The sequence below is a fragment of the Heteronotia binoei genome, chromosome 16 (assembly GCF_032191835.1).
Source record: "Heteronotia binoei isolate CCM8104 ecotype False Entrance Well chromosome 16, APGP_CSIRO_Hbin_v1, whole genome shotgun sequence".
Lineage (NCBI taxonomy): Eukaryota > Metazoa > Chordata > Lepidosauria > Squamata > Gekkonidae > Heteronotia > Heteronotia binoei.
Genome location: NC_083238.1, coordinates 20,900,672 through 21,016,538, shown reverse-complemented (window position 1 = coordinate 21,016,538; position 115,867 = coordinate 20,900,672). Strand labels below are relative to the sequence as shown.

General features: G+C 43.7%; 1 protein-coding gene across 1 annotated transcript; it reads left to right on the top strand.

The window, feature by feature from the left end:
• Positions 1 to 22,438: 22,438 nt before the first annotated feature.
• ACVR1C (activin A receptor type 1C) lies at positions 22,439 to 87,764 on the top strand. Its single transcript, XM_060257361.1, has 9 exons — positions 22,439 to 22,558; positions 42,392 to 42,622; positions 59,942 to 60,187; positions 67,346 to 67,576; positions 73,263 to 73,430; positions 76,437 to 76,593; positions 80,952 to 81,076; positions 86,379 to 86,509; positions 87,504 to 87,764. The coding sequence occupies exons 1-9, from the start codon at positions 22,486 to 22,488 to the stop codon at positions 87,627 to 87,629; spliced, it is 1,488 nt and encodes a 495-aa protein (XP_060113344.1). The 5' UTR covers positions 22,439 to 22,485; the 3' UTR covers positions 87,630 to 87,764.
• Positions 87,765 to 115,867: the final 28,103 nt, after the last annotated feature.

The following is a 115,867-nucleotide window of genomic DNA, read 5'->3' as shown; positions in this document are numbered from 1 at the left end:
ATACGTATTTGCAGGGCTTTTTTTTTTTTTTAGCAGGAAAACAGTTCCAGTTGGTTCAGTTGGAAAGCCAGTTTGGTGTAGTGGTTAAGTGTGTGGACTCTTATCTGGGAGAACCGGGTTTGATTCCCCACTCCTCCACTTGCACCTGCTGGCATGGCCTTGGGTCAGCCATAGCTCTGGCAGAGGTTGTCCTTGAAAGGGCAGCTGCTGTAAGGGCCCTCTCCAGCCCCACCCACCTCACAGGGTGTCTGTTGTGGGTGAGGAAGGTAAAGGAGATTGTGAGCCGCTCTGAGACTCTTCGGAGTCGAGGGCGGGATATAAATCCAATATCTTCATTTACCTCACAGGGTGTCTGTTGTGGGGGAGGAAGGTAAAGGAGATTGTGAGCCGCTCTGAGACTCTTCAGAGTGGAGGGCGGGATATAAATCCAATATCTTCATTTACCTCACAGGGTGTCTGTTGTGGGGGAGGAAGGTAAAGGAGATTGTGAGCCGCTCTGAGACTCTTCGGAGTGGAGGGCGGGATATAAATCCAATATCATCATCATCATCATCATCATCATCATCTTCTTCTTTTTCTTCTTCTTCTTCTTCTTCTCAATATCAGGGGGCATGGCCTATTATGCAAATGAGTTTGTGCCGGACTTTTTCTACAAAAAGCCCTGTGCAAAACAATGGTGATGTCAGAGGGTGCGGCCTAATATGCAAATGAGTTCATGTTTTCTACAACAAAAGTCCTGTGTATTTGTATTAAATAGAAACATCCAACATTAATCAGCACTTGCACATATATGCAAATAATGGTGGATAAAGGAGAGTTCAGCTGATAGAAGCAAAGAGAGCAGTGTAAAAGTGATGTTGGGGTTACAAAAATTATAGCAAAATTTCAAGCCAGAGCAAATTGGTGGTTGGCTAGTATCAGTTATAAAGGTGCCTTTGGTGACCAACTGACCAGGTTTTTTGCATTTCTATTGAATGCTAATTATCCAACAGTACAGTAAATAAAGCCCTGATCTCATTAGACTTCAGAAGTTAAGCAAGGTCTGCCCTGGTTAGTACTTGGATTGGGGGGGGGGGTGAACCTGAGAGTCTAAGGTTGCTACACAGAGGCAGGCAAATATGTCTTGCCTTGAAATCCTTATGGGGGTCACCATAAGTCAGCTGTGACTTGATGGCACTCTCCACCCCCAGCGTAAAATATTGATACTATCAGATTGAGATTACTATACTGTACATAAATGCTTGAGAGCATAAAACATCTGCTCTGCAAACTGCAGCTAAGCAGAGTTTCCTAGGTTTAGTGAAGAGTGATCAGGTTCAGACAGTTTTGGGCAGTCAGGATTCCCCACCCACCCTGGCATTCAATTCATCCCTTGAGTTCTCAGTTCCTGGCTCCAAGGTATGTCGAGCATCTTTTTGTTTACACTGCAAATCAAATAATCAGCTTGTGCATTTGCTCTTGTTCCCATTTATATCAACTGTAGCATAAATCTCCACCCAAATGTTCTACCTCAGAATTTCAGGCGGAATCATGTTGCTTGTAGAGCTGTTGATGATTTGCTGGGCATTCTCTGAGTTGGATCCAGACAAAACTTTCGGCTAATGTTTGGCTCTTGTGCAAGCAGACAGATCTTTCCTACCTTCCTGCTTTCCACTGCAGCCCAGTGCTGCTCCCGCATCTTATAATGACATGGCAAATTGGGAGTCTGCAGCAGAGAGGATAAACTAGTGGAAATTACGTTCCCCCTTCCTTTCCATTAGCAGGAAATTTATTTTATTTTTTTTAAAAGCAGATGCAATGGTGTCACTTGTAGATTCTTCTAATCATGTCATGACTGATCTGATTGATGTTTACATATGGTAATTCAATCTCATTTTCTGTAAGAGGGGTTCTGCGGGGCTTGGGCTTCCATCTTCACAGCTGTGGCTGATATTCATGGTATTCTTCCTGAGATACTGGGTCAAACCTGCCTTTGACACTGTCTTTCCTTCTACATTCTGCCCTGTTAACTACTGCATGTTGCAAGCTCCCTCTCTCAGATGGCCATGCATGCTTGCGGGAAATAAATTGCCTACTAGAAACTTTCCAAAACAAATAACATTGGTAAGTAATGTGTCTCATAGGAGAAATCAATATGCCATTGCTTTCAAGATGCTAGGCAAACACATCGGTTTAAGGTTCCAGAGTCCAACCTGAAAAACAGATACGTGGAGCTGTAAATCTTGAAGTAAGAAACACGAAAGTTTGTAAACCAATAAGGAGACAGCATTTCAGTTCCATAGCAGTGCTGCAGTGGAAGATGACTTCCAAAAAAGGAAAATTGATTGTGGACCTGGATTCTTTCTGGGCAGTGAGTAGTATGAAGTATAGTATGAAGTATATTTTAATTCAGAGCCTAAGTAAGCTGGGTTTCTCAATGCCATGCTAACTAGAGCATTATCAGAAGGATATTTTTCACATGAAAAGCTAAGGTGTTTTAAATGTACAGTCAAAGTGTGAATGCTGCTATGCAGATACACTCACAGATGTGATAAATTACTGAGAATAATGTATATTGGAGAAATTTTGATCTGAGGTGGAAAAGTGAAATGGCAGTTCTGGTTTTGGCATTTTGACAGGACGACATACTCTTCAAGGCCAATGTCATTTTTGTTGTCTGCCATCTTGAATTTCTAGGACATTTATAACACCCTAAATGTACAACTCTCTAAAACCCTCCCTGTTCTACAAGTCCCAAATTGTATACTGCGATTCAAAATGTGAAACGACTAGTTAAAGACACCAGATGTTGTGACAGTCATGCCATCTGCACACAGGGTAAATGTGAATATAAAGGTGGGCCGTCCTTCCATGGGAAGACACAGATCCCCTTGCCCTGCCCCCATGCTCCCTCTTGCCAGGAGATGTATGTGGATGGAAGGCAACAAGCTGCTCACAGAGGGGGTAGGTTGCATCTTGGGGGAAAGGACACTGGCCACATGGATGACATGGCTGAATGCAGCTGCCCACCACATTGGTAAATGCTGTCTCTTTTCTGCAGGGCCAGGCCAGCTGCATGTGGGATGGTGCCACCTTCTGCCTTTATCTCTCATGTTCAGGATGCACCACATTCATTTGCTCTACATAAAGGTGGCACAGTGATGGCGGAGAAGGTGATGTAGAGTGCTGGTACCGGCTCAGTATCTACCTTGATCAGTTCTGCCAAGACAAAATTGCCATCTAGGCCGTGTGAGGACCTTTAACAGGTGATGTGTGGGAGAGGCCCACCGCCTGTGAAAGACTCTGTTAGCCTTCCAGTGATGATGTGTTGCTTGGTTGCTCCACAGATTGAGGAAGCTGACTAGGCAGCACTTGGGCAGTCTTCGCAGTGGAGGACGGTAAGCAGTGGAGTGCCGCAGGGCTCAGTACTGGGTCCCATGCTCTTTAACATGTTCATAAATGATTTGGAGTTGAGAGTAAGCAGTGAAGTGGCCAAGTTTGTGGATGACACTAAATTGTTCAGGGTGGTGAGAACCAGAGAGGATTGTGAGGCACTCCAAAGGGATCTGTTGAGGCTAGGTGAGTGGGCGTCAAAGTGGCAGATGAGGTTCAATGTGGCCAAGTGCAAAGTAATGCACATTGGGGCCAAGAATCCCAGCTACAAATACAAGTTGATGGGGTGTGAACTGGCAGAGACTGACCAAGAGAGAGATCTTGGGGCCGTGGTAGATAACTCACTGAAAATGTCAAAACAGTGTGCGATTGCAATAAAAAAGGTTAACGCCATGCTGGGTATTATTAGGAAAGGAACTGAAAACAAATCAGCCAGTATCATAATGCCCCTGTATAAATCGATGGTGTGGTCTCATTTGGAATACTGTGTGCAATTCTGGTCACCACACCTCAAAAAGAATATTATAGCATTGGAAAAAGTGCAGAAAAGGGCAACTAGAATGATTACAGGCTTGGAACACTTTCCCTATGAAGAAAGGTTAAAACGCTTGGGGCTCTTTAGCTTGGAGAAACATCGACTGCGGAGTGACATGAGAGAGGTTTACAAGATTATGCATGGGATGGAGAAGGCAGAGAAAGAAGTACTTTTCTCCCTTTCTCACAATACAAGAACTCGTGGGCATTCAATGAAATTGCTGAGCAGTCGGGTTAGAACGGATAAAAGGAGGTACTTCTTCACCCAAAGGGTGATTAACTTGTGGAATTCGCTGCCACAGGAGGTGGTGGCAGCTACAGGCATAGCCAGCTTCAAGAGGGGGTTAGATAAAAATATGGAGCAGAGGTCCATCAGTGGCTATTAGCCACAGTGAGTGTGTGTGTGTGTGTATAAATTATTGGCCGCTGTGTGACACAGAGTGTTGGACTGGATGGGCCGTTGGCCTGATCCAACATGGCTTCTCTTATGTTCTTATGTTTTGGTGACAATCACATTAACTTCATCCTCTGCACATTTGTGTCGAAATTAATAACTTATGCTCTTGGGACTAGATCACAAACATTTTCCCTTAAGTCCCTCAACTCCTGAAATCAGAGAGAACTTGTAAATTAAAAAAAAACCAAAAGACTTGAAAACCTGTCTCCCCTTCACCCTCTTCCCCCAAACACTATTTTTAACCACAGAAAGATCAGATCAGTCCCCAATCTCTGGTTGTGTGGAGATAAACAATTTTTCTCTCCTGATTGTAAGTTATCCAAAGCAAATACCTTAAAGTAATACAGGCCCTGTTCACAAAGCGTGTTGAGTCCATGTTAAACTGACCCGGTTCTGTTCTGAATATCTTTGTTCCGGATATAATCGATCAGACTGCCATACTGCAATTCGAATCACTCCGCGGTGAAACCGTCTTCTGCCGTCCACACGACGGCACCATGCAGTTCTTTTTTTATGTGCAAATTTTATTAACTTCCAATATAACAATTTTAAAACAGCACCATAAAACACTCGACACAGGTCAGACTTTGTCCATCTGTGTGTTCATGTTGGAACTGAGTTTAATTTTATACTCTCCCAATGCGCACACTGCACTCTTCAGGCAACCTTATTGGGTTCACTTTCTCTCAGATGTCCCTTTGGCAACAGCAAATTGCAGACCTTGTCCTCTGATGCGACGGATTCTTTGGAATGGCTTACCAGACAGCACTTTCTTCTTCTGTGTTGAGGAAGGTCTGTAAAACCGACTCACGAGCATTTTGAGAAGTTTTGTATTTTCAACTTGTTATTTTTTTTTTTGTTTCCTTCAGTCTAAGGAGAGAAAACAGGACATGAGAATTTTACATAAATGAGCTTTATTTATTTATTTTGATTTATATCCCGCCCTACCCCACCGAAGCGGGCTCAGGGCGGCTTACAACATAAAACTCTAACAATAAATCAGCTTAAAATACATTAATAATTAATACAGTAAAATACATAAAAACACATTTATCAATATACCATGCTACATCTTCCCTGAAAGTCGGTTCTTCAAGTATTCCAATGTTCAGATATGCTGATGTTCATGAATTTGGATATTCAGATACCGGTCAGTTGTATGCCAGCCGGAAGAGGGTTGTCTTACAGGCCCTGCGAAACTGTCCGAGATTCCGCAGGGCGCTCACCTCCGGGAGCTGGTTCCACCAACAGGGGGCTGAAATCGAAAAGGCCCTGTCCCTAGTTGTTTTCAGACGGGCCTCCTTTGGCCCAGGGATTGTAAGGAGGTTCTGAGACCCCGATCTCAGCACTCTCTGGGGAATATGTGGGGAGAGACGGTCCCTAAGGTAGGCAGGTCCTAGACCATAAAGGGCTCAAGAGGTCTCCAAAACCCATTCCTCACTTAAAAAAGAGAACTGGTTGCAGCCATTGTGCCCAGCTGCTGGTTTCTGGAGTGACTCCAATCAGTTGCCTTCCCTGTATTGCCGTCAACATCTACTGCCCTCAATCTGTATTGTCTGCTATTCACCCAATACCAGCCACCCAGAACACCAGGAAGTTATGTGGGAACAGAAGATAGAGGAGTCAAACGGTTGCCGTCGATAGCATTGTTTGATATAGTAATTGATCTTATTATAAATTGGGTTTTCTAATGATGTGACTTTAATACTGTATTGTGTATTACTGCTTGTTGAAACCTGCTCTGAGCCTGCTTGTGAGGGAGGGTGGGCTAGAAATAAAATAAAATAAAATGTAATTGGTGTTTTTTCCCTCATATTACTGAGAACTGACAAATGGCATTAAGTACAATGGCAACGCTATCTGTATATCACTCTCAGTTAAAACCAACGACAGATAATGTCTTGGGGGGGGGGCATCATTTGGGGCCTTTGTACTAAATTGTGATGTTTTTAATTATGATTGGTAAACTTCATCAGGAAAGCCAGAATGTAGATTTTAAAGGTAAGGTAAGGTAAATTTATTTTTGTATCCCGCCCTCCCCCGCCAAAGGCAGGCTCAGGGCGGCTCACAGACATGGGACAACCATGATTTCAATAAAATACAATCGAGACAAAGGCAGATTAAAATATAATTAAGTTACCGTTATAAATTAAATTAAAATAGATAAAACAGCTGTTATAAGTTAATAGTTAAGGTGCTACAGTTCACGGTCATGTATAAGATGGCTAGGTGGCTACAAGTCAATTTAGCCGGGTTCTATCTTAAAAGCAAGCTGAAAGAGGATGGTTTTGCAAGCCCTGCGGAACTGATTCAAGTCCCGCAGGGCTCGCAGCACCTCTGGGAGTTGATTCCACCATCAGGGGGCCATTGCTGAAAAGGCTTGCTCCCTCGTTGTTTTCAATCTAGCCTCTCTTGGCCCAGGGATTTTTAAAAGGTTTTGAGAACTAGGTCTCAGTGCTCTCTGGGGAACATATGGGGAGAGGCGGTTCCTAAGGTAGGCAGGTCCTCAGCCATATAGGGCTTTAAAGGTAATAACCAGCACCTTATAGCGAACACGGTACACAACTGGCAGCCAGTGCAGGTCCCGCAGCCCAGGCTGCACGTGTTCCCACCGAGGTAGTCCCACCAACAGCCTGGCCCGCCGCGTTCTGCACTACCTGAAGTTTCCGTGTTCGGTATAAGGGCAGCCTTATACCGAATTTAAAAGATTTAAAAACAATGAAAATGCATTCTAATGGCTGTCATGGACATATGAGCATTGCTTTGAATAGTGCCTGGGAAGGGGAGGAGCACAGCCTACACCAAACGAGGCTGCGGCTTCCCTTCTTGACATGTCATTGGAATTCCACCAACTGTGCCTTTGCCATTTAACTGCCCTCGTTCCGTTGGCATCTCCTGCTAGCTTCTGTTTTCTCAGATTTTTAGCCTGCCCTTTCTTCTGTTCAAAGTGACATACATGGTTCTAATTTTATCCTCGCAACAACTGTGTGAGGTAGGGTAGACTGAGAGAGACTGACCCAAGGTCAGCCAGTGGGTTTGTGGCTGACTGGGGATTTGAACTTGAGTCTTCTGAGGCCTAGTCTGCTGCATGGTGCTGACTTTCTACTAGGTAAACCCAGGTTTGTTTGTTTTTTAGCAGGAACACACAGGAATGCAGTTCCAGCTGGCTTGGTATCAGGGGTGTGGCATAATATGCAAATGAGTTCTTGCTGGGTATGCCAACTCTCTTGCTACAGTGGGAGATCTGCCACCTGTTTTGTTCACTGCTTCTCAGCGGGGTGTCAGGGGCAAAGTGAGATGGAAAACCTGATTCATGCCAACAATGTAGCATTAGGTCTGGAAAATAACCAGCATTGACATTGCCACATTGGCATTATACTCTAGCATTCCACCCCCCCCCCCCCCGGTATAGTTCTGGTGGAGCCCTAGAGCATCACGCCAACTTGGTGGGATCATTTTCAGTTTTTCACTACTACTGGCATGACATCTTTACACCTGTCCCTTCAGGTGGGGCCTGAAGATCTTCCACTTTTACAACTGATCTCCAGCTGGCAGAGAACAGCTTCCCTGGAGAAAATGGCTGCTTTGAAGGGTGAACTCTATGGCATTGTACCATGCTGGCAATCCCACTTCTACTAATTCAAATACATCCTGTTTTTCTCCCCCAAAAGAACTCACTATAACCAAAAGAAGATAGCATATGAATAACCAACCAAACCAATAATATGTCTTGAGCTGGTTGGGATTCAATCGACGGTCCCTTTAAGGGTATGAGTCTTTCACTCTTGCTATTCACCTCATGCCTCTGAACACACCCAAGCTAAAAGCACTTCACAAGTAAAAGACAAGCCTAGCCCCAATGGAACTCAGCTGCTCATAGCTTACTGAAATTAAGACCTTGCTCACTTTTGCTCTGGCCACAACTTTCAGGTCCTTCACCACAAATTGGAGAGCCATGATACTTCACAGGAAATTTAAGGGTAACTCCTGATCTCATGTCTGAACAGAAGAAGCATGTGTGCATCCGCACTCCTGAGGTGAAAAGCTAACCTCATACTACAGAACTGGGATACAGAGCTCCTTCTGCATGTCAGCCTCTAGCATCCAACAAGTTTAATCGTCCAGTTGACTGACTTACATCCTTCACTATTGCACGTAAGCAACCACAGAGAACATTCTTGGGAGGGTGAAAATGCATAAGAGGGTGGGTGGATAAGAGAGTTGAACAGTGACACACATTTTAATTTCGCTGTTCTGGCAATTTCTTGTTGTTTTTGGTGTGCATAGACAAAATAAACACATGGGAAATGTTTGAAACTAATGGTAAGGGTCAAACACAACTTCTCTGATATCATGAAATAAATCTCAAAATGTGTTTGTGTGTATGTGTGTAGAATAGTCAGATTTACCTTCCCAGTTAATGAACATGTAAACAGTAAATCTTTCAATTTTTGTTACAAGTGAGGGACCTTTGAGGACTTCTGAGGGTCATTTCATTGTCTTCTTCCCCACTATTTCCCTAAAGCCCCCCCCCATAGCCTCTCCCCTTTTTCTTCTTCCTCCTTACCTTCCCACCCACCAGCCAACCTACCTTAATCTGCAACCTGTCGAGATAAATTGAAGCTGTTGTTAGGAGTGCTTCTTTTATAAACAGTTGATTTGTCTTCCCTTCTTGGTTCTACTGACCATGCTTCTAAAAGTTTGTCATGATTACATAGCTGAAGGGCCACTTTTCTCTGTTTAACCCGTGTGCGAATTTATAATCCTTAAAGCAGTTTTTGCTCCCCCTTCCCATTCTGGCCCATTGTGCCCAACTCCTTTTTCGATTCTACCCATGTTGTTCAACTCCAGGAGTCAGTCCATAAGGCACTAAGTGGGGTCTTCTGCAGGGCTTGTAAGACTGTTCTTCTTCTTCTGTTTTTTGTTTTTTTGGACCTCTTCCTGGAAGGTATTTTCTTCTAAATTAGGATGTTAGTTTACTTTTCTTTGGCAATAAATTTGAGGAAGGGTTTTGTGTGTGTGTGTAACCTATGGCTCTAGATTAAATTTTGTGTTTATAATCACACAGTTCTGAACACTTAAGGGTACTTCTGTTGATTTACTCTCCAACTGTCGATTGTTCTGTTACAACTCCAGAAAGGTATTTATTGATTTGACCATGATAAAGAAATCAGCATGTGGATTTCTGTATGTATGTCACTTGTCAGATCGGATTGCTGATCTACACCGCATTCCTTTCTTTGGGATGTCTATCTCATTCTGCATCTTCATCTACAATCTGGGCAGGCTGTCCTGCATAAATACAATTCTTATACTCAAGAAGCTGTACCAGGGCAAATAAATTCTGCAACTTGATAATGAGAATACGTTTTATTGAATTATTTATCAAAACACTTATTTCTACCTCTCTTTATGATTCAAGGTGGCTTACAATAACAACTAAAACATTTTCAGTTAAAACAAAAATAAAATAGCAAACCCCAAATCTCCCCCCCCCCCCTTTTAAATGATGCCTGCCGTTCAAACCTCCTCAAACGCTCTGAATAGGCAGGCCTTGCAGCACCTCCTGAGCATCTCCAAGGAGAGCCCCCCACTTTTTGGGAGACCAACTACTACAGAGCTGAAGCCATGGATGGAAAAGGTCTGAGCTTTGGTCAATACCAGCCTGGTCACCCTAAGCGGTGGGTAGCTTCTTGATGGCCACAGTTGGCCCACAGGGACATACGGAAGGAGGAAGCTGACTGAACAGTGTGAATGGTGCAGAGGAATTTGACAGGCTTTAATCAGAAATGACTGGTGCTTGCACCTTTATCTTTAATGATAATAATGAGCACTCTGAATTGGGTTGGGAAGTAAGTAGGGAGTGCAGTTGCCACAGCACTGAAATAATGTGTTCTGGGCAGCTGACCCCATAGAGCATTCTTTCTGCCACCTTCTTCATCCACTGGAGCTGCTAAGATGTTTTCAAAGGCAATCCTACATAAGGGTTGCAGGTCACTTTGCCCGTCTGGATAGGGGTCAGGACGTTGCAGGTTCTTGGGCAAACTCTATAGTTGCGTTGGGCTTAAACCATAAGAGTTTGCCCCAAAATCAGAGCATCCTCTGGTGACATCCTCAACATGATGATGTCACTTCCAGGTGATATCATCACATACCTCTTTAGGGAAGGATTCCCCTGCCGGCTGGCCTGTGGAGGGGAGAAGCCCCCGAAACTGGGTGATCCCCTGCTGGGACCTGGCAGCCTATCCATATGGAACAAATTACAGTAGTCCAATCTGGAGGTCACAGCAGTATGGATCAGTATAGCCAGTTCAGCAAGAACTAGATAAGGGACCAACTTATAAAGGGGCTGCTAGCAACAGGAATGACCAGCTTATTCATTAGTGAGGCTAGGTATGGAAGCACCCCCAAGCTCAACTTGACAGTTAATCAATGCCAGAGAAACAAAATTTATTCCAGCCACAAACTGTTGTGAGTCACAGCTCACTTCATCAGATATACTCTGACATGTGAAAACTTCTGCTGGAATTAATTTTGCCATTAAGGTGCCACTGAACTCGTTTCTTTTTACTGTTACAGCATGAAACAGCTACCCATCTGGAATTATCACCAAAGACGATAGGTCAATCAAAGTCTATTGGGCAGAATGATTAAGGGCAAAACCACATTATGGTTTTTCTCCAGGTCAGCCAGAAGGATTTTCACTCTGATGGTGTTTTAGAAGTTCTATACTAGGAAGGTCCGTGAGACCTGATTTGGAATGGAACCATGGAAAGAAGGTACTTCCCTTCCACACTATTTATCTGATCTGAAACGGCCCCAAGGAGTTGCTGTTTGCCCTATGCCTGCTGCAGTGCTCGATGATGCAAACAGCAGCTCCCCAGGGATATTTCAGGTTGGGAAAATGGCCTGGAGCCATAAGCTTCCTCTGCACATGTGCTATGGACCCATCCTTTTGCATTTGAAATGGGGAACCTGCAAAGTAATGTTTAACCTACAGTTGACACAGGCAGGACTGTGTAATATATAGTTAGGGCCTCAATGAAACCATGTTCAAAGATAGAAACCACTTTGAATACTAGTGGTATTGGATGACACAAGGCCTTGACCTCTATGTCTTGCTTGTCAGCATTTGGGGTGTAACTGGTTGGCCACTGTGTGAGAAAGGGTTCCCAAACTGGATGGAACACCATCTGTCATGGCTGCATTTGGCCAGAATGTTATAGCTTGGTTCTTGCCAGCTATAGTACAGTAGAGTGAGCTTAAATAACACATCTTGCTCACTGTGAGAGAATGTAACTCCTCTTTTTCCTCTGAGGTTCAATTAATACCATTGTTTACAAAGGCTGCTGTAAGGTTCCATACTGACTGAAAAGCATACATCAGTTGCCACACTCTAAATTCCTAGCTTTATTATTGATAATCGGCTTATCAATGGTAGCTAGTTCATCATTTGGCAGCCTGCTAATACAAATAATGTAGCACATAACTGCTGTTATAGTATTGTATTTGGGACAAGAATATGGATTCTGTTGCATTACTACATATTAAAAGAGCTAAAAATAATGCAAGAGTGGTGAATAGTTGTTAAATCAGTCATCTCGGTGTCACTTGAAGTGGCATCCTCATGATTTTACCTAAATCACAATATAATAACTGCTTTCCATGAGGTAAAAGCTACCTTATGGAAAAGCTGTGAGAGCCAGTGTGGAATGATGGTTAGAGTGTCCAGCTAAGATAATCCCACGCTGCCATGGAAGCTCACTCTGTGAATTTGAACCTATCATAAACTCTCAGCCTATCCTTCTTATCAGTTTTGTGAGGATAAAATGGAGAGGAAGAGAACAATGGAAGCCGCTTTGGATCCCCACTGAGAAAAGGGCAGGGTTTAAATGAAGTAAATAATAAATAAAGATACAGAGGAAGTTTATGAAGGGAATACTATTTTGGTGACATCTTTGTGGTAAACATTGCTTCTATGCAACAAAAATGTGAACTTAAAAAAAAAAAAGATTTTAAAGGTTTTTTTTAAAAAAGCCACCTCCTAGCCTTTTTCTATTGTGTTTCATTGTGAAAGCAATGTCACCCCAGAGTCAGAAACGACTGGTGCTTGCACAGGGGACCTTTCCTTTCCTTCATTGGATTCAGCACCAACATTTGGTTTTTACATTGGTTCTAATGTTTTTATCAGTGATTGTTGATTATTGTGTTTTTTTAGACATCAGTTGACTTGTTAGCTGCCCTGAGCCTGTTCACAGAGAGGGCAGGATATAAGTGTAATAAATAAATACCGGTATATAAAAAAGATGGGGAGTGACACACTCTTGATAAATATATTTGTTATGTGTAGAGTGGAAAGAAAGGCCCTATGGATTTTTGTTTACTTTATACCATGACTTTTTTTTTTTTTTGCTGAGACTTGTTTTAGTTACATCTGTACTGCAGAAGGAAATGTAAGGGACTACATTTCCATTGCATTTTGTAGTGCAATGTCTGTGAAGAGTCCAAAGAAACCCTATCAATGACCCTATCAGTGTGGAAAGTCTAAAATATTGTGCTTGTATAGAAGCCTTTTCAGTGACTGTAAAACTGCAGTGGTGAAACCCCCTTTTCCTGAAAGGTTGCTTGAACATGGTTTAGAAGTATTATAAAACCATTCACTTGGGCTGACCTTTAGTAACTGAGGGCAGAAGTTCTGATTTTAATTGACATTTTGCAGGCATTTAATATACGAGCTTCTGGGAAGGGATGGACTGTTAAAATGATGCTGAAGTGCTTTATATCACAGGAAAGGTAAATGTAAAATACAGGGGGGAAACTTTTAAAAGGTTCATTCAACAATAACAAACTTGAAGAGAAAAAAGAACCAGAAAATTTACAATTTATTTTCTTCTCTATCCGGAAACCTGTTTTTTCTTCGAGACATTTCCCTTTTTTAGTTGATATGTTTTTAGTCAAGATTTTTGTCTTCTGTCTGTTAATTTTTAAGCCAGCCATTGCTCCAAACTCTTCTAGTTCCTTCAATAATATTTCAATTGAGTATTCTGGGCTTTCCAAAATAGACCATATCATCTGCAAAGGACTGTAGTTTGAATTCTTCTCCTTTAGTTCTTAAACCTTTAATTTCCATATTATTCTGGATAGCTATTCTATGGACCTCTAGTGACAGTATATATAACAAGGGGGATAAAGGACATCCTTGTCTAGCTCCTTTCCAGAGCTCCGTTTTCCCTGTTGGATCTCCATTCACCAAAATTTTTGCTTTTTGTTTGTTATATATCGTTTGAATCATAGTAATGAACTGTTCACCGAATTTCATGATCTTGAGTTGCTCCATTAAAAAGTTCCAGTTCATGTTATCGAATGCCTTCTACGTGTCATTAAAAATTAATGCAAGTTCTTTATCCGGGTTGGCTTCGTACTACTCAAGGGTATCAAATATTACTCTTACATGGTTTCGGAGTTGTCTTCTGGGGAGGAAACCCGACTGATCTTGATGTATAATGATGTTAAGCAGTTTTTTCAATCTATTTGCCAATACAGTCACGAAGATTTTATAGTCGGCATTTAATAAGGATATTGGCCTATAGTTCATAATTTCTTTAGGATCTTTTTCTTCTTTGTGTATTAATGAAATGTTGACTTGTTTCCATGAATCCAGAATTTCTCCTTCACACCAAATAAAATCTATTAACTTCTTATAAGGCAGCAAAAGACAATCCTCAAATGTGGGGTAATACTCAATCGGTAAGCCGTCAGGACCCGGTGATTTACCTTTCTTTTGTTTTTCCCAGGCTTGTGTAATTTCCTGCATTGTAATAGGATTATTCAGGTTTTTCGAGAGTTCATCATTGATTTGTGGGAGATTTTGCTTTTCTAGATCCTGACATTGTTAAGAAGCATTAACTTCAATTCTTTGATACAACGCTGCATAGAACTTTCTTGTGATTTCTTTGATATCTTGCAGACTGAATTTCTCTAGACCCTTATGATCTCTTAATGATGTTATCAATTTTTTTCCTTCTCCATTCTAATCCTGTATGACATCCATCTTCCAGGTTTGTTTGCATTTTCAAAAAACTTTTGCTTTGTATATTTCAGCTCTTATACGACATATGGACATATGAAGCTGCCTTATACTGAATCAGACCCTTGGTCCATCAAAGTCAGTATTGTCTACTCAGACTGGCAGCGGCTCCATTGAACATATGAAGCTGCCTTATACTGAATCAGGCCCTTGGTCCATCGAAGTCAGTATTGTCTACTCAAACCGGCAGCGGCTCTCCAGGGTCTCAAGCTAAGGTTTTTCACGCCTATTTGCATGGACCCTTTTTAGTTGGAAATGCTGGGGATTGAACCTGGGACCTTCTGCTTACCAAGCAGATGCTCTACCACTGAGCCACCGTCCCTCCTGTATGATATTCAGTTTATGTCATAAAGTTTTTATTTCCTGCTTCAGTTGTGTTAATCCGGGCTGTTTTTTAAATTCCGCTTCCTTATGACTCAACAAACTCATTAGGTCCTGGATATTCTTCCTTTTTTCTTTATTTTGTCTCAGAAAATTTTATCGCTAAGCCTCTAAAAAAGGCTTTACTACCATCCCAGATAACCTTGTATGACGTTTTGCCATTTATATTAATATCAAAATAAGATTGGACTTTTTCAGTCTGTTGGACAAAATCTTTATTTCTCAAGATATGTGTATTGAATTTCCAATTATATTTCCTTTGTGGACCTCTTATAGTTATCAGCAATGGATAACTGCGAAAGTCTTTGGTAGTATTTCTATCTCTTGTAAATGTTGTATCGTTCCAAGAGTCATCCAACACATATCTAGTCATGACCAGGAGTTATGTCTATGGGAGTAAAATGTAAAATCCTTTATATTTGGATTTCGTGTTCTCCACGCATCCACTAGTGTGTATTCTTCTGCCATTTGAAAAAAACTTCTTGGCAAAACTTGGCCTGCTTTGCTTTTCATGTTTGATGTCCTTCTGTCATCTCCTTTGTCAAAGACTACACTGTAATCTCCCACAGTACATATATTTTCAAAATCATCTTCAGCTAGTATTTGATGTAGTTTTTTTGAAAAACAGTTCCTGGTTCTCATTTGGGGCATAAATGTTGACTAGTAAAAATTTCTGATCTGGTCTTGCTATCTCCATGATTAGTATTCTTGCATCTTTAGATTCAAAAATAAATTTGGAGTTTAATTTCCCTTTAATAAAAATTGACAAGCCTCTCTTCTTTTTGTCTATAAGTGAGGCCGTATATGAATGACCCAGTTTTTAATTTTCCAAAAGTGCACAATCTTTTTCTCTTATGTGCGTCTCTTGAAGACATATTATTTCGTCTTATTAAGTTGATGGAATATTTTCTTTTTTTATGGGGAATTAAGGCTATTTATATTTATTGAGATTATTTTCATTGCCATCTAATTTTATTTGTTTAGATTCTACTTTGTGATTATAAATTTCTTTTCTTTTTTTCTGTAGTCTTGTCTCTATTCCTGTTCTCCCTTCCTGGTCTGTCTGTTTCTTGTTCAAGGTTGCTTAATCTTTCAGAGGAGCTTCTCAAATTATTACTTTCCTTCTTATGCTTTCCCCCCTAATTTTTGGCTTGAGTATCTAATAAGTCTTCAAGTTTTAACACTGTATCTATTTTGTATCTCACTGTCTCAAATGTAAAAAGAAGTCCCTCTGGAAATAACCATCTGAATAGAATTGCTTTTTCCTGCAAAAAAGTCACTAAGTCCTTATAGTCATTCCTCCTTTGTCTAACTTGCCAGGGGATTTCTTTCATAACTTTAATATCTTGCTGTTTAATTGTAATCAGTTGTTCCCTTATTTTCCTCCATACCTCTTCCTTCATCTGTCTTCTAATAAATTTCAGATGAACTTCTCTAGGTAATGCATGTTTCTTTGCATATTGAGTGTTTACTCTGTGAACATAGTCAATCTCTCTTTCCACTTCAACTTTACCTAGAACATGTGCCAATGCTTCTGTAATTAGTGCTAGTAAGTCTTCATGTTTATCTTCTGGAATGTTTAATAGTCTTAAAACATATTCTGCTTTATCCATTTCCAATTTTATCATTTGATTGTCTGCTACCTTTTGATTAGTTTCCACCGCAGTAATTCTTTTACTGTTAGTGCCAATTTGGCATCTATTGCATTTGTAGCCTGTGCAAGATTTGTTAGTTCTTTCGTTGTATCTGATAGCTGTTTTTGGATTCCATCCATTTTGCTGTCAAGCATGCCTATTTGTGCTGTCAAGTTAGTTTGTACTTTATTCAAGGCACTTAAGAAAAATGCTTCCAATGTTGATTGGAGTTCTTTTAAGGCATCTTGAGCTAGGGCCACCCCTACCGATTTCAGAGCACCAGGGGATGGAACTTGCTTAATTTGTCTAGACATTTTGTTATATTCAGTGTTTAAGAACTCTCCTTATTCATTTTGTTATTTTAAACAGCTTTCGAGAAAATTTAGTTTAATCTGGAGTCTAGCTAGGGTTTATATTTCCACTTCAAGATTATTTCCTACTGTCTGTGAAATTTCCTTTTATCTAACTATATCTTTAATTTATACCTGTATGCATGTACATATTAATTCCCTGTTATCTTGATTTGCAAAAATATTAACTCAAACAATATACTTAATCGATTAATTTGTAGAACCCAATCTTCCCAGTTTTCAAACCTCTAAGAATCCCTACTAAATTAAATTACCATTCAATTTTAATCTAATTAACTTATTAGCATACCCTCACTTTATATAGTAACTAAGTGTCTTAACTGGTACACTAATTAAATTTCAGTTCATTTCATTTCAAATTCATGTCACTGTCTTAATTATTCTTAACAAAATATTTTTAACAGAACTATTCTTAACCAAGCAGAAAGGACATTTTCACCATTCACCTATCACTCAAAAAATCACACTCTCACTCAAACCTTATTTCTTATAAGACCTGACTTGTTTTCCTTACCAACTTTACACACTCACCTTCACACCTTACACCACCTCTTACCACAAAACATCATACCACATCACACAATCTTACACTCCCTTTCCCTCTTTCACTCACTTCAGACTTAATCAATTAATTTGTATATATTATAATGTATCTGGTATATAAGTCCAAATATAAGTCCATTCATTTTTTTCACAAAAAAAGAAAAAAAAAAGAAAACATACGGAAAAGAAAAAAAAACAAGAACACAGTCTTGATAAAAAGAAAAGTTTCCCCTTCAGCATGTTGTCTTCTGTTCTTTTTCTCCACTTCTTCTCTCACATAAGGTTGTCTGCAGGCCCAGTCTCTCCTTAAGTCTAATCTTTACTGTATTTTGATAGTCCAGTAAGTTAAACAAGAGGAGAAAAAAAAAATGGCAACCAAAGGTCCAATGTTTCTAGGGATTATAACAGTTCCAGTCTGGAAGTTCAAAGTTTAACAGGATTCTTTAGGTCTTTATCCAGGTTTTCAGAGACTCTTGCCCAGTAATTAATTAATTAATCCAGGAGAAAAGAAAACAAAACCAAAAAAAAAAAGAGTTCCAGTAGTATGACTGTAATAGCTACATAGAGTTCCTCCAAAACACCACAGTCAAAAGACCAGGTTGCGTGCAGGCAGATTAGTAGGGTCCAACATATATCACTCTTGTGATTACCGGCTCAAAAGTTTTATTTTATTTCCCCCCTTCTTCCTTTTAAAGCAGCCAACACCCACCAAACAAAAGGATATCAAGCAGTTAAGTTGCACTAACCCTCAGGCTAGTCCGCTTCTCGAAGAATATTGCAAAATAGGGAGATAACAAAGTCAGTAGCCTCTTATCAATGGAGCCAAGACAAAGCTCTTATTAAGCACAGTTCTCTCACCAAAAATACAGGGGGGGGGGGGGGAAGTGCACTGTATATTTTAATGCTACAGCAGAGTAATTATAAATGTACAATGTAATTAAGGTCATGTACTGTTACACCCTGAGAGATGACATTATGGATATGGAATACAACACTATTTAGGGACATGTATATCATGGATCCTGAGCGAGAGTATTGCTGGTGATGCCACGTAGCGGATAGAATTCCAGGCACTTTTTAGTACAAAGATATAAAAAACCCAAATGACAATAAAAATGTCCATGCTGAAGATTTTAAATTAGATTTGTGAAAGCAAGTCGCCTAAAAAAAAGTTTCTGATCGCTCTGCAAGTGGTGACCGCAACATGATATTTGATGATCGCTCATCACAGGAAAGCGGTATGTAAACAAACTTTCCCAGGATCATTTGAGGTTGACGTTACAGTGGCAAGTTAATGTTGTGAAACAGAATAAACTTCTGATAACTTCATCACATGCCGCTAATGTACTGATGGACTTGCAGCGATGAAGTTTGGGTCTGGAGCAAAACTACGCAGCCCAGTACTTCAGACGTGGAACTTCTCGCGAACACCCGCAGTGACTGTAGAATGCCATGCATTACCTCCAGGAAAGATGTGAACAGCATGCAAAACATTTCACTATATGACCTGTGATTACCCCTCATGTCTGGCAGCCGACATGGATCTTTCTACAAGCTTGAGTATACATGCTAAATACTGTAACCTGCCAAGGGCCTACTATTTTGCAATCAAGAGATATGTAAACCAAAGCCAGAGTGTTGATATTACGCTAATAAAGAACCTGAGTCCAGAGGAGAGTGTGTATTAGAACAGGAGTTCTTATCTTGGATTGTTGGTTTTCCTGGACTGGCCCTGACCTCAGTGTTCCGCCTCACGCTAGAGCCATACCCAAGTATCTGCTGCCATTTATATTTTCAAAGGGAGAGTTGCTCTGCTTGTCATGGCATATCTTCTTGCATCGAAGATGGCCTAAAGCCTCATCTGCAGAACCCCCTTCTCCTCCTCCTTTCTATTTCAATCTGCAGTTGGGGCTCTGAGTTCCACTGCAGCCTTACCTTCCTAGCGTAGTTGCAATATGGGTCATAATTATATGTACATCACAGTGCAATAATGCTGCATATCAGGGGGGCTGTAAGGAATGCAAAAAGATGTGTTTTAAACACATAGAAGTGCGTATTTGTAGACATTATCCCCCGCACTTCCTGCCAATAGGAACTCAAAGCTGCATCATCATGTTCTTCTCCCTTTTATCTTAAAAAATAACAAACTGTAGGGCTTTTTTTGAGCAGGAACGCACACGAATGCAGTTCTGACTGGCTCGGCATCAGTGGGAGTGGCCTAGTATGCAAATGATTCCCTGCTGGGCCTTTTCTATATAAAAAGCCCTGTGTGAAACAATGGTGCCATCAGGGGTGTGGCCTAATATGCAAATAAGTTACTGCTGGGGCTTTTTCTACCCCCCCCCCCAAAAGCCCTATCCACTTTAAATCCAGTTTGGTGTATGGTTAAGTGTGCGGACTCTTATCTGGGAGAACCGGGTTTGATTCCCCACTCCTCCACTTGCAGCTGGTGGCATGGCCTTGGGTCAGCCATAGCTCTGGCAGAGGTTGTCCTTGAAAGGGCAGCTGCTGGGAGAGCCCTCTCAGCCCCACCCACCTCACAGGGTGTCTGTTGTGGGGGAGGAAGGTAAAGGAGATTGTGAGCCGCTCTGAGCCTCTTCGGAGTCGAGGGCGGGATATAAATCCAATATCTTCATCTACCTCACAGGGTGTCTGTTGTGGGGGAGGAAGGGAAAGGAGATTGTGAGCCGCTCTGAGACTCTTTGGAGTGGAGGGCGGGATATAAATCCAATATCTTCATCTACCTCACAGGGTGTCTGTTGTGGTGGTGGGGGGAAGTAAAGGAGGTTGTGAGCCGCTCTGAGCCTCTTCGGAGTGGAGGGCGGGCTATAAATCCAATATCTTCATCTACTTCACAGGGTGCCTGTTGTGGGGGAAGAAGGGAAAGGAGATTGTGAGCCGCTCTGAGCCTCTTTGGAGTGGAGGACGGGATATAAATCCAATATCTTCATCTACTTCACGGGGTGTCTGTTGTGGGGGAGGAAGGGAAAGGACATTGTGAGCCGCTCTGAGCCTCTTCGGAGTGGAGGGCGGGATATAAATCCAATATCTTCATCTACCTCACAGGGTGTCTGTTGTGGGGGAGGAAGGTAAAGGAGATTGTGAGCCGCTCTGAGCCTCTTCGGAGTGGAGGGCGGGGTATAAATCCAATATCTTCATCTACCTCACAGGGTGCCTGTTGTGGGGAAGGAAGCTAAAGGAGATTGTGAGCCGCTCTGAGCCTCTTCGGAGTGGAGGGCGGGGTATAAATCCAATATCTTCATCTACCTCATAGGGTGTCTGTTGTGGGGGAGGAAGGGAAAGGAGATTGTGAGCCGCTCTGAGACTCTTTGGAGTGGAGGGCGGGATATAAATCCAATATCTTCATCTACCTCACAGGGTGTCTGTTGTGGTGGTGGGGGGAAGTAAAGGAGGTTGTGAGCCGCTCTGAACCTCTTCAGAGTGGAGGGCAGGCTATAAATCCAATATCTTCATCTACTTCACAGGGTGTCTGTTGTGGGGGAGGAAGGGAAAGGAGATTGTGAGCCGCTCTGAGCCTCTTCGGAGTGGAGGGCGGGCTATAAATCCAATATCTTCATCTACCTCACAGGGTGCCTGTTGTGGGGAAGGAAGGTAAAGGAGATTGTGAGCCGCTCTGAGCCTCTTCGGAGTGGAGGGCGGGATATAAATCCAATATCTTCATCTACCTCACAGGGTGTCTGTTGTGGGGGAGGAAGGTAAAGGAGATTGTGAGCCGCTCTGAGCCTCTTCGGAGTGGAGGGCGGGGTATAAATCCAATATCTTCATCTACCTCACAGGGTGCCTGTTGTGGGGAAGGAAGCTAAAGGAGATTGTGAGCCGCTCTGAGCCTCTTCGGAGTGGAGGGCGGGGTATAAATCCAATATCTTCATCTACCTCATAGGGTGTCTGTTGTGGGGGAGGAAGGGAAAGGAGATTGTGAGCCGCTCTGAGACTCTTTGGAGTGGAGGGCGGGATATAAATCCAATATCTTCATCTACCTCACAGGGTGTCTGTTGTGGTGGTGGGGGGAAGTAAAGGAGGTTGTGAGCCGCTCTGAACCTCTTCAGAGTGGAGGGCAGGCTATAAATCCAATATCTTCATCTACTTCACAGGGTGTCTGTTGTGGGGGAGGAAGGGAAAGGAGATTGTGAGCCGCTCTGAGCCTCTTCGGAGTGGAGGGCGGGGTATAAATCCAATATCTTCATCTACCTCACAGGGTGTCTGTTGTGGTGGTGGGGGGAAGTAAAGGAGGTTGTGAGCCGCTCTGAACCTCTTCAGAGTGGAGGGCAGGCTATAAATCCAATATCTTCATCTACTTCACAGGGTGTCTGTTGTGGGGGAGGAAGGGAAAGGAGATTGTGAGCCGCTCTGAGCCTCTTCGGAGTGGAGGGCGGGGTATAAATCCAATATCTTCATCTACCTCACAGGGTGCCTGTTGTGGGGAAGGAAGGGAAAGGAGATTGTGAGCCGCTCTGAGCCTCTTCAGAGTGGAGGGCAGGCTATAAATCCAATATCTTCATCTACTTCACAGGGTGTCTGTTTTTTGGGGTGGGGGGAGGTAAAGGAGATTGTGAGCCGCTCTGAGCCTCTTCGGAGTGGAGGGCGGGATATAAATCCAGTATCATCTTAAATCCCTTTTATCTTCAAAAAAAAACACCCCGCACTGAGAGCGTGCCTGAGCCGTGCTAACGGCCTGCTGGAAGCGTTGCGCGACGAACGGGAAAGCTCTCCCTTTTGGGTGACTTTCTAAACCGTCCCTTCCCCGTAAAGGTCTGTCGTCACCCCAGAGCTACTGTCTTCCCATTCCCTCGCGGCGCAAGCGAAGGCAAGCCCCACGCCCGCACGGCTCTCCCGCGCCCCGAGGCAACCTGCTCTTCGCCCTTTCAACAGCCGCTAGGCCCGCGTGGGGCGGGCGTCCGGGCAAGGCGGAGCCGCAGGGGAGGCGCTCGCCACCTCCTCCGCCTCCTCCCGGCTCGGCGAGGCCGCCAGTAGGAGCGCTGGCCGCTCAACCGCAGGGGGGGGGGATCGCCCCTTTGGAAGCCGGGTCGCGCGTTCCTCCTCAGCCGGGCCGGTTCCGTCCTCCGCGAGCCTCTCCCATGTCCGGCCATGCGGCGGGCGCTGCGCTCGGGGCTGTGCGCGGCGGCGCTGATCCTGGCCGCTTGCGCGGCGCTCTGCACAGGTAAAGGAGCGCCAGGAGGAGGAGGAAGCTCGGCCGAAGGGAGAGGGGGGGCGCCCGGCTCGGCTCGGCACGGCAGAGGCGGCTGCGGGGACTTCGGGCTCTTCCCGAGCTGCCGGTGAAACTTTGCCCTCTCCCTGCAAGAGCTTCTGCGCAGCGCGCGCCGCGGGCTCTTCGGTTACGCAGGAGCGGCGTGCGGGGGGAAAGGCGCTCTGTGCATGCTCGGAGGCGGGTCGCCCTTCGGTTGGCTTGCAGGTACCCAAGCCTTGGGGGAGACGTAGCTGCGAGTCTGCTCTTTTTTGTTGTTAAACCTGAGACGGCTTCAATAAAGGAGCCTTTACAAGGCTCGGCTCCGTAGCTCGGCGTGAGAGGCAGCTGCGGTGGGGTATTGGAAGTCCTTCAGGGGCGAATCCCTTGCTGAACTTGGCTCAAGGTAAACCTCGCCGCGGGGTGGCCGGCCACGCTTGCGAGGGCAAAGGACGAGCAGCGTTGACACCAGAAACTTTTTTTTTTTTTTTTTTTTTAAAGGGGCATGTTCTTTTATTATTTCTAAATCCTTTAAGTTCGCTGATTTGAGTGCCTGCGGTTTGTATTATTATTATTATTATTATTATTATTATTATTATTATTATTATTATTATTATTATTATTATTACTATTAATAAAACCATTGCTGCGACTGGTGGTCTACCAGAAGTTGCAACATTCTGGGCTGAGACTGTATCTACTTTAGTTGCAGGTGTACAGGAAGCTGTTGGTGGTTTCTGGGAGGAATAACACTTTGCACATGTTCAGAGGGGTGCAGATTACTGCGTCATGTTTCAGCCAGGCCTTTGACTCCTGTGCAAAACTGTGGAATTTAGACTTTAAGGGGAAAAAAAAAATCTCCCAACTCCGTGTCTTTATTTTATAAAATGTTAATTTTGTGTGCATGAAAGAGAGCCTTCTGATAAACTTCCGTGAAGTTGGCTGAGAAAAATAGATGGTCATACTATAGCGGTAAATAGCGCTTCTAAGAGCCCCGTGGCACAGAGTGGTAAAGCTGCAGTACTGCAGTCGGAGCCCTCTGCTCACGACCTGAGTTTGATCCCAGCGGAAGTTGGTTCAGGTAGCCGGCTCCAGGTGGACTCAGCCTTCCATCCTTCCGAGGTCGGTAAGGACCCAGCTTGCTGGGGGTGGGGGGGAAGTGTAGATGACTGGGGAAGGCAGGGGCAAACCACCCTGTAAAAAGTCTGCTGTGAAAACATTGTGAAAGCAACGTCACCCCCGAGTCGAAAACGACTGATGCTTGCACAGGAGACTGCCTTTACCTTTTTAAATAGCTCTAAGGTTTAGCTATCAACCTTCTATTAGCTAACCAGTGTCTTTATCTTGCAGTCTACATTCTTTTTAGTCTGAAGTTCTAATCCTAACCTTCAAGCAGGGGTGTAGCCAGAAAATTCTGGGTGGTGGTTGTGAGGTGTTGGGAAATCCTGTGGGGAGCCGGGGGAAAGAGAGCAGTGAGCCTGAACGCAGCAGAGGAAGAAGACTCAACTTTGCAATTTTATTTGATTTTTTTTTGCATTTTTAAAAAAATTTCTGCCTTGAAAAAAAGAAAATGAAACTGAAGCTTCTCTGACTATGCCCGGGGTCCTTTTTGGAAACCACACATCTTACATTTTAAAAATATTTTGGGGATTTTAAAAAATTGTTTTCTGTGAGGGGCTGCATGCATCAGTGGGGGGGGGGGATTGCCCCACATGCCCCTGTGACTATTGGCCTGCCTTCAAGGAGTATAGTTTGGAAGTTTGTTTCTGGACTTGCCTTGGTCCACCTTAGGTGTGCTCTTTTTGGTCCTGGTATGGAAATGATTCAAATTGAGGTATTTCCCTCCAAACCAAGGTTAGTTGTCATAAATGTGAACACTTGGATTGTTTCTTAGCATCTGGTACCCAGAAATCCTTTAAAGAACATTCAGTTTAAAAGTGTGCTGCTTTCTAGATAATGAAAGCTGGGTTACAGTTGGCCAGCAGAAATAAATTCAGAACACCCTCATCCCTGCTTGTGTACACACTCGATGGGTGTGGGCCTTAAGTACAGGAGACCTGGAGAAAATGATGAGAAGGATGGGTTGTTAGTTCCCATTAAGAAGGATGGTAAGCTGTGTGAAGCAATTTGTTGCGCGCTACTTTTATGGATCTAGGAGAAAAGCTTGGTGAATAGCAGGTTAGGTTATAGAAAATTTTGATTTTTTGAAAAAAAAAAGAACAATACAAACAAGGATTGAGAATGGCTGTTTTGATGGGTATGTGGAGATGGAGTATGTATGAGCAATGACTGCATATGCTGGAACTAGAGAGCAAGCCATTTAGAGGGTAGAGGTTTTGACATACATGTGCATGTAAGAAGCAGTGTTATGTTACTGCCCAAGCAGGTTATTTTGATGGAGTGAAAAGGCAGGAAGTAACTATATGTGTGTATATACGTGTTTGTGCCTGTGTATATATGTTATGTGTATATGTGTGTGTATGCCTCCATCTGTGTCATTGTATAGAGATTCCGTGACAATATGGGGGTGAGTTTCATCTGAATGAGTTTCCCTTGTTGAAACCACTTTTTCTTCATTTATTTTTTAAGAACATAAGAGAAGCCATGTTGGATCAGGCCAATGGCCCATCCATTCCAACACTCTGTGTCACACAGTGGCCAATATATGTGTGTGTGTGTACACACACACACACACACACATACACACACACACACACACACACACACACACATATATATATATATATATATATATATATATATATATATATATATATATATATATACTGTGAATAATAGCCACTGATGGACCTCTGCTCCGTCATTGAAGAAGTATGCATGTGCACAAAAGTTTATTCCTTGAATAAAGGTGCCACTGAACTTGAATTTTGTTAAAATATTTATATCCTTCTTTTCCTTATGACTCAAGGAAACCCTTACAAATCCCAATTTAAAACATACAGAAAAAACAAACCCTTAAATAACCCCTTCCCTTGTTTGCATAAATATTTATTCATTAAATATTATAGACAAAATATATAGACTTCTTAAAAATTCCATGCGGGCAACAAAGCAAAGAAAGGGACATGTCCAATATATGAAAACAGAGCACAGTTCTCCCACATTTCAGACCATGTTGCTCAAGAAATCTGTGTGTGGAAGACTGTGTTTTTATCCTAGAAGATATGCCTTCTTAGCTTGAACTTCCCGGAATTTGTCTGCATCAGGCAGTTGAATATATTTCCTATTGGGTTTGGTCGGCCCTGTGTGCATGGCTGTTTTTAGTGTTACTTTAGGACTATATACCAGCATATATTCTTAAACAACAACTTCCATTGTGCCAAGGTATTCCATGTTCTCTGCCAACAGGGTTGAATTCTATTATCAAAACTATGTAAAATCAGAAATATTTTAATTCCTTACTTATTTTGCATCATTCTACTGTTAGCCACAGGGAATGGCACACAATAATCCAGTTTGCTGAAACTTTACTTCCTGGTCTCTAAAGACTTTGCTATGCTATGCCTAGGTACCCTGAGGGTAGATATTTCCTTTCGATTTGCTATTTGTTTAGAGGATTTATATGGCATCTCTCCAGAGACCTGCTCCAGCAGAAATGTGCTGGAAAAGTGTATGCTGTAAATATATGGATGCTGATTTCTACCATCATTGTGAGAATCTGTATTTGCATGCAATTGTAAGCAGTAAATATAATTAGCACAGTGAGTGGCAGGCATTTTCCTTTGACCAAAGGTGTTTTCAAAATATCATTGGTAGCAAAGGTACAGAACAAAATCCACAGCTTATTACTCCTGGTATCATAATGTATACTATTTCTAGTGAAAGAAATAATGGACACAGCATGATTCATTCTTGGAAGGCTGCATGTTGATACACTCCGTGTGTTTGTAAGTATTCTGAGGACTAGTCTAGACTGAGGTGTGTACATTGGAGGGGGAGCACGTTTGAAAAAGCAGTATTCTTAGCAATGGTAACAAACTATCTGTTCCTGGTCTTAATTTCATTCTGCAAATTCAGGTTCTAATCTTCTTAAACTAGACTAAAGAACATAAGAAAATGTAAGAGAAGCCATTTTGGATCAGGCCAATGGCCCATGCAATCTGACACTCTGTCACATAGCGGCTAAGAAACCAGGTGCCATCAGGAGGTCCACCAGTGCGGCCAGGACACTAGAAGCTCTCCCACTGTTCCCTGCAGAGCATCACTTGCTCCAGATAGAGTTCCATTTATACCTTGTGGCTAATAGCCACTGATGGAGCAGAGGTTTTTTTGCCTATATAAATCACTGTGCATCAAGAAAAGTTTATCCAATCCCCTTTTGAAGCCGTCTATGCTTGTAGCTGCCACCACCTGTCACGGTGATTTCCATGTGTTAATCACCCTTTGGGTGAAGAAGTACTTCCTTTTTTCCTCTCTAACCTTTCTGCTTAGCAATTTCATTGAGTGCCCACAGGTTCTTGTATTGTGAGAAAGGAAAAAAAGTACTTCTTTCTCTGTCTTCTCTATCCCATGCATAACACTGTAAACCTCTATCATGTCACCCCTCAGTTGTTGTTTCTCCAGGCTACAGAGCCCTAAGGACTTTGACCTTTCTTCATCAGGATTGAATTCCAACCCTTTAATAATTCTAGTTGCCCTTTTCTTCACTTTTCCTAGTGCTATATCTTTTTTGAGGAGTGGTGACCAGAATTTACACAGTATTCCAAATGAGACCGCACCATCAATTTAAACAAGGGCATTATGATGCTGGCTGATTTGTTTTCAGTTCCCTTCCTAATAATCCCCAACATGGTGTTGGCCGTTTTTATTGCAATCACACACTGAGTCAACATTTTCAGTTAGTTATCTATAAAGTCCACAAAACATGGTTGGTTGTAAATATATGTGACAAGCTTGTGTTCCACAAATAGTTGATACATAATTCAGCTTGGGTACGAAATGTATGTCTCCTCTCTTGATCTAGGAGTTAACATCTGCTCATGGATGAGATTTTCCATTCTGCTGCATCTGTAGGTTCTCCCCTCCCCATATCCCCCCCCCCCCAAAATATGTCTCATTTCCTTATAGCATTATTTCCTTAGTCAGTTGTCCATCTGGCGTTGACAACGGATTGTAGCTGCTGGGTCTTCAGTATTGTTTTCACAAGGATATTAAGGAGTTTAATGCATTTAATTATAATCAATGTGTATATATGCAAGCACTCAGTCAATTAGGCACTACAAGGAAGAAATCAAGCGGAGTGGTGCAGTTCCAAGTTGTTACGATACTGTTGTGTTGTACAGAAAGCACTGCTCCACTTGACTATATTGTGTTGAATTCAGACAGTTTGTGCTTCTGATTCTTAAGTTCCAAAGTTTTATAAATTCAGAGAGAAAAGGTAAATAATTGGGAAAGGATAACCAGTGTTGGTGTTCTTATTGTGGTTGCTTATTATATATGTAATTATAATATATATGGCATTTAATGGCTTAAAAATAAAGCTAAAATCATGCAAATGTTAATTTTAAAGTGTAATTTTATATTTTTATGTTAGTTTTATATATGTTGTAAGCCGCCCTGAGCCACTCGGTGGGAAGGGCGGGATATAAATCCCAGATAAATAAATAAATAAACTCCATCCATCCAAAAACGCTGTAGTCTGAGGAATTTCTAGGAATATATTTTACATCAGCTGCTCTTTTGTTAATGCACATTGAGCTATATAGGCAACAAAAACCTCTGCTCCATCAGTGGCTATTAGCCACAGGGTATTGAACTCTCTGTTTGTGGCAGTGATGCTCTGTATTCTCAGTGCTTTTTTGGGGGGGTGGGAACAGTGGGAGGGCTTCTAGTGTCCTGGCCTCACTTATGGACCTCCTGATGTTTTTTTTGGCCACTGTGTGACACAGAGTGTTGGACTGGATGGGCCATTGGCCCTATCCAACATGGCTTCTCATGTTCTTAAAATATTTCTTGGGGGTGATGTCACATGTTTTTTGAGTCACCAGTAATACCTTTTGTGCTTCTAATCCCCACCTCCACTTGCACAAGAGGACATACCCTTGGAAGTAGAGCTGGGATGTTACTTTCTGTAAAAGTTATAATATGCCTTTAAAGGTACCTTTATTGCATTTTTAGGTATATGCTTGAGCAGGGCTTTTTTTTTGTTAGGCAGAGTGAATGTGACTGGCCCAAGGTCACCCAGGGAGCTTCCGTGGTAAGAGTGGGTATTCACACTTGGAGTCTCCAGGATGCTAATCTGATGCTCTTCACCACTACACCACGCTAGCTGTCTAACTGGCAGGTTGTACTGCCAGAAGTATAGAAGTGGGGGGTAAAGACCCTCTGGTACAGTGGTACTCACTCTGCAGCTTGCAAAGAGCCACATTCGCAGTTGCCATCAACCGAAAGAGTCCCCTTTACTTCCATTCCTGACATAGGGTTGTTAGTCTCCGGGTGGGGCTTGGAGATCTCCCAGAATTAGAACTGATCTCCAGGTGACAGAGATCAGTTCCCCTGGTGAAAGTGGCTGCTCTGGGGTGTGTGTGTGTGTGGACTGAATGGCATTATACCCCACAGAGGCCATGCCCCTCCTCAAACCCCTCCCACCATGTAGTTCCCAACTCAAGAGATAGCAGCTCTACCTGAGCATGCTGAGCATGAGGTCTGAGCTTCAGGGAGCCACACAGCTTGCTGTCCTTCTGTCAGGGGCTGTTTCAGAACAGTAACCAGCAATCATTTGCCCACTTTCCTGAAACAGGATAGGTGCCATATTGGGAAGCAGTGCACTCGCAGCATGTCTAAGAGTGATTGGTGGCTCTCAAACCACTGAGTACCATATTTACCTAAAAGGAAGACAACCCTGATTGTAGAAGAAGATATTGGATTTATATCCCGCCCTCCACTCCGAAGAGTCTCAGAGCGGCTCACAATCTCCTTTCCCTTCCTCCCCCACAACAGACACCCTGTGAGGTAGATGAAGATATTGGATTTATATCCCGCCCTCCACTCCGAAGAGTCTCAGAGCGGCTCACAATCTCCTTTACCTTCCCCCCCCCACAACAAACACCCTATGAGGTAGATGAAGATATTGGATTTATATCCCGCCCTCCACTCCGAAGAGTCTCAGAGCGGCTCACAATCTCCTCTACCTTCCTCCCCCACAACAGACACCCTGTGAGGTGGGTGGGGCTGAGAGGGCTCTCACAGCAGCTGCCCTTTCAAGGACAACCTCTGCTAGAGCTATGGCTGAACCAAGGCCATGCTAGCAGGTGCAAGTGGAGGAGTGGGGAATCAAACCCGGTACTCCCAGATAAGAGTCCGCACACTTAACCACTACACCAAACCGGCTCTCCACACCAAACTGGCTCTTAACCACTACACCATTGTAAAATAGCCCTTTAAAAATACTACACAGACAATATAATTGGGCGTAACTGTAACTTGTATACAAATGTGAAACAATCCCCTCTTTTTTTAATGGCATACTCGTGAAAAACCCTGGTGTTGCACTTGAGTAAATATCAGTGCTCTCGTAGCACATAAATTGGTCTGTATGCTCTCAGTGTTTTCTTTGTATGGAATGGTGTTATCCCCCATGTGCTAATTGTTACTCCTTTTCTTAGTCTTACAGTTAAAGCTCCAGAACAAGATTTGCTACTCATTTTGTTGGCAATAAAAATAAACCTGCCGTATTTCACAAGTAATTACATTTTCCACACCAAGAGTTCATGCTTCAAAAATTTGAGTTGTACCACTACCATGACTCCAAAGTCTGGCGCAACTCTTGAGCTAAAAATGTCTTTGCTCCCCATATATGCAGCATCTTTTATTAGGTGTTTTTTTTTAAAAAATGTACATGATTGGGTCTCTTCCATAAAAGGTCATTTTGTTTAACCATCTGCTGAATTCAGGGTTTATTTCTTAGCGTGCCCAAAGGTATCTGAATAGTACAGCATATTGCAGTGACCAAGGTAGAGATCCAGAAATGTTCCACCTATCTCAATTAATTGCCAATGTCGTCCAGAAACTGGATGCACGTTGCCCAATTAAAACATCCTCCTTAATAACCAGAATCAACAATACCTTGTACACACATAGATCTCGGAGATCCCCAATGTCTTTACTTGTTTGCTTATTGGGGAAGAAAAATACTCTGGTTTTTGGAATGTAGAGTAAAAGGAGCAGATAGGTTTGACTTCCCTCCTGTCTGCATGTTTTGTACTCCAAATGGCTTTTGAGTCACTTCCCCCTGCCCCCGCGCAAGATTTTAAATGCATAGTGTGGATTAGCAGGCTTATTTGGAACCCAACCATGGGAATGAAGAAGTGGAGGTGCAGCTTGGAGCAGAGAAGCAGGCGGTTTGCAGAGAAAGAATGAAGAACATTTTTCTTCCCCCAACCCTGCCAAAAGTGTGACGCTTATCAGGATTTGGTTTGGTTACATGTAGGGAAAGCAGTGGGGCTGTGGTTTATCACTTACTACCTGAACTGAAAGGAGCCCCATGGTACAGAGTGGTAAGCTGCAGTACTGCAGTCCAAGCTCTGCTCACAACCTGAGATCCAGGCAGAAGCTGGGTTCAGGTAGCCGGCTCAAGGTTGACTCAGCCTTCCATCCTTCCAAGGTTGGGAAAAGGTGTACTCAGCTTGCTTGGGGGTAAAGTGTAGATGACTGGGGAAGGCAATGGCAAGCCATGCCGTAAAAAAGTCTGCCAAGAAGATGTCATGTGACATCACTCCTTAACCGTTTTCGCACACAGCTCACCTCGGAGTCACGTCCCTCTTCACTGCGCAGCGTCTGGTCGGATTTCCCACCATCTGCGCCGGAGGAGCAGGAAGAGTCGTGGCTTCTGCGTCGCAAACGGAAATCGCTAAAATCCAGTTTGATGGTGGGAAATCCGACCAGACGCTGCGCAGTGAAGAGGGACGTGACTCCGAGGTGAGCTGCGTGCGAAAACGGTGCTTGAGTCAGTAATGACTGGGTGCTTGCACGGGGACTACCTTTAACTTTTTGCCTCAACTGAGCATGATCTTCGTCCCGGTTTCAGTTCCTGTCATCTCCAGTTAAAGAATCAGGTAGCAGGTGATGTGAAAGCCCTCAGTCAGAACCCTTGGAGTCAGAGTAGATAATTACTGAACCTAAAGAAGTGTGTTGCACATGAAAGCTTATACTTTGAATAAAACATTATTGGTCTTAAAGGTGCCACTGGACTTTGTTCTGTTGCTTCCGACCAACATGGCTTACCCTACTGAATCTCATAGAGTGAGTGGTCAGACTCAGTATAAAGCAATTTCAAGTGTTCACGTACAGTTAACCCCACGTCTTTAATCAATAATAATTTAAAGAACAAAGCAGTAGACAAGTGCATCTTTAAGACCAACTAAGTTTTATTCAGAATGTAAGCTTTCGTATGCTCTTAAGCAGATTTCATCTGATGAAGTCTGCTTAAGAGCATACGAAAGCTTACATTCTGAATAAAACTTAGTTGGTCTTAAAGGTGCCAATTGTCTACTGCTTTGTTCTATTACTTCTGACCAACGCAGCTGCCTACTGGGATCTAATAATAATTTGTGTTTTTGTTACCAGCATGTGTAGAGTCTCAGTAAAAAAAATTATTGAGTGGTCATTGGCAGTGCTGTGTGACAGATTTGGCCTTCTGCATAGCTAGGGTTGCCAATCTCCAGGTGGGTAGCAAGGGAGCCCCCTCCGCAAACGCAGCGCTTTGCAAGCGCCGGCTGTGGAGAGGGCAGCGTGCTTCCTACTTCTCTGTGTGCCTGCCTTCAGCTGTGATGTTTAAAGCAAGCGCTGGGATCGCTCCCTCCCCCCTCCGATCCCAGCGCTTGCTTTAAACATCACAGCTGAAGGCAGGCACACAGGGAAGTAGGAAGCACGCTGCCCCCTCCGCAGTCGGCGCTTGCGAAGCGCTGGGGCCACGTGGAGCGATCCCACGCTTGCCTGAAGAAGATGGAGCCAGGCAAGCAAGCGCGGGGGAAGCGCCGGATCGGAGGAAGAGGCAGCGGATCGCCCCCTCGCCCCCCGAAGGTACGTACCTTCGGACCATAAGACGCACACACTTTCCCCCCCACTTTTATGGGGGGGAAAGGGCGTCTTATGGTCCGAAAAATACGGTAATCCAGTGGGTGTCCTTGAAAGTCATCCCTTCACCCAGCATTTCACCATTATGGTGTTATGCTATGTTGTTAGCCATCAGCCGCATGCTGTTTACCACCTTTGCCTGTAAGATTCTTTACTTTGCTGCTCCTGTTTTGTAATGTCTGTTTTTATGATATTATTTTAACTCTGTTGTTTTATTGTTGTAAGCCGCCCTGAGCCCGCTTAGGGGAGGAATGGTGGCTCAGTGGTAGAGCATCTGCTTGGTAAGCAGAAGGTCCCAGGTTCAATCCCCGGCATTTCCAAAAAAGGGTCTAGGCAAATAGCTGTGAAAAACCTCAGCTTGAGACCCTGGAGAGCCGCTGCCAGTCTGAGTAGACAATACTGACTTTGATGGACCGAGGATCTGATTCAGTAGAAGGCAGCTTCATATGTTCATATAAATCTAAAATTAAATTAAATTAAATTTGGGGCTGCTCTGCCTGCTTGTCAACTGGAACCAAGAATGTGCTTTGGGCTCTGGTGGTAGACCCCGGTCTTGAAGGGGGGGCTTGGCAGCGAGTCTGAGGCGGCAGAGTCCGGCAGCTGGACCACGGACATTGGACACAGTTGCAATTCCAGGAGATTCCGAGTCCCTACCTGGAGGCTGGCAACCTTAGGGTAAGCCCTTGTGGGGTCAAGGTTGCCATTTTTTTTTTTTTTCAGGTGAAGAAATGAATGGAAGATCTGTGCTGTCCTCAGACCCAGCCAACATTTATAACCTGGTCACTGAGCTGAAGTTTCAGTTTGTATTTATTAATTGCTAGCACTGTTAGAATAAGAACATGTCATTAAATTTTGACCCATTTGTACTTAATATCTTCATTCAGCGATAGATTAGTTAATTTATGCTGTACCCTTTTAATGCCTTTCCAAGCTCACAATCTAAAGGAGTACTGCTTAAGTATAAGAGTAATAGTGATCTTCAGAAACCTTCCCTGGGGAAATCTTTGTGTCCTGCTTAGGTACAGGGGAGGGTCGGTGGAGGGACGGGGAGGGATGGTGGCTCAGTGGTAGAGCATCTGCTTGGGAAGCAGAAGGTCCCAGGTTCAATCCCCGGCATCTCCAAAAAAGGGTCCAGGCAAATAGGTATGAAAAACCTCAGCTTGAGACCCTGGAGAGCCGCTGCCAGTCTGAGAAGACAATACTGACTTTGATGGACCAAAGGTCTGATTCAGTATAAGGCAGCTTCATATGTTCATATGTACATAAAGTTTGAAACACAGGTATTTTTCTCATTCTAAAATGAGTTCTCACGACTTCATTAGAATGTCAAGACTTAAAAAAACGAGCTCCTGTGGTGAGGGGTGGGGGTGGGGGTGGGGAATCAGTGCTCCAGGTGGCTGGTGACCTCATTCAAAGCTATTTCGGCTTACAGCCCTATTGGATGGTCTCATCTCAAGGTTTCCTCAGTGCCTCAGAACCCAGCCCCAGGCAGTTTGCTGTCAACAGAAGTTTGGAACATATAGAAATGGTCTTTTGGAGCACTTGTACATAATGTTCCATTGACAATATGATGAATAGAGAGCATGCGAAGTAAAATTAATTGAATGGGGGAATACAAGTAGTTTGTGTTGTAAAAGCATTGTAATTTAACTGGCTTTTAGGTGTAGCATAAAAGGGGGTAAAATTGTATTACATCGACATGTTGAACAGTGAATGGGATGAAAATTGGCATGAGTCATTTTGGCATATGAAAAATACTGTTTTTCTTATTAATAAGTGGCTGAAGTAGAAAATAAGTGCTTTTCCTAACCAATAAAATACGCTGTAGAAAAACACAGTAAATAAGTGCCTGATTCTAGCTGAGTTAAGATGTCATTTCAAAGTCCATTAAGCTTATGAACAGACCTCCTGGGTAAAGGAACTCTAGTAAATACTTTCTCATTTAGACTACTTTTTAGTTTAAATGTTGCATTGCTGACACAAACAAGAGATACTTAATCATTCGTTTTTTGGAGAGAAAGTCACAGCTTACCTGCTCTGGGGTAATTTTGGGGTGCCAGCATATGATTGTTCAAGATTATTCCAGTAAAAACAGTTAAGTACAGGAGAAGACTCTAATGTTCCCTCTAAGCTACAGAATCTTGTGAGCAAAAATTATGCTTTGTGAGCTGCTGGCATTAAAGTTGTGAGCAACTGGTATTAAAGTTGTGAGTTACTGCATAAATTATTGTGCTGTGGGGCCATTTTCCCTGAGCTAAGACAAAAATGTGTGCGCTGGAGGCTAAACATTTGTGAGCTAGCTCATGCTAACTCAGCTTAGAGGGAACACTGGAGAAGAGGTTGTTTAGGTTGATGCCCATGTGCGCAAACTCACATCAGTGCTCTGAGTTGGAAGGCAAAACCTCTTGTGCAAACATCAACCAGCTGGTCTCTTGTCTTGAATATATTCAAGCTAAACATTGACTGTCCTTCATACTTGGTTTGAATCTTTGTATTCCTGCCATTGCTTAACTGAAGGCCTTTTATCAGTTTGTTCTATTCAGTGTGATATGGATGCCTTTTTAATGCTTTTTGGTTTGTCTGTTGCAAATGGCTTCTAATTTTGAGTTTTAGAGATTCATTAATTCCTTAGCTCAGTACTGCTGGTGTTTGGCTTTTGTGTATAACTTTTCCTTCAACGCTGTGAAGGCTGTCTAAGGGACAGTCAATGATCCTTGCGCTGGAAAATCTATCCAAAAGAGATTGACTGCTCCATTTTTTAAGCAATGTGTGAAAGAAATCACACTAATATATAAAAAAGAAATCACACTAATATAAAAACAAGGAAGGCCTGGGTTGAGTGGCAGGCCTCCAGTCTTACACAGTCTGGTCAGATGAGCAATTTTCCGTTTCTGAAGTAAGAACATAAGAAGGGCCCTGCTGGATCTGACCAGTGGTCCATCTAGTCCAGCATCCTGTCTAACACAGTGGCCAGCTAGTTCCTCTGAAGGGCCGACAACAGGGCATAGAGACCTTCCCTTGATGTAGACTCCTGGTTCTGGGAGGCTCTCTACAGTCATCGTTCAAAAGAAAATTATGCAAGTTTGCTGTGGAAGCTGATTGGGCACTGTGCTGATTGGCCTGCCATGGTAATGCTGCAAGCACATTTCACCTTCCATCTGTGGAACAATTAAACAATTAAACTTTTTTTTTTTAAAGATTTCTGCCTAGTATTTAAAATATGGCAGGCCTCTCACCTGTAACGTTGGAAGAGTGGCTAGATTGGCATTTGAATCATTGGCATTGCACAGGCATTCGGAGGGGGGCAGGGGGGGAGTGGAATACCTTCCCAACAGAAGAAAAAAATGTGATTTGCTTTTTTAAAATAATAATAATAATAATAATAATAATAATAATAATAATAATAATAATAATAATAATAAGATGATGATGATGATATTGGATTTATATCCCGCCCTCCACTCCGAAGAGTCTCAGAGCGGCTCACAATCTCCTTTACCTTCCTCCCCCACAACAGACACCCTGTGAGGTGGGTGGGGCTGGAGAGGGCTCTCCCAGCAGCTGCCCTTTCAAGGACAACCTCTGCCAGAGCTCTGGCTGACCCAAGGCGATTCCAGCAGGTGCAAGTGGAGGAGTGGGGAATCGAACCCGGTTCTCCCAGATAAGAGTCTGCTCACTTAACCACTACACCAAACTGGCTCTCAGTTGCAAACTTAGTTGTCTTATACCACCTTCCTAAACATGTTCACTGAGCTGTTACCTCTACTGACTTTTTTCACATAGTATGCATAGGATTGCAGCCTTTATTTCCTGCTTTTTGACAGTGTTGGTTAGGGTGGCCTAGGTTCTAGTGGAGAGCTCCCAGGCCCATTCTGGGATGTTCTCTCACCCCCAACCCCGAACAGCCCCCTCTTGCATCAACAGCATGATGACATCACCCAGAAAGGACGACTTTGTCATGGGTGCTGGGGGCCCTGCAGAAGAAGCCGAGCCTGCAGAAGAAACTGTGCCCCTGCCACCTGCACCAGTGCCCCTGCCTCCTGCTGGAGAAGATCCAAGCCCCCCTGCCTCGCCCTCTCGGGTGGCTCGTGTGCGTGACCGCTTTCGTCAGGACCTCAGGGATTGGAGGAGGGCGGCACGCTCACGAGCAAGACGCTCCCTGAGCCCTGAATTTTGAAAGGATTCTGGCCCTTCTAGGAGTGAGGGTGCTTGAGTCTCAGCAGGATCCCGGCTGCCCTCTGAGTCAGCAATTAGCCCAAATGGGCAACAGACAGCAGAGGGCTATATAGCTGTGGGCTTTGAGAGAAGGCTTTGTGGAAGCAACTAGTCACTTACCTGACGTTCTAGCATCCACTTCGGCTTCTGAACCCCCTGACTCTGGCATTGAATTCTGGACCCCCTGACTTCGGCTTCTGAACCTCTGACCTACGATACCCGGACTGTGATTCGGTTTTGGCGCTTTGGACCCTCCTTGCTACCCAGCTACAGACCTTGGACTGCCCCTGGACTTCGCCTGACCTGGCCCCAGCCCGTGACAGTCTTCATGCCGGGAATGTTGCATGTCAATGCTCTAGCATTTTGGTTAAAAAGTTGATAGCAACCATAGAGTTTTGGCCAAAGCTAGAACATTGACATGCAACATGCCCAGCGTGATGAGATCACTTCCAGATGGCGCTGTAGGTCTTATCTGAGCATTCACATCTCTTCCTATTCCAGTTTGCAATGGTGAAATATGAAGGATACATCTCGGAACGGTAAAAGGGACTAGGTGGCAGTTAATACAATGCAGGAAGATTGTAAAGGAAGGTACAGAACTAGATCAGATACCAAGTAAAATGCTTGTGAGCTAGGCCATCACTGCTAATTTCCCATAGCATGAGAATATGACCCTGATTAAATTACATGCTGCTACCCCTATAAGTCAAATCTTGTTGGGAAAAAGGAACTTGTACACCAGCAGTGCCTACTGGTTATCACCCATATGATTTATGATTAGGATTGGCAGCTGTGGGTTGGGAAATACCTGGTGATTGTTGGGGTGGGATTTAGGAGGGGAGGGACTTCAGCAGGGTACAGTGCCTTAAAGCCCGGCCTCCAAAGCAGCTCTTTTCTCCAGGGGAATCAATCTGTATTGTCTGGAGGTCAGTTGTAATAGTGGGATTGGCAGCCCTACTTATGGAGAGCCAGTTTGGTGTAGTGGTTAAGTGCGCGGACTCTTATCTGGGAGAACCGGGTTTGATTCCCCACTCCTCCACTTGCACCTGCTGGAATGGCCTTGGGTCAGCCATGGCTCTGGCAGAGGTTGTCCTTGAAAGGGCAGCTGCTGTGAGAGCCCTCTCCAGCCCCACCCACCTCACAGGGTGTCTGTTGTGGGGGAGGAAGGTAAAGGAGGTTGTGAGCCGCTCTGAGACTTCAGAGTGGAGGGCGGGATATAAATCCAATATCATCATCATCATCATCTTCTTATGATAGCTGTGAAATTATCCTATCCAAAGTTACTGATTTCAATTTTTAAAAAATGTTCTTCCCCTCTAATTTCATCTCATCCAGAAAACGCAATTTTCATTTATTGTGTGTTTGATAGCAAAAGTGTTATCTCTATTAAACTTTATAATTAGTAGTTTCAGGGAAATACTGGGACAAATGACCACTCAAATAAATTGGCGCTTAAAAAAAAAAATTGAATGGCTTTTAGGGAAGTGGAGCTTGGTGTTTTTAAAGAAAATTTTCACTATAGGGTGCATACTGTACACAGTACAATGTTGAAAATATACATCTGTTGAAGCTTGAAATAAACCAGTTCAAAACTACATCAAATTACTCTTTCATTCCACATCCCCAAAGGACAGTTGCAACTGTGTACTGAAGATGAATAAATACAAAATACAAATGTATTTTATATTAAATATATTATATTAAATGCCACTAGAGTATTAATTCAATGTATAGTGCAAAATATTTTAACTTTAACCATTTATCATTTGCCATCGGAGCTGAGGAACTAGCTTGTAGCACTAATGACGAGAACTGATTGACTTTATTGACACAGATGTCATGAAGTTGAGGCATGTATTATTTGAAAAATAGATGAGATTGGGGGCTTAAAAATCAGAAATGATTGTGGGCCTGCATTGGAACATACTGTTACTCTATATTTACGTATCTTCCTTGTGATGGGATGCTGGTACAAAGAGTCTTTCTGCAGGACCAGTTAATGAGGCTCCAAATCATTCTAAATTAATATTTAATTCAATTTTCTGGAAAATAAAGTAGTACTGTGCTGTTGTGATTTTTTTTTAAAAAGAGAACTGATCAAAACTTTTTAAAATGGTTGCCATGCCAACCCTCAGAAACAACAGTCATCTTTATTAGTGTTACATTTTTGGAATAAAGTGGTAGAGAAAATAAAAATATTTGATCTAACCATTCCAGTAGATTTTAAATTTTTTTAATTTGATATCTGGCTTGATAAGTTGACGAGTAAAGATCAGAACTCTTTAATCTCGACAATGTTGGCAATAGCTCGCATGACAATTGCTAAAAATTGGAAACCCCCAAATACCCCCACGATTGAAATGCGGTATGATAAGTTTGGGAGGGACGGTGGCTCAGTGGTTAGAGCATCTGCTTGGTAAGCAGAAGGTCCCAGGTTCAATCCCCGGCATCTCCAACTAAAATGAGTCCAGGCAAATAGGCGTGAAAAACCTCAGCTTGAGACTCTGGAGAGCCGCTGCCAGTCTGAGTAGACAATACTGACTTTGATGGACCGAGGGTCTGGTTCAGTATAAAGCAGCTTCATATGTCCATATGGGACCAGTAGGTAATGGGAAAGACAATGGATAACCCTTTCTTTGAAAATGATGCTGATTTGGCTATAGATTATGATTTGCTTTGGGCCCCAGTTTTGAAATTCTTTGGGAATATTTCCATTTTGCCTAATAGAATGAATTGTATATGCGCCCCCTTGCCCAGATTGCCCGGAGGTATGGGCTGGGCTGTCATCAGTACGCTGATGACACCCAGCTCTATCTATTGATGGACGGCCGGACTGGCGATGTCCCTATAAACCTGGGCCGGGCGTTACAAGCCGTGGTTGACTGGATCAAGCTGAGTGGGCTGAAGCTGAATCCAGCGAAGACTGAGGTCCTTTGCATAGGTCGTGGCGGGCCAGGAGGGGAGATCTCCCTACCGGCCTTTGATGGTGCGTCACTGATACCAGTGCGCAGGGTCAAGAGCTTGGGAGTGCTACTGGAGTCTTCCTTGTCAATGGAAGCCCAGATAGCTGCCACTGCTAAATCCGCCTTTTTCCACCTTAGGAGGGCGAGGCAGTTGGCTCCCTTCTTGGAGCGTAGCAACTTGTCAACTGTGATCCACGCAACGGTCACCTCGAGGCTAGACTACTGTAATGCCCTCTACATGGGGCTGCCCTTATACCGAACGCGAAAACTGCAGTTAGTGCATAACACGGCGGCCAGGCTGTTAGTGGGACTACCTCGGTGGGAACACGTGCAGCCTGGGCTGCGGGAGCTGCACTGGCTGCCGGTTGTGTATCATGTTCGCTATAAGGTGCTGGTTATTACCTTTAAAGCCCTATATGGCCGAGGACCTGCCTACCTTAGGGACCGCCTCTCCCCATATGTTCCCCAGAGAGCACTGAGATCCAGTTCCCAAAACCTTTTAAAAATCCCTGGACCAAGAGAGGCTAGACTGAAAACAACGAGAGAGCAAGCCTTCTCAACAATGGCCCCCCGATGGTGGAATCAACTTCCAGAGGTTGTGCGAGCCCTGCGGGACCTGAATCAGTTCCGCAGGGCTTGCAAAACCACCCTCTTTCAGCTCTCTTTCAAGATAGAACCCGGCTAAATTGACTTTTAGCCATCTTATATATGACTGTGAATTGTAGCACCTTAATTATTAATATATAACAGCTGTTTTATCTAATTTTAACCTAATTTACAACTGTAATTTAATTGTATTTTAATTTGTCTTATTGTATTGCTTGTATTTTACTGAAATCATGGTTGTTCCATGTCTCTGAGCCGCCCTGAGCCTGCCTTTGGCGGGGGAGGGCGGGATACAAAAATAAATTTATTATTATTATTATTATTTCTTAATTCTTAATACCTAGCATATTATATATCATTTTTGTAAATTGTTTCTTATATGCATCCAGTGATCTAAATTGGACTTGTATGTTAGATTTATATTTTTATTACCTATTTTCCCTATGCTCCCTTTGTACTGGATTAGATTCAATAAAAATATGTAGCTTGCCCGTTCCTATTATTTCAGACCTAGTCAGGAAGGAAAAGTATTGAGAAGGAGGGTTCTGATCATGAAGTAACTAGAAAAGCAACTGATTGTTTCTACCCACAATAACACCACAATTAGCTGCAGCAAGGGCCGGTTCTAGATTTTTGAGGGACATGTAGAGAATTCCCAGGATTCCCTATCCCTCCTCTGCTCACTCCAAGCTCTCCTCTCATACCCTCCTCCTTTCCTACCCATCCACATGTGTCCTGCTTGCCTGTGCGTCCTTGCCCTGCCTGCCTCCCACTGCCCACTCTCACAGCTGCCTGCACGGCCTGCAGCCTTTGCACCAATGACATTAGTAGTGCAATGGAGTGCTACTAAGTGAGTGGGCACAGGGGGTGACGGTAGTGCGTCCTAGCAAAAGGCTGGCCCTGGCAGCTCCTCCACCTCAGATTACATTGACCCCGGCCCTGAGCTGTAGTTAGGTTCTACTGGGGGAGTACAGGATGAGGAAAGGAAAGGAAGCCTTGGGTTGAGGGAGGTATTATGGCCGAGGACCTGCCTACCTTAGGGACCGTCTCCTGCCATATGTTCCCCAGAGAGCACTGAGATCTAGTTCACAAAACCTTCTGAAAATCCCTGGGCCAAAGGAGGTCAAATTAAAAGCGACAAGGGAACGGGCCTTCTCGACAGCAGCACCCCAATGGTGGATCCAGCTACCAGAGGAGGTGCGGGCCCTGCGGGACCTTAATCAGTTCCGCAGGGCTTGCAAAACCGTCCTCTTTCAACTGGCCTTTTAAGGTGGAACCATTGCTTCAACATACAAATAATATCTATATGCACATCAAGACTGTAGCACCATAGTATGTTATTGTGGTTTTAAATTACTAATTTAATGTTGTTTTATGTGTAATGGTATTTTAATTGTCATTGTTTTGAATTTTACTGTTGTATCATGGTACAATGTACTATGTCTTGTGAGCCGCCCTGAGCCTGCTTCGGCGGGGAGGGCGGGATATAAATTAAAATTTATTATTATTACCATAGGGTTGATTTTTGCATAGCATTTCAGACTGAAATGCTATGCTGTATAGCAAATTTTGGGACTGAGGCAGGCAATGGTACTGAATGTGTCTTGCCTTGAAAATCCCATGAAGTCACTGTAAGTCAGCTGTGACTTTTTTTTCAACGGGATCGCAATCCCATCAGCTATGATTTGACGGCACTTTCCCCCACTACCATAAAGACAACAGTTTTGCCTTTCAGGTAAGGGCATCTCTTGATCCCACAGCCTCTAAACAAAACTGAATATATGTTGTGATCCAAAAATCTCTTGATCAAATTCTGGAATTTCTGAAGAATTTTCTGCTTTCTCTCTACCCACTTGATCCAATCTTCACGGGCCAGGTTGGCAACATTCTCTTGCATGTAGATTCAGCAGATTCTCTGTTACCTTTTCAGGTCTAACATGCATCTGCCACTGGTGTGAGAAAACAAACTTCACTTGTGAAACAGAGGGGGCATGCTGGGCTTCTGTCATGCTAATGAATGGCAAACAAGAGGTGGTGAAGACTTGCCTTTCCGTCCTGGAACTGAATGCAGAAGTCTTCTGCCATGGCTCAAAGAGCATCACCAGGAGGAAATGCTGCTACACAGACTTCTGCAACAACATAACTATCCATCTCCCCATAGGTAAGCAATGCTGCTTAAGTGCAAGAAGATCCACTATGAGTGCTTTTTGTGTTGGAAGGCATTATGGAAATTGGACCTGGGCCTTTTTAAAAAAAATACTGGATTCAAATCACAGATGTTGTTTCCCCCTCCCCCCATTCTTCTTTGCTAATTTTTCTTTCTTTCTGAAAACTGACTGGGTAGAATCCTTTGCCTCAGTTCCAACTATTTTGTATGGTGCTTGAGAGTTTGTGAACTTGTTCTTACAAGTTGATTGAGAGCTCCCAAGAAGCCTTTATCCTCTGCCACCATGTTTTGTAACAGGATTCTAATTTTCTGAATTGCTCTCAGGTTTACTGGGTTTTGTATTTTCTGTTCCTTATGCAGATGACCCCCCACACGGGGGGGGGGGGGAGGTATAACAGGCAAGAACACTGCCCTCTCTGCACAAGGGTTGAAGGCATGACAGAACTGCCCACCCTATAACAATAATGTGATCTAGATAAAGTTTTTCCAGTTAAGCTAGTCTGGTGTATTTATTTATTTTAGCAATAGACTGAAATGGGCCAAGATGATTTTTTCCCCTTTTGAAATCCATCAGATTGACAGGTGTGTCACATATCAAGTCAGGTCTTTCACTCATAATTCAAGCGTCTGCAATTAATTATCTTTGTTGGGTCCAGAACTTTACTGTTAATGTCTTGGTCCATGGAACAGGCAAGCTTAATGTTGGCTTGAGTCCATTTCCATCTATGACTTCAGTTTCTGGCCCTCTCCTAATTCATGAATTTTCTGTAAACAGCACATGACTGGTGATGGTTTAGAATCTCCTGGAAGACAGGAAATTCCTTTTGATCCCTCTTAATTATGCAATACAAAATATTTCTCTTCCCTGTATGCAATCAAAAGATAAAAGGAATCCTTTAGTCATACTCTAAAAGAATGTAAAAAGACTGTCTGAAGATATTCAACTAGTGGTATACTTTTGAGAATTTTTTCCTTCATTATGCCACAATAGGTGTATGTAGTGTATGCCTTGTTGATGCTGGTCTATATAGAATGTACAGTCGAATGTGTGGAAAAAGAGTGATGTTTGGGCAAACTATAATTGTATACAACAACAACAATTTTTATTTATATCCCGCCCTCCCCGCCAAAGCAGGCTCAGGGCGGCTAACAACATAATTCATACATTAATTATACAAGATATTTGAACAAATACTACTTAACAGTTTAATTAAAATTCTATTAAAAGGGCAGTCTTTGATGCAACGGACAAATAGATTTGCATATTGTTGAGGAGATGGTGTTTGCAACTCTGACAGCATTAATAGTAAATAACTAGCAACCTCTTCCCCTCCTGCCCCCAAGCTCCTGGCCTTACATATGTGTGAGACCTTGTGCTACAAGACTGTATGAGGAAGCCCTTTCACACCTTGCTTGGTGTCCAGACTGTTTGGCTGTCAGTCTTCAAAACACGCATTCGTTAATGATACGGATTGATTAAAACCTTTTGAAAGAGGTGAAGTACAAGAGATGCAACAGAGAATCCTTCAGTGAAGCCTTTCGTCTGAGTTAAGCCTGAAAGCTAGTGTCCGTTCCAAGATCAGATATAATCGCCAGTAGGAAAAGTTTCTTTTAGCCATTTACTGGAATAAACGATAGTGGAGACAAGCTGTTCTCTGCAAAGAAGTCCAGTGAAGCTGTAGGCCTTCTTTAAATCAGGCTTCAGCAGGGGATTCTGTCACAGTGAATGCTCAACATGGTATATTTACCATACTTTCTTCAGAACAAATTTGTTACGTGTTGTCAAAGTGCTGGTATTCTAAACTGTGTTGTCTGAATTGCATGTTGGCCTCAAGGCTTTTCCTCAGCAGGTCCGTCTCTTACTGCAGAGTAGTCACACTATATATAAATTATGTTCATGGCAAAGCTAATAAATCAGTAAGGATAGTTTGCCTTGGATGGAGTTTAAGGTTCCAAAGAGCCCTTTGCTAAAGGTAGCTTTTCGAGACAACTTGATGCTACAGAACCAGGTCTAGTGAGTTCCGTCTCCTTTCATTGGATTTATATCCCGCCCTCCACTCCGAAGAGTCTCAGAGCAGCTCACAATCTCCTTTCCCTTCCTCCCCCACAACAGACACCCTGTGAGGTGGGTGGGGCTGGAGAGGGCTCTCACAGCAGCTGCCCTTTCAAGCACAACCTCTGCCAGAGCTATGGCTGACCCAAGGCCATGCTAGCAGGTGCAAGTGGAGGAGTGGGGAATCAAACCCGGTTCTCCCAGATAAGAGTCCGCACACTTAACCACTACACCAAACTGGCTCTCATCCATTCCCCCTTTATCCACTTCCTGTTGCTAAAAATCTCTGGATGTTTATTTTCATACTGTGTTTATTTTGCTGTTAATGTTTCATTTTTGTTGACTTCATTCTTCAGTTTTAACTGTTGCTTTACAGCAAATGAAGAGATGAAAAGAATCAGTTTTTGTTTGCCCAAGAAGGGCTGAGGGGAATTCTGTTTAGAATCCTGTGGTACTTTGCAAGGACGCCGTGCTAGTCGAAGGCTTGTTCCGTCTGAAGACGACCAAGTCGCGTTGTCCTTAAAGTCAAAGTAATATCCGACTGATCTTGCACATTCTTGCAGGATGACAAGAGCACAAAGCAGATGTTTGTTGTACTCTGGTGTTTGGTTATGGTTGTTGGTCAGACCCATGCACTTGTGCTCCACAAATTGATTTCAAAATGGCGGCATGCATATGTGAATGGAAATTCTCGGAACATCAGAAAAAAAAGTGTACTCATCACATTTGCTCATGCCTATATGTCGATCAATGGTGAAAAGGGCAAACTCCATACTTGGGATTATTATGGTTTGAAAACATAACAGCCAATATTGTAATGCCCTTGAATAAAAACTTATGATGCAGACCCATTCGGAATAATGTGTGCTGTTCTGGCTGCTGACATCACAGAGCTGGGGAAAAAAAAATGCAAAGCAGGGCAACCAGCCGTTAGATGGCTGAAGCACCTTCCCAAGGAGAAGCCAGAGAGTCTGGGTTGTTTTCATCTAGAAAAAGTGGAAAGATGATAGAGGTTTATAAAATTATGCATGGGGTGGAGAAAGTAGATAGAAGGGAGCTTTTTCTACCTCTCCCATAATACTAGAATTTGGGGGCATGCAATGAAATTGTTGGGAAATAGGTTGAAGGCAGACAAATGGAAATAACTTTTTATGCAGCAAATAATTAAACTGGAATTCATTGCTGGGGAGATGGTGATGGCCATAAGCATAGATAAAAAGGGGGTTGGATGGATGGAGCTATGGAGTCAATTCCCGGCTACAAGCTATGGTAACTGAAGGGAAACTCCTTTTGCCGAGGCAGCAAACTTTTAAAGACCAGTGTTGGGAGAAAGCAGCCAGGGAGGGTCTCTGTCCACTGTTCATTTGGCCTTCCAGGGCAACTGACTGGCCACTGCATGAAACAGTTTGCCCGACTCGATGAACCATTGGTCTGATCCAGTAGACTGTTCTTATGTTCTTACAGTATGTGTCAGGTTCTGCTGGGGTCAGGTCTGAGTCCAGAGCTATCTCATTCTCCGGAGATGGAGGTGGGTAAGTGTCCCAGCATAAAAAAGGTAGTAAAGGTAGTCCCCTGTGCAAGCACCAAGTCATTATTGACCTATGGGGTAACATCAGAGTAGAGAAGAAGAAGAAGAATTGCAGATTTATACCCCGCCCTTCTCCCTGAATCAGAGACTCAGAGCGACTTACAATCTCCTATGTCTTCTCCCCCCACAACAGACACCCTGTGAGGTGGGTGGGGCAGAGAGGGCTCTTACAGCAGCTGCCCTTTCAAGGACAACCTCTGCTAGAGCTGTGGCTAACCCAAGGCCATTCCAGCAAGTGCAAGTGGAGGAGTGGGGAATCAAACCCGGTTCTCCCAGATAAGAGTCCACACACTTAATCACTACACCAGACTGGCTCCTCAGAGCAAGAGGAGGGGGTTTCTCTTCACCCAGTTTCCACCCTCTGCTCTGCCAATTTGCTATTCCCACCTGCAGGGGAATTCCCTGGCTGTTCCTGGGCACACCTTTCAAATGCTTCCTCAAGGGATGGCCAACCCTGGGCTCAGCCAGTCCCTCTTCCCAACCCAGTCTTGAGTAGTGACAGGCCCCTGGACCAATGGATACTTGCCTAGACTTGGTGAGCTAGCTGGCCCTTCCCCCTGGATGTCTTTAAAGAGCTGCCTGCCCTGCCCAACCTCCTCTAAGAAGTTTAGTGCCATCCTGCTCTCCCTGCCCCTTAGTCAGAGCTCCCCTGGGTAATCTCTGGTAGGAATTTCGGTGGGTTGGCTTCTGCTTCTGAGCATGCTGCTGAGAGCTGGCTTGGCTCTTTCAAGCTGGCTGACTCCTTAGTAGACTCCATCAAGGCCACATTCTGCTGCAACCTGACAGACAGCTTACCCAGCCTTGGGGTTTGCTGATGCAGCTTGCCTTCTATAGGGCTTGCAGTTTTCTGGGAAAAGTGCAGGAACAGATATATTGACTCCACTTCCTGAAGATGTGTAGAAGACTGTTGCCACACGCCACAAGTGGAGAACAACATCTGCAGATGGTTGATTTCTTTGATGCAATTGTGTTTTCCTTAGCAGAGGATTATATGATGACTAGCTATGCCTGTGAGTCCTTCTGTCACAGCACTGTTATTTCCCCCCCTTACTTCAGCATGGAATTGGTATAAGGTATTGACATGAACATATGAAGCTGCCTTATACTGAATCAGACCCTTGGTCCATCAAAGTCAGTATTGTCTACTCAGACTGGCAGCGGCTCTCCAGAGTCTCAAGCTGAGGTTTTTTATGCCTACTTGCCTGAACCCTTTTCAGTTGGAGATACCGGGGATTGAACCTGGGACCTTCTGCTTACCAAGCAGGTGCTCTACCACTGAGCCACCGTCCCTCCCCTTGGAGGTTGACTCTAAAAGGAGTCATGGTTGACTCTAAAAAGAGAAAGGAAGGTTTAGCCTGCATCACCACATCGCTGGATAGCACGCTATTGTGCTATAACAATTTGCAACTGTATTTTCTTGTGCAGACAAGACAAGCCATTAGTGAATGATGGCTATACTGCCACAATAGTGCAATATCCAGCAAAGTGCTTCATTCTGATGCTTCTAATTCCTGCCAGCAGATGGAGTCTGCTAAAACATTGTTAATAAAACAGTTAAATATAAAAAAATGTTCTGAAGTGCCCCTGTGATGAGATATTATAGGGTATTTTTATGGGATAATCTTCTGAAATGCATGTGCCCAGTAAAATACGGATATTTTGATTGCCTCAGCAAGAGTAAAAGCGGAAGGGAATACCCAGCCTCCAAAGCTTGACTGGCCATGGTTGCGCCCTATTTGATTGACCAGAAGTAAAGTGTGGGAGGTAGTTGAGGCCCAACCTCAATGTGTGTGTCATTGAATTATATCTCTACCACTTCCTCAATATGTATGTCACTGAATTAGATCTCTACCATTGATATTTTTATTTTGTCAGGTTTTCCAACATGAGGTATTGAATATAAGCAAATAACAAAGGAATTCAGTTATAAATAATGTTAACATTGCTGGTAAAATCCACATAATACAAAATCTGAAAAATGCAATCCGATGAGCACCAGCAGGAATGAGAGATATTGTGAGCCTGTAGTCATATTGCAAGAACATCATATCCTGGTAATAAGAGCTCAATGGAATTGTTTCCTGGTCAGCCATTAATTGTAATGCCGAGAACCAAGTCTCGACAATATTTCTGTGCTTTCCATAAAATGATGTTCAAGGAGGCTTGCTTCTACTTACTGCTAAATAAAGTATTGCTACAAAATTAACGTATCACTGCAATTGTATTATGATAAAACTGGGACATGTTTTGACTATATGTTATCTAACTTCTCAAGATACCGTTGTGTGTTTAAAGTGCTTGTCAAGTCACAGCAACTTATGGTGATCCCAGCAAGGGATTTTCAAGGCAAGTGAGGAACAGAAATGGTTTGCCAGGTCACCCAAAGTGGCCAGTTAGGTAATATAGTATAAAGCAAAAAATATAACTAGTACCTATAAAAAATAGACATTTTAAGGAGAATTGGGACATTAGGAGAGCCAGTTTGGTGTAGTGGTTAAGTGTGCGGACTCTTATCTGGGAGAACCGGGTTTGATTCCCCACTCCTCCACTTGCACCTGCTAGCATGGCCTTGGGTCAGCCATAGCTCTGGCAGAGGTTGTCCTTGAAAGGGCAGCTGCTGTGAGAGCCCTCTCCAGCCCCACCCACCTCACAGGGTGTCTGTTGTGGGGGAGGAAGGTAAAGGAGATTGTGAGCCGCTCTGAGACTCTTCAGAGTGGAGGGCGGGATATAAATCCAATATCTTCATCTACCTCACAGGGTATCTGTTGTGGGGGAGAAAGGGAAAGGACATTGTGAGCCTTTCTGAGACTCTTCGGAGTGGAGGGCGGGATATAAATCCAATATCTTCATCTACCTCGCAGGGTGTCTGTTGTGGGGGAGGAAGGTAAAGGAGATTGTGAGTCGCTCTGAGACTCTTCGGAGTGGAGGGCGGGATCTAAATCCAATATCATCATCTTCTTCTTCCTCTGCAGAGTCTGCCTTCCAACCCTGTTTAGCTTCCAAGATCCGATGAGATCAGATTATACCCCAAAACACCTTCACTATCTAGTTAATAAACTACTTAGCATTGTAACTGCTCACTACCCACACATTATCTTCTGGGTAATATTTCCTTATTTTTCAAGAACTCTCCAAAAATCATGGGTTTTGAAAGACATGAGCAAAGCTCACACCCTTATTTTGGGAACCATTTAAAATGCGACACCCAAGAACACTCAAAGATGTCCATTAAAGACCTTTGTGAGATAAGCAAATTGTCTCCTTAGAATCAGAGAGTTAGAAGGGACTTCCAGGGCCATCTAGTCCAACCCTCTGCGCAATGCTGGAAATTCACAAATACCTCTGCCCACACACACCCCAGTGACACGTAAGAAAGGGAACGTAAGAAAGGGCTACAAGAACCTTTGCTCAAGGTAGACCTCAGAGTAATAGGCAAAAGAATGCATTTTCTTGCCCTGTCAGGTTAAAAGCAAGAAAGTCACTGTAGCTCAAAGAGTGCAGGGCAGCAAAGAAAAACTGATGAACAGCATGGTCTGCTGGAATTTTAATGACAAGAGAACAGACTGTTAATATGTTTCAGTGTTTGATCTGAAGCACAGACACAAACAACCACTGCTGTTCTGAAGTTTACTGAAGCTAGTGCACAAGAAACAACTAGGGGGAAAGGTCACTCAAAGTGACCAGTTAGGTAATATAGTATAAAGCAAAAATATATAACTAGTACCTATATAAAATACACATTTTAAGGGGAATTGGGACATTATCTTGTGCCACTGATAACTGAACATGTTCCAGGTTCTCAGTATCAAATCCCAAAATTTATCCTATAGGTGGCTGGTCGGCTCACACACTAGTATGCACTGCAAGCCGTGTGTGAACTGAATAACTTAGCACATGATTGTGCTAAGTTCAGCCACCCCTGTGAAAATCCCCAAGAGGGATGGTTAGGAACTGGCATGGTTGAAATCAAGGCAACCTTGTATGAAAGCTCTTCCATGTCCTCTGCTTAAAGCAGCCTCAAGAAACCTGATTACGAGCACAGGAGCAAGACATTAAGTATAAATAAATCAAGTTACTGCAATTCGTATGATTAGATGAGTCCTACATAGCATAGTGAGATGCTGCCAGTCGGTGTTGAAATCTGGGCAAGACAGATCATTGGTCTGACTCAATATAAAGCAGTGTCTTATATTTTCAGTGGTGAATACTCCCTATTTATCATTTAGTCATGAGAACATTCCCCGAGTGATCAGCAGGGCTTGAACAAAGGCCATGGCATATCTCCACAAAGTTTATCAGAAGAGGACTCCTTGCTTAACTCGAGATAAAGATCACCTTTAGTAGCACATATACTCAAATCCCTGCTGCTGTGGAATGGTTGACCCAACAAATTGCACAGCTATTAAGAGATTTTAGAGTTCCTCTTTGGCAAACAGCAGCAACCAAACAGTTGCTCAGCTATCCAAAGGGTTTTTAAATCCAAACAATATCTTTTCCAGACAATAAGAGACCTTCAACATCAGTCTAAATCACTCGCACTGATGTTAGTGAATGTTGGAACAAAGCTCCGAACAGAAAGGACCATTCAGGCCTCCATAACAGGTTAAGCTGAATACATCCCACCAGCTAAATATTGTAAACCAGCAGGAGCTTCAGAATCACTTCTTTCTCAATCTGGTGGTTTACTGAGACTCCAAGCAGGCCACATTCCATCACTGCATTTAGCTTCATGAATCCCTAGCATGAGCATGTCTAATATAGTTGCTTAGTATCAGTGCAGCTGCACAAGGCTTTTAATTCTGCATAGTGCCATCTGATGCAAATGGAGGGGTGTAACTATGTTAAGGACCTCCCTGTTGGATTTCTTTTTTGCCATCTAGTCACACCTGACTTACGATGACTCCTAGTGGGGTTTTCAAGGCATGAGATGTTCAGAGGTGGTCTGCCATTGCATGCCTTTGTGTCATGACCCTGGTATTCCTTGGAGGACTCCCATCCAAATACTGATCAAGGCTTACCGTGCTTAGCTTCCAAGATCTTACAAGATCAGGCTTGCCTAGGCTATCCAGGTTAGGGTCACTGATAGACCACTCAGCATTCTTGCAATGCCAGCTGTTAGCACAGGGAGTCTATGTACTTTGAGTGGGAAGGGTTGAAGGCAAGCAACTAACTCACAGTCATGATCCACTGGCTATTCGCAGATGACAGAATGCCCCACCCTCATCCTAAGAAGCTGTGACTTTATCAGAACAGGAAGCAGAATGTGAATCATTTCAGGTGCCAGCTCTCACCTATCTTCAGTAGATCATTACTGCAATGTTTTAAACTGCAAGGGTTTCTAAAAAAGCTATGTAATGGTGTAGGGATGATCTACACATTATTATGATGCAGATTTAATCTTCATCACCTAGTATATCATGGGAACCATTTAAGGTTTAATTATTGATTGATTGATTTGATTTTTAAACCACCCATTCCCTGTAAGCAGGGCTTGGGGCAATATACAACAATAAATAAACAACATATTATTAGGTTAAAGCATTACAATAAAATATCAGTCAAATTTCTCAGACGGCAATCTAAATTTCCAATTATGCTACCATCTTTTTTTTGGGGGGGGGGGCGGGGTGACCAGCCAGATGAATGCCATTGTGGTCCTCAACCAAATGAATTAGGAAAGGAGAAGACAATACATGGATGAAGGGCAAAGTTCACCAAGAAATGAATTAGGGAAGGAGAAGACAATACATGAATGAAGGGCAAAGCTCACCACAAAGTTCCACACGCTCCTTTTAGATATTTTTAAGATTCAATTGCATAGTTTTGGTTATTGTTAATATCCCCATAATAACTAGAAATGAACACAATTCTAAGGATCAGTCTTATGTGGCTGCTGCCTTCCCTAAATGGCACCCCAGATGCCTAGCAGCTTTCATGGGTTGATTTGGGGATGGAAATCAAGAAGATCTCTTGCTCTGCTAATTCCATCTCTATTGTCCCCTCCCAAGCGAGACAGAAAGCAGTGAATCAGAACATCCATTCTTTTCTAGTCTCTAATTCAAACCACATTAGCGCTACATGGAAAAAAGGATAAACAATCTGACAATCATTCTTTCTAATCTGACTGATTAAGGATATTTCTATTAGTACAACCATGTGGTTTCCACAACATACTCCAAAAAGTGAACATGTGTGACCTATTTATTAAATTTGCACATCCCAAACTAATGTTAGTATCTCCTGTATTTCTTCTGGATTTTTTCCTTAAAAATCAGAACATAAGAAAAAGGTATAAAACAAAGATCTATACCTGGGTACCGTCATTATTGATAGCATTTCTGTAGCATCCTATGAAAAATGGCTGTAGCTTTTTGGAGTATGTCGTGGAAACCACATGCTCAAAGGTCAAGCTATTGACCTGATAAAAATCCTCTCTCAGCAGTTTTTAGTGCAACATTACTTTGCATTAAATGCTGCTTTCATTAAAAGTTGAAAATATAGGGGCTTCAACAATCTAAGTAAATGACTCACAAGACAACCCATAAGAAACACCTTCCTGGGAGTAAGCCTCACTGAACAGTCTGAGTTGACCTGCACAGGACTGCACACAACCCTATGGGGTCATGCCCCAATGAACGCAGTGGATTTTAGTTCTGCATAAGCATGCCTAGCATCAGGCACAGGAGAGGAGAACGGGAGGAGTCTTGGAACTCACGAATACCTTCTCAAAATAGCTTAAGAAGCACGCAGAAGCCACATGGAGCAATTTATGTTGCTGTTAACAAGACCTGCCAGAGAAAACAAGAGAATAAACAACTCTGAAGGCACTGCATTTTATTTATGCACTCTACACATCTTTTCAGGACATACTGTGGTCCATAAATCTATTTTTCATTGCAGTGTAGCATATAAATGTTATTTCAGTGCTGCTTCAGTTTTGATTTGTGTGTCTGTGTGTTTTCAAGCAAATGCTCCAAGTACAAGGAGCAGAATAATTTGGGGCTAAGTTAACCCAATACTCCCAAACACCCTGCACAGCCCCTCCTCCCCAGAGTGACTGAAGCAAGAAGAGGCAGATTTAGGGTGGCCAGGTCCCTCCTGGCAACCGGTGGGGGAAAGAGGGACTTATGAGGAGGAAGGAAAAGACCTAGGCCTTATTATGATGTTGCACGGGAAGTGAGATTACCACACCAACAATGTCTGGGTTATGTTTTAGTACTTGGGCAAAAACTTTATGATAAAACTAGCTGGGGATAGGGCCTGGCAGGGGACCCATGCCTCCATGGGGGGGGGGGGGAGGGTCTTGCAGTCCTAGGCATGTAATTGAACTGAATTCTAGATTTGTGTGCTTAGAATCATGTGCAACTGTTGAAGGGGCCATAGCTCACTGGTGGTGTATTTAGTTTGCATGCAGAAGGCCCAAGGTTCAATCCTTGGCATCTCCAGTTAAAGGACTGGGTAGACAATCCCTGTCTAAGCCCCTGGAAAGTTGCTGCCAGTTATCTGAAGGCAATTTGGCTAACAGGCTAACCATCCAGTGTATTGGGAAAAACGTAGCCAACTAGGGAATTATTTTCACTGTTGGTGGGGCTGCGTATTTATAAATAAATTCTGGTCAGAAATAATAGCACAGATGAAGAAGATCACAGGCCAATATGTAAATTTAAAATCCTCAAGATTGGTTTTAATCTCTATTTTATTAGCAGCAGCTCAAATTGCAGTAACTTCCAAATGGAAGGTCAGTTCAGCTCCTACCTTGTTGACTTGGTATGATAAAGTCTGTGACCAATTTATAATGGGGAAAACTGCGAATAGCTTAACCTGGTGCTGTTCTAGTAATTATCTAGTAATCAACATTTCTGTAAGCAAACAAAAATATGGGGTGTGCAGTCTTGCGGGTGACATGACAGTGAGTTGGTTCCTGGCTAGCATTTCCATGAATGCAAGGACTTGCAGTTCTCTTGCTTCTACCCTTCTGTGAGGGCCACCCAATCAGGTGCTTGAGGGACCTTTGGGCCTATGGTAATCTCACCTCTTCCTTCCCTCACACACAGGATTTTTCTTCTTTCTGTCTGTCTTTCTGAGCAGCCCCTATGTCTATTTTCTTGTTAGTCTATGACTGCCCCACCCACCCAAGTCAGAAGGTGATTTTGTCTCTTCCCTCAGTTAATGTTTTCTTTAACTCAGAAGAGAAAAGGTCAAATGGAATTGGGGTAGGATGTATGAAGAGAACAGATGATAAAAACTGAGGTAACTTTAGAAGGCAAGAATGTACAGTAAAGTTCCCCAAATCTTTCTCTTTGCACAGACCAGGGACCATTCCTCTTTGAAGAGCTATCTCCCTTTTCATTGGGCAAGGTTTACTTCTTTTAACGGAAAGCAGTTTCCCTTTTCAGCTTGAATGGGGATCCTCAGAGCTTTTTTTGTAGCAGGAACTCCTTTGCATATTAGGCCATACCCCTCTTATGTAGCCAATCCTCTTGGAGCTTACAGGGCTCTTAGTTCAGAGTCTACTGTAAGCTCCAGGAGGATTGGCTACATCAGGGGTGTGTTGCCTAATATGCAAAGGAGTTCCTGTTACAAAAAAAAGCCCTGGGGATCCTCATTGATCTACTCACTCCTTCTGCCACTTTCTCAGTCCACAATCAGGGCTAAACTATCTCTTCTTCAACTGTCAGTTCCCAACTGTCATTTCTTAACTGATGGTCTCCACAGAATCCTGTTTGACAGCCTGTCACTCAAAGGTTCTTGGACTCTGTGAGGCATTAACCCTTGATAGTCTGTCACAGGGCTCCACAGTGTGTGTGTGTGTGTGGGGGGGAGAGGTGAGAGTGTTCCCCTGTGCAGACAGAAGTTCTTCCACACATAGAAAATGCTAGTTAGAATCTAAACTTCTGGTTTGTAGAACATTTTTAGAATCTATTCATTCACTCAAATGTCCAAATCACTGCTTTAGGCTTGGAGCCTATTTCTATTAAATAAATGTATGTTAAAAGAACTGTTGAGTTACAAAAACATGTTTTTTCTGCTAATTATCGGAATTGGATTAGTGTTGCTGCATATTGTTTGCCTTTAATGTACCTGGCATTTTGGAGGACTATATTTCAGCTGCCTAGTAATTTCCTCTCCCATTGCTTAAAAATAGTCTTCATTCACTTACCGTGATCATAGCTTCATGTAGTACTTTAAACCCATCAGGCAGTTGCCAGAGCATTTTGTTGACGGCACATTAATTTGTGAACAACTTCTGATTTTGAGCAGTCAGTAAATAAATAGCTTTTAAAATAAGGACTGCAAAATCCATTTCATTATTGTTGTTGTCCATTTAGTAGCATCTGTTAATCAACAAGAGCATAATTTTTATGCTCCTTAAGAAACACAGTGATGATGCAATGCGGGGTCTTGCTTCATCTGACTGAGATCATGCCAAAGTTTTATTTGACATGTGCTACTCATCTTTTAATTGTATTTCTACCACATTTTATGAGTTTATCCTTACCATACCTTTGGTCCCTCTGATGAACTGGGGCATCTCTGTTGTAAAGTTAAAAAAAAAATAGAATTAGAACATCCCATCTTTTGAACTCTGTTTCTCAGGCATTTTCTCTTGTTTCCCCTCTAGATGGAGGCATTCATCTCTTGAGCAAACTCTCAGGGGACAAGTGTCTGAAATCCTGAGCGTTCTTACTTAGACGTTAAGTTCAATTAAAGTCAGTACCCAGACTTCCACAAAAAAAAGTATTAGGCTGCAATGGAACAGCATTCTCCCCACCCCAATGTTTTGAGTACTATAAAAATTGAATTGACTTGAGTGCTAATACTGAAAATAGTTGTTTGGGCTTTTTTTGTAGCAGGAACTCCTTTGCATGCTAGATCACACCCCCTTGATGTAGCCAGTCCTCCAAGAGCTCACCGTAGGCCCTGTAAGAAGAGCCCTGTAAGCTCTTGGAGGATTGGCTACATCAGAGGGGGTGTAGCCTAATATGCAAAGGAGTTCCTGCTACAAAAAAAGCCCTGGTAGTGTCAAAGTTAGAAGCTTTAGTAGGTTGCTCCTTCCCACCATTGAAGGCAACTTTTCCATTACAAACAGAAGAGGAAATGCCAGTTTTTAAAAACCAGTGTTCTCACATCACTGTGGACATTAAAGAGGACAGAAACTGGGAATTCAGAAGTAGGACATGACATATTTTAGTGTGATGCCCTTAAATATCCACATGTAACGATGGGTCTGGCTGTATATCTGTTTTATACCACCAGAGTGGTTATGTCTTCCTCAGAGCATTGAACACAGCACAGTGTGCGGGGCTGCTCACTAGAAACCCTGCTAGAACAGCACTGTCTAGATATCTCTGGCAAGAGGTGGTGGTTTAACTAGCATGACTCTGTGCTATGGATATGACTCGATGGTTGACTAATTTTGGAATGTGAATTAAAACTCCTGACAAACACGTTGAGGGGCAATATGTTTAAAAGAACAAAAGGTAATACTTCGTTCTATGAGCAAATTGTGAAATTCACTGTAAGTGGATGTAGTGATGGCTGTGAGCATCCACAGTTTTAAAGGGAATCAGATTCATGGAGGATAGGTCCATCGGTGGCTGCTAGCTAAGATGACTAAAGGGAAATCTCTGCATACCAGTGCTAGGAGGCAACATTTGGGAAAGGCCTTGGCCTCTGAGTCCTGGCTGCTATCCCTTCAAGGCAACCGGTTGGCCCCCATGTGAAAAAGGATGCTGGGCTAGTTGGCTGAGTTGAACAAAGCAGGAGTCAAGTTGCACGTTTAAGACCAACCAAGTTTTATTCGTAACGTAAGCTTTCGTGTGCTCTCTAAGCACACTTCATCAGATGAGGGGATCGGGTATTGTGGGCTGAAATACAAGCAGTTTGTTGGTTAAGTATGCAGACTGATCACATGATAAACCAGTGAGACTTGGCCATTTGGTCTGGATAGCCATAAAAGGCAATAAAGTCCTCTGCCTATTGATGTTTTTGTAATTTTAGGAGACTCACAAAAGGGCGTGTATTTCCTAGTTGTAGGAAACAGTTAGCAATGAACAACTGATCTGAGTTCTGGTTTTATCTTACGTTATTTTTTTCCTGCCCCAATCTCAATGTTTATAGGAAATCCTCCCTAAATGCTTTCTTTGATCAGACAAAAGAGTGTGTGGGTGTGTGTGAGAGAGAGAGTGGGTGAGCAATACAAAGTTGTATATGCTGCTTTGACATTCCTAATTTTTAGACAACTGGGAGGAGAGGGGCACTAACAGGGGAACACAGTACATGTTGCACATGTAAGATTTTGGGGTGTGAATGTGATGCTGGCCATAGCTGGAAGTACTTGCTAGTGCATGCATTCCATACATACTCCATTGTGTTAAAATACAATGTGCTGGTACATCCACTTAGTCCGTTTGCTTGCCAGATGCAAATAGGCTGAGACTAAGGTAAGTGCAGTTAACTATGACAGGGTGCAAGTAGAATGTCTGGTTGGGTAAGCACTTTATTCCTCACCAGCAATTGGGCCTTGGTGATAGGCTTATCGACAGGATGATGTTCTATACGTTCAGGGATTTGTTTATTGAAACGGAGTATTTAGCTGCAAAGTCACAGCAATTTACTAAATTTAGGGCAGTAGGTGTCACTATGCCATTGTGTATTCTGCCACTGAGGCTGACCTATAACCTTTGCTCTTTGTATTTATTCTGATGTCATCGTATGTTTTTTTGGGTTTTTTTACCAAGAATTTTCTGGCCCTTTAAGAGAATTTCCAAGGTACCATTGCAACACATCTGCGCGCTTAGATAAAGTTTCCCCCACAAAAAAATGCTTGTTTGTTTGCATGAATTTAATCTGGTTAAAGCAAAATATATTTCACCTTTATGCGGTGTCCAAAAGTGAAGGATTGAAACTAGGATGAGATGAACTGCCATTGATCCTTCCTTCTGGTACAGCAGTCTTTCAAGACGGTCATTGTTAAACTGGGCATGCCTAAACTCTTTCTTGTTGGCTTGATTTCCTCTACTGAATCTTCTCTCGTGACATTTCTTCAGTCATGGTGGTCTGTGCAGACATGAGTTCTCCCAGGCTGCTGACAAAGCCTGAGAGACCAAAAGCCACATGGGAAGTGCCCACGCTACATGAGCATCACCTGGATGTCACATGGGTATAGGCGGAGTTGAAGCATGAGATCTTGCCACATGGTTGTAATATCCATGCTGTGTGTTCAGAGAGAATTGTATTATAAGCCATTTTGTCCAGGTCACTATCTGTTTGATTACTGTATGCTGGTTATATTTGGATGGTGCAGGCTAGGCTGATCTCATCAGATATTAGATCTCATCAGGTCATGTATTTGGATAGGAAACCACCGAGGAAGTCTAGAGCTGCTACACAGAGGCAGGCAATGGCAAGCCACGTCTCTTCATTTCTTGCCTTGGAAACCCTATGGGGCCACCACAGGTCTGCTGCAACGTGACAGCATTATCCACCACCGCAGTGGTTAGCATAAAATAAGCAATAAAGACTTTTCTTTTCTTCTGCTTCTGCCCTTACATTTCATTTGCGTCTTATAGCAGGTTCCTTCACGTCCAGAAACCAGACTTTTACTCATAGCAGATCTTCTCACCGTAGGATCCCCCTTTAGCATACTCAACCTTGTACTTTCCTCCTCTCCTCTGAGAGGAGATATTGATCTGCTTCGTTTTATTATCATTACCCTTAGTTTTGTCATTTACCCTTTTTTGAGAATATGATGAAGACAGTATTTGACAAAGGGAGCCTTGACTCCCAGAAGCTTAAAACCCGAAAATCTTGTTGTACTGTAAGGTGCTGCTGGACTCAAATCTAACCTTTTTGAGAAATACTTTTAAAGAGTGATGCAAGGTTCTTCATCAAAAAGTTCAGTGTTTATGTACAGAGAAATCACTGTATTGACTTCTGAAGGGCTATCATGCATATAGCCAAATCCACATGGGAGGGACAGTGGCTCAGTGGTAGAGCATCTGCTTGGGAAGCAGAAGGTCCCAGGTTCAATCCCTGGCATCTCCAAAAAAGGGTCCAGGCAAATAGGTGTGAAAAACCTCAGCTTGAGACCCTGGAGAGCCGCTGCCGGTCTGAGAAGACAATACTGACTTTGATGGACCAAGGGTCTGATTCAGTATAAGGCAGCTTCATATGTTCATATGTTCACATACTGCATTTGTCAACCAGGTGAAGTCATTTAGCCGGCACCAGATCTTGAAATGTAGCCATGGCTAGAGCAAGGAGGAGAAGGGCATGGTGGGAAAAAGATATTGGGTAGGATGCAAGTAATTGGGGAGGGGAGAAGGAAGGAAGAAAACTGCATTTCCCTACTTCTGCAGTTCCTTACGGATTCTTCTCTTGTATATTGTAAATCCTTTCAGTTACTGCCATGAAAATGAGCACTGGGTTGGATCCAACCAGTTTTGCCACTATTGAAGAAGGGAGGAGAGAATGCCCTTTGACCACCAAAAAAGGCTATGTAGAGGATCATGGGAATTGTCTGGACAAAAGCCATGTTGGACAGGGGTTGTAATAAGAAGGGGAATTGAACTAGATGGAGAGAAAAAAAACTGGCAGGGTCCAATCCACTGAAACTTTTCTAGAAATGGCGGACTGCAAGTTGAATGTGTTCTGCCTTTTTCCTCCCAAGATGAAGACTCTTCAAGGAAACCAACACTGAGACCAGTGGAAATGACAGTGATTATTACCATACCAGTATGTGTCTTGTCTGTAGCTGTCCTGCTGACTTTGTATGCATATCAAGGCCACCACTGCAGATTCAAGAAGAAAAAAAGGCCAAACGTTGAAGAACCACTGTCAGAATGCAGTCTGGTGAACCCTGGCAAAACTCTCAGAGATCTGATTTTTGACATGACAACATCAGGTTCTGGATCTGGTACGTGAAAGTGTTCTGTAGAATCACTTGGGACTTCCGTTACTGTGTAGACGTTTTGCCGATACGCATATAACAGAAGGGGATTGCAGTCTTGCAGCGGTATATTTATTTTATTTAGATATTCCTACTTCACTCTGTCCCTCCCAGGGGAGGCTCAAAGCAGTTTATATCATTGTTCTTCCTCCCACTGTTTATATAAAACAACAACCCGGTGAGGCAGGTTAGGCTCAACAGTTAGTCAAAGTCACACAGCAAGCTCAGCAATAAGCCAAAGTTATGGAGCGAGCTTCCACGGCAGAGTGGGATTTTGAACCCCCAAATCCTAATCTGGAAAGCAGAAAGGAGTCAGGAAACACACAACCAGGATTTATACACAACTACCAGGATATGTGTCTTCTGGATGAGCTGTAGTTAGTTGTACAAGCCACATTTTTATTTTTAAAAATGCACCCTGTGTGTCTTTCACAGGAAAGACATATCTGGGTATTTTTGCAGCTGTCTAAAGGAAGGCAAAGTGGGCTTCATTCTAAAGTGCCCTTCTGCTCATGGAAGGGGCACTTGTGGATCCAACCCAAAGGCCAGGTAATAGGCTTCAACTGTTCGTATTACTATACTGTGTGGGAAAAGCCATCCTTCCATGATGAAAATATCCTACATTTTAATCCTCTAACCATTTGGTTTCAAATCCATCAGTCAACGAGGATTTTAGAAACTCTTATCTTCCCACATATAGGACCTATAGGAGAACGTGGATAGGAGAACGTAAACTCTCTGGTATTTTAAAATCTGACCAAAAGCCAAATGTGGAAGAGGATCATGACGTTCTAGCTATAAAGAAGCAACAAAAATAGCAATTGAACAGTCTCCGGAAGACTATTCTTTTACATTTGTGACAAACAAAATGTGTGTGTGTGGGGGGGGGGGGGGTTGCTTCAAAGGTCAGACTCATGTTGACAATTCTTGGGCACTTTCTGAGCCAAAAACTTTAAAACTAGTTTTGAAATGAGTGCAGATTAATATAAATCTTCTTGCTTAACACAGTGACTTCACAATCAAGAGAAGATGAGCCTGAAATCTCATTTCTTCTAATCTGACAGTCTTCAAACTCTGAATGTCCTTAGACAGGGTCAGTCTGTAAACCATTGTCCTTAAAACAGAAGGTATTAGTGTCACTGTTGGTCACGACCTGTGAGCAGCATTGGCCAACTTCTAATATTACCTGGGCTACTTCTAAAAAAGCAGTCTGGGGATGTATGACCATAACATTCTACCTGTTCAATAGTCTAGTAACTAGTCCGTTCTTCTCCACAGCTGACTATAGTTCTGAGATTAACAGTACTAAGCATATATATTATAAGCCACCGGCCGCCCACACGGCCCCAGGGCCAACAGGGTGGGGGCATCCAATTTGGCCTCCCCCTGCCCCCCTGTGGCACCTCCTCCTCCTCCCCCCCTCCTGCGCAGCCTTGCCACCCCCCCATTTTTATGATTTTAAGGCCAGGGAAGGGGCTGTGAAACGCCTCCCAGGCCTACAACCCCACCATCCCGCAATCAGGTGATCGGCAAGGGAAACACTTTCGTCACCACTGCTGTGTTTTCCCCACTGATCAGCTGATTGGCGGGTCAGCCTGGGAGGCATTTCACGACCCCTTGCCGGGCTTAAAATGGTGAAAATAGGGGTAGGAGGAGATGCCATGGGGGGGCAGGGCAGCGAGCCTGTGCGGTCCTTTGGAAACAGGCTGCGGCCCGGTACTGGTCCCCGGTCTGGGGGTTGGGGACCCCTGTTATAAACCGTGGAATAGAAATCTGCAAGTGGGGGACCTGCAAGGACTTGCGGGAGGGCATCTTATTTCCCCCTCCTCGAGTATTTTTTCTTGCCCTTCCCAGAAAGTCCTCATAGTTTCTCTCCCTTTTTTGCTTTCTTCCCATCCACCAGCCACAATCTACTTACCTTTATCTGCTTTTCATTTTCCTTCCTTCCCTCTTCCTGACCCCAGGAAAACTATGGCCCTGTGTTGTTGTTATCTTCCCACATATAGTACCTATATCATTTTGGGCCCAGTTGCACAGCGTAGGCCTCTGGCGCCGACTGAGTTGCACTGTGGGGAACTCACAAGAAACTGTGAAAGGTTACCTTATTTGCCCCTGTATCCCCCTCCCCACATTATTTCTTTTCTGTATTCCTGGAAGCCTTCATATCCTTAGCTTTCCGTGTTTCCTTCTCTGCTTTCCACCCATCCACCAACCAACCAATCTACCTTTTAACTGCCGCTGTGTTATTTTACACTGGGTTGTCAACCATCAGGTGGGACCTGGAGGAATCCCAGAACTACAGTTGATCTCCAGACTTCACAGATCAGTTCCCCTGGAGAAAATGGCTGCTTTGCATAGTGTTACATCATGCTGAGGTCCCTCTGCTCCCGGACCATGCCCTCTCTAGGCTCTGCCCCTAAATGTTCAGGAATTTCCTAACCTGTAGTTGCAACCCTATCCTCCCCTTTTTTCCAAAAGGGAATCAAGACAGCTTAGATCATTCTCCTCTCCTCCATTTTATTGTTAGCACAACCTGTGAGGTAGTCTAAGCCGAGGGTGTTTGACTGGCCCAAGGTCATCCAGTAAGATTCCATGGCAGAGAGGGGGCTTGAACCTGCATTTCCCAGATCCCAGTCTAAATGTCTAAACACTACACCACACTACCTTTTGTGGGGTAGCTGCTGTTGAACAGTAGTAAGTAGATAAGTCTGGATGAGACATGGAGGCTGCGGCTTGGTAGCATGTCATCCAGTGGCTGTCGCTGGCCTCTGTCCCCATGAGCAATGTTCCCTCTAAGAGGCAGAGTCTTGTGAGCAAAAATTCTACTTTCTGAGCTGCTGGTATTACAGTTGTGAGTTACTGGCATTAAAGTTATGAGCTACTGAATACATTATTGTGCTCTGGGGCCATTTTTCCTGAGCTAGGACAAAAATGTGTGAGCTGGAGGCTAAAAATCTGTGAGCTAGTTCACGCTAACTCGGCTTAGAGGGAACACTGCCCATGAGTCCTCACTTAAAGGCCAAAACAGCCTGGAAATGACCATGCCCCCTTTCCCTGTCTTCTACTGTCTGAACCAAGGTTTGATGGTTGGGTCACCTAGCCATGCCCGCTGGGGGCATTCTTTCCTTAAAGCTACAGGGCCCACTTCTATTATTTGAGGTTGTTTTAACCCTTTGGTGAATTTTTTTTTTGTAGACATCAAATTTTTTTCCTGCAGACTTGGGGATTTTCTCAATGTTGTAGAAAGATCGGTTTTGTCTGTTTATGGCTCCAGTCTCTGGAGCTAAGTATCTACAGATTTGGCCATACAGAGAATTAGATATATATGGAGTGGTTTAAAAACAGTTAAAAGCAGGGCTTTTTTTGTAGCAGGAACACTACATCAGGCCACCCTCCCTGATGTAGCTAGTCCTCCTGGAGCTTACAATAGGCCCCATACTAAGAGCCCTGCAAGTTCTTGGATGACTGGCTACATCAGGGGTGTGTAGCCTAATATGCAAAGGAGTTTCTGCTACAAAAAAAAAGCCCTGGTTAAAAGTATTTACCACTTTTTCAATAGATTGTAGATTGTTCCAGAGACATGCTATACATTATAGAGCAAGGGTGTCAAACATGCAGTCCAGGGGCGAATCAGGCCCCCAGAAGGCTCCTATCAGGCCCCTGAGCAACTGGCTATCTTCTACTTCCCTCTCCCTATATCTTGCTTCCTTCTGCATAACAACTTGCTTTGCAAGACTTGCTCAATTGCTCAGGAGCCTCAGAGCAAAACCTCTATTTTCTCCATAGGCTGAGGCTCCTCCCTTGGTGAAGAAGAGGGGAAAGGCAAAGCTTGCTTTTCCAGGCTCTCTCAATTGCACAGCAGAGCTACTGAGCCAAGCCTCTCTTCCTTCTATTGACTGAGGCTCCCCCCCTCCCGCCTAGTCCCCTGGGGAAGGAAGGAAAAGAGCCACAGCTTCCTTTGCCCAGTTACCTGGATCCCATGGAAGAAATAGATTTATTTACATTAGACTTTTATCCCGCCCTCTCCGCAAGCGGACTCATGGCGGCTTACAACAATCGTTTACACGATTCAAAACAATAAGTCAATGAAATCTATAAAACATTAATACAATTAAAATTTAAACGCTATTCCATGGTGCTGTACCATTACTATGTTGGTGGTTTTGCTTTTCAGACGGTTGGTCACCGGGAACTCTAGCTGATGTCAGGTGGCAGCTCTCTCTCAGTTTAAGCATCGAAGGCCTGTCGAAACAATTTGGTCTTACAGGCCCTGCGGAATGTAGGAAGGTCCCACAGGGCCCTTCGGGAGAGCATTCCATAACTCTGGTGCTGCCACTGAGAAGGCCCTGGCTCGTGTCAAACGCAACCTGGCCTCCTTTGGTCCAGGGGTGGACAGCAGATTTTTTGTCCCTGAACGCAGTGCTCTCTGGGGGATATATGGGGAAAGGCAGTCCCGCAGATAAACAGGTCCCTGACCATAAAGGGCTTTAAAGGTCAACACCAACACCTTGAAATGGATTCGGAACACAACAGGTAGCCAGTGCAGCTCTTTCAGCACTGGCTGAATGTGCTCACATCGAGGGAGCCTCATTAACAGCCGTGCAGCAGCGTTCTGCACTAACTGTAGTTTCCGAGTCAGCGTCAAGGGTAGCCCCATGTAGAGAGCATTACAGTGATCTATTCTTGAGGTGACCATAGCATGGATCACCATTGCTAAGTCATTGTGCTCCAGAAAAGGAGCCAGCTGCCGCACCCGCCGAAGATGAAAAAAGGCGGATCTAATAGTGGCTGCTACCTGGGCCTCCATTGCAAGGGAGGACTCAAGGAGCACACCCAAGCTCTTGACCTTAGGGGCTGGTATCAATGGCACCCCATTTAGAGCCGGCAGCTGGACCCCTCCCCTTGGACCACCCCGGCTCAGATAGAGAACCTCTGTCTTCATCGGATTCAATTTCAGCCAACTCAGCCTGAGCCAGGATGCTACGGCTTGAAGAGCCAGGTCCAGATTTTCCGGGGTACAGTCGGACTGGCCACCCATCAATAGATAGAGCTGGGTGTCGTTTGTGTATTGGTGACAACCCAGTCCATACCTCCTGACAATCTGGGCAAGGGGGTGCATATAGATGTTAAATAACATTGGGGACAGAACCGCACCCTGAGGCACACCACGTGTGTGAGTGCCTCTGGGATGACTCCTCCCCTATCACCACCCTTTGTCCCTGATCTTGGAGAAAGGAGGTCAACCACTGTAAGGCGGACCCCTGAATCCCCACGTCGGCAAGGCGGCCAGTCAGTAGCTGATGATCAACCGTATCAAAAGCGGCTGACAGGTCCAATAATAGCAGCACTGCTGAGCCACCCGGATCCAGATGTCGCAGGAGGTCATCCATGAGAGCGACGAGAACTGTCTCCATCCCATGACCTGGTCGAAAGCTGGACTGGAATGGATCCAGTGTGGAAGTGTCCTCCAGGAATCCCTGTAGCTGAATTGCCACTGCCCGCTCTATAACCTTACCCAAAAAGGGAAGGTTTGATACCGGCCGATAGTTCATCAATACGGCTGGATCTGCCGATGGTTTTTTCAAGAGGGGATGGACCACAGCCTCTTTAAGGGGCATGGGAAAGATCCCTTCTATCAGGGATCTATTGATGATCCCCTGCAGTGGTTCACGTAGCATTGCCTGGCTAGCTTTTATAAGCCAGGACGGGCACAGATCCAACCTACAAGTCGTAGGGCGTACAGCTAAAAGGATCCTGTCGACTTCCTCCAGGCTGAGTGAACTGAAGGAATCCAGAACTGGACCAGAAGATGTGCTCGGTTCCCTAAGTTCTTTCACTGTATCAAGTATGGAGGGAAGGTCGTGTCGGAGCGACAAGACTTTATCTGTGAAAAAACTTGCAAAAGCCTCACAGCCTATTTCCAGTTCTCTAATATTTTGTTTACCATGCGGTAAAATTGTTAGTGACCGAATTATACTAAACAATTGTGCTGGGCTTGAGGTTGCAGATGCAATCCGGGACGCAAAGTAATTCTTCTTTGTGGCCTGGACTGCCATCTCATAGGTCCGCATAAATGACCTATAGGATGTTCTCGTAGCTTCGTCACGAGTATGTCGCCATTGTCTCTCTAGTCGTCTTAATTGCCGTTTCATTGATCGCAGCTCCAGGGTATACCATGGAGTGGATTGTGAACGAGGATGAAGAGGACATCGGGGAGCGATCTCGTCAATGACCATGGAGAGCTGGTTATTCCAGTTCTCCACCAGTTCATCCAACGAGTCGCCAGAGGACCAGGGATCCCACATAGCCATTTGAAGCCACAAAGGGTCCATCTGGCTACGTGGGCAAGCTAAAACTTCCTCACCGCCTAGACGGGGTAGAGGTGGCGTATTCACACAAGCCCTCAGGGCATAGTGGTCAGACCATGGCACCGCCTCAGCAGAAATCTGATCCACTCCAACTCCCGCCGCAAAGATCCGGTCTAATGTATGCCCAGCCTGGTGTGTGGGCGCTGTTACATATTGGGAGAGTCCCAGTGCTGCCATGGAAAGCACTAGGTCCGTCGCCCAAGTGGAAGCTGCGTCCTCGGCATGCAAAGAAAGCACCTTTAAGACCAATGAGTGCTTAACATTTTAAGCATGTTTTAAGTTTTTGAAAATATATTTAATTTAATTGTGTTTGTCTGTGTCCTTTATAAAGTTTATATCTCTGCTACCTAATCTTAAATAGGTACACACGTGGCCCAACCCAACGTGGCTCAGCCCAACCCGGCATGGCGTGGCCCAACAAGGTCTCATTTATGTCAGATCCAGCCCTCATAATAAATGAGTTCGACACCCCTGTTATAGAGAGCCTGTACAAGTGCATTGTTTATCATGTTGGACTAAGATCTGGACCCCAGCTTCAAGACCCCTTCTGCCGTGGAAGATCAGTGGTGGTGGCTGTGGGCTAGTCACACTCTCTGAGCCTAACCTGCTTCACAAGATGGCTTTTATGAAATTTGGAAGAGGGGAAAACTGTTGCAAGCTACTTAATACGATAATCATTTGGAATTTTTTTTTTTTTTTTTAAATTTAAAATATGTGAAGTTTGAATTTTTCAAATGTGTGCATTTCTTTCCATTAGGTCTGCCTCTTCTTGTCCAAAGAACTATTGCAAGGACTATTGTTCTTCAGGAAATAGTAGGGAAAGGTCGATTTGGTGAAGTCTGGCGTGGAAAATGGTGTGGAGAAGATGTAGCTGTCAAGATCTTTTCCTCAAGGGACGAAAGGTCTTGGTTTCGGGAGGCAGAAATGTATCAGACAATTATGCTGAGGCATGAAAATATCCTCGGTTTTATTGCTGCTGATAACAAGGGTAAAGCACTTCCAAACAGTTTCACAATGTTTGTTCTGTACTGGGATTAGCCCAGTGGAATTATTATTATTATTTTAAGGGAAAAGGTTAATTAATACAAAAAGGCAGAGAGATACATAATAACTTGTGGATGAGATCAGTTAAACCTTCACTATAATTAAGTGGGAAAAAAAGCAGTTGCTCTCTGAGTTATGGCTATGTGCTCCTACCAAGGCTCAGTTTGTGGAGTTCTGTTTTGGGGCATTTTAAATGGATGGTGGCTGTGTGGACACACTCAATTTCCAACAGCCATTTAGTTAGACGGGAATCCCATTTTTGCTCATTTTCAGTGGTGAAAGTAGGGTTTCCAGGTCCAACTCAGAAAATATCTGGGGACTTCGGGGTTGGAGCCTGGAGACTTTTCCATTCCCTAAAATAAAGTGCAGTTCCCCTGTATACAGTCTTCATTTCTTTGTTCTCCTGCAGATGGCGGCACTTCCACTAAATGAAAGTGAACATACACGCACACACACACTCACTCACTCACTCTCGAAGCAGCCAAAATAAACCCAGTTTGCAAGCACATACTTTTGTGATTTCACTCGGGCAGTTTACTCACTGGAGCTGCTGAATGTAACTGTTGTATTTCAACCAACTTCTTCAAACTAACAGGAGAACGAAAGCAGAGCAGCCTAGGGCATGGAGTTTTCCTCAAAACAAACAGAGGGACTCTGCTCACTTGTCTTCCTTTCACACATGTGGCTATGCCTAGTTGCTCCATTCAACTTTCCTCTTGGTCTCCCTAATCACAGGATTTAAAGGCACACACACACAGTCCAAAACACAGGCAGTTTGCAGGCTTCTTTTAAGCCTGCACAGATTTATAGGCATATTGTGGCTGCTGGGGTGGGGCTTCCCCCCACTGGGCAGCTACTTGGTGGCAGGAAGGAGCCTGTAAAACCAGGGGATCCCCTGCTGGGACCTGGGGATTGACAAGCCTAGGTGAAAGTGAGGAAAAGTTCAGCAAGCTCTGAAGGCCAGTGAGAAGGCTAATGTTTAAGAGCCCTTGTGAGTTTGTTTGTAAAATCCAACCACATTTAAAAAAATGAAGGGCACAAGCTTTCTTAAGAGGAGCAGCCATTCCTGTCAATTATCTTCCTTTCCCTTTGCAGATCTCCACAGTGCAGTCTCTGAAGGCCTGCTGGCTTCCGGGAATGAAATTCCAGGAGGCTCAGTGGGCTACAGGAGAAGGAGGATGAGTTGAAGCAGCAGCAATTCCCATCCCCTTTTAAGATAACTGGAGGGCCCTTTTGTTTTCTAACTGTATGGTTAGATACGGGGCATTAACTACAGCAGTGATATTGGTCAGTACAATAGTCAGTGGCTGTCATAAAGCACACAGTTATGCCCAAGTAGGTTGCTGGATGTCAGTGGTGTTGAGCATTCCTGACTCTTTCTTTTAAGTAGTGCATAGTGTGCTGGCTGGACACATAGATGTTCATGTAGACAACACCCTCCTTCCATTAAAGGGCCACCCTTTGTAAAAGTGGCCCTTTTGTGGAATTTGCAACAATATGTTTTTTTATAAGATCGACATTTGTGCTTTTCTCTTCAAGGTCATCCTCTCAGAGCTCATCTCAAATTTTTAGTATCTGATTGGACTTTAATCTCCTTAACTGCATGTAGGCCTTGTCCCACAATCCATTTCCTGGAATCTTTGTGACCATTGAACCACCCCTCCTGCTTTCTGGTGCAGACCTGATAGCTTGAGGGATGTAACGTTCTTACATTACAGCTAGTTGCTGCTGCAGTTTTCTGTCAGAAAAATAAAATAGCACCCATTATCTTCAACCTGCTGAGAGCCCAATCTGGAGCATTTTTAAATGGCTGAGTTCTGCTCTAAAATGTTGTTGGTGTTCACAGGTCAAACCTGTGGAGGATGCTGTAACATCTAGTTAAGCCCTAGATTCTCCCTTGTTTTGGTTTATATGCTGGTTGCAGGGGTCTAAGCTGATAAGTAAGTTTTTGGCATTGCCATCCTTCTTCTAAATGTGCGGGGATTCTTGCCAGTAATTCCCATGCTGCCTAGCTTTCAAAATAGATTCAGTATATTTAACTCCATTCTGGCATGACTTTTAAAAAAATTCACTAAACAAGCTGGGGCCTGGGAGGAGATGTGGAATGAAGTGATGTGGAAATCTGAATTGTATCCCCCTTCCCTCCCTGTTTGGATTGTCTAAGCTCTCAATTTTTTTCTCATCTTCCACCCTACTTCCATTCCCTTTAATTGTTACTCAGCTGCTATGAATATTCTGTCACTTCTGGACAGTTTTCAGTCAAGAGGTGATGTTTGGGATTATGTGGTACTTTGTATGTTCTAAATGTAGTTTGCAAACAGATACTGTGATTTCTCTATACACCGTTGAAAACTTAACTCTCTTTCATATCTTTTTCATGAAAAGTTCTATATCAATCAAAAGCTCCCTAGTGCATTTAACAGCATAAATTACTCCAGTTCTTATACTTCATCCATGTTGAGAGGTATTGCTGGAAGGTATTTGATGAAGCTAAGCCATTCTTTATCTAGTCAGTGTCCGTAAGAGAGCTTGGAATCTAAGTATACCTTCTTGGGTTCCATGATGGAAAAAGCATTGGATACAACCCATTTACTTGGATCCAGCCTAAACTGGCAGTTTCCACTGATTCCCCCTTCCCATGTCAGACCGATTCCCCACTAGACTTGTTCCGGCATTGGAGCTCCTTTCCCCCCAATGCTTCCGTCCGATTTCACACAAGCTGCCTCTTTCCCATGGCAAGCAGAAACTGGTTTTCAGAGGATCTTGCTTGCCGTGGAAAAGAGGCAAGGCGAGTCGCAGCCCCAGGGCAGCTTGTGCAAAATCAGACGGAAGCGTCTCGGGGGGCGAGGGAGAGCTCCAACACCAAAGCAAGCCTATGTCCCATGTGACCTTCTTCAAGATCCCCTTTCCTGGAGGAGCAGCATTTCATGGAGATGGATGCGTAAGTGGGGAAGGCAGGAGAGTTCCATTTCCGTACTGAAAAATTTAATCTGCATCCAACCCATAATGTGTTGCTTTTTAAAAAAAATTGCACATAAAAGTGGTAGTGTCAGGATCTTGAAAAAACTTTGCAGGTTTGCTGAGGAGAAGGAATATTGTGTGTATTGACCTCAATATCCTAGGCTAGCCTAATCTTGTCCAATCTCAGAAGCCAGGAAGGTTAGTACTTGGATGGGACACCACCACCAGTGAAGTCCAGGGTTACTACATGGAGGCAGGCAATGGCAAACCACCTCTGTTCATCTCTTGCCTTGAAAACCCTACAGGGGTCACCATAAGTCTGCTGTGACTTGATGGCAGTTTCCTCCACCTTGCATGCATGTTTGTGAAAGACAGCATGGTTAATTATGGGAGTCAGTACAGAGCCCTGTCTTGTCTGTTTTGCTCATTTTATCTTCCATGGGCTGGCAGCCAGTTTACTATTAGATAGGCCTTGAATTTAGCAGGAGCTCACAGGAGCATAGCTCCTGAACCTTTCTGATGGTTCCCCCTCCTCCTACCTACCTTGTCCATTGAATAATAGGTGCAGCTGCATAACAATCCCTGGATAAGCTCCACCACCTATTTTTCTACAAAACGACCCCTGCTATTAGATATACTGATAAGTGAAAAAGAGAGTCCAAGGTATTAATTTATAGAAATAAAAAATTAAGGGGGGGGGGCGTAGTGACTGAGCTTCAGGCCGGTTGCATCCCTCCTATGCTCCTGTTATTCCTGCAGAAGATTAACGACTATTCCCAGAAAACACAGCCAATTTTGGAAAGAACATCAGTGTCAAGCATGGGAAAGACTAGAGCAAAAAAGGTACTGAAAACCCTCCCTATAGGCCTCCTGGAAAGGGTAAAACTGACTTAGAAGAGTCTGAAAATTCTGACTTGGAGACTTCTCTGTTAGAGGAAATGGCAGCGGAAGGAAGTAACCCTCCCCGAAGTGAACAGACTGAGATATTGCATGTCCTAACAGAGATAAAGAATGAAATTAAGAGTGACATAAGGTCTCTTTGTGGCGAGGTTGAACAATTAAAAAAGGAACTTGGACTTCTCAAACAGTCAGTCAAACCAATTAATAAGAAATTGGATTAACTCACTGCCGTGTTGAAAACAACAAATAAGAAAGCTGAAGCTGAATATCAGACAGCAAAAAAGACAACAGAGGATTTGAAAAACTTTAAGGATTTTGAGTCTTGAGCCAAAAATAAGATTATACTCCAGGAGTTAAAATTAAGAGAAAGAAAGGCCAAACCTCATGGAATATCTTTAAATTTTGGAGAGACGGAAAACCTTACTACAGCTTTAAATAGTTGGCTGAGTCAAATTCTTCTCACAGAAGGAGAAGCAGAGTTTTCCCAAGAGATTGTCACCTCTGCCTTCCGATTAAACATTTCCAAAAAGGCTCCTGATAACGTTTCCTCAGACATTGTTGTTGAATTTAAACAACTACAGATGAACAAACTTTTTAAAATCGCCATGAAAAAGCAAGGACTGTGCCTTGAAGTCACGATAGTTTTTTTATTTCCTGATATCCCAGCTGAAGTAATTAATGCAAAAAGGAGACTGAGAGAGACAACAAAGATTCTGTGTGACAAAGGAATTCTGTATAGATTGTTACACTAGGCCATCTAGTGGTCAATATGGAAAATCAAACTTTTACTGCATGTAATGAGGCATCTGGCAAGGAACTAATAGTGTAATTAAACTAAAGTCTGGAAGAGTTTGAATTGGGAAATTATGTTTTGAATCAGGAAATTATGTTTTCTTGAGAAGAATTAATAGGAGAATATGTATATAGTTAGAAGATAGGATAAAGATATGATAAATGGGAATGGAAAATGGGAAATTAATTGTTAAAGCCAATGGAGTAGCAAGGAGGTGGTGGGTGTGCCCCCCCTAGACCTCCAACTGTAGAGATTTTTCTGCAGCATCCAGCTCTGGAAGTAACTCTGTCCAGCTTTCTTTCGTAGGCATGAGAGAAGATAGTTGAAGTTTTAAAAATTAAGTGTGAAATGATGGAAGTCCGTGAAGAATTAAAGAAGTTTTGGAAACAAAATAAATAATATAATTATGATTAGAATAAGAATTAGGAAAAGTGGTACGGAGATCAGGTGAAAGAAAGGAAATAAGATATAGAGGAAGTGGTTTGTTTATTTGTTGTTAGCATTCAGTTCGATTTGTAGAAGGTAATAAGCAAAAAACAAAATGTATTTATTTGAGATGTATAAATAAGTTGATATATGCACACTTAATAAAATATTAATACTGAGGGGGGGGAAAGAGTCCAACAATTTCACATCAAGGAAATTGTATAAAAGATAATTAGTTTACATTTAGGATTATTGGTAAAAATATTAAAATTATATACACACACATACTCATTCACCTTCAGTAATCTCATAAAACTAAGAATGAAACCTTAAAACATGTGACATACATTAGTGCCAATATTGTTAAAAATGTGTTAATAATAGCAGCAAATAAAGCCATTCTGACATGATTTATGCAATCCATTTTTAATTCTGGGTTGCCAAATATTCCTATGAGGAAAGAAGGGGAGAGGAGGGGCTGAATTTTGAAATCATTGAGCTCTTTTGTGGTCTGATGTTACATGATAATAAATATATTTTCCCTCTACAGATAATGGAACTTGGACTCAGCTGTGGCTTGTTTCTGAATACTATGAGCAAGGCTCTTTGTTTGACTATTTAAATAGCAACACCGTGACTGTTGAAGGGGTGATTAAACTGACTTTTTCCATAGCAAGTGGCCTGGCCCACCTTCATATGGAGATTGTAGGTACACAAGGTATGTAGCTCAGTGTAGATGTCTTTTTCACTGACTGAATTTCCACATGAAGCAGACAAGATTTGGAGGGATTTTTACATTTCTATCTTGGCTATTTATTAAGAAGAAGAAGAAGAAGATATTGGATTTATATCCCGCCCTCCACTCCGCAGAGTCTCAGAGCGGCTCACAATCTCCTTTCCCTCCCCCCCCCCCACAACAGACACCCTGTGAGGTAAATTAAGATACTGGATTTATATCCCGCCCTCCACTCCAAAGAGTCTCAGAGCGGCTCACAATCTCTTTTACCTTCCTCCCCCACAACAGACACCCTGTGAGGTGGGTGGGGCTGGAGAGGGCTCTCCCAGAAGCTGCCCTTTCAAGGACAACCTCTGCCGAGCTATGGCTGACCCAAGGCCATTCCAGCAGGTGCAAGTGGAGGAGTGGGGAATCAAACCCGGTTCTCCCAGATAAGAGTCCGCACACTTAACCACTACACCAAACTGGCTCTCCAAACTTGGGTGGCATGGCTCCCCTGTTTTACCAAAGACCAGCTCTTTATATGGGTGGGCTTCCCTGGCTCACCTCAAAATCTGTTGAGCTTTTGTGGTATTCCCTAGAAAATTCTGGCAGCCATAACACAGAGATACAGGAACACACACACATGTCCACTGTGTCAGTCTGGCTTATTTTATGACAGGATTCACTTCTTGGAAGTTATAAGTAATTCCTAAACTATTTGGGAGATGAAATTGTTGCCTACGTAAGGCACCTCAGAATCAGTTGAGATATGTCTCTCCTTTTGTAGCTACACATTTAGCTGTTACAAGTTACCAGTATCAATTCATAGCACTTTGAGTAGGGCTTTTTTTGTAGAAAATCCCACCAGGAACTCATTAGCATATTAGACCGCACCCCTAACATTAGCATATTAACTCATTAGCATATTAGGCCACACCAGCTGGGATAATCGTGCAAGTGGAACGGTGGTAGGTGGCTCCCATCCACCCCCACCCCTGCCTCCTCCCTTCATGCCGAAGCTGCAGCTACTCCCACTGGACCTTTAAAGGCACCCACATACCCAGCAGCAATCCTTCAGAGGACAATGCCCACCTTCCTTCACAGGAAGGAAGGAAAGGTCTTATCATCAGAAAGAGGGGAAATAATGGGGGAGGGAAGAAAGAAGGAAAGAAAGAAACTGATCTGTGTAGTCTGGAGTCTCTCTCTCTCTCGGCTTGGCTTCGCGAACGAAGATTTAAGAAGGGTGCAATAGTCCACGTTTGCTGCAGGCTCGCTGGTGGCTGACAAGACCAATGTGGGACAGGCAGGTCCGGCCACAGCGGCTGCAGGGAAAAGTCTGATTTAGGGTTGGTCCTGTAGCAGTGCGATTCTTCCTCAATCTCCTTTTGTCCTCAAGACCAGCTATGCGTGCGTTCTCAAAGGAAGAGACAGCCTGGTGGATGGTGTGCCTCCATGCTTTGCGATCTGAGGCTAGGTCAGACCACTGGTGATGGTTGATGTGACAGGTGCTAAGGGATTTCTTCAAGGAGTCCTTGTACCTCTGGAGACCAGCTATCATAATGGAAAATCTCCAGGTCTCACCTGCAGCTTGGTAACCCCAGCTGCTGCCACGTTTTCTCCTGCATGGCTGCCTGTTGCTGACACCATGGAGTGGAATGGCCCTGAAGTGCAGCCTTTCAATGCCACAAGTGTCACTCAGCTTGGCTTGCTTCGGGGCAGGGGTGGCAGCTCAAGGTCGAGAAATTCCTGGAAATCTGGAGGTGGATCTGAAGAGAACAGACTATCAGCAGGGATGTCCTGCTATACAACCCACTCTCTGTAGCTGCCATTTCTTCCAGGGGAATGAATCTTTGTAGTCTGGGGGTCAGTTGTAATTCTGGGAGAACTCCAGGTCTTACCTGTAGGTTGGCAACCTACCAGGACCATTTTCCCTTGCCAGTCCACTCCTGCTTTGAAACAGCCAGCAATGAGGGGAGAATGTAAAGCTATAATCACAAAATGGAGGAGGACTTCATTCTCCCAGGGATTTTCCAGATCCCTGAATTTTTTTCAGGGTGTTTTTTTTTCTTTTAAAATAAAACACCTCAGTTTGTATTTTTTGCTCAGCAAGACACTGACCGGGAGGGACAGTGGGCATGGAATAGCCTGATCACAGCAGAACTTTGAAGCTAAGCAGCAGGCGACCTGGGGACCCGGGAAAGCCCCATACGAGTGCAGCTGGGCCCCTGAATACTGCAGGCAGTCTAGGTGCTGGGATATTGATGTTCATGGCATCATCAAGTATGGGAGTCCACCGCTCACCCTGAATGCAGTAGGCAACCCAGGCACCGGAACGCTGCTGCTTGAGTGCGGATGAGCCTCCTGAACGTGGCAAGTGACCTGGGCACCAGGAGGGCCTCACATGAATTCCCCAAATGCGGCAGGCTACCTGGGCACTGGGAGGCTGCCACTTGAGTGGCAGGCAACCTGGGCGCCAGGAAGCCACTGCTGGAGCACAGCTGAGCCCCCTGAACACAGCAGGCAACCTGGGTGCTGGGAGGCTGCCGCTTGTGCATGACTGGGTCCCCCAAACATGGCAGACCTGGGCGCTGGGAGGCTGCCAATCTTCTGCATCTTGGCCCCGAGTGCAGCAGGTAACTGGAGCCAGGGCAGAACCAGAACGCTAGCAAAGGGAGCCGGAACACTACCAAGGCCAGCTGGAATGGCATTCCGGTGCGTTCCGGTTTAAAAAAAGCCCTGACTGTGAGAAAATTGAAACATTCATATTAATGTGGGAGTAGTATATGGTTAAAATAGACAATATTTTCTGTATTATAGATTATAGAACAAGAATATATTGGATGCTGGAACAAAAAGCTGAGAGAGAGCACTGTGAGGAAATGGCATTTCAAAAGTGTGGTTCATGTTTTCTCTCACACACAATGTGTGCTTGTATTGTGCCAAATGTATATCTCTTGACACGACAGACAATATTTTGAAATAGAAATATATTTTTGTGCTTTGCAGGCAAGCCCGCCATTGCACATAGAGACCTGAAATCGAAAAACATTTTAGTGAAAAGGAATGAGACCTGTGCCATTGCTGATTTGGGACTGGCTGTGAAGCACGATTCTGTATTAAACACAATTGACATTCCTCAGAATCCTCGAGTGGGAACAAAGAGGTGAGGAAACATGCTTGAAATACATAATAAAGGAACTGTTATTTCTCCTTTAAATATTATGATGTTGACATTAAGGAAACCAGTGGCATGCTATTTGGCACCCAGGGCAGTTAATTTTTTTAGCAGTCCTCTCCTCTGTTGTTGTTTTTTTTTTGTCATCAAGTCACAGCTGAGTTATATTAATAAAGAAAAAATCAAAACTTCTATGTAAAAATATGCAAGTAAATAAAAGAACTGCAGAAGCTAACAGGTTGTGAAGTTACCTCTAAGGTAAAATGTTTGGGTGTGGAGATAACAATGAAGAATATTTATATTTTTAAAAACAATTATGATAAGCTATGGCGTAAAATGGATGAAGATATGATAAAATGGAATTAACTTAATTTGTCATTGCTGGGCAGAATCTCTCTCTCTCTCTCTCGGCTTGGCTTCGCGAACGAAGATTTAAGAAGGGTGCAATAGTCCACGTTTGCTGCAGGCTCGCTGGTGGCTGACAAGACCAATGTGGGACAGGCAGGTCCGGCCACAGCGGCTGCAGGGAAAAGTCTGATTTAGGGTTGGTCCCGTAGCAGTGCGATTCTTCCTCAATCTCCTTTTGTCCTCAAGACCAGCTATGCGTGTGTTCTCAAAGGAAGAGACAGCCTGGTGGATGGTGTGCCTCCATGCTTTGCGATCTGAGGCTAGGTCAGACCACTGGTGATGGTTGATGTGACAGGTGCTAAGGGATTTCTTCAAGGAGTCCTTGTACCTCTTCTTTGGTGCCCCTCTATTTCGATGGCCGGTGGAGAGTTCGCCATACAGGGCAATCTTGGGAAGGCGGTGGTTTTCCATCCTAGAAATATGCCCTGCCCAACGCAGCTGCGTCTTCAACAGCAGTGCCTCGATGCTGGTAACCTCTGCCCGCTTGAGGACTTCAGTGTTGGTCACAAAGTCACTCCAGTGGATGTTGAGGATGGTGCGAAGGCAGCGCTGATGAAAGCGCTCAAGGAGTCGCAGGTGATGACGGTATAAAACCCACGATTCGGAGCTGGGCAGAATAGCTGCAATTAAAATGAATATTCTGCCAAGAATAATGTATTTGTTTCAAACTATTCTGATTGTGAAAGACAGTAAACAATTTAATAGGTGGCAAAGAAAAATCTCAGAGTTTGTGTGGGCTGGGAAGAAACCAAGGATTAAAATGAAAATGTTAACAGATGCAAAAGAGAGAGGAGGATTCCAACTACCAGATTTAAAATTATATCATGAAGCAGTTTGTTTAGTGTGGATAAAAGAATGGGTGATGCTGTTAAATAAAAAACTTTTAGCGTTGGAAGGTTATGGAAATAAATTTGGCTGGCACGCTTATATGTATTATGGGAAAAAAGATGGATGGTTTTTTCTCTCACCAATATATAAGAAACAATTTGTTAAATACGTGTATGAAATATAAGAAATATGGGGATGAGAGAAAACCGTTATGGATAGTGCCAGCAGAAGTAATAAAAATAACAGCTGAGATGGGTGAAGAAAAGTGTTTGTCATATAAATCAACTATTAAAAATACAAAGTGGCAAAATAGAATTGAAAACTGCTGAAGAGTTGAATAATAAATATGATTGGTTCCAAATGCAATAAATAAAGTGCTTGGTGGAAAATGATATTAAAACTAAAGGGAGAAGAAAAGAGCAAACAGAAATAGAAAAAGTTCTGCTTGGAGATAATGAAAAATTAATTTCAAAACTATATAAATTACTTTTAAAATGGTCTACGGAAGATGAAGTAGTGAAATCTCAAATGATTAAGTGGATTAAATGAAATCTCAAATGATTAATGTAAATAAAGAAATACAGATGGAAACTTGGGAATATTTGTGGAAGAATTCTATTAAGCTTTCGACATGTCACAGTATTAAAGAGAACTGTTTTAAAATGATGTATAGATGGTATATGACTTCTAAAAAGTTGGCAAAGATGAACAATAAGATGCCAGATAGATGTTGGAAATGTAAGAAACATTAAGGTTCTTTCTACCATATGTGGTGGACTTGTGAAAGAGCAAAAAAGTATTGGCAGATGGTTCAACAAGAAATTTCTAGGATCTTGGGATATGAATTTAAGAAAGTTGCAGAGACTTTTCTGTTGGCATTACAAATGGAAAAATTTCCAAAAGAAGATTTGGCACTTGCTTTCAGCTGCTAGGACACTGTGGAAGCAAGAAAAAATACCAGAGAAATGGGATTGGATTGTAAAAGTTATGACATGGAGTGAAATGGACAAGTTAACAAGAACTTTAAGAGACTATGATTTAGAAGTTTTTAAGATGGAGTGAAAATTTTTTAGAAGATATGTAGAAAAAGAGTGGAAAATAAAAGGACATTGGACAATTTTTGATGATGATTAACTATTAGAAGGCAGAAGGATAGTAATTTTTGTTTTTATTAATTAAGGGTACCTTTAAATGTTAGTATTTTAAGTAAATAACACCGGCGAGGGTCAAGTAACGGGGGGAGGGGTGGTTAGACAGTAACATACGGGATAGATAAAAAGAAGTTATTTATGATGCAAGAAATAGATATTTTTTGTTACCATATGTTACTAAATAAAATTGTTTTAAAGCGAAAAAAAAAATCAAGTCACAGCTGAGTTATGACAACCCTGTAGGATTTCAAGGCAAGAAATGTTTGGAGGTGTTTGCCATCGTCTGCCTCTGTCTCAGCCCTGCTTAGCTTCTGAGATCTGAGGAGGCCAGCTTAGGCTGAAGGGGCCAGCTTAATATAGGGCCTCTGCTCTATATGACAAAATTATTTTCAGTAATAATCATTAAATGAAATGAATAATAACAATGCCAGATAGCCCAGCCATCCCTGATCTCGTCACATCTCAGCAGCTAAGCAGGATTGACTCTGGCAAGTGCTTGGATGGGAGACCTCCTTGAAATACCAGTAGTCAGGAGGACAGGGGCAGGCTTTATTCAGCCACCTCTTGGAATATCCTCTAGGCCGCCAGTAGGAGTCAGTCACCAGAGGTTACCATGACTTCCAGGTGCAGAGACATCCCCCCCCCCCCAAACAAAGCAAAACAGTGTAAGTTTTCTTTTATTTAACTCTCTCTATAATCATGCTATTCCCCATGAAAGCCTGCACAGTATAGCAGTTAAAGTGTTGGACTTTTTTCATTTTTCATTTCATTTTATTTGATTTATATCCCGCCCTACCCCACCAAAGCGGGCTCAGAGAGGCTTACAACACAGAGATTCTAACAATAAAATTCAAATTTTAAATACAATAACAGTTTATATAATTAAGAGATTAAAACATTAAAAATCAGTACATCAATCCAGCACTACGCTATCTATCAACTTCCTTCAGTATTTTGGTAGTTTTGGTGGTTTTGGTGCCGGTCAGTTATAGGCCAACCTGAAGAGGACTGTCTTACAGGCCCTGCGGAATTGTCCAATATCCCGCAGGGCCCTGACCTCCTCCGGTAACTGGTTCCACCAGCAAGGGGCTGTTATTGAGAAGGCCCTGTCTCTGGTTGACTTCAACCGGGCCTCCTTTGGCCCGGGGATTACGAGCAGATTTTGGGAGCCAGAACGCAGTACTCTCTGGGGAACGTATGGGAAGAGACGGTCCCTAAGGTAGGCAGGACTAACAGAGCTGGATTAACAATTAGGCCAAGTAGGCACTGGCCAGCTTCCCCCCTGTTTTTTGCCCTGCTTGCAGCCCTCCCTGCCTGCACATGTAGCCAGCAACTTCAGAAGATGCTTCAGAAGAGCTCAGGAGGCATTTCTTGCATGCTTGTAGGAAGGGGCCGTTTGAAAATGGCTGCTTCCATCATACAAGGGTGTTTGGCTTGGAACCCTGGAACAGGTTGTGGAGCTCCTCAGTGATTAGACCTAGCCCCATGACATCTGTTTTGTTGCACCAAGTACTGCTTGTTCTCAGCGTTGTAAAAGTGTCCAGAGATTTGTCAGGGCTGAGGAAACCTGGACTAGAAGGTTGCACAGAAGCTTGCCCAGTGACTGTTAACTGCTGTGCTTTAGAATTAACTTTATTAAAAAAAAACCTCATTGTTTGGTCTCTGTAATGTGCATATCAGTGTTTCTCACCAGCTGGCAGGACATGGAAAAAAATGTAGGTGGAACAAATACAGGTTCTAACGGTACCAGTGTTTTTGCTTTAAATTGAAATTGAGCTTATTGTAGCTTGACATCCGTGACTTTTGGGAAGAAAAATCATTAGTTTGTTAACTTATACATGTTCATTTTAAATCATCATAATTTTATTCCTCATTACGTATGTTTAAACATATCCCTGTTAACTATGGGTAAAGGCATTATTTCTTTTATAAACCTGGTGTTTCTCTACCTTTTAAAAGATACATGGCTCCAGAAATACTTGATGATGCCATGAACATCAATATTTTTGAGTCCTTCAAGCGTGCAGATATCTATGCTCTCGGCCTAGTGTACTGGGAGATATCACGAAGATGCTCAGTTGGAGGTAAGGTTCATGTTTGTTCCTTGGTAATGCAGTGCATGCACTCCATGCTACTTCTTCATTGTTTTTAAAACTTATTCATCTCTCTCGGCTTGACTTCGCGAACGAAGATTTAAAAAAGGTGCAGTAGTCCACGTCTGCTGCATAAGAACATAAGAACATAAGAGAAGCCATGTTAGATCAGGCCAATGGCCCATCCAGTCTAACATTCTGTGTCACACAGCGGCCAAATATATATATATATATACACACACATACACACTGTGGCTAATAGCCACTGATGGACCTCTGCTCCATATTTTTATCTAACCCCCTCTTGAAGGTGGCCATGCTTGTGGCCGCCACCACCTCCTGTGGCAGTGAATTCCACATGTTAATCACCCTTTGGGTGAAGAAGTACTTCCTTTTATCCGTTTTAACCTGTCTGCTCAGCAGTTTCATCGAATGCCCATGAGTTCTCGTATTGTGAGAAAGGGAGAAAAGTACTTCTTTCTCTACTTTCTCCATCCCATGCATTATCTTGTAAACCTCTATCATGTCACCCCGCAGTCGACGTTTCTCCAAGCTAAAGAGCCCTAAGCGTTTCAACCTTTCTTCATAAGGAAGGTGTTCCAGCCCTGCTGCAGGCTCGCTGGTGGCTGACGAGACCAATGCGGGACAGGCAGGTGCGGCCACAGTGGCTGCAGAGAAAAGTCTGATTCGGGGTTTGGGCTGTAGCAGTGCGATTCTTCCTCAATCTCCTTTTGTCCTCAAGACCAGCTATGCGGGCGTTCTCAAAGGAAGAGACAGCCTGGTGGATGGTGTGCCTCCATGCTTTGCGATCTGAGGCTAGGTCAGACCACTGGTGATGGTTGATGCAACAGGTGCCAAGGGATTTCTTCAAGGAGTCCTTGTACCTCTTCTTTGGTGCCCCTATTCATAGCATAAGAATAAATAGGCAAACATATTATGTGATCTTTAGTTAGGAGCAGCTGATTCCCACGGTTGTGGAACCTGTGCAAAGTAACAGCCATGCAGTCGGTGGGCTGCAGTAAGATGAGGGAAAGGAGGAGTGAAATGGCAGCCCTCTGTCTTTTCTGTGAGCAGAGCTGTGGCTGCTTGATGGGAGGAGAAAGTGCTATCAATGTAAATTAACTGGACTACAATCGCACACTACTGAGGAGTAATATCTTTTCTCATTCCTTTGGGAGGCTGAAATATCAGATGGTATGAAGACATTCTGGAGCGCTTGGATTGGCAGCCCTTTATGCCAGTGATATGTGGCTCTCAACTCATGGACCAGTGAAAGGGCTACCATTATGCACGTTTTGGGTTTGATAGGGCTCAGAAGAGGAGTACTTTCTTTTTAAGGATTGAAAAAGAGGAAAAAGGAAATCTGGATGATCCTGCCAATTAATTGTTGGTGAAGAACAAAAGTTGTTGATTGGGTTGCAGTGGCTGTGCATTTATTTAGGCATTTTAACCCTCCGTTCTCCACTTATTGTGCTTATAAAATACCACAATAAATGTACGGCTTAAAGAAACAGAAAGACAAGTCAAGTAAACAGAACAATCAAAAAGTACACTGACATTTGTACTGGTCCAGGATCTCCTGGATTGGCTCAGTTTGGGACCATAGGCCTATAAACCAGGGCTAAGAACCCTTTGACTCATGCCAAAAGCTGTGTGCTTCTGCCTACACCCAAGCTTATGTACCTGTAGGACTAAGGAAGAACAAACTCAGCCCAGATCTTATTCAGCAATTACTAGCAAGATGTTCCCCAGCATCCTCCCTATATTTTATTGGTCTTTCCCTGAGTTTCTCTTAGATAGAACTCAAGCTTGAAGGTTTCTTTGGCCATTAAGGTATAGCACTTTAGATTGGTGGTGGTGGTGGTGGGATTTTGCCATCAAGTCGCAGCTGATTTATGGAGACCTCGTAGGGTTTTCAAAGCAAGAGTTGTTCAGAGGTGGTTTGCCATTGCCTGCCTCCATATCTTGACCCTGGTATTCCTTGGTGATCTCCCATCCAAATACTGACCCTCCTTTGCTTCTGAGATTTGACAAGATTGGGCTAGCCTGGGCTGGGTAGAAGAAGATAAGAAGATATTGGATTTATATCCCGCCCTCCACTCCGAAGAGTCTCAGAGCGGCTCACAATCTCCTTTCCCATCCTCCCCCACAACAGACACCCTGTGAGGTAGATGAAGATATTGGATTTATATCCCGCCCTCCACTCTGAAGAGTCTCAGAGCGGCTCACAATCTCCTTTACCTTTCCCCCCACAACAGACACCCTGTGAGGTAGATGAAGATATTGGATTTATATCCCGCCCTCCACTCCGAAGAGTATCAGAGTGGCTCACAATCTCCTTTACCTTCCTTCCTCCCCCACAACAGGCACCCTGTGAAGTAGATGAAGATATTGGATTTATATCCCGCCCTCCACTCCGAAGAGTCTCAGAGTGGCTCACAATTTCCTTTACCTTCCCCCCCCCCACAGCAAACTCCCTGTGAGGTGGGTGGGGCTGGAGAGGGCTCTCACAACCTCTACCAGAGCAAGGACAACCTCTGCCAGAGCTATGGCTGACCCAAGGCCATGCTAGCAGGTGCAAGTGGAGGAGTGGGGAATCAAACCCGGTTCTCCCAGATAAGAGTCCAAGCACTTAACTAAACTGGCTCTCCAGTGATTTTAAATCTGCAGAAGAATAACCACTGTCTGATCCTGGCCCTGTCCTTTGGATTTATCAATCAACATGAGACCAGCTTTAGATATAGGATATAGAGTGGGTATAGGAAGAAGAAGGAAGTTGATTTACTTACTATTTTATTATAACCGATATAAGTAAATGTCTGCTTGTACAGACATTGGAATGGAACATCTCCTTCTGTGGGGTAGGCAGACGAATAGGAGCTGCGGCTACCACCTAAGCCACGCAGGTGAGAGAGAGAGAGAGGGAAAGAGAGAGATGGAGTTGCCACAGCCTGTATCAGGCAGGTGGAAGGAGGGCACAGCTGGAGTTGCTACCACATATACCAAGCAGGTAAGTTCAGAGGAAGAGGGGAGAGATGCTGCTGCATTAGTGAGGCAGGTAAAGGTGGCAGTGCAGTGGTCAGAGGGGAGAAGCAGCAAGCCGGTACCTCCCTCCCACTGTGTGAGCCAGGTAGTCAATTAATGGCAGCTCCGCAAGAGCGTGAGCTGTCCACTGGGCTGCCCAGTGTGGGGGATGCAAAAGGGATGGGATTTCCCCTCTACAAATCTCACTGGTCCCATCTTGTGTTTGTGTGTATACACATGTATTTATAACAATAATTTTTAAATTTGGAAATTGATGCTGATTATCTCAAGCAGTTTATGGTGTAGGGGAAAAAAGGGAACTGTGGAGGAGGTTGGTTAATAAAACAGGACGCAAGTATTCAGGCAACTGAAACCCAGAATTTTCTTAGAGTGGTAATTGTTAAGTATTCCTTCTGAGTAAAAATTTCCAAACACTTTTACTAAAGATTTTACTCATGATGCCATCGTCACATGGCTTTTGCTGTCATGCCCAAGTTTACTGAGTATCCTAAAATAAGTTGCACCACAAGCTGTACTCTGCATTTGTTTTTCCACTTTACCAGTTCTCTGTGTAAAAGGTCACTCCACTTGAGTAATTGCCGTGGGGATTGATTCCCTACAACAAATGAGTGTGAGTTTTTTTTAAGAACAGAAGGCTAGAGGACAAATTTGCATTGTACAAGGAGCAGCCCATGAAGGCATGTCTGTTCTATTTCCCCCTTTTTATATAAGACCACTTTGACAGACCTTATATACCCAAGCATAGTGCGATGCTTAGATCAATTCCGCAGGGCCTGTAAGACCTACCTCTTCAAAATAGCCTTCACCTAATGCTGAGCTAAGGAAGTGTTGCTGGATATGTTTTTAGCCACAGAATGTATTAAAGATCTAAGTTATAGCACCACAATTAAATTTAATACAATTTGTAAATGGATTTATGTCGATTTTATAATTATAAATGTAAGTACTATATATAATTTTATAATTTTATTGTATTGTATTCATATGTTGTGAGCCGTCCTGAGCCTGCCCTTGCGGGGAGGGCGGGATACAAATAAAAAGTATTATTATAAGAAACTGAAGTAGATTATAATGTAAACAGCAAATCCAGTTAGTCAGCTCTTTGTGTGGTGCCAGTTCTTTAAACAAAAGAGTACATAGAAAACAGCATGTTATTGGTTGTATCCAGGCCCGGTGCTAGGGGTTTGGGCGCCCCTAGGCAGACAGCAATTTCCCCGCCCCCCCTTTGAAGTAGGGGAGGTCCGGGATGAGAGTCATGGCCCTGGGAAGCGTCTTTGGGTGTGGGGAGGGAGGTGCGGGGTAGCGGTGGCAGCCACAGAAGGCAGCAGCAAGTGTTTTGGGGGCGTGGGGAGGGAGGTACGGGGAAGGCGGCAGCAAGTGTTTTTTTGGGTGCGGGGAGGGAGGCATGGGGCAGCAGGGAGGCAGCGGCGGGGGTAAGTGTTTTCAGGTGCGGGGAGGGAGGTGCGGGGCAGCTGCGGCCACAGAAGACAGTGGGGGGAAGTGTTTTCGGGTGTGGGGAGGGAGGCGCGGGGCAGTGGGGAGGTGGCGAAAGCCGCAGAAGATGGTGGCCATAGGGAGAGGGGGTGCCTCATGGTGCCCCTAGGCCAAGTGGTGTCCGAGGTGGCCGCCTACTTGGCCTACTCCCACGCGCCGGCCCTGGTTGTATCCTATGACTCCCTTCCACCAGTTTTTCCTCAGAGAAAGTTGTCCTTCAACAAAGAAAATCTTTTCTTCATCGGAGGAAGCCTTTCTCCGTCAGAAGAAAAGCCATTCTCCATTGGAGGAAGTCTTCCTTCAATTTAGCAGAAGGGACACATAGGATCCAATCCTGTATCAGCTAGTGGAGACTTTGTGTGGAGTTGTGCTGAGGGTAAGGGGGAGAGAAGGAGAATAAACTTTCTACTGTTTTTTCTCAAGGCACAGAAGGGAAGGTCAGTAAAAAAGGAAACGGGGGGGGGGGCGGGGAATGGCATCACTTTTTCCTTCCTACTTCTCTGTTAGGACACCCATTTCTCACAGAATGTTTAGTCCATGCTGTCCTTACAACTGACAGAGGCAATTGCAGGTTGTATCCAAACTGTAAACATACTTCTGGTTACAAATCACTGCAACATAGTGTCATGTCAATCAGTCACATTTGGCAACAGGAAAATCTGGTGCCAAGAAGCTGATAATTGGTCAGACATATCTTTTTAAAACGTGTTTGTCTCCTGATAACGTTGCCCTTTTTACCAATTCCCTCTTCTAGGAATTGTTGAGGAATATCAGTTGCCTTACCATGATGTCGTCCCTTCTGACCCCTCCATAGAAGATATGAGAAAAGTAGTATGTGAACAAAATCTTAGACCAAATATCCCAAATCAATGGCAAAGCTGTGAGGTAAAAATTTCTTGTATTTGTCTTTTTTATTAAGATATACCTTAGTATAGCTTAAAAGTCAGCATTTTCACTTTAAGTACTCTGATTAGCCAGCAAAGGTAGCATTTTCCTCAATGGCTACTTGCCTCAGATGTAAACAAGTCTCAGCATGAGGTTGTGTTTAATTCCAGAGGCTTTTCAGAGTGGGAGATCTAAGTCTCAGAAGGAGTACAAAGAAAGGCTTATGTACATCTAATTTTTTGACTGTCAGAGCATCCCATCTTTCCTGCCCTTTTCACAGGAACCACTTCCAAGCCATAACTGCAGACTGGAAATTGGTGGTGGAGGTGGTAGGGAACTCATGTGAATTAAACCAGCATAGGACAGCTGGCTGCAGCGACAATTAGGAGGAGAACAAAATCCCCCTTCCTGCCTCTTGCATCAGTGGAGTCTCTACTAGGGGAGGGACAGTGGCTCAGTGGTAGAGCATCTGCTTGGGAAGCAGAAGGTCCCAGGTTCAATCCCTGGCATCTCCAAAAAAGGGTCCAGGCAAATAGGTGTGAAAAACCTCAGCCTGAGACCCTGGAGAGCCGCTGCCAGTCTGAGAAGACAATACTCACTTTGATGGACCAAAGGTCTGATTCAGTATAAGGCAGTTTCATATGTTCATATGTACTGCTGGAAGAAATCTTCTCATGGCATCAGTATAAAAGAGGCATCTGATCTAATTTTTAAGTTCTAGAATGAGTTGGGTGAAGAAGAGAGACTTGATATGTTTAGTATATAAAATGTTTTGTTTGAAGAATGCACAAAGCAGTGTATAAAAAACATAAAGATTTAAGCATTCGTTTTTTAAAAAAATGCTAGTCCGTTTGTAACAAACTATCCAAAGTGACAGGTAATGCTTGCTTCAGTGTTTACTGCTTTAAAAAAAATCTTCAGTTGCCTCTTGGAATTTGCGATGCTCTATGAAAACCTGGATGTTTTTCTCTCCCTTTGGTTTCTTTTTCCGAAGGCACTCAGAGTAATGGGCCGAATAATGCGGGAATGTTGGTACACCAATGGGGCAGCTCGCCTGACAGCACTTCGCATTAAGAAGACCATTTCTCAGCTGTGTGTACAAAAGCATTCCAAAGCTTAAGACAGAACATACTTCAAGAACGGAGAAGAAAACGAATCGTTTTGTATTTTATTTTTGCATTGTTTTGATTGTGCTCTACCTCACTGTTGGCAAAGTTTTTAGTACATTATATAGACACCAAAACCTGAGTTCTGGGGGGGGGGGGACTTCACTGGATGTTCAAAGCAAGGGTTAATTTTAAGTTATGACGTTACCACCTGCCTTGGCTTGTAAATGAAAAGCAAGTGACAGAAGTGCCCCTCTGTGGTTCCTCACCCTGTGAATTCCATCTTGTCATAGTCATGCCTAAGGTCCAAACGCATGGTAAGTAACTGAAGAAGCAATGATGGTAGTTCAGTACTATCAATCATAAGCTTAGTATTCTAGCAGCAACCAAATATTAAATATATCCTTTGTACACTAAAATGTGGTTTCTGTCTAGCCTGCAGTTTGGCCCCTTCCATATGTATCCCAAGATTTCTGGCTTATCGAAAAATTTGCATCTTGTCTTACAGCACCAAACAAGACGGAACATTCTTAGAGGATCTTATCGGACTCCAGACTAGGAGTCTCTCTTGAAAGGTTTTCACAGGAATTATTAATGCCCGCTCAGGACGTTGAGCTTTCCATGTTCTACCTGCACTACTGTAGGACCCACAATGATTGTGAGCCCCTCTCTGAAACAATAAATCTCAATAGGCTGCTACCATGGAGGGCAGGTGTCTCTTCTGCTTGAAACCAGAATATGCTTTAGTTCTGTTCTGTCCGAAGGTATGTTAGAGTTTTATGGCTGTAGAAAATGTGTGCAAAGTGAAATAAGCATACAGTTATAGTAAAAAAAAAAGAGAAACAGACCAAATTAAGGCATTGCAGATTTTTCTATAGACTAGCTTCACCAGTGTGTACATAATTAATCTTTGGTTCATTAATCAAATAAGAAAGATATTCAACTGAACTTGCATACTGTGAAAATGAACATCTTACTTTATTATTTGTTGATCTTAAAGACATGTTAAGCTTCATGTGCAAACTTGTAACATCATTGGCCACCTGCCTTCTCTTTCAAACTACCAGTCACTGAATATTGCAAAATCTTAGTTTAGGACCAGTATTAAACAGCAGATCCAGTTTAACTAATATGTGAAGATGCATTTCAGGCTTACATTAAGCTGTCCGTCACATGCAGCCATGTTAGATTGGATTATCTGTGAAGTGATCCCATGCTCTTGGGGTTTCATCTTAATGATCTGTGCAGATTTCTCTTATAGTATCCCATCTATGTGAGGAAGCATGGTGTGGTGTGCTTCCATCATTTGCATAACCCCCAGCTCTATAGGACCACACCACAGGAGACAGATGTGGCTTTATGTGAAGGGCACCCAGCATGAAATTCTAAAATGGTCCTTCTGATCCTACAGCAAACAATTTGAAAAGTGGTAAGTAGTGTGGTTGACAGTTGGTATGATTTATTTAAATGTGAGAGTACATTCCATTCAGTTAGAACACCTCGACCAGGCTTATTTAGGAACCCCTCTTACCTAGTCTCCTGTGTTGCCACTGATGGTTCTGTCAATCTTAAATTGATATTTCAAAGGATAATGATAATGGTTAATGGTAGCATAGCAGCAAGCATAGGAAGGGACCTATTAATGGTCCCCTCTTAGAATTTTCTTGGTCCATTGCCAAGACTTTGCTAATAGGTCAATGTACAAACAAGTGCAAATTACTTGTTACAAAGAACAAGCTAAAAGAGGAACATGGCAGTATTTTTTTAAAAAAAGAAACTGAGCTGATACAACTTTTGAGTTTATAAATCAGAATCCTCCAAATGTTCCTACTTGGAGAGGGTTTTCCTAATTTGTAAAACCTGCTCTGTTTAGAATATCTCTTGTCTCTGTTGATGATGGTGGTGGGGGATCTATCAGTGGTGGGGGGAATTACAGAAACATCTCCTTTGGAATCTGAAAGCATCTTCTTTTTGAAAACCAACATTTCTAAAGAAGGGATAAACCAGTCATTCCATTTAGTTAAAAAAGTAACTTCAAATAAAGCTCGTTTATTTAAAATATCCTGAATCTGAGCTAAACCCTTAAAAATATGGAAATCATGAATCATATGCAGTTTTGCAGATGCCAAACGCTAATAAATTAATGCATGTTGTGCCACTGGAACTTTAAAAACATGTTTGTTGCTTCATCAGCTCTGTGGCAATCCTCTGCAGTTGGATTGTCCTGTGTGGCCTGTTGCAAATGATTGCTTCAGCTCAAGAGTACAATATCCGGCAATGTATGGATGCAGCCTCAGTTTACCTATGATGTCACTTTTTTTCTGATGATGGGTCATTCCATTTTAGCTTGGGGCTAACCTTTGATATACTTGTGTTGCTGACTTGACTCAGTGTGTCGCATCACACGGCATCTGTGATGCCTTGTGACTTTGGTATTATGCAGCGACAGAGCATTATGCTAAAATAAAAGTAATTGTACATGGCCTAAGGACTGATACGGTAGTGCACTTAATGGCTGTCCACTAAATATGTGAGTTGTCTTCATGAAAAGCTGCTGTGTGACTTGACTCTCTGATGATATGAAAGATCCAGCTGTGGTGATTAAACTGCAGTGACCCCCTTCATGTATGCAAGTCATCGCTTGGGTGAAATGGTGAAAAGTACATGCATGAACTGACTGGCTGAAAGCCATACATTTGGCAGCCGTATGTGGAATCGAACTGGATCTTAAATTGTCTCGTGAATTTTCTAGATCAGATAAGCAACATCCCATGACCACCTTTCCACTTTTTAATTCTCAAGCGATGGGTAAACGTAGGAGGTGCTGTGACTAGAACTCTGAAGAGGTTTTTTTGCTTCTAAATAGCAGCCACGTGTAGCCCAAATCTGTTCCAGGAGAAGAAAGGTTAACCCATTCCCCTGCCTTACTTTCCCCACCTGGAAAGATGCCATGGAACTTATTGTTTCTCTAATTACTTTCCATTGGAAAATTCCTCTATTGCCTGTTTTCTGTAAGGTTTCGTTCTTAAATGGAGGAACCGGCACATTGCCATGCCTGTCTGGGTTGGTGGGGTGTTCCAGAATGGTATCAAAAGGAAGGATGGATAAAAGTTGAACCTCCAAAAGGTCCTCGGGATGGAAAGATGTGATAAACCCCTTGTTTAGCCCAAGTTTTTTCATGCTGCATTTCAGCAGCATATTCTGTTTCTGTGATCTCCTTTTGCATTGTGGGCCTTAGTCCGAACAGCAAGAAACAGAACTCCCTATGGCTGCTCTTTAGAAATAAAAAGTACTTTGGCTGTGTTCATAAAACTCCCAGGGTCGCATGCAGTTATATCCTAAGAGATGTCCTATGAACCCTTATTTGGTGCGACTGATATACTCTCTTTAAAAATAAAATACCAAGAGTGAGGGGTTCTTGTAGCTTATATTCCTTATTCTTTATGAATAGCTGGCATTGTTTTTATATTTTAAATTTTTGAAGCACCATGACTCTTACCTGTACAGTGGCATATAATTATACTGTGTGTAATGAATTGCCTTGCAAAAAATTTTTAGCTGGATCCTGCTGCAAACTGTGTGTGTGTGTTTTGAAATGCCGTATTAAGGAGAAGCCTTGTGCAGTAATGTCCTTATTTGTATGAAGCTTTTCAGCAGGAGCCTATAGCTCCCTTTTAAGAAGCTCCACAATGTGTGGGTTCTACTGGGGAGGAAGTATGGAAAGGTACAAATTATTTCTGCAAAATATTGACAAAAAGTGCAATAAATGGAATCCAAAGATCTGAATGTATTAGCCTAAATGCATAGTCTATGGCAGATGAAAGAAGAGGTTATTAAATGCTAAATATTGGGGGCAGAGCTCCATTCCAGATGGGGACTATGTAGCATTCCAATTGGCAAGTCTCCATAAAAGCTGTGCATTTTATAGAAATAGGAATATTTAATCAGAACAACTAGCTTCAAACATAGTAATGAATAGAATGATGAAGTCAGTCATCATACTGTACATGGTTTAACCTAATGTATACTGTAAGAAGTAAAATATTTATTTTTTTAATAAATTGCTTAATATTGCTACTGCCTCTGGTTGTAAATAATGTGTCAGAATGTTGTATTTTTGTATATCTACTCCCCCTCCCCCCACAAAGTGTACTTTTGTAAAGTGGCAAGTTTACTATTAAGCCTTCTTTGCCATTTTGTTTCTGTGAAGCATAACCTCTTTTAAATAATAAAAACCACATCATGTTCAGGAAATGTGTTCTGTTCTGTTGCAGGGTCTTTCAAGGTCGGCTGATAAAACATTTGCACGTAAGATGAAAAGAACTTCATTGTATCTTCCCCTAGTGTTCAAGGAAATTGTGGAGGGGGGTTGTTACCCAAAGCTTTTCAATGTTGTGAAAAGTGTCGCATCCTTTGGTCTTGCCGAGATGTTCCTAAGCTGTGTACTGATGAGCTATGGGATACAGTCATCCCTGGGTATAAGCTCTAAAGGCAGAACAGGAAGGGATGAGTTGGGGGAGCTTTTTGATTGTACAAGAAGAGCATAGAATCAAATAAGATAGAAATCAAGAGTAATAAACTCCCCAACAAAAGTGCTATGGGTGGAGATGCTGGACTCTAAGGGTTGCATAAAAGTGGGGATGTACTATCTCCCACCTGATCAAATCCTTGAGGCTAATCTTGAGAGAGAAGGAAATAAGGGAGGTAACTAAAGCAAATAATAGATCCCAGTAGGCAGCCGTATTGGTCTGAAGCAGAAGAACAAAGCAGTAGACGAGTTCACCTTTAAGACCAACTAAGTTTTATTCAGAATGTAAGCTTTCATATGCTCTTAAGTAGACTTCATCAGACAGTTGAAGTCTGCTTAAGAGCATTTATTTATTTATTTATTTATTCGGGATTTGTATCCCGCCCTTCCCACGAGTGGCTCAGGGCGGCTTCCAACAATAACAATTTAACAATTTAAATATAAACAATTAAATACTTCACATTTAAACATTAAAACCAATACATTTCAATTCATAAAAACAATGCAGCATACAAAAGTTTGCATTCTGAATAAGTTGGCCTTAAAGGTGCACTTGTCTACTGCTTTGTTCTAAAGCAGGGTTTCCCAAACTTTTATTTCCCATGGCCCGGTTATTTTTACACTTTTCCTTTGTGGCCCACTAAAATTTGAGGGGTGGAGCCAGGAGACTTTGGGGGTGGAGCCAGGAGACAGGAATTATGTCATTTCCTGTGGTGTCACTTCCAGGTCAAGGGCCAAGTGATGTCACTTCCAGGGCACACTGAACTAAAACTCCACCAAAATCAAAACTCCACCTTTTCCTATGATGTCACTTCCAGGGCACTCCACAAACCTGCCTCTTCTTCTGAAGTAACTTTGTTTTCAGAAAAATCTCTCTAAAACTCATGCTGAGCCAAAATGGGGGTGTAAAGTAGGTGATCTGCAACTTTTTCATACATTCCCAGTGTCCTCTCTTTCCACCTTCACACCTGCATGCACCTATCTGTTTGTGTGTTCTTTTCCAGCTTGCAAGCACTCCTAATGCTCATGTTCAATTTCCTGCACCACGTACACACCCCTTCCTCAACAGCACTGGCCAGTGTATGCAGTTGGAAGTGCTGCTACCATTGCCATCAAGAATGCTAGTGCTGTGTACCACCCACACTGTGCCCTGGCAGCTGCTCTACCTCAAAATATGCTGTCACGTTTAGTAGGCCCTTCCTTCAGCTGCTACTACTGGAACCCTTCCTCAAGCTACGACCAAGCTTGCTTGGTTTCAAGAAAATCTTTGGACCGCTACTTTTCATACTTTTCCTTGACTTTGAAATTGCTGTGAAAGGTAGCAGAGAATTGTACTGTAATTAATTAATTTAAAGTTATATAAAGTTCATACAACCTTTTCTGCAGTTATCCCAAAAAGGATATTTATGAGGGGCTTGCAGCTTTTTACTGGCTGTGTTTCCCATGCCTTTAAAAGCAACCTGTTGTGCAGATATTTAGCCAGTGAACTTCTTTCATCCTTTTTAATATCTACAGGAGGAGTCTAATTTTGGTGTTAGACAGCTGTTAAAAGCAGGACCAGCCAAGTTCATAGTGCCATCACTTCCAGTGCTGTTGAGGTATGCAGCAGTAATCTCCAATAATATTTTTCTGCCCCACACCTCTAACTCTCACTCACTCACACAGAAATCTCATAGAAAGGTCAGCTGACTACAAGTGGGGGGGCCAATTTTTCATTGACAGAGCTCCTATGTCTATAACAACAGTATGATGAACAGAAAAGTTTCATCCAGTAAAAATGAAAGGAAGGAAGGAAGGAAAGAAAGAAAGAAAGAAAGAAAGAAAGAAAGAAAGAAAACGAATGAATGAAATGGAAGGAAAAGAAAAGAAAGAACATAAGAGAAGCCATGTTGGATCAGACCAGTGGACCATCCAGTCCAAAATTCTTTCATACAATGCCCAAAAAACACTAGAATGTCCACCAGTGGGGCCAGGGCACTAGAAGCCCTCCCACTGTTGCTTCCCCCCACCCGCAGCACCCAGAATACAGACAGAGCATCCCTTGCAGACGGAAAAAGAAAGAAGGGGGGACAAAGGGGAAAAAAGCCTTACCATCAGAGAGATGGTGGAAGGAAGGAAGCAGAGCAGGGGGTGGGGTGGAAGGAAGGAATGCTTTGCTGGGGGCGTGGCTAGCTTTGGCTTTTCTTGTGACCCGGTAGTGAGGCTTCCGTGTCCCAGTACCGGGTCCTGACCCTGCAAATGGGAAACAGTGTTCTAAAGCAAATAATGTGAAGGTGGAAAGAGAGGATACTGGGAAAGGGAGACTTCAGTTACTCTCACATTGACTAGGTAAACATGCTGTAGTCATGCTGGAGAAATGAGATTCCTGGACATCATAAATGACTGTGCACTGTGACAGTTGGTAGTGATCTTAGATCTTAGGGTAGTGATCTTAGACTTGGTTCTGCGCAGGGCTGGTGACAAACGAAGAGGGTGTTGCACCAATTGGGAACAATGCCCACTATATTATTAAGCTCAGTTTTCCTGAGCTGGTTTTCTGCCATGTCAGTGGAAAGTTACCCCTAAAGTACAAAACTGTAACATTTGATTTCAAAAGAGAGAGCTTTACAGAAATGAGAATAGTTAGGAAGCTGAAAGGGAAACACAGGACAGCCAAATCCCTAGAGGATCCTTGGAAGCTATTTAAAACCACACATTGCAACCAGATAGAAGATGTTCCCTAGGTTGGGAAAGGCGCTGCCAAGTCTAAAAAAGTCTGTGGTTGACAGTGCAACTCAAGGAAGCTATAAAAAGTTTAAATGTTTCTTTTAAAAAGTGAAAGGTCTGCCTCAAGGAATTTAACAGAAGGGATCCCAGGCTCTGGCAAAAGAAATGGAAGTTAATAATTGGGCATGAAAAAAGAGATCTTGAAGACCAGGTTGCTAAAACCATCAAGACAAGCAGTAAACATTTATTTAAATACATTTGAAGCGGAAAACTAGCTAGAAAAGCAGTGGGGCTTTCAGATGGCCAAGGAATAAAGGGAATGCTAAAGGCAGATGAAGCGAAGACAGAGAAGCTGAATGAATTTTTTGCTTCTGTGTTCATGGAAAGCGTGGGGGATGTACCCATGCCACAACCACTATTTTCAGGAAGGGAATCTGAAGAAGTGAGTCAAATAGAGGTGATGAGAGATAAACTCTAGACCTACTGGGGAAATTAAATTTCAGAAGCCATGCTAATTTTTCCTCAGCAGGCCAACTATTCTACCTTTGATTACAGTTTCAACTAATTTGCCTGGAACAGATGTTAGGCTGACTGGCCTGTAATTTCCTGGTTCCCCTCTGGATCCCTTTTTAAAAAAACTGTTGTAACATTTGCTGCTCTCCAGTCTTCTGGTACAATGGCTGAATTTAGTGATAGGTTATGTACATAGGCTAGTAGATCAAGTATCTCACATCTAAGTTACTTAAGAACTCTCCGATGTATATAGGGTTGTCAGGTCCCTCCCGATGACTGATTGAGAGAAATTACCAGGAGTAGCAGGGAGGCCCATCTGAAATACAGCAATGTGTCTATGTCATAAGAACATAAGAGAAGCCATGTTGGATCAGGCCAATGGCCCATCCAGTCCAACACTCTGTGTCACATAAGAACATAAGAGAAGCCATGTTAGATCAGGCCAATGGCCCATCCAGTCCAACACTCTGTGTCACACAGTGGCCCAAAATTTTTTACACACACACACACACACACACACACACACACACACTATGGCTAATAGCCACTGATGGACCTCTGCTCCATATTTTTATCTAAACCCCTCTTGAAGGTGGCTAAGCTTGTGGCCGCTACCACCTCCTGTGGCAGTGAATTCAACTGCCCACATGACCTGGAAGTGATGTTATCACTTCCAGGGCATTAAGGAAATGCTCTGGCATTTGCCCAAACACCAGAGCACCACCCCAAGAACTTGGATGTGATGATGTCACTATCAGGTCACATGGACAGGGATGTAGACATGTTGTTGCATGTTGGATGCATCTCCCTCTCTTCAGGGTAAGTTTCCCCTCGCTGGCCAGTTTATTAGTAGTGGACTGGTGGGGCATGGCAATGGGGGTCCCACACCTCCACCAGGGTGTCTGGCAACCCTAGGTGTATAACAACAGGACCTGGAGACTTACTGGTTTTTAATTTCCCCAATACCGTCTAGAACATCATCTCTTGTCACCTCAACTGGGCTCAGTTCTTCAGACTCTCTTCCTGAAAACAGGTGCTGTGTATACACCCCACTTTCCACAGTAAACACAGAAGCAAAAAACGAATTAAGCTTCTTTTTCATCTCTCCATCTTCCTTTAGCAACCCCCAAATTCCTTTGTTATCCAAAGGCCTCACTGTTTCTCTGGCTGGTTTCCTGCCGTGGATATATTTTTTAAAAAATGTTTATCATTTGTCTTGATGCTTTTAGCAACTCACTCCTTTTTATTATTTGTTTATTTGCATTCTACCTTTATCCACAGTGGGAAATCAAGGTGGCTTACATTATTCTCTTCCAGGACTTTTTTGAGCAGGAACACACAAGAACACAGTTCCAGCTGGCTTGGTTTCAGGAGGTGTAGCCTAATATGCAAATGAGTTCCTGCTGGACTTTTTCCTACAAAAAAGCTCTGTGTGAATCAATGGTGATGTCAAGGGGTGTGGCCTAATATGCAAATGAGTTCCTGCTGGACCTTTTTCTATAAAAAGCTCTGTGTGAAACAATGGTGATGTCAAGGGGTGTGGCCTAATATGCAAATGAGTTCCTGCTGGACCTTTTTCTATAAAAAGCTTTGTGTGAAACAATGGTGATGTCAAGGGGTGTGGCCTAATATGCAAATGAGTTCGTGCTGGGCTTTTTCTACAAAAAGAGCCCTCTTCTCCTCCTCCTTTTTATCTGCACAGCAACCCAGTGGAGTATTTTAGTCTGAAAATATATGAGTAGTCCAAAACCACCCAGTGAGCTTCCACAGCAAGATTGAGATTCCAACTTGGGTCTCCCAGCCCCTTCTTCTGAAGCCGTAAGTACTACTCCACACTGGCTTTCATAAGATTGCTACTTTCATAAGATTGCCACAGTCGGAACTCCAGTCCTCTTTCCGGAGTCCTTGGTGTGCGCACAAAGTGCACATTCTGTGACGATGTCATCCAGAAGTAGAGTTTTCCCCCAAATAAAATAAAAGTTTTCCTCCAAATGATAGAGCATCCCTGGCATGATGTTATCATCTCTGGGTGATGTCATCATACTGGGCACATCTGGCATGCCAGACCTCTTTGGGGATGGGGCTCCCCCACCGGCCAGCTCTGCTGCGGTGGATTGGAAGCTCCAAAAGTGTGGAACCCCTGCCTCCATCAAGGGATTGAAGAGTAGCAAGAGTAGCAAATAGCCAGGACTAGTTGAATCATGCAAGTCAGGTGGTATTAAGTCAACCAGAGGTTGCTGCCAGGCCTACAGTTAAGATGACAGAGATCGGTCCCTCAGGAGAAAATGGCTGGTTTGGAAGGTGGATTCTACAGCATTCTATCTCCCCTCTCCAAACCCCGCCTTCATCAGGCTCCACCACAAATCTCCAGGAACTTCCCAATCTTGAGCTGGCAACCCTAGTTAGGCCTCACCCACTGAGTCCTCCTACAATGGCCAATGTATGTCTGGAAAGGGTCCTGGGTCCTCTTAGATTTCACATTTCTCTGCAAACCTGGGGCCCTTTTCAGGTTTGTAGAAATATGTGCCTTGCCTGTTCACAGCTCCAGTCATTGGATTTAAGTATCCAAAGACTGGCTGACTTCACTATTAGAATATAAGATGGGATTGGTTTTAATTTACCTTTTTCTGTTTTAAATATTATGTGATCTAACGCTGATGATACTAGTTGCCTTGGAGTCCTGTTTTAGGATAAAGTCAACCTATAAATACTATAATTAAATATTAAAAGGGAGGGGAATTATGTTTTCACATGGGCTCAGTTAGCGGTATTTTCCTTTCTGGTAACACGCTAACAGTGACAGATAATATGGCTTCTTGATATTTTGTGACTTATACGAAGGTTTGTCAGAGGTTTGCATAGAAGCTTGGTAGGATTTCAATTGAAAGCCAGTAAGTGTAATTTTGTTCCTGTTTATGCTGGGCATCAGAGCATGGCTTTTCCTTGCGCTAATGTTAATTCTCAGAGGCTTTTTAAAAAAGCATCCTGTTTTGTGGTGTTTTGGTTCTAATACAACACAGTCACACCATTTAAACAGACAGATCGAACCGGTACCATAATTATTTCCTCTAACACCCAATAGAACTACTGCTGTTATGTACATCTATTACAACATACACCAAGATTATTAAATGCTTTGGGTAGGATGAAATCAGGACTCCAGAATGCTCCCAGCAGTGCCTAATCATCAACTCCCTTTTGCACAATTATCATATGCAACATACCGGTCCTCTATTTTTCTTCTTCATGAGAACAGTGCACCATCTGCTGGACATAGTATGATTTCAGTGAACGTGTTTTAACATTTTAAAAACTCTAAGGGTTTTTTTTTTTTATTTTTCTCAAAGGAAGGACACAGAAGAAAAAAAGGGGAAAGGAATGTATGTTTGATAGGTTAATTTAGTTCTGGGGAAAATGTTCTATACGAAAGGGTTCGTGAGGTGTTTGGGGCAGTTCAGTGGTATCAAATTAGCAGATTTTTTTCTTTTATAAAATTATAAACATAAAGAGCAGTACATTTAACTCTTTAAAATTAGCTGAAGACTTTCTCAATCAACCCTTTTATTAGCTCATTTGACCAACGGTTTTAAACCAGATTTCCAACAATTAGCATGAACACTTAGAAAATACACAGCACTCGTCATAGGATTTTAAAGCATTGAAACAGAAATGCTTTCTCACAATACAAGAACTCATGGGCATTCGATGAAATTGCTGAGCAGAAAGGTTAAAATGGATAAAAGGAAGTACTTCTTCACCCAAAGGGTGATTAACATGTGGAATTCACTGCCACAGGAGGTGGTGGCGGCCACAAGCATAGCCACCTTCAAGAGGACGTTAGATAAAAATATGGAGCAGAGGTCCATCAGTGGCTATTAGCCACAGTGTGTGTGTGTATATATATATAGATATATATATTTGGCTGCTGTGTGACACAGAATGTTGGACTGGATGGGCCATTGGCCTGATCTAACATGGCTTCTCTTATGTTCTTATGTTCTTAAATAACATTCCAAGAGAAAATATTCAAAACCTAAAACAATATAAAAGATGGCAAAGAAGCTTGACTATCTTTAATAAAATAAAATCAAGCTAATCACTGTAATTGCAATTGGAATACAAGTAAAACCCTTCAGTAAATTAAGTATATATAGCAAATCCTTTCATAGTTATCATTGGAGCAGCCTGCTTCTTCGACGTTTTACAAAAAGCACTGTCATTAGGAATTTTGTAACAAAGTAACCGGTTTCTGGATTAGTATCTGCCAATAATAGAGAAACCACCCAAAGTTCAATAGTTAGTTGTCATTTAGAAGGAACTGGGATTATCCATAGAGACCTGGGAACCACCCAATGTTGGCAGAATAATAGAAGATGGCCAAGTGTCTCTACAGCACTGGATGCACTCCAAATATGATACTTTAAGAAAGTGTCCTGTTAATTCAGTGGTTGGGAAAGTATTCAGTCCAGCAAAAACACTTTTTTTTTCATTTTGGAGCAAAGGAAGAAGAAGAAAAAGATATTTGATTTATATCCCGCCCTCCACTCCAAAGAGTCTCAGAGCGGCTCACAATCTCCTTTCCCTTCCTCCCCCACAACAGACACCCTGTGAGGTAGATGAAGATATTGGATTTATATCCCGCCCTCCACTCCGAAGAGTCTCAGAGTGGCTCACAATCTCCTTTACCTCCCCCCACCCCCAACAGACACCCTGTGAGGTAGATGAAGATATTGGATTTATATCCCGCCCTCCACTCCGAAGAGTCTCAGAGCGGCTCACAATCCCCTTTCCCTTCCCCCCCACAACAGACACCCTGTGAGGTAGATGAAGATACTGGATTTATATCCCGCCCACCACTCTGAAGAGTCTCAGAGCGTCTCACAATCTCCTTTACCTCCCCCCACCCCCAACAGACACCCTGTGAGGTAGATGAAGATATTGGATTTATATCCCGCCCTCCACTCCGAAGAGTCTCAGAGTGGCTCACAATCTCCTTTACCTCCCCCCACCCCCAACAGACACCCTGTGAGGAAGATGAAGATATTGGATTTATATCCCGCCCTCCACTCCGAAGAGTCTCAGAGTGGCTCACAATCTCCTTTACCTCCCCCCACCCCCAACAGACACCCTGTGAGGTAGATGAAGATATTGGATTTATATCCCGCCCTCCACTCCGAAGAGTCTCAGAGTGGCTCACAATCTCCTTTACCTCCCCCCACCCCCAACAGACACCCTGTGAGGTAGATGAAGATATTGGATTTATATCCCGCCCTCCACTCCGAAGAGTCTCAGAGTGGCTCACAATCTCCTTTACCTCCCCCCACCCCCAACAGACACCCTGTGAGGAAGATGAAGATATTGGATTTATATCCCGCCCTCCACTCCGAAGAGTCTCAGAGTGGCTCACAATCTCCTTTACCTCCCCCCACCCCCAACAGACACCCTGTGAGGTAGATGAAGATATTGGATTTATATCCCACCCTCCACTCCGAAGAGTCTCAGAGAGGCTCACAATCTCCTTTACCTTCCTCCCCCACAACAGACACTCTGTGAGGTAGATGAAGATATTGGATTTATATCCCGCCCTCCACTTCAAAGAGTCTCAGAGCGGCTCACAATCTCCTTTCCCTTCCTCCCCCACAACAGACACCCTGTGAGGTAGATGAAGATATTGGATTTATATCCCGCCCTCCACTCCAAAGAGTCTCAGAGCGGCTCACAATCTCCTTTCCCTTCTTCCCCCACAACAGACACCCTGTGAGGTGGGTGGGGCTGGAGAGGGCTCTCACAGCAGCTGCCCTTTCAAGGACAACCTCTGCCAGAGCTATGGCTGACCCAAGGCCACTCCAACAGGTGCAAGTGGAGGAGTGGGGAATCAAACCCGGTTCTCCCAGATAAGAGTCCGCACACTTCATCACTACACCAAACTGGCTCTCCTCTCAAAAGAGAAGTTATAACCCTGAATCACTCTGTGTGTGTGTGAATAATCCAAGCTTGAAAACAAAATGATGCAAGTGGCAATAACATGTGACTCAGTCTAAGTAATGGGATGAGTCTGGTTGTTTACATCTGAATAACATGACCATATGGAAGTTGGGCATTTTGTAGGGTAAGAAGCACCATAAACTATAATTTGATTAGTATTTCAGAAGCCCGGCAGTCAGAAGTAAATACGTTCCTGGACAGAATCTGGTCTTAAAAGACCATTCCATTTTACTCTCCTTTGTGTGTAATCAATAACGATGTTTGGATAGCTTAGCAGAAAGTAAGAAAGAACCAGAATGTTTCCATGATTTAGGACTAGACCTGCAGGCAGGAATTTTTTGGCGGGGGTGGGGGAGGCACTGAAGCCCCTGCTGGGGTGTGATGCCACTGCTGACATCATGAACATTGAAACAATAAATAAATAAAACTCAGTGTATCCCAGTGTATCCAGTGGAGAAATTGTGCTGGGGTTTAAAGTTTAAACCCCTCTCTGCTCAGCTGGTAGGTAGGAGAAAGAGAGAGGAGGCACAGAGGGCGCTAGCCTGAGGGAGGAACCACATGGTCGCCACCAGTCACCACAGGCTCCCTTGCCCTCTGGAGAGAGGGCGGACCAGCAGGCTGGGGGGGGGAGGGTAGGGACACCACTCAATTCAAGAGGGGGCACCACCCCTAATGCCCCACCACTGGCTACAACCCTGATTAGGACTTAGAGCTTTTATAGAGCAGTTCCAGTCAACCACTGCATGAATTCCAGTCATTTCCTGCAAAGCACACAACACCGTTCAGCATGTGTGCCAAGGGTTGTCTGCCCCTGCTCCAAAAATGGATAATGCACTATCACCACTGCATTTTCTGTTTTAAAGTTTTTAAGTGAAAAGTTAAACAAAAAGGCACCACACAGGTCTTCTGTGTAACCTTTCAACAACAAGAGCAAAAGCTGAGAGGGCAGGCCATGGTTTATGCTGGAGTTGGCCATCAGGGGACGGCGGAATGAAGCTGCCTTGCATAGAGCCAGACCATTGGCCCATTTATTAGCTGTGGTCTGTTCTGTCTGACAGCAACATTTCAAGGGCAGTAGTTCTTTTTCACGCTTAGAGCTGGAGATACCTGGGACTGACCCTGTCCTGAAAGCTTCTGCATTAGAAAGTGATGAGCCTCATCTCTAGGGTTGCCAAGTCCAATTCAAGAAATATCTGGGGACTTAGGGGGTGGAGCCAGAAGACATTGGGGGCAGAGCCAGGAAGAAGGGTGTGACAAGCATAATTGAACTCCAAGAGAGTTCTGGCCATCACATTTAAAGGGACAGCACACCTTTTTAAATGTCTTCCTTCCATAGGAAATAATGAAGGATAGGGACACCTTCTTTTGGGGCTCATAGAATTGGACCCCCTGGTCCAATCGTTTTGAAACTTGGGGGGTACTTTGGGGAGAGGCACTAGATACTATATTGAAAATTTGGTGCCTCTACCTCAAAAACAGCTCCCCCAGAGCCCTCGAAACCTCCAGAACAATTCCCCATTATACCCTGTGAGAATCGATCACATAGGGAATAATGAAGACGTTTCCCTCTCCCCACCCTCCCTTTCTGGCGAGTCTGAAGCAGCGGATCAGCCTCTCTACTCACCATTTGCTGCCAGCTTCTTCACAGAAACACAGACACACCATCCTAAATTGAAGCCTTTCAAGTCAAGCCTCCGGAGGTGCAAAGGCACATGGTCCTTTGTCGGTGGGGCTCCCTCCCCCCTCCCCCCCGCCAGCCAGCTGATTGGGGGTGGGAAGCAGCCTGGGAAAACTGAAGAAAGGCTGCTGCGATCGGGGCTGGGTGGGAAGGGCCGCCATCCCCCGCCTGCTTTCCAGATTTTGGCAAGCGGGGGGAGAAGGCTCCAAATCGGGGTCCCCCGGCTAGGCGGGGGATTTGGGAAGCCTACTCATCTCCTCCCTAACACTGGCAGGTGAGGCAGAAAATACAGGGCTTAACAGTTTCAGTTCTCTCTGTAGCTGGAGGAGGAATGGAAGAAGGTTTACGCAGGTTTAACTGAGGGTTTTTCATTTTTGTTAAACTAGGTGTAAGAGATCCATGTACCAAAGCTCTTTTCTAGACAGGCTAAACAGCAAATGCAGGTCTCCAGGGGAATGCTGTTAGTATTTTCCCTCCTTTGCCACTGATCTTCGGGTACTGTTACAGTCTACTTGTAGCCCCAAACAACCCACCAGCTTATCCTGCCATGAAGTTAACAATGGACTAAATGATCCTAGAGGTCCCTTCCAGCTCTATGGTTCTATGATTCCATGATGTTGCATCACCAAGTCACTAAAATGGTGAAGTCATTTCGCTTCCTGATGGTGTGTCAGTATTAGTTTCTTCTGGCTTAAGCATGCAGAAAGGAGCACACTGAGAAAGACATTTGGCAAGAAGTAGGGGTCGTTTTTGTAGAGAAATAGGTAGTGGAGCTCATCCAGTGATGTTATGCAGCTGCACCTACTATTCAATGGACAAGGTGGGGAGGAGGGGGAACCCTCAGAAAGGTTCAGGAGCTGTGCTCCTGTGAGCTCCTGCTGAATTCAAGACCTGGCAAGGACTATCCAAAGGTATGTCAGCAGGGGTTGTTTTGTAAGAAAATAGGTGGTGGAGCTCATTAGCATATGCCGCCCCCGCCAAAAACCTGATGCAAGAAAGGAGAGCCCCAGGCAAGCGAGGCCTGCTGGGACTGGCTAGAGATCCAGCCAGCCCAAGCAGGCCTCACTCATCTGGGGCTCTCCTGCCCCCCCCCCCCCTCAGTCAAAAAGCCAGCAAACCACTCACTTCCCAAAATCACATAAGTGGAGAAAGGGTGGAGTGGTCTTCTCCAGGGGTTAATGAGGGCTGCTGGGGACGTGGCAAAGCTCCTGGTGGCTGGCTGGCTGCCCACTTTCCTAATCCAGGGATTGTAATGTAGCTGCACCTACTATTCAATGGACAAGGTAGGTGGGGAGGAAGAGGGGGTACCCTCAGAAAGGTTCAGGAGCTGAGCTCCTGTGAGTTCCTGCTGAATCTGAGGCCTGCATGTCAGTCATCATACCAGTTAAACACATTGCTTTAAAGGCAAAGAGAACAGAAGAACACCATCTTGGTCTACTATTAGATAGAATTCAAATGTTGTATGTCATCTTTTAAGGACCTATTTATACTTTACAGAAGTACAACAGAGTTTCACAGGCAGAGATGATCAGTCCTACAAAGGCCTGGGCTCACAGCTCTGTCCACAGCTCTCTCGTGTTTTTACCTTGAGGGTGGAATGGAGTAACCCCCTGAGGTATGTTGTCTTGAGATTCTTCTCAGCAAGAGGCAGTAGCTAAATGACAGAAATTTTAAAAAGAGGAATGTGCAAATATGCAAAGGAAGTAACAATACCACACTAGCTACTTCAGAGCTTCTGAGAGATGCAAAATATTATGTTAGTTAGCTGCCCTGAGGAAACCATAACAGTGTGAGTTTGAGGTTTAGCTGCAGAGCGATTGGCTTAAAGCTAGCTGTTCTGAAGTGGGCTTTTCAAAAATACAATTTCTGTAAGTGAATTATACTTGGATAGTTTTTGTTATGCAAATAACTTTTATCAGCTTTGTTCACTGCAATACAAGTAGGATGATTCAGTTCCCCTTGAAAGCTCTGAGACAAGACTACTGAGTTCATGAGTTCACATGTCCTAGTTGAAGCTAGGCACTACTATATCTCCCTAAGGCAACTCAATCTTGGACTCAGTAGTGTGTCATGCTAGGAAGATCCCTACACATCCTTTAAGAGAGCCGGTTTGGTGTAGTGGTTAAGTGTGCAGACTCTTATCTGGGAGAACCGGGTTTGATTCCCCACTCCTCCACTTGCACCTGCTGGCATGGCCTTGGGTCAGCCATAGCTCTGGCAGAGGTTGTCCTTGAAAGGGCAGCTGCTGGGAGAGCCCTCTCCAGCTCCACCCACCTCACAGGGTGTCTGTTGTGGGGGAGGAAGGTAAAGGAGATTGTGAGCCGCTCTGAGACTCTTCAGAGTGGAGGGCGGGATATAAATCCAATATCTTCATCTACCTCACAGGGTGTCTGTTGTGGGGGAGGGAAGGTAAAGGAGATTGTGAGCCGCTCTGAGACTCTTCAGAGTGGAGAGCGGGATATAAATCCAATATCTTCTTCATCTTCTTCTTCTACTTACAGAAGATCTGTAGAAGTGCTTCAGGTTGCATTGCAAGCACTTAATCTCAGTAATGTCCTCAAAGGATTTAGGTCTGGATTCAAAGTTAGTCCAGTTATTTTTTAAATGACAATGTGGAGGAGAACTGACCGAATAATTCATCTTCCGTTGCTGACCACTTAGCTGAAGGGAAGAGGCTACTGCTATGTTACATCAGAAGGGGAGCTGGTTGAACTGAATTTATGAGCAAGTTCAGTGAGCTACAGTTTCAGTAGGGTTGCCAAGTCCAGTTCAAGAAATATCTGGGGACTTTGGAGGTGGAGCCAGGAGACATTGGGAATGGAGCCAGGAGTAAGGGTGTGACCATAATTGAACTCCAAGGGAGTTCTGGCCATCACTTTTAAAAGGACTGCACACCTTTTTAAATGCCTTCCTTCCATAGGAAATAATGAAGGCTAGGGGCACCTTCTCTTGGGGTTCACAGAATTGGGTCCCTTGGTCCAATCTTTTTGAAACTTGGGGAGTATTTTGGGGAGAGGCACTGGATGCTATACTGAAAATTCGGTGTCTCTACCTCACAAAACAGCCCCCCCAGAGCCCCAGATACCTGCAGATAAATTCTCCATCATTTCCTATGGGAATAAGCCTCCTTAGGGAATAATGAAGTGCTGAGCAGACATTTCCCTCCCACCCCCCCGCGTTTCTGATGACCCTGAAGTGGGGGGAGGGCCTCCAAACCGGGGATCCCCTGCCCCTACCTGGGGATTGGAACCCTAATACACACTTACCTGATCTGAAACGAAAGCAAAACAAACGGAGGGAATCTGCTTTGAGGAAGCGAACTGCTTCTGACCCTTCCCAATGAAGTACTTCCTGCTCTTATTTAAAGGCACACATGCACATTTTAAAATGGAACCTATTTGCGGGCTTCTACAGCTGCGAACATCTACAGGTAGGTGGTGGCTGCGAGGGGGGGGGGCTTCCCCCCGCCGGCCAGCTGGCTGGGGGCAGGGGGAAACCTGTAAAACCACGGGATCCCCCGCTGGGACCTGGGGATTGGGAAGTCTAAGTTTCAGCCTTATTTTTTTTTGGGGGGGGGGGGTCCTCTAAAGTACAACAAATCACTAAAATTGCCAAATTGGCATTTTAGGGTAATGGTATAGGGCCTTTTAAATTTGGCATACTTTAGGGCCTAAGCATGTCTTAAACTGGCCCTGGAAGTAGGACATGATGGGTGAACACCATCATGGTGTGGCCAGGCAGTGGCCTCTAGAGACCAGTGGAAGTGCATATCACCTTTTGTCATTGACTCAGATGAGTATCTGAGGAGCACAATGCAAGTTCATAACAGTTTACTGATTTGGACTGTCTGGATTCCATTTTGTTTTTTGGAAGCTCTCTTGGAAGTCAGTTAAGGGCCACAACAGATTCAAAACTAGGAGTTCCATTTATAAGGAATCTCAGCATTTTTGTTTGTTTGTGGGAACTCAATTCAGACTGGGATCCAGGTGAAAGGAGGGTTCCCCCACCCCAGACTAATTTCCTGACTCGATTAAGGGGACCCCACAGCTCTCTCTTCTTCTTTTTTAAATGGTAATGCTATACACTGAACTTCCTACATCAGACTGATTTGGGCCCTCAGAGTGTTCATATGGCATAAGTTTAATAAATAATTGGCACCTGACTTTCTTGGCTGTTTGTAACAGCTGCACATGGACAGAGGGGGGAATTTACTTTATGGATAAAGACTTTGGGAACCAAAGGGAGGATTCTGATATGACATGTGTTCAGAGTGCTGCTATGACTAATAGGGTTGCCAATGAAGCAGAGAAATAATGAGGTCCGCACTCTTACTGTGTTGAAAACGACTTTACTTTGGCACCAAAGCAAAACTTAGCCGGCCATAAGCCTCCAAACTGACTAAGTTAAAGTTATTCTCGTTCAGACCATTTTTATTCACACCCCAAAACAAGCAGGCAGGCCGCCCAAGCTTATCTAACTCAACATTCTGCACCCTCCTTGCTCTCCATGCATTATCAGCTTTAGCAAGAAGCTTCTCTGAGGCCTTTTTGTTATCCAATACACATCTGTGAATCCACACCCACTGAAGGCTGTCTGCTTCTAGCAGCATTGCATCAGACACCCTCTTTTGAAGGCAAAAACATATTTTCATTTATTATTATAGGAGTATTTATTAGTATAGGGGTATTGTTATAGTATTATAAGGAGATTGAGGAAGAATCGCACTGCTACAGCACCAACCCCAAATCAGACTTTTCCCTGCAGCCACTGTGGCTGGACCTGCCTGTCCCGCATTGGTCTTGTCAGCCACCAGCGAGCCTGCAGCAGACGTGGACTACTGCACCTTTCTTAAATCTTCGTTCGTGAAGTCAAGCTAGGGTATTCATTAATTATTCTCTGGGGACTTTGGGGGCGGAGCCAGGAGACATTGGGGGTGGAGCCAGGAGACATAGGGGTATTCATTAATTATTCAGGGGTCCCCCTTCACCAACCCCAGTTGGGGGCAGGAGATCCCCTGGTTTGGAGGTCCTCCCTACTTCAGGGTTATCAGAAAGAGGGGTGGGTGGGTTGAATGTCCACTGGGCACTCCATTATACCCTATGGAGATTGGTTCCCTTAGGGTGTACTAGGCAATCAATCTGTGGGTATCTGGGGCTCAGGGGGCTTTTTTTTTTTTGAGGTAGAGGCAACAAATGTTTTGCATAACATCTAATGCTTCTCCAAAAAAACCCCCAAGTTTTAAGAAGATTAGACACGGGGTCCAATTCTATGAGCCCCCGAAGATGGTGTCCCCCTCATACATTATTTCCAATGAAGAGAAGGCATTTAAAAGGAGCTCGATCCTCCAGAAATGCCCCCACAGTCCCCCACCAGTGAAGAGGCAGGCTCTGGGAACACTACAAGGAATTCAGGCTGGTATGCATGATTCCCATTCCTGCTTTTATTCCCACAACAATCCTGTAAGAGAGGTTAGACTGACAGAAAGGCCCAGATTCCCTGGGTGAGCTTCATGACAGAGTGGGGATTATAACCCAGGTCCCCTCAGGCCTACATTTATCTTCAAGATCTCTCTGGGCTGTGTTGCTTATGACAATAAAAAAAAAAAAAAGACAAATTCTGTGTTAGGCATTATTAGGAAAAGGCCTGAATATTACACAGCAAGTTTCATTTTGAATGTGCTTGTGATATAGATGATTTGTGATTCAGCCACATTGAGATTACTGTGCACAATTTAGTTCAGCAGTGTGAAGAATATTTACGAAGAATGGTTAAAGTGCATGAATATGTTTAGTTCAGAAAGGAGATAATATGACAGGGCTAGCATGGATCAGTCACACACTGTCAGTTTAACAGGGTTGTTGTTATGAGGATAAAATGGAGGTTGTTGTAAGCTTAGTATTGCCAGCATGGGAGCATATGGGGGTAGAGACTGCTGAGACACCAGGAAGTAACATCACAGTGCTCAGGTCTTTTTTTTTTTTTAGCAGAAATGCACAGGAACACAGTTCCAGCTGGCTTGGTGTCAGGGTGTGTGTTTTTTCAGGTCTTGCTTTTGGTGTCTAATGTTGAATGACGATTAGGCTTGCCAGTCTCCAGCAGGAAATCCCCTGGTTTTGCAGGCTCCTCCCCACTATTTGCAATGGAAATTAAGCTAAATTATAACTTCTGTTCCTCATTTATAATCACTAAAACAGATTAACATTCGGTTATCATGCATATGTAAATAGGGTTGCCAAATCCAATTAAAGAAAAATCTGGGGACTTTGGGGGCGGAGCCAGGAGACATTGGGGGTGGAGCCAAGAACAAGGATGTGACAAGCATAATTGAACTCCAAGGGAGTTCTGGCCATCACATTTAAAGGGACAGCACACCTTTTAAAATGCCTTTCTTCCATAGGAAATAATGAAGGATAGGGGCACCATCTTTTGGGGCTCATAGAATTGGACCCTCTGGTCCAATCATTTTGAAACTTGGGGGTTATTTTGGGGAGAGGTACTAGATGCTATACTAAAAATTTGGTGCCTCTACCTCAAAAAATAGACCCCCCAGAGCCCCCAATACCCATGGATGAATTCCCTATTATTCCCTATGGGAATCGTTCTCCATAGGGAATAATAGAGTGCCCAGTAGACATTTCCCTCCCCCCCACATGCTTTCTAAAGGGGGGGAGGGCCTCCAAACCAGGGAATCCCCTGCCCCCTCCCTCTCTCACACACAAATACTTACCAGATCTTCTTCCGGAGAACTCTTGCTGTGAAAACGAAAGCAAAAGAAAGGGAGGGGCCGTTCTCCCAAGCCTTTCCTGCTTCCTGCCCAGCCTTAAAGGGGCATACATTTTACAAATGGCTCAGGAGCTCTATAATAACATGAAGCCTACAGGTATGTTCTCCCCCCCCTCCCCCCACCCCCCGCTTCCCGATTTTTGAAGAGCGGGAGATGAGGCTGCGAACCCAGGGGTCTCCCGCCAGAGCAGGAGGGTTGGGAAGCTTATGTGTAAAAGGTGTGTGCGCATGTGTGTGTGAGAATATCCTTTTACTAATCTGATAGATTATGGGGAAATATTAACTCTCCCCTACTGTTCATTAACAAAGGTTTGCTGCCACACCAGTATTAAAAGTGCTCTAAATTCCCAACCAGAGAGCAAGACTGAAAATAAGGGGGGGGGGGTAGAAGAGGGGATGGCGGAATGGCAGATCATGAAAGAAAGAGAGCAAAATGAAGGAGGGAAAAGTGTGGAAGAGAGAGAAATTAAGGAAAAGACAATGAATGCGTTCTTTAACAAATATTTTGCTACCACACACAAATAGGGCTGCTCCTTTATAAGATCTGGCTGTGCAAAAATGAACTATGGAGCTGGGTGGAACTAAAAGAAGAGAGAAACCATAGACTGATGGAGATGATGCCCTTATTAGGAGACTGCATCCTGGCAATGACTGTAACTTATCCTGGCTGGTCTAGCTTTGCTCCAGGGCAAACTTGGCTGATGGGTTTAGGTTTTCCCCAGACTCTTAGTGAATGTTGCAGAAAGGCCTGGCCAGCAGAGTCGACTGCTCTGACTTCCCTGTGCCCCTAGTGGCTGCTGTGCAGAACTGCAATGGAATTGTTTTTTTTTTTAAGTACATTCGTTTTGTGACTGCAGGGGCTTCCTGGTGACTTGGGCCTCAGGAACGTTGTGCCCCCAGGCCCTCCCCCTCAATTGCCCTACTTTTCCTCTAATATATTTTTTAAAAATGCGTAATAATATTTAAAGAAAAGGAATACATATTTTTTTTTTTGGTTGCAGAAACAAAACCAACAAACCAAAAAGGGGAAGAGTGCTTGAATCGCTGACGACAACCGTATGAGTCATCTCACTTAAGCAAGCGAAGGGATGATGCTGTCCCCATGAGAACTGTCTCGTTTGTGATCTGCAGACAAACAAGCAGATGGTTCACTTTTCTCCCAAAAAACTCAGTGGTGTTCCCTCCCTCTTAACTTTGATTGCGTGCACCTAGTAATAGTGGATAGTCAAGAAACTCAACAAATAATAGTGTTTGGAAGGAACTGCCTCATTAATCTCTAATACTTCCTAAAGAGGCAATTGTTTTTCTCCAGTTCTTGAATCAGTTCAGAGCTAATCTTTGGGTCAGGATTGGGGATCTGGCCAAGTATCCATCTTGTGTGGGCCTAGATTTCCACCCCTGTTTCTTTTTGAAGAGATTGCTTTGCAAATGCTCAGACCCTTTTCTTAAAAGCCACCCTGCTGCAAGTGGGCAGGTGGCTTTCACTCCCATCCATCCATTTATTTCTGCCTTGTAAGGGTTGGCAGCAGGTCGGATTGCTGCAAGGATTGATCTCCTTAACTGCTAGACATTTTTTTTTTTAAAGTCGGAGCTATAAATAACTTTGCAGGATGAAAGGAAATTAAAAGAGAATGAAATCTAGGCAATGGGATGGGAAATGGAACAAGAGAGAGAAATATTGATGGGAAGCAGAGAGAAACAGGTGCAGAGACTTAGCTGGACAGACTGTGGGGGAGGAAGTTTTCTCTCTCACTCCGCGATGCTCCTGCATGGATCAGAACTTCTCCCAGGAGACCAGGCTTTCCTGGCTCATCCGAAATGACAAGAAGGGTTTTTTTTGTGTGTATGTGTATGTGTGTGCAGGCTATCCTATAATTCTCATATTGCAAGCTACTTGGGGATGAAAAAACACACAATGTTTTTAGTGGTAAGATAAGAGACCCTGTTGCCCATGGTGTACATCAGGGATCTCCAACATTGTACCCATGAACACCATGAGCTCCCAGCAGTATTTTTGCCCTGGAACCCCCTTGTTCTTCCTCAAAGCAAACAGAGGAGGAGGAAGAGATTGGATTTATATCCTGCTTTTTACTCAAGAATCTCAGAGCAGTTTACAATCTCCTTTCCCTTCCTGTTGTCCCCACAACAAACTCCCTGCGAGGTAGGTGGGGCTAAGAGAGCTCTTTCGAGAACTGCTCTTGAGAGAACAGCTCTAAGAGAGCTATGGTTGACCCAAGGTCACCCAGCAGCTGCTTGTGGAGGAGTGGGGACTCAAAACTCAGTCCTCCCAGATTAGAGTCTGCACTCTTAATCACTACACCAAAACAGCCAGTCTTTGCTTTCCTCTGCTCCATAGGAGGTGGATCAGAAGAACTCAGGAAGCGTCACCTTTATGTCTGTAAGGAGAATGCATTTGGAATGCATCCATTGTAACAGGATGCTGGCTTGGAACTGCCTAACATTTTGTCGAACCTCTCAGTATTTTGTGCTTGGACCCAGCCTGCCTGCCAGATATTTTGAGATAGGTTCCCCACCCTAGTAGGGATGCTAGGCTCCAGGTGCAACATGGGGATCTCCGAGAACTGCAGCCCATCCCCAGACTACAGAGATCATTTTCCCTGATTGAAAATGGATGCTTTAAATGGTGGATTATATGCCATTATTTGCCTAAAGTCCTTGTCTCCCCCAGGCTCCACCCTGTTTGTTTTGTGGGGGCATTAGGCCTTGAGCAGACATAAAGAGAGGCTTCCATGTCCAGAGATATCAGAATGTCAGTTGTCTGTGGCTGAGGTGAGCTCAGATGCCCTTGCACAAGATGAACTTGGCACTTTGCAAGGGAGTGGCTTGAAGTTCTTGGGGTTTTTTGTTTTCCTGTTCCACTTGATTTTATCCCAATTCAAGAATCATGTGGGTGTCAGCATAGGCATTGTGTCATGTTGGATACTGCTTTGTTAGAGAACCTATAACAGTTTTTTTTAATGACGGTAATTAGATCCCTTCAGATAGCTTTGCAAATTTCACCCCATAAGCCCCTAGGAACTGTCTGAAGAATATGTATGTACCCACAGAAGAGCTTTCTCAAAAGCACCTAACCACACTTATGATCAGGGCAACACTTTTTCACAGTTTACAGGAAACGAGACAGCAAATGAATGATACTTTTTTTATTCTCTTGCAAAGGTAGAAACCAAAGAGGGCTGGGGAACAGGAAACAGAAGAAGTGTCTGTTGGTTGAAGATGACTGAAAAGATCTGTGAAATGAGCCTATGAAAATGTGGGTATTTTTGAAGGCACTGTGCCAATTCTCAAGATTTGGGAGAGGGCTCCTACAATGGTGACCTTTTAATGCAATAAATGCATTGTTTTGACAGTGGAATTTGGATATCTTTCCTAAAGTTCTGCTGCGGGGATACTGCATTTTCCCTGCTTTCAAAGAGGGGGGAAAAATGGCCATTCCACCTTCTGTTGCAATTGTTTGTGTCATCTGTAACATGGTTGACCAAGCATTTATTTACATTATTTACAGTCTGCCTTTCTTATTGACACTCATGTTGGATTCTACAATGGAAATCAATGCAGTCAATTGAATCAGGCATCTGATAAGTATAGTAAATGCACTGGAGTTACAGATATCTGGAAAACATCATATGTTAAGAATAAAGGTAGTCCCTGTGCAAGCACCAGTCATTTCCAACTCTGGGGTGACGTTGCTTTCACAATGTTTTCATGGCAGACTTTTTATGGGGTGGTTTGCCATTGCCTTCCCCAGTCATCTAGACTGCGTACTCATGGGAAGGATGGAAGGCTGAGTCAACTTGGAGCTGGCTACCTGAACCCAGTTTCTGCCGGGGTTGAACTCAGGTCATGAGCAGAACTTAGGACTGCAGTACTGCAGCTTTACCACTCTGCGCCACAGGGCTCTTGATGTTAAGAATGCCAGCATATAAATATAATACATATAATTAGGGCTGCCAAGCCCCAGGTCCGGGGGGTTCCCAACCTGCCAGCCCACATTGGGCCAGTGGGGGGAACCTCCCCCAACATCACTGGAGCGATGATGTCATCAAAATGGCGGCACCCATGTGCGGCCGCTCTAGGCATTTCTGGGAAAACTCTATGGTTTTCCTGGACTCTCTAGCCATTTGGGAGGTAAAAACTCTATGGTACACAGGTGCTATAGAGCTTTTACCTCCCAAATGGCTAGAACATCCTGGAAAACCATAAACTTTTCCCAGCAATGCCTAGAGTGGCCCTGCACGGGCATCGCCATTTTGATGACGTCACTTCCGACATCACTTCCGAGTGACATCATCGCGGCATGCACGAGCTCTACATTTGAGCGAGAGTCCCCCACTATGGGAAGCTGGGGACTTGGCAACCCAACATATTATACATAAACAGATAATTCAAACTGTACACAATAGTGTAGGCCACAGCCCCATTCTCTTTATTAAATCACCTTCTTGAACTGTTGCATCAGAATACAGCCCTATGCCCTCCTGAATAATTCTGTTCTACATAGTTTGCAGAATGCCAGAAGTGTGGGGGTCTTCTTGACTTTCTCAGGCAGGCCACTGGCCACAATAGAGAATTCCTGTTCAAGGGCAGGGGTGGCCAAGCTTGCTTAATGTAAGAGCCACATAGAATAAAAGTCAGATGTCTGAGAACTGCAAGACATGAATGTCAGTTGTTTGAGAGCCACAAGGAAGAAAGGAAGGAAGAAAAATAGATGGGGGAGGCAAAGTTGGAAAGAAAGCAACTTTAACTTTAAATGCATTTTCCAAGCCACCAGCTGGCTTGGTTTGGTGAAGTGATTTAAAGAGACAAATGCCTTTGTCTCTTTAAATCACTGGCCAATGGAGTGGGGTGGGGTGGGAGCTTTGAGAGTCACACAATATGTGAAAGAGCCACATGTGGCTCCTAAGCCACAGTTTGGCCACCCTTGTTCAAGGGCATGACTGCATGGAGTGACTGCAGAGTGGCTGCAATATGTATGTGCCACAAAGCTCCTGATAGTAGCTGAGCTGTGGCATTTTGTACCAACTGCAGTTTCGAAGCTGACGTCAAGGGCAGAGTGCATTATAGTAGTCACTATGGCATAGATCTAGGAGGCCAGCCAGGCCAAGTCTAGGTAAGGGGCCATCTTCTGAGCTAAACAGAGTTGGAAGAAAGTGCTTTATTTTTGCAGTGGCATTAACTTGCTTCTCCAAGAACTATGCTGGGTCTAATATAAGTAGAGTTGCCAAGTCCCTCTGCCACTGTGGCAAGGGACTGTTTTCTCACATGCGCAAACCGTGCGCAGTGAGATGACATCACACAGAATTGACTTTATTATGCTGGGGATGCTGCATCAGGGATGCTCTAGGACTTGCGATAAAACTCTATGGTATTATGGAGTCAGCAAGGTCAGACAGGCACGGCTGCCGCCCGTCCTGCTCCTGCACTCACCCCATCCTCCTACGTCTCTGAGAGAGATCAAATAGCTACCATTTGGGAAGTGGTAGCAAAAAGAGTTTTACCACGATTCCTAGAGTGTTGCACCAGGGATGCTCTAGGATTTGAGATACAACTCTGTGGTACCACAGGGTTTTATCACTAGTCCTAGAACATCCACGGCAGACATCATCTGCAGGCGGGTGGGGGTCCTCCAGATCGGGGGACCCCCTGTCCCCAGTGGGAGCGTGGCAGCCCTAAATATAACTCTTATGCTCTTAAATCAAAACGGTTTATAATTGGGACATGTGGTGGTGGATTAGGCATTTCTTCTGTCTAAGCCACATCCCAATCAGCATCCCAATCAGAATGTATCGAGAGACTCCCCCTCCCCCCACAAAAATCTTTGCAAAAGCATCACAGCTAATTTTCTGTTCCAGAGACAATAAAGGCTCAAATTGATGTGTCAATAGATGATGAAATACCTTAAACAATTGGGATGGTTGTGAACTAGCTGATGTAATGACAGCTAGAAGTCTTTGTTGCTGTCACTGCTGCTTCACAGGCCTTCCAATGAGCTTTATAACATCCTCTTTCTGATTCAGTATGGCTTTTACATTGATGTC

Coding starts and splice junctions, on each gene's coding strand:
- ACVR1C (XM_060257361.1), top strand. CDS start 22,486: ATGCGGCGGGCGCTGCGCTCGGGGCTGTGCGCGGCGGCGCTGATCCTG. Junction 67,577..73,262: donor TATTGCTGCTGATAACAAGG/GTAAAGCACTTC, acceptor TTCCCTCTACAG/ATAATGGAACTTGGACTCAG. Junction 86,510..87,503: donor ATCAATGGCAAAGCTGTGAG/GTAAAAATTTCT, acceptor CTTTTTCCGAAG/GCACTCAGAGTAATGGGCCG.